Source organism: Mobula birostris, chromosome 16 (assembly GCF_030028105.1).
Source record: "Mobula birostris isolate sMobBir1 chromosome 16, sMobBir1.hap1, whole genome shotgun sequence".
Taxonomy (NCBI): domain Eukaryota; kingdom Metazoa; phylum Chordata; class Chondrichthyes; order Myliobatiformes; family Myliobatidae; genus Mobula; species Mobula birostris.
The window spans coordinates 55117492-55261670 of NC_092385.1; positions in this window are offsets into that span (position 1 = coordinate 55117492).

Here is a 144179-nt window from a genome sequence, read left to right on the forward strand (position 1 = left end):
TTCAGGGTGTTTGTAGACGGAGGATGTGTGTGGGTGGATGGAGGGTGATGAGTGTCGAGGGTGTTTGTAAATGGAGGATGTATGTGGGTGGATAGAGGGTGATGGGTGTTGAGGGTGTTTGTAGACGGAGGATGTGTGTGGCTGGATGGAGGGTGATGAGGGTTGAGGGTCTTTGTAGATGGAGGATGTGAGTGGATGGATGGAGGGTCATGAATGTTGAGGATGTTTGTAGATGGAGAAATGTGAGTGGGTGGATGGAGGGGGATGAGGGTTGAGGGTGTTTGCAGACAGAGGATGTGTGTATGTAGATGGAGGGAGTTGAGGGTTGAGGGTGTTTGTAGACAGAAGATGTTTGTGGGTAGATAGAGGGTGATGTGACTTGAGGGTGTTTGTAGATGGTGGATGTGTGTTAGTGGATGGAGGGTGATGAGAGTTGAGGGTGTTTGTAGATGGAGCATGTGTGTGGGTAGATGGAGTGTGATGAGGGTGAGGTTGTTTGTAGACGGAGGATGTGTGTGGGTGGATGGAGCGTGATGAGGGTTGAGGGTGTTTGTGGACGGAGGATGTGTGTGGGTGGATGGAGGGTGATGAGGGTTGAGGGTCTTTGTAGATGGATGATGTGTGTGGCTGGATGGAAGGTGATGAGGGTTGAGGGTGTTTGTAGACGGAGGATGTGTGTGGGTGGATGGAGGGTGATGAGGTTTGAGGGTGTTTGTAGACGGAGGATGTGTGTGGGTGGATGGAGGGTGATGAGGGTTGAAGGTGTTTGTAGATGGAGGATGTGTGTGGGTGGATGGAGGGTGATGTGATTTGAGGATATTTGTAGATGGAGGATGTGTGTGGGTGGATGGAGGTTGATGAGTGTTGAGGCTGCTTGTAGACGGAGGATGTGTGTGGGTGGATGGAGGGTGATGACGGTTGAAGGTGTTTGTAGTTGGAGGATATGTGTGGGTGGTTGGAGGGTGATGAGGGTTGAGGGTGTTTGTAGATGGAGGATGTGTGTGGGTGGATGGAGGTTGATGAGGGTTGAGGGTGTTTGTAGACGGAGGATGTGTGTGTGTGTGGATGGAGGGTGATGAGAGTTGAGGGTGTTTGTAGCTGGAGGATGTGAGTGGATGGATGGAGGGTCATGAATGTTGAGGATGTTTGTAGATGGAGAAATGTGAGTGGGTTGATGGAGGGGGATGAGGGTTGAGGGTGTTTGTAGACAGAGGATGTGTGTATGTAGATGGAGGGAGTGAGGGTTGAGGGTGTTTGTAGACAGAAGATGTTTGTGGGTAGATAGAGGGTGATGTGACTTGAGGGTGTTTGTAGATGGAGGATGTGTGTGGGTGGGTGGAGGGTGATGAGGGTTGAGGGTGTTTGTAGATGGAGGATGTGTGTGGGTGGATGGAGGGTGATGAGGGTTGAGGATGTTTGTAGTTGGAGGATGTGTGTGGGTGGATGGAAGGTGATGAGGGTTGAGGGTGTTTGTAGACGGAGGATGTGTGTGGGTGGGTGGAGGGTGATGAGGGTTGAGGGTGTTTGTAGATGGAGGATGTATGTGGCTGGATGGAGGGTGATGAGGGTGAGGGTGTTTGTAGACAGAGGATGTGTGTATGTAGATGGAGGGAGTTGAGGGTTGAGGGTGTTTGTAGACAGAAGATGTTTGTGGGTAGATAGAGGGTGATGTGACTTGAGGGTGTTTGTAGATGGAGGATGTGTGTGGGTGGGTGGATGGTGATGAGGGTTGAGGGTGTTTGTAGATGGAAGTTGTGTGTGGGTGGATGGAGGGTGATGAGGGTTGAGGGTGTTTGTAGATGGAGGATGTGTGTGGGTGGATGGAGGATGATGAGGGTTGAGGCTGCTTGTAGACGGAGGATGTGTGTGGGTGGATGGAGGGTGAACGGGATTGAGGGTGTTTGTAAATGGAGGATATGTGTGGGTGGTTGGAGGGTGATGAGGGTTGAGGGTGTTTGTAGATGGAGGATGTGTGTGGGTGGATGGAGGGTGATGAGAGTTGAGCGTATTTGTAGATGGAGGATGTGTGTGGGTGGATGGAGGTTGATGAGGGTTGAGGGTGTTTGTAGACGGAGGATGTGTGTGTGTGTGGATGGAGGGTGATGAGAGTTGAGGGTGTTTGTAGCTGGAGGATGTGTGTGGGTGGATGGAGGGTAATGAGGGTTGAGGGTGTTTATAGATGGAGGATGTGTGTGGGTGGATGGAGGGTGATGAGGGTTGAGGGTGTTTGTAGATGGAGGATGTGTGTGGGTGGATGGAGGGTGATGAGGGTTGAGGGTGTTTGTAGATGGAGGTTGTGTGTGGGTGGATGGAGGGTGATGAGGATTCAGGGTGTTTGTAGACGGAGGATGTGTGTGGGTGGATGGAGGGTGATGAGTGTCGAGGGTGTTTGTAAATGGAGGATGTATGTGGGTGGATAGAGGGTGATGGGTGTTGAGGGTGTTTGTAGACGGAGGATGTGTGTGGCTGGATGGAGGGTGATGAGGGTTGAGGGTCTTTGTAGATGGAGGATGTGAGTGGATGGATGGAGGGTCATGAATGTTGAGGATGTTTGTAGATGGAGAAATGTGAGTGGGTGGATGGAGGGGGATGAGGGTTGAGGGTGTTTGCAGACAGAGGATGTGTGTATGTAGATGGAGGGAGTTGAGGGTTGAGGGTGTTTGTAGACAGAAGATGTTTGTGGGTAGATAGAGGGTGATGTGACTTGAGGGTGTTTGTAGATGGTGGATGTGTGTTAGTGGATGGAGGGTGATGAGAGTTGAGGGTGTTTGTAGATGGAGCATGTGTGTGGGTAGATGGAGTGTGATGAGGGTGAGGTTGTTTGTAGACGGAGGATGTGTGTGGGTGGATGGAGCGTGATGAGGGTTGAGGGTGTTTGTGGACGGAGGATGTGTGTGGGTGGATGGAGGGTGATGAGGGTTGAGGGTCTTTGTAGATGGATGATGTGTGTGGCTGGATGGAAGGTGATGAGGGTTGAGGGTGTTTGTAGACGGAGGATGTGTGTGGGTGGATGGAGGGTGATGAGGTTTGAGGGTGTTTGTAGACGGAGGATGTGTGTGGGTGGATGGAGGGTGATGAGGGTTGAAGGTGTTTGTAGATGGAGGATGTGTGTGGGTGGATGGAGGGTGATGTGATTTGAGGATATTTGTAGATGGAGGATGTGTGTGGGTGGATGGAGGTTGATGAGTGTTGAGGCTGCTTGTAGACGGAGGATGTGTGTGGGTGGATGGAGGGTGATGACGGTTGAAGGTGTTTGTAGTTGGAGGATATGTGTGGGTGGTTGGAGGGTGATGAGGGTTGAGGGTGTTTGTAGATGGAGGATGTGTGTGGGTGGATGGAGGTTGATGAGGGTTGAGGGTGTTTGTAGACGGAGGATGTGTGTGTGTGTGGATGGAGGGTGATGAGAGTTGAGGGTGTTTGTAGCTGGAGGATGTGAGTGGATGGATGGAGGGTCATGAATGTTGAGGATGTTTGTAGATGGAGAAATGTGAGTGGGTTGATGGAGGGGGATGAGGGTTGAGGGTGTTTGTAGACAGAGGATGTGTGTATGTAGATGGAGGGAGTGAGGGTTGAGGGTGTTTGTAGACAGAAGATGTTTGTGGGTAGATAGAGGGTGATGTGACTTGAGGGTGTTTGTAGATGGAGGATGTGTGTGGGTGGGTGGAGGGTGATGAGGGTTGAGGGTGTTTGTAGATGGAGGATGTGTGTGGGTGGATGGAGGGTGATGAGGGTTGAGGATGTTTGTAGTTGGAGGATGTGTGTGGGTGGATGGAAGGTGATGAGGGTTGAGGGTGTTTGTAGACGGAGGATGTGTGTGGGTGGGTGGAGGGTGATGAGGGTTGAGGGTGTTTGTAGATGGAGGATGTGTGTGGGTGGATGGAGGGTAATGAGGGTTGAGGGTGTTTATAGATGGAGGATGTGTGTGGGTGGATGGAAGGTGATGAGGGTTGAGGGTGTTTGTAGACAGAGGATGTGTGTGGGTGGATGGAGGGTGATGAGGGTTGAGGTTGTGTGTAGATGGAGGATGTGTGTGGGTGGATGGAGGGTGATGAGGGTTGAGGGTGTTTGTAGATGGAGGTTGTGTGTGGGTGGATGGAGGGTGATGAGGATTGAGGGTGTTTGTAGACGGAGGATGTGTGTGGGTGGATGGAGGGTGATGAGTGTCGAGGGTGTTTGTAAATGGAGGATGTATGTGGGTGGATAGAGGGTGATGGGTGTTGAGGGTGTTTGTAGACGGAGGATGTGTGTGGCTGGATGGAGGGTGATGAGGGTTGAGGGTCTTTGTAGATGGAGGATGTGAGTGGATGGATGGAGGGTCATGAATGTTGAGGATGTTTGTAGATGGAGAAATGTGAGTGGGTTGATGGAGGGGGATGAGGGTTGAGGGTGTTTGTAGACAGAGGATGTGTGTATGTAGATGGAGGGAGTGAGGGTTGAGGGTGTTTGTAGACAGAAGATGTTTGTGGGTAGATAGAGGGTGATGTGACTTGAGGGTGTTTGTAGATGGAGGATGTGTGTGGGTGGGTGGAGGGTGATGAGGGTTGAGGGTGTTTGTAGATGGAGGATGTGTGTGGGTGGATGGAGGGTGATGAGGGTTGAGGATGTTTGTAGTTGGAGGATGTGTGTGGGTGGATGGAAGGTGATGAGGGTTGAGGGTGTTTGTAGACGGAGGATGTGTGTGGGTGGGTGGAGGGTGATGAGGGTTGAGGGTGTTTGTAGATGGAGGATGTGTGTGGGTGGATGGAGGGTAATGAGGGTTGAGGGTGTTTATAGATGGAGGATGTGTGTGGGTGGATGGAAGGTGATGAGGGTTGAGGGTGTTTGTAGACGGAGGATATGTGTGGCTGGATGGAGGGTGATGAGGGTTGAGGGTGTTTGTAGACAGAGGATGTGTGTGGGTGGATGGAGGGTGATGAGGGTTGAGGTTGTGTGTAGATGGAGGATGTGTGTGGGTGGATGGAGGGTGATGAAGGTTGAGGGTGTTTGTAGATGGAGGATGTGAGTGGGTAGATAGAGGGTGATGAGGGTTGAGGGTGTTTGTAGATGGAGGATGTGTGTGGGTGGATGGAAGGTGATGAGGGTTCAGTGTGTTTGCAAATGAAGGGATTTTGTGGGTAGATGGAGGGTTGTTGTACCTGAGGGTGATTGTGCTTGGAGATAGGTTGTAGATGGAGAATCTTGATAGATGGATAGTGGTTCTGGGTGGAGAACCAGAGGGCCCACACAGTGTCTTGGTCGAGATGCAAGTGTTGGAGGATATATGATTAATGGTGCTCGTGCATATGACGCTGAAAGAATGAGCAGCCTTTTCACCATCGTTCAATGTGTATTTGTTAATGGGAATTGACTCTTACAGTATGTCTCCCAGCAAGTGCTCTGGCATTTCGTAATTCTTCATCATCAGCGGACTGCACATTCGGTGCATGGCAATGTTGGTGATTTGTCAAAAGTAAAAGTGCCTGCGGAGGGTTTCCAATGAATGCAGTGCTGAAGTTTGGGCATGTATGATATATGTTTGTTTACAGCTGTCAGAACAGATCTTTCATCTGTTTCTGACAAATGGTAGGAAGTAACGCATCGAAATCAGATGCAGGCAGCTGAAGGCCACCATTGGTGACGGACTCAGCTCATGATTATTGATTGCAAGATGGTTGTAATTGTCTCAGCAGATGTACTTTCTGTGCTCTGTTGGTGGTTGTATGTAGAATTGTCAGTATTTTAATAATGTGTAATATCTAAATAGAGACATAGAATCATACATCATGGAAAAAGGCCCTTCGGCCCAGCAGACACATGCTGACCATCAAGTGCCCATCCACATTTGCTCTGTACCCTACTACACATGACCCTGATCAGTATAGCAACACCCTGATGATTTTGAAAACCTATGTTTTTTTGTTTTAATTGTGTTTTTCTCTTGTATAATTTTATACAATTTATGTTTAATTTCCTTTTTTCCTGTGAATTCTGCGTCTCTAATCCTATATCTGTGATGCTCCTGTAAGTAAGTTTTTCATTGCACCTAGGCATACGTGTGTTACGTATGCATGGAGCAAGAACCACAATGGAGTAGTAAGATTAAACATTTTTACTGCAGCATGTTAGTAATGGGATACGCTGGGAAACTTAACAGTGTGGGAGCTACTAACTGGGCCCACCAAAATTAAAACATACATACTCAAAAGCCTGTTCCAAAAGAAAGAGCCCTCCGCATGTAGGAGGGCCAATGACAAACTGCGCTATAAAATGGCTGCATGCATACTTGCCACATTCTTGTCTTCGATCCAACATGCCTCAACATGTACTTGTGCGTACATACTGTAGGTTAATAAACTCAAATTTATCTTTTTTCATGTCCTGTCAATTCAAGTGCTCATCCAGATATTTCTCAATTTGTTTTAGCTAGCAGAAAAAACTTAAACACTTCATATACTTTTAACAATGCATTTCCACCATTTATGGGATGTCTGTGTTGAGAACTAGAAGGATTTAAGCTTTATAGGAGGATGACAGTTAATACTCCATTTTCTGTACATCGATTTACAGAGTAAAGTTTTATGGGTTTGAATCTTTGTTCAGCTGTATACTTTGCTGTTTTAATGCAGGAACATGACTTTTGTAATCAGACCTCAATGTTACCAGACAACACTTCCTCTATCACTATGGTGTGATATTTTACTGGGTACTTTTGCCAAAATTGTTTAAAGGATTAATATCACTTGAAATATAAAAAGTGATTTAAAGTGCCTACAATGCACTTCAGTGACTGATATAATTGGTAGAGGACGAGGTGGGATGGCTAACTAGAATGATTGATCAGATTTACACACTGGGGAAAGAAACTTTTTAGATGGCGTGAAGTTTTTGTTTCAATAGCCCAATGGTGTTTTCCAGAAGGGAGCTTTTGGAAAAAGCAGTTCGCAGGGTGGATACTGTCCTCAATGATTTATCCTGCCTCGCTTCTTTGTCCTGGACACACAATTGTATCTTTCTGAGACCATTCAACTCCACACAGCAATAGAGACTTTGTCTAATTTTGGAATAAAAAACTGAGTTCCTGTCATAAGACGGTGGCTGGGAAATGGACCCAAATGCTAGACACAGACATTGAAGTACTGGGGACAGGACTAGGATACAGGATGAGGGCTAGGACATGGACATGAAAACCAGGAACCTGGAACAAGACTGGACAAGAGAGCTAGGAGCCCGGGCTTGGACTCTGAGCCAGAGACTGGACAAGGACCCAGAACCTGGGTCTTGCCTCTGGCTCGGACCCCAGAACTAGGCAAGGACGTGACTTGGCTGGCAGGCAGGATGAGGCTAGAGTCTTCAGACTTGAGGCGAGGCTGGAGACCAGAGACTTGAGGCGAGGCTTGAGACTGGAGACGAGGCGAGGCTGGAGGCTGGAGACTTGAGGCGAGGCTGGAGGCTGGAGACGAGGCAAGGCTGGAGGCTGGAGACTTGAGGCGAGGCTGGAGGCTGGAGATGAGGCAAGGCAAGAGGCTGGAGGATGGAGACTAGAGGCAAGGTCGGGCTAGAGACTTGAGGCGAGGCTTGGCTAGAGAGTTGAGGCTTGGGGTCTTGAAGCTTGGCTTGGGGCGCGGCTCGCGGCTTGGGGTCTTGAATCTCCTCCTGGGCAGGGCGCGGTACTCCTGGGTAGGGCGCAGATCACCTGGGCTGGGCGCGGATCTCCACCCGACGGAGGCAAGAGACAGAAAGGTACAGAACCAACCGTAGGGTAACGGCAAGATGACCTGGCTTACTCGACGGAGGCAAGAGACAGGAAGGGAGCTAGGTACAGGATGGCTCCAAGACAAGACTACAGGCGAGCTGAGGCAAGAGTTACCGGCAAGACAAGGCAGGGCTTCAGGCGAGTAAACAGAAGGCAGGGGAAGGGATACAAGGAGTAAGGAAAAGAACAATCCAGCAGCCATGCCCTGGTCTCTGGAGGTATTCATGCAGCCAGCCCCAATGAGAATCAGCTGCCTCAAGTAGTGCTCAACAGGAACAGAAACAGGGTAGACAGGAAAACCTGGAGCAAGGGTCGATGGACCGGACCGTGAACTGGAATGCGGACTTCATGGACGGACCATGACAGTTCCAGAGGTGTGGTGAGAGTGACTACCCTGGATGCCAAGGTTGCATTTGACTGCATGTGGCATCAAGGAGCCTTGGTAAAACTGAGGTCCATGGGCATCAAGGAGAAGTGATTCCAATGGTTAGAATCAGACCTCTTGGAAAAGATACTGCTTCAGGTGTTTCTTAAGCTAGCATCCTTAGCCTCCACCATAATGGCAGATGAAGGTAGTGAAAACAAAGTGGTCAGTCACATTGGGGATTTGTTAAAAATGAAGCAGTCCATGAGCACTTACAGGGACCTAGATAACATCATCATCATTATGTGCCGAGTCATCTAGATAACATTCAAGCTAATAAGTGACACATTACAGTCATGTCACATATACTGCATTTTCAAGTGACTATTTCCAAAACAGAGTCTAGCCACCTAGCTTTGACATTCAATGATATAGACATCAGTAAGGTCTCACTGACAATATTCAGGGGACATCAATGGCAAGAAACTCAACAAGACCACCCATGTAACTATTGTGGTTATAAGAGCTAGTAAGAGGTTGGATAACCTGCAGTGTGCTCTTATGTAGTCAAAGAAGGTCACCTCGAGACATCCCAAAGTCTTTTCACCATCTACAAGGTAAATCTTGAAAAGTAGCTTAAAAGTACATGAAAGGTGATAATACAAATGCAAATTGTTTTCTTTTCTTGCTTCAGAAATAAAGTTTATTAGGAAATAACCAGTGTATTTTTGTCAGACCATTGATTGGTTTATTTCTGAAATGATGACAGTAGGCTATAGTTCCAGTCCTTTCATGCACAACTTCTCAGTTTCCTTCCTCCATAAGTTGAATCTAAAACACTGTACAAAGCTGACTCACTCATCACCCCATTCTCATCAATCTAACTTCCAACCAGCCATCCCAGCAACTTGAAATTCTTATCCTTGTCGTTAAGTGCCTCCATGATCCCAAACCCTCGCTTCACTCTTCTGTTGATAAAAGTATGAAGCGATTCACTTTGGAAGGTTGAATTTGAAGGCAGAATACAGGGTTAGTGGCAGGATTCCTAGCAGTGTGGAAGAACAGAAGGATCTTGGGTTTCACATTCATAAATCCCTCAATGTTGCTCTGCAAGTTGATAGGCTGGTTAAGAAGGCTTATGGTGTGTTGGCCTTCATTAGTCAGGGGAAGAGCCGCGAGGTATTGCTTCAGCTCTATAAAATCTTGGTTAGACCAGTCTTGTAATATTGCTTTCTGTTATAGTCACCTCCTTATAGGAAGGATGTGGGAGCTTCAGAGAGTGGACAGAGAAGATTTACCAGAATGTTGCTGGATTGGAGAATATGTCCTATTAGGATAGATTGAGCAAGCTAGGGGATTTCTCTTTGGAATGAAGGAGGATGAAAGGTGATTTGATAGAGGTGTATAAGATTATAAGAGCTATAGATCAAGTAGAATATCACTTTACACAGATTTGTGGGTGTGTGGAATGCCCTGCCAGAGGTGGTGGTAGAGGCAAATACATTAGGGACATTTGAGAAACTCTTAGATAGGCACATGGATGATAGGAAAGTGGAGGGCTATGTAGGAGGGAATGGTAAGATTGATTTTAAGTAGGTTAAATAGGTGGCACAACATCATGGGTTGAAGGGCCTGTATTGTGCTTGTGGGAGCATTAGGTTTGTTGTCTGCAAAGTTCTGAACCCAAAGAAGTTAAGCCCAATGCAATATAGATAGCTATGTTTACCCTCACTCATGGGAATGAATACTGTAGCCATCAACTCTTCAAAGGCTAGATCACATTCCTGTTTATTTTCCATGGCGGGTTTAACTGTCAGTACCCACTATTTGAGCAGTAGGTCCCCCCTACCTACCAAAGTTGTTAAAATACAGTTCATTTATTTTTAGTAGTACATGTTTAAATTTAGATAAAATTCTTAAAATACATTTAAAACTCACAGAGGTTTTCTATCTTATAAAAGTTTTCCAAAACACAGGCATATATATAATATATAAATAAAATATGTAAATAAATAAATAAATAAATAAAAAAGATATACTAATGAGTTGCAGATGAATGAGTCACCAATCGCAAAAATCGAAGGCAGAAGAATGGATTCTAGTCACGTTGTCTTTCTGTCATTCTTCTTGTTGTTCCTTGATCATTCCTAACCAGCCTCACTTCTCTCTTACATTTATAATGTTTTGCTACTTAGTGACTTCACGTGCATGTGACATTTTTGCAAGAATCTTTTCACACAGATGGTCTAAAAGCCTCTGGGCCAGAGATCCCAGGCACCCAAAGTTAATGCTATGAAAGCTGACTCTCTGAGTACACAAATCTCCCAACTGTTGTTGATAGATCAGATATTTGATGTGCTAAGTGATAGTATCAGTCTGGTCTGCAAGCTTCCTTCAACTCAATAACTTAGCCAGCATTGTATGGTTTGATACAGGCACAATCAACATAACCCCATTGTCTGACAATGCATCTCTTGAGTAGCCAGCCCTGTGCTGTGAGCCAGCGTCCTGTGCTCTGTAGACAGTGTTGTTTGTTTGCAAAGCTGTCATTTTAACTTCAGACTGATTGCAAATTAGAATAAGAACTGAAGACTGGTTCTTGTTTACAGCAAGAAGCTGAGCAAGGAATGTTGCTTGGGATTGTAACTTCCTCAAAAACGACTCTTTGATCCCTGGAAGTGTCAGCTGCTGTGTTAGAAAGCTGAGCTTGGCAAAAAAGTCCATCAACTCCTGTAATGTTCTACATTCCATATCCTTTGTTCTGTCTGCTATCTAATCATTCAGAAATTCCAATGAGTTAGCATCTGGTAGATAGGTGATGTTTTCCACACTCTCCTGAAATGGATCAGAGGATTTTTTTTTTGATCTAATTGTGTTTAAGTCATGTTTAATTTATGATTTTCTTGGGCATGCTGCTATATGATACTATCTGCCTGTGATACCACTGCAAATACTTTTTTCATTGCACCTGTGCTTACTTGTACTTGTGAAAAATAAGAATAAACTCGACTTTGACTTTAGTAAGTTTCTAATCAGAACCTAAAAGGAGAGTGGAAAATAGGGTTAGAAACAGGCCACATTTTCTACTCACCCTTTACACTTACTGGAAACTTTACAATAATACAGTGTTACATCTTTTAAGAAGTGAATAAGTTGAATGTGAATGAGAAAAACTTCCAGTAGTCCAAAATATATGCTAGCCCTACACTCCGACACACTAGATTATTAAAGCTGCATTGGGTAAGTGCTTACTCCCACATTAGAGCATGGCTACGCAATAGGGTAAGTTTGGTTGACATATTACAGCACAGACCAGCGATTTTCAACTCATTCACTCTCTGCTTCTTTGACCCTTCAGCACTGTGGGAGTCCCTGTTGTCCTTGCAATCACCCACTTATAACTTTTTGTCCTATTCCTTGTCCTTTCGTAAATGGCGAACATTTGAAACTGCCATGGTTTACAATCCCAAAGCTTAGATATATTGTTCCCATAAAAGTGCATCGACAGACTTCACAGATTGCACAACACACAGCAGACTGTGAAGAGATGCGTGGGTTAATGATATCCTGGAGGCTGTTTTTGCTTACATTTAAATGCACACATTTGCTGGTAGAAAGCAGAGAAGATGTTCCGAAAACAGATGAGTGAGACTGGCTAGTCACTTTAGTGGGGCATTATGTCCAGCTGCAGTTTACTACAGTTAATTCAGGAAACTACTGGTGGATTGTGGTGCAGAATTGCTATTTTTCTTGTAGTTTAACTTCCTAGTGCTTGTTTGCATTTTTATATAACCACCCACACACGTGTGATTGTTTAATAAGATTTTCAGTGGTTATACCTGCCTCTGTATTTTTCTGGAACCTTCTTGGTTTCAGTGGTGGGTATCACATTACATGAACCTGGCTATTTCATTGGTTAATGTTACCAATGGAATTTAGTGTTATCGGTAGCCTGGTATAAGAAGACCACACTGCCTTGGTGCTGTCTCATTTTCTTTGTTCTATCTCGCCATGCTTCTTTCTTTCTACTCTTTGCTCTTGTAACATTTAATAAAATGGTTGTAAGCAGCAAATTACGTAAGCAGGATTTCCCAGTGGCCAACCATTTTAATTCTACTTCCCATTCCCATTTGAACATGTCGGTCTCTGGTCTCCTCTACTATCGCTATGTGGCCACTCTCAGGTTGAAAGAGCAACCTGAGCAACATATAGCCTCCAACCTGACAACTTGAACATCAATTTCTCTAGCTTTCAGTAATTTCTCTCCCCTTCTTTTTGTCTCATTTTCCATTCCCAATTCTGGCTCTCTTCTCTAACTTCCAGTAATTTCTCCCTTACTCTCTCTTATTTCTTTTTACATTCTCCATTCTGGCTCCCCTCTTACCCTGCTCTGCTCCTCACGTGCCCATCACCTCCCTCTGGTGCTCCTCCTCCTTCACTTTCTCCATGGTCCACTCTCCTCTTCTATCAGATTCCTTCTTTACTTTTCCCATCTATCACCTCTGAGCTTTTCACTTCATTCTCCCCCACCTACCTTCCCCCTCACCTGGCTTCACCTATCACATTCTGCTCCTTCCCTCCTCCCACCTTCCTATTCTGGCTTCTTCCCTGTTCCGTTCCAATCCTGATGAATTCCCCAAACACCAACTCTTTATTCCTGTCCTGGGAAGTGTGCCATTTGTGTTAACAACCAACGCACCGAAGGATGTGCTGCCGGTAGCCCACAAGTATCACCACACTTTCTGGCGCCAACAGCATACCCACCATGCTTGGCAGAACAACACAGAAGGGAAACACATAAGGGAATGCATGAGCAACAAAGCAACAACAGCGAAACGAGCACTGTTCTTCCCTCCTTCTGAAAAGCTAATTTGTTAAGTAAATGAGTGTGATAAGGTAGCAGCTGAATTCATTAGAATTCCATCCATTGGAAGTGAATGTGAAGTGTTCGTCCATTGCCGACGTCGATGAGGACCTCGACACCATTATTGATGATGTCGAGACTAGGGCGTGATTTGGATTTAAGTGAGGGAGAGTTGCACAGCGTCAGCCTCACTCTCTCTTCCCGATTCCCATCTGGATCCAGTGGAAAGACAAGAGTCGAGATGGCTGGAGATGGGACTAGGCGCAGTGGATGACCAGGACGTCTTCTGTGCCTTGTCCTGCTCTACACATTCCACAACGCTTGCAGAGACTGCCTTCTTGACCATTGGACCTTCCATTGGCCTCGTCCGCTCAATCCGCCGGAGTCTGTCTTCACATGCTGGGATAGACATCTCTCTATCTCACCGAGGGTTTGTGACCCGTCGGCTGCCCTCACCTGGTTTAGCCGGCTTGTCGAAGCCGTTGCCCGGGGTGTGGCCGCTGTCACATGCAAACAGCTACGGGGAGCCACAGGTGAGAGCTGAGTGCCAGGTGGGGACCAAAGGTGGACTAACCGCCCTGAAAAGGACGCGACATATTCCCCCACCAGAGGTGCTACCCCTCCCTAACACCCCATACACCCCATTAATGTGAAACAGTTGTTGTTGTTGTTGTTCGTCCTTCGTAGTCGAAGATGACCATGGCTTCAAAGTCAAATTGGAGATTGGTGGCTGTGGTCCGGAGGTGACTGATGAGGCCAATCCGGGCTCTGAAGGCTCGCCCACATGTGGGACACAAGTGCGTGGGTGCTGTCGTGGCAGTGGATGCTGCTCGGGCCTTGCGCACAGCACGCTTTCGTTGTGCCTCGATGATGCGCCTGACTTCAGCTGCACGGGCTCCTGTGGTGATCTTGCTGCGCCAAGCTGGACAGTCGAGGGCAAGCGTCTCCCACGTGTTGATGTCGACACCCAGGCCTTTGAGGGACGCTTTGAGGCAGTATTTATAACGTTTCTTCTGCCCCCCGACTGAGCGCTTGCCCTGACACAGTTCTCCGTACAGCAGCTGCTTAGGCAATCGGCTGTCTGGCATTCTGACCACATGTCCAGCCCACCTAGCTTGGGCTTTCAGCAGGAGGGTGTAGACGCTGCAGAACCCAGCTAGTTCCAGGATTTCCGTGTCGAGGACTTTGTCCTGCCACCTGATGTGGAGGAGTCTGCGGAGACAGCTCAGGTGAAAGTGGTTGAGCTGTTTGGCGTGTCTGCTGTAGACAGTCCAGGTCTCGCTGGCGTAAAGGAGGGTGGTAAGGACCACTGCACAGTAGACCTTCAGCTTGGTGGTAAGGCTGAGTCCTCTCCGCTCCCAGACGTTCTCACGGAGTCTCCCAAAGGAGGCGCTGGCTTTGGCAATCCTGTTGTTGACCTCAGCATCTATGTTCACTGTACGAGAGAGTATACTGCCCAGGTAGGTGAAGTTGTCGACTGCCTGGAGGTTCTGGCCCTTCACCGTGATGCGCGGCTCCTGGTATGGCTTTCCTGGGGCAGGCTGGTACATAACTTCGGTCTTCTTGGTGCTGATAGTGAGTCCGAAGTTGTCGCAGGCTTGTGAGAAGCAGTCCATTTCACGCTGCATCTCCTGCTCTGTGCTGGCGTTGAGTGCGCAGTCATCAGCAAACAACAAGTCTCTGATGACAGTCTCTCGCACCTTCGTAACTGCCTGCAGGCGCCTAGGGTTGAACAACCTGCCGTCAGTCCTGTACCTGACGTGGATTCCTTCTTCGTAGTTACGGAAGGCATCTGTCAGCATGGCAGAGAATACCATACTGAACAGAGTCGGGGCAAGAACGCAGCCTTGTTTGACGCCATTTGTTACTGGGAACGCCTCCGACTCGTCGCCGTCATCCAGAACTTTCACCATCATACCGTCCTGGAACTGCCGGATGATTGTGATGAACTTGCTGGGGCAGCCAAACTTCTCCATGATCTTCCACAAGCCTTCTCTGCTGACCGTATCGAAAGCCTTGGTTAAATCGACAAAGGTCACGAAGAGGTCGCTGTGTTGCTCCTGACATTTTTCCTGGAGTTGGCGCACAGTAAAAATCATGTCCGCGGTCCCACGTTCAGCACGGAAGCCGCACTGGCTTTCTGGGAGCAGACCTTGCTCAAGATGTTGGAAAAGGCAGTTGAGCAGGACGCGGGCCAGAATCTTCCCCGCAGTGGACAAGAGGGAGATGCCTTGGTGGTTGTCGCAAGACTGGCAATTGCCTTTCCTCTTGTAGATGTGGACTATGCTGGCATCTTTCAGCTGTTGCGGGACCTGTCCCTTTTTCCACATGGACTGGAAGAGTACGGTCAGCTTTTGCATCATGACAGGGCCTCCTGCTTTGTATACCTCGGGTCCTGGCGCTTTGCCACAGGAGAGTTGCTTCACTGCCTTCCTGACTTCATCTACTGTGGGGAGGGTGTCGAGGTTCTTGTTGATCTCTACCTGGGGCAGGCGGGCAATGGCCTCGTCGTTGATGTCGGCAGGGCGGTTAAGGACGTTGTTAAAGTGCTCAGCCCACCGATCCAGAATCTGCTTCTTCTCTGACAGCAGCTGCGTCTCATCTGCGTTGAGGAGGGGTAAGGAGCCGGAGAGCTGAAGCAGTAACATGGAGAGATACAGCATAACAACAGGCACTTCAGACCAAAAATGCTAGGCCAACCATCAACCAACCATTTACACTAATCTGACAATAACCCGTTTTATATTCCCATCGGTTCCCCCAGAATCTACCATTTGTCATGTTTTCAATGACATTGCTTACTTTGATAAATCCGTCTGTTGGAATTTTATAAACAGTTCACTAACAAGGACTGCTTTTATGCTCTAGACTAGTACATTGTATTGTTGTGAGCATTACATTTAACTGTGTGGGAGTTCACCCACAATAATGGATGAGAAGATATGAAGCCAATAAGATATATTATCACTTATCACTTACGAAGCACCAGTAATGTTAAACTGTTTAGTATTGTAACTTGTGTAGTAAATGCACCTTATGCTAAATGTCAATCTTCTGGAATGTATTTTATTATTTGTTAATTCATTTGTGGTAAAATTATGTTATATGTTGTGTGTGAGTTGTGTGTATTGTGTTGTGCAATTGATGCTGAGGATCATTGTTTTGTTTGACTGTGTACATTTCTACGATTGAATGATAATACACTTGAACTTCAATGTGAACTTGAATTTGATATTATCACCCACCCACTGCCACATTTCCTCCATCCCTGTAAAAAAAGGCATAAAGCCACGGACAGAGGGCAAAATTGGTTTTGATTGGATGCCTTTCCATTAACTCTATCATGCAGGTTGTGTGGGATGGGGAGGACTGATTATTAATGGTGACAAACCACTGAATGGAAATTGTTGAGTGGTATTTGACATCTTTTGTTAATTGATTACTTTGCACCATTTCTTTTACTTTCCTTATTAATTGGAGGTTGCAGAGGGATTTTAAAATTCTTTGGCAGTTCCTGCAGTCCTATCACAAGGGGAGGACATGTGCCAAAGTACATTGCATTCAGAAAAGGAAGATGCGAAAAGTGAGCAGGAAGGAACTAGGGAGAGATGAGCAGGTTAAAGTGCTGAATTAAAGGTACACTCAAAGACAAGAATTTTAATTTTGCAAAGTTTGATAAACCAGTCTTGACAGATGTCTCAGCAGATCATTACCACTGCTGATCTTCATCATTCCGTTTTTTTAAAATTAGATAACCTTTGAAAAGATATAATACCACAGAATGACAGCACAGAGGATACATTTCCTTACGATGTCCTGCTCCTAGTTAAATATTTCTATTTCCTTTCCAATCATTTGCAAGTGACTCTGCCTCAGTCTGTCAGACTAAAGTCCAGTTGCCTTTAACTTTAGTCCTCTTTCAGGCAGTGCCTCTTTCTTCATTGAATTTCTCTGATCGTAAAATAGGTGAATGAGAGATGTTGGCAAGGCCGACTGTCCATTTACTGTCCAATGCTAGTAATGAAGCCAACTGCTGGAGGAACTTAGTGGGTTAGGCAGTACATTTTGAGGGAAATAGACAGTCATCATTTTGGGTTGTGTCTTCAACCACAGCTCTTGGATGCCTCCTCATTCTTATCCTAGATCGAATATCAGGCCACTGTCTTCCACACCATCATAGATCTTATCATTTCAGGAGTTCTCCATCTGACTTGATAATTCTCCAACCTCATACTAGCTATTTTTATCCCCTACCCAAGATTCACAAACAAGACTGCACCAGTACTGCCTGCTCTGGCTCCACTGAATCTAACTCTTTATACCTCAACTCTACCTTGTTCGCCCTTGTCCAGTCTCTTCCTACCTGCATCCAAGACACCTCCACCTTTTTAGCAACTTGCCATCCCATGACCCCCACCACCTCATCCCTCATCCTCACCATGGATGTCCATTCCCTATGCACCCATCTCCATCAGGAAGGCCTCATGGCTCTCCATTCTCTTCTTGAAAATTAATCCAACCAGTTTCCCTCTACTAACTCTCTCCTCCGCCTGGCAGGATCTGTGCTTAATTTGACTGTCCTCTGTTTTGATCCCTCCCACTTTTGATGGAAGGCATCCAGATGAAGGGTCTCAACCTGAAATGTTGACTGTCCATTTCCCCTCAAGGATGCTCCCTGATCCGCTGAGTTCCCCTAGAGTCTATCTTTGTGCCACATCCCAGCACCCGCAGATCCGTGTGCCTCTGACGTCCATTCCAAATTGCTCTTAAACCAAATAGACAGCTGAGAGGAGATTAATAATGAAGCAGATTGCTGTAGCCCTGGAGTCACCAACTAGACAGTTTTGGGAGATTTCCTCCCCTGAAGTAGACTTTTTTTTTAACAGTAATGTGTTTATTCATTCATGTGATCATTATTACAAATACTAACTTTTTATGATTCTGGATTTACCAAAGTACAGTATTTCTCTGATTACTTTTAAGCTTAATTCCACAGTTAAATGCTTTGGCACAACAATAATAAATGGTTAATCCATTGGTTTAGGGCGGGAGCGACTGAGTGTTGACTGTTTCATCAAAGCAGCAGAAAGATAGGATCAGAAAAGGACTATTGAACGTCTGCAGGCCACTCCTCTATTCAATTGTATCAACATGACCTGAATCTGAATCTGAGAAGACAGATCACAACAGGGAAAAGCAGAATATTCAGCAGGTCAGGAAGAATCAGTGGCAGAGTTAACATGTCATATCAAGGTTTGTATAAAGCCTAGGCTCTTTTTCTCTCCCTGCAAATTGCCTGACCTGCTGAGTATTGCCACCATTTTCAGGTTTTATTTCAGATTTGCAGCACCTGCAGTTTTATTTTTGTTTCACTTACGAGAAGACAAGTTAAATTTTCCACTACTCTTCAGTTTATTAACTGTTCCTCAAGAAGAACTAGTTTCTACCTCCTTACCTTATTAAACCTTGCAATCATTTAAAAAACTTCAATGTGGTTAGTAATTAATCTCACATTCTTGAGCAAATAAAAGCTCACAAGGGTTGTCTTCAACAAATAATGTCACGTGTGTCCACCTAGATGTGTCCAACACTTTCTCACGTACCGTAACGCACACCATTATGCCCGAGCTCTCTCATGTTCATACTCCTATGATGGCTCTGGGCCTGTCCTTATTGGAATAGAAGAAGTGAGGGGAGATCTCATTTAAAACTATGGAATACTGAAAGGCCTTCAAAGAGTGGACTTGGAGAGGACGTTTACAATAGTGAGGGAGTCTAGGACCAGAGGGCCGAGCCTCAGAATTCAAGGATGTCCCTTTAGAACAGAGATGAAGAGAAATTTCTTTAGCTGAAGTGAGTCCTTAGGTTGAACCCAATCTGTGGACTCACTTTAAAAGACTCTGCAACTTATGTTCTCAGTATCATCTATCTATCTATTTATTTACTTATTACTTGTTTCTTTTTGTATTTGCAGTTTGTTAATCATTGATTGTATGTCATTTTCTATTTATTCTATTGTAGTTTTTATTCTACAATGAAAGCCTGTGAGGAAATGAATCTCAGGGTAGTGTTTGATGACATATACTACTTTGAAAATTGATGAATGTGTGGAATTCGTTGCCACAGACTATGGAGGCCAATTCACTGGGTATATTTAAAGTTGAGGTTAATAGATTCTTGATTAGTAAGGGTGTCAAAGGTGTTACGTACCCCGTAACTGGGTTGCCAAACCAGCAGAAATGGATCACTCAGTTGGAGTCTGGATTACTAGAACTAAGGAAGTTTTATTAAAGAAACAAGCAACACAGTACTCTAATCAAAAGAATAATAAATGCAACAGTTCAGCAATGATAAACATACATGTACACAGAATTAAGATAACAGGATCAATCAAGCTCTATCGTTGTCTAGGGGTAAATGACCAGTTTCAAAGTGACGCAAAGTTCAGTTCAATTTAGTTCAGTTCAGTTCGCAGTAATTGCTGCCGTGTCGATGGACAGTGGGGGGGAAGGAGAGAGAGAGCAAAATGAATGAATATTCAAAACGGCTTCCACACAGACCTTCGCAGTCAGCTTTCGGGCGAGTCCTTTGTGATGTCATCTGAGGTCACCGACCGTGACCCCTCGGTTTCCAGATACGATCGTTTCTCTGCGGTGAACCCGGCACCCAGGCAAGGGTGGACACACACCAGGTTCCCGCTGATCATGCCTTTCCACCCTATGCGTTTATGGCCTGGTCCCGCAACCGGCCTTCCAAAACTTCCCACCGACTCGTGAGAGGCGCACCGCTTCCAGGGTCTTGTTACCTCGGGTGTCGTGTGTGTGCCTTAGCGAACCTGTCCCTTTTTATCCCCCTGCTGGGGTATCGCCTGTCCATCACTTCAAACAGTTCAGGGTTCAAAGGGGGAGCCGCTCTAGACAGCTCTCTCTCCCGTCCCTTCATTACACATCTCCAAATGCTGCTCTATTGTTTTCCTTATCTCTCTCTCTCCCAAAGACAGGCGGCAGACCAACTGCTGATCCCACTGGTGCCAGCCCAGGCCAGCTAACATCTTAATCTATGTGTATTCTCGTCACAAAGATTACAGGGACAAGTCAGGAGGATGGGGTTCAGAAGGAGAATAAACCAGCCATGGAGGAATAGTGGAACAGACTCGATGGGCCAAATGGCCTAATTCTGCCCCAATGTCTTATGTACATTGTGGCAAAGACAGTAGTTCAGTGCTTCTGAGAGTGGTGCAAAACAACTGCCTGTGAACCTCTGTACCATTAACACAGAATGGTTTTCTAGGCTCCTCCTTTGACTATACACAACCCAGAATGAACACGGTTTTGTCAGACTGGATCTCGGCACTGAATCTAGCATTGCACTATAGTTGAATATATTTGCTTGAATGGAAACTTGTTAAGCAATGCTATGTGCGCCAGGCATGAAATTTCAATGTTTCGCTACATGGATCACACAAACATGGTGAAATTCCGCAATTTACATAGCTTGTTAAACAGTATCTACCTTTTCTGTATGTTATGTGCATGTAGTACATTTTGCAAGGTCACCATTTTCTGATTCTCCATGAGCTGAATCTTTCCTGGTACTGTGTATTGTACCTGACGTACAAAGTGTCACGGTGGCCTCGGGATTTCCTGCAATCATTTCTGACCAGAAACAATCTACTCCTTCTCGCTCTTTGTTCTCCACTTATTTATTCTCTTCTTCCTCTTCCTTCTCATTTTCCTCTTCCTCCCTTCTCTCTCTGCTCCTCCCTTCTCCTTTTTCTCCTAACCCCACCACCTTCTCTTCCTCCTCCTCCTTTCACACTTCCTTTTTAACCACAGCTCACAGACACCTTCTCATTCTTACCCTTGACCATGAATCCACCAACGAACATCAGGCCACTGTCACCACACCATCATGGACCTCATCACTTCAGAAGTTCTCTATCCAACCTGATAATTCTCTAATCTCATACTGTCTAATTCTATAGCCTACTCAAGATTCGCAAACAAGGTTACCCTGGTGGGTCCATTGTTTCTACTGGCTCTTCACCCCTCCTTCCTCAGGCCAAAAGGGAGTCACTCACCAATAACTCAACCACCTACACAGCTACTCTGTTCAATGAAGCAACTATTAATGGTGTTATGGATGAGTGGTCAGGCAAACCTTAACTTAATACCTGGCGCCCGGAGAAGCACACACAGAATGTGGAGGAACTGAGCAGGTCAGGCAGCCTCTATGGAGAGGAATCAACACTTGCCATTTCCGACTGAGACCCTTCATCAGGACTGGAAAGGAAGGGAACAGAAGCCAAAATAAGAAGGTGGTGGCAGGAGACAGAGTGCAATCTGGCAAGTGATAGGTGGAATTAGCTGTTGGCAAGGTCAGTATATTGGGATGCAATCCTGGTGGAGAGTCTCGGCCTCTCCATAGATGCTGCCTGATCTGCTGAGTTCCTCCACCATTTTGTGTTTGTTACTCTGGGTTTCCAGCATCTGCAGAATCTCTTATGCTTCCATCTGAAGCCCTGATGTTAATTAGCACATGCTAGGGCATAGTTTTGCTTAACTAACAACAAGGAAAATAATGAATCGAACCTTGGCAACTTTCATACGTTCTTATCTTAACCCACAGATAATAAACCAGTCACCAGAAATGCTGAGATCAGCAGATACCTGTCACTTTTCTCCTTCCATCTTCTTGTTCAGTTTTCTTCCCACTTCCTAAAGTTATAGCAAATACAAGATCTACTGTATCCCAGTGCAGCCTCCCCTACATTGGTGAGACCTGATGTAGATTGGGGGACTGCTTTGTCCACCACAGAAGGGGGGATATCCCGGTGGTAACCAATTTTACTTCTATTTCCCATTCTCATTCCAACATGTCAATCCTTGGCCTCCTCTTCTGCCACCTTGAGGATGGAGGAACAACATGTCATATTCTCTTATGGGTAGCCTCCAAACTGATGGCATGAACATCAATTTCTCAAACTCCTGGTAACTTCTCCTTCCTCCCTCTTCTCTGTTTTTCTGTTCTCCATTCTGGCTCCCCTCTTACCCCTTCTCTTCTCCTCAGCTGACCAACACTTCCCTCTGGTACCCATCCTCCTTCCCTTTCTCTCATGGTTCACTGCCCTCATCTACCATATTCCCTCTTCTTCAGCCCTTTACCTCATCCACCTATCACCTTCATTCCCTCCTCCACACTCACCCACCTTCTCCCTCACCTATCATCTGCTAGCTTGTACTTCCCTTCCTCCACCTTCTTGTTCTTGCTTCTTCCTTCTTTCTTTCCGGTCCCAATGAAAGGTCTCATTTCGAAATGTTGACTGTTTACTTCTCTCCATAGATGCCACCTGACCTGCTGACTTCCTCCAGCATTTTGTGTGTGTTGACCTAAGGTAGAGTGCTTTGAAGTAATCCAGTTGCTCCTAGTACAAACTAACTAAAGCAATGAGGACATCTGTGATGTATCCAGTGAGGGAGATAAAGTATATCATCACAGGGCTACAAAACTGACCCCTTGGTACAGTAATCCAATATAGACAGCAGTTGCACATCATCTTTAGTGTGAAAGGGCACCTCAGGGTACCATTAGGAAACATTGGCATCAATGGGAGAGCATAGAGTAGCACAAAGAATAGAGCTGCTGCCTCACCTCTCCAACTGGACCCAGGTTCAATACTGACTTCTGCTCACGGAATGTGTTAGTGTGGGGTTTGCACATTCTCCCTCTGACTGTGTGCTTCTCCACACATTCTAAAAGCAGGCAGGTTGGTAAATTATACTGAGTTTGTAGATGAGTGGCAATTGTCCGCGCTGACAATCAACACTAGTGCACCTCAACGATATGTGCTTAGCTCGCTGCTCTATGCCCTCTACGCTCATGACTGTATGGCTAGGCACAGCGCAAACCCCATTTATAAATTCACTGAAGACACAATTGTTGGACGGAACTCAGATGACAATGAGGAGGTGTCCAGGGGTGAGATAGATCAGCTGGTTGAGTGGTGTTACAGCAACAGCCTTGCACTCAATGTCAGTAAGACTCAGGAATTGATTGTGGACTTCAGGAAGGTGAAGTTGAGAGAACACACACCAATCCTCATCGAAAGGGTGAGCAGTTTCAAGCTCCTGGGTGCCAACATCTCTAAAGGTCTATCCTGGGCCCAACGTATCAATTCAATTACTAAGAAGGCAGGACGGCAGCTATGGTTCATTCGGAGTCTGAGGAGATTTGGTATGTCACCGAAAGCTCTAACAGGCTTCTACCAAAGTACTGTGGAGAGCATTCTAACTGGTTGGATCACTGTCTGGTATGGAAGGGCCACTGCACAGGATCAGAAGAAACTGCAGAGGGTTGTATACTCTACCAGCTCCATTGCAGACACTAGCCTCCCCAACGTTGAGAATGTCTTCAAAAGGTGAATCTACCATCCATCACTAAGGACCCCCGCCATGCAGGACATGCCCTATTCCCATTACTACCATCAGGGGAGAGGCACAGGAGCCCAAAGGCACACATTCAGTGGTTTAGGAACAACTTCTTCCCCTCCACCATCACATTTCTGAAACGTCAATGAAGCCATACATGCTACTTACTATTCTTGCTCTCTTTTTTGTATTACTTATTCAATTTATTCATATGTGTACATTTATTGCAATTTATGGTATATTTTACGTGTTGCACTGTACTGCTGCACAAAACAAATTTCACCAAAACGGATTCCGACTCTGCTGGGTGGAATCCAGGGGAGTTGATAGGAATGGGGAAGTAGGGAGAGTGTAAATTAAGGCAGGTTTGATGTTGTCATTTAAAGTTAAATTGGATGGATATATAGACAGGAAAGGAATGGAGGGTTATGGGCTGAGTGCAGGTCTAGGTGAGAGTAAGAGTTCGGCACGGACTAGAAGGACCGAGATGGCCTGTTTCCGTGCTGTAATTGTTATATCATTATATGGTTATATAAATGAGTGTGGACTTGGAGAGCCCCAAGGCGTGATTCCCTGCTGTATAACTCCGGGACTGTAGAATGTCTAACCATCCCATCTTTGAATTACCATCCTGATGTTATAATACTAACTGTGAAAGCAGGGAAGCATGTGTAACTATGGTTGCAATCACCATTGTCTACAAGGTATACCCTGGTATATTTCCACTACTCTGAAATTCAGGTCAGCTTTACCAGTCATTCATTCCATTGCTGAGTTTCTGATTAATTGAACAGGTTTAAACACAAAAATTGGGCAATTGTTAAGTACAACAGAAGTTCAGCAAAAGATGACGATGTCAGCAAATTATCTGAAAATGCCAAGGCAGCAATTAAAAATCAATCACAGTTCACATCAATGCCGCAAGCAAATTACTTGAATTTAAAGATAATCTAGGCATTGAAATAGAGGAAGGATCCATTCTGCCTTCCAAGACAGACTGGGCTGGTCATCCTTCTGGCTTTAAATGGCTGCACTGAACTAGTGGTATAGGTTAAAGTTAGCAGGTTATAGGTGAAGTCAGGTGAGGGGAAGATGAAGTGAAAAGCTGGGAGGTGGTAGGTGGAAAAGGTAAAGGGCTGAAGAAGAAAGAATTTGAAAGAAGATGAGAGAAGATGGTGGGAAAAAGGGAAGGAGGAGTGTCACCAGAAGGAGGTGATGGGCAAGTGAGGAGGAAAGAAAGGGTAAATGTGAACTAGAATGGGGAACGGAAAAAGATAGAAGGGGGAAGGGAGAGAAATTACCAGAAGGAATCCCTGGGGAGTACCTGAAGACTGGAGGAATTTCATGTGTTTTTCTTCATGCCCAAGGAGCAGTAAGGAGGATTTCCCTGAATTACTGGATTCTGGAAAGCATGGACTTTCGTCCTGGTCCCACTGTACTGAACCCAATACAGCATGGCAGTTGCACTGGAAAAGTAGACCACGCTGTTGTAGGAATTTGCCTTGGGAAGTAGTGATGCTTACCAACAGTGTAATGGCAACACCCAACTGTCTTAAATAAGGAAGGAGCCCGAGACTTGGATATTGCCTGCTAATTGTGTCACACTCCCACCCCCAGTCAGGAGGATTGGTTTATAGCCATTCAGGGCTGAATGGGAAGCCCCTCAGTTGCCCTTGTGATATACCGACCTGTCAGGTCTCCTGGCAGTCTAGACTGCAGTAGGTACAAGTCTGGGCCATCCCCTGTCAGCATCAGGACAGCTGAATCTGTTGCAGTGCACTAGATGAGACTAGCTAAGTTCTATCTCCACCCCCACAAGATCTGCTGGCTTGGAATTAACTCATTTAAATTCTCATTTAGAGATACAGCCCAGTAACAGGCCCTCCTGGCCCAACGAGCCTGCGCCATCCAATTACACCCATGGGACCAATTAACCCACTAACCCGTATATCTTTGGAATGTGGGAGGAAGCCAGAGCACCCAGAGGAAACCCATGCAGACATGGGCAGAATGTACAAACTCCTGACCAACAGCGGCAGGAATTAAACCGAGGCCTCTGGCGCTGTAACAGTGCTATGCTAAGCACCACACAACCGTGCTTTATGAAGGGTAATCAGTAATCGAGTAATTAAAACAGTTGTCAGATACAAGCATCAGCCTCGCCTCGTGCCCTCCATTTGAACCAGACTGATCGTACAGATGACTTTGTGGAGGAGTTGTTATTCCCAGGCAATAAATAAGCTGATTCCACAATCTATGGACTCACTGTCAAGGACTCCACAACTTATGTTCTCAGTATTATTTACTTACTCATTATTTTTATCTGCACAGTTTGTCTTCTTTTTCACACAGGTAGTCCATTCTTTGTTTGTGTGTAGTTTCTCATTGATTCTATTGTATTTCTCTGTTCCACTGTGAATGCCCCCGGAAAATGAATCTCAAGTCGTATGTGGTGGCATATACTGTACGTACTTTGATAATAAATTTGCTTTGAACTTTGACCTTAATTTGCACCTCTGCAAGAGCTTGTGCTACCTGTCATCTCTTTGGAGATGCTAACTCATTCGTTGAGAACGCTTTTATCAAGTGGTATGTAGGAATACTCCTACGTTGTCAGAGTTACTTGGGTGCAATGACTGCTTCCAGTGGACAGACCATATCAGTCCGTCCAAGAGTTTAATGACTTTGCCATTTTTTATCCAGGCGATCTCAACCAGGTGGAAATCCTTCAGTTGTGCCTGAAACCTTTACACCATTAAAGCATAATGGAATTATGCACTCACTGAGTAAAATGGCTCCATCTAGAACTTTTAAGTTAAGTGTTTTTTTTTTGTGCAGTGATTCTGGTGCTGCCCGAAGACTGTATGAATATTTCATTAGCCTAATACTTGCTTAGTAGTCACAGGGAGCCTGGAGTGAGATCTGAAGTAACGGATTATCCTTCCAGCTCGAATATCTGTCAGATGCTTGACATCTCACTCCTTAAGGCAATTTTAAGTCTCTTCGATCAGCATTACAGAACCTGGAAGAGGAAGCTATAATGGACTGTCTTTTTATGCCCTCTCTTAATTTAAAATTGCTCCTAGATAAGAGTCCACCAATCTCTGGTCCTTCCCTGACATCCCTGCCTCGCAGCCATGACTCCACAAGTCATGCACTATAAGCATTTTTCCATGTGCCATAAAAATAACATAATCTCTCATTGTGTTCAACTCTAGTTTCCTTCCACATCCCAAAGACATACTGGTTGGGGAGGGGCAATTGGTTACTGTACGTTGCTCCAAGTGTCAAAATTGCTGAAAGTGCAGAAAAGATTTATGAGAGTAGGACTCGAGGGGATGGGTTATAGGAAGAGGTTAGGCTGGGAATTTATACCTTAGATATGTAGACCTCAACGGCAGAAGATGATGACACATCACAATGGCGGTGAAGACAGAGGAAGACCACGGCATTGAAGGGTACCCATTCGTCTTGCATTCCGTGTCACTGGGCTCTGACCCCGATCTGTCAAGGACTGTGAGGTCGCTTCAATGCATCAGCCTCCCCATTTTAAACAAAGACAGGTACAGGTGTTTGCCATGAAGGGACTTCACCCTAACAGAATATGTGGATCTTGGATTGGCCTCTACATCCACCTGAGGACCCACGAATAGACAGCCTCTTAGGAGACCACCACATTCAACCTGAGTGATCAGCTTGGAGATTGGCAAAACTGAGGAGTGGACTTACAGAGGTCTATGATATCATAAGGGGCATAGAAGGGATGAACACACTCAGACCTTTACCCCCAGGGTTGTTAAATCAAAAACTAGACCACACAGTTTTAGAGTGAGAGCGGAAAGATTTAACCGGGACCCGACGGACAACTTTTTGACCCAGAGATTAGTATATATATGAAATGAGCTGCCAGAGGAAGTGGTTGTATCAGGTGCAATAGAAACATCAGTCAGTCAGTCAGTCAGTCAGTCAGTGGGTGCGATCCGGAATCCAGGGTTGGTGGCTATGTACCTCCATCTTCTTCGATCTTGCGCTCTTTTTCTGGCCTCAGCATAACTCAACCCAGTCCATTGCCTCACATTATCATACCAAGTGGTTTGCTGCCTTCCTCTTTCCCTCTTTCCTTCTATCATCCCTTCCAATGTCAATTTTTGCAGTCCACCACCTCGTAACAAGTGTCCGGCGTATTCCAGCTTCCTTTTCTGCACATTCTCCTCACTCTCTTCAACACTTCCATTTTACTGACCTTCATCACCCACCTAATTTTCTGCATTCTCCTTAAACACCACATTTCAATGCCTCCAGTCGTCATTGCGCTTCCTTGCATAAGGTCCACGATTCGACTTCATACAACAGACTGCTCCAGATGTAGCATTTCCAAATTCTACAATGCAGCCCAAAATCCAACCTCTTGCCACACAGCACGTCACTCAGGCTCCAGAACATTGACCTTGCAATCTCAATTCTTCGTCTAATTTCTGTATGACATTTCCCATCGTCTGTGACCATCTGTCCCAAGTACACACACTTCTTGACTTGCTCTATGCCTATGCTGCTAATTTTGAAACTGATTTTGGGGACTTCTTTCTTCCGTGATACTACCATCATCTTCACCTTTGCAGCATTTATTTTCATTCCAAATAGTTCACCTTCAGCATTTATCTTATCTACTATTCTGAGTAACTCGTCCTCAGTCTCGGCTAACAACACTGAATCATCTGCATACCTCAAGTTGTTCACCGTCACTCCACCAATTTGGACACCAGCTCCATTGTTCAACACCCTGAAGATTGCCTCTGAGTAAATGTTAAATAATAAAGGGGAGATAATGCAGCCCTGGCGAACGCCTTTTTGGATCTCAACTTCCTGTGAATTCCCACCACTCATTCTTATTACTGCCTTCTGATGCCAGTACAGACTCGCGATCAGTCGAGCATCTTTCCCATCCAGCCCCAATGAGTTCAGGCAATTGACCAGCTGTTCATGATTTTTAGTAATCCAGGAAGCACATGTAAATGTCTTTTTTTTTTCTAGACCTCGTTCCACAATCTTTCGCAAATTGAAAATCCCTTCACAGGTACCCTTACCTAGTATAAATCCACTCTGGCACTCATTAATTTCATTAAGAACTGTTCTTTTTATTCTGCTTAGAAGTATAATAACAAGATCTTGGAGGCATGACTTATAAGACTTATAGTTCTAAAGTCTGAGCATTTCGTGCTCTTACTTTTCTTTGGGATCATGACAAACTCTGACACCACAAAATCTGTTGGCCACTTTCCTGTTGAGTAGATTGTATTGCAAAGCCTCGTGATCTCCTCAACCTCCGAGTCACCAAGGCATTTCAACATTTCGGCTGTAATACCATCTACTCCACAAGCTTTACCAGTTTTTAACTTTCCAATGGCTGCTCTTACTTCCGCTACCAAAATATCCGGACCTTCCGTGTTCTCCTCACTCACTCGATCATTCCGAGCATCGTAGTACAATTCCCTAATGTATTCCATCCATCTACTTTCCACCTTGTCATTCTCAAAGAGTATGTTCCTGTCCTTGTCTTGAATAATGCCAGTCCTTGATTGTTTCTTGTTCCTGTTGGTCATCTCTGCAATCTCCCTGTGCATATCCCTTGAATAATGCAACATGTCCATGGTCTTTATCTTTTCACACTGTTGGATAAACCATTGTCCTTTAGCTTTTGCACATTTTGCTCTTATTTGCTGGTCCAATTCCTTGTATTAGATGTGTCCTTCTTGTGCTTCCTTCTCTCTTCCATGAGCTTCAGAATGTGATCGGTCACCCAGGCTTGTTCAGCTACGCGCCTTCTTTTGGGGAGACATTCTTCAGCTTCCATTTGCATACAGTCCTTCAGGTTTGACCACATGTTATCTGGTGTCTGCTCCATGTCTTCTACTCTCAGTCCTTTAAACCTATTTTGTACTGCTGCAGAGGATCTTTCACTATACTCGCTCTTCTTCAGTAAGTCCATATCCAGCCTGGCTTTCTTGGTTGCAGGCTTAATCTTTGTCTTTAGTGCAATCTTCACCCTAACAACCACTGGGTTGTGATCCAAGCCTATATTGGCACCTGGATAAGTCTTGGCCATCCTAATACTTCTCCTGACGCGTTTCCCTCACTGCAATATAATCAATTTGTCTCCTTCCAGTATCCCCAGGCTTCTTCCAAGTGTGTAATTTTCATTTGGGTAATTTGAACCATGTGTTTGCTACCATCAGCTCATACTGCTCACAAAATTGTATAAATCTCCCCCCTCTTTCATTTCTCTCATCTAAGCCATACTGACCAATGATATCCTTGTACTTCACGTTGCCTACTCCAGCATTCAGATCTCCTATAATGAGAAGTACATCAGAGCTCTTTGTATTTTTTAAAGCAGATTCTACGTCCTCGTAAAACTGTCCCACCTCTTCATCCTCATGCTCACCTGTTGGTGCATACACTTGGACTATGGTAACATCGAAAGGCTTTCCTTTTAATTTTACCATTATAACTCTATTAGATATGGGTCAATTGCATTATAGATTTTCTTCTTCATAATAATTCCAACGCCATTGGCATGGCTCTCTCCTCCAGAGTATATCATCGCAAAATCATTCTTGTCAACTGTTCCAGCCTCTGTCCAACGGACTTCGCTTACTCCCATAATATCCACCTTCATTCGAGATATCTCAAGAATTGCATTATCAAGCTTCCCGCTTGATATATTGTTCGAACATTCCACGTCCCTATCCGTAAGATACTTCCCCTAGTTTTCAGTCTATTATTAGACAGTGCCACACATCCTTTCAGATTTGTAGGCCTTCATTCCCCACAGGCCTACGATTCCCAAGGTCGTTATCTTTTTCCTTGTGGCTATGTACAGCAGAATTGCTCGCAAGGGGCCCAGCTTCATCTACACAATGCATGTCTCTTCTAACTAAGTACATAACATGCGATTCGTAAGAGGGAGATACGTGGTGAGGCTTTAATCTTTTCCACGAAAGATGGCCGTTGGTTCACAAGGAGCTCATCCGCCCTTTGTCAGGTCTTGTTTTTTTTAGTCCTGCTGGGTGTCCTCATACCCTCCTCGCCAGTCTGAGTCCGGTGGGGGAGCCGGTTTAGTCGCCGACCACTCGACCATGAACAGGTTGTACTGGATTACAAGGAGCTGTGAGCAGCCGAGCAGCCGAGCGGGTCGGTTCTGTGGAGGCGGTGGACTGCTTGACCCCTGCCGAGTCCAGGAGCTGAGTGTTCATAGAAACATAGAAAGCCTACAGCACAATACAGACCCTTCGGCCCACAGAGTTGTGCCGAACATGTCCCTACCTTAGAAATTACTAGGCTTACCCATAGCCCTCTCTTTTACTAAGCTCCATGTACCTATCCAAAAGTCTCTTAAAAGACCCTATCGTATCTGCCTCCACCACCGTTGCTGGCAGCCCATTCCACGCACTCACCACTCTCTTGAGTAAAAAACTTACCCCTGACGTCTCCTCTGTACCTACTCCCCAGCACCTTAAACCTGTGTCCTCTTGTGGCAACCATTTCAGCCCTGGGAAAAAGCCTCTGACTATCCACACGATCAATGCCTCTCATCATCTTATACACCTCTATCAGGTCACCTCTCATCCTCCATCGCTCCAAGGAGAAAAGGCCGAGTTCACTCAACCTATTCTCATAAGGCATGCTCCCCAATCCAGGCAACATCCTTGTAAATCTCCTCTGCACCCTTTCTATGGTTTCCACATCCTTCCTGTAGTAAGGCAACCGGAACTGAGCACAGTACTCCAAGTGTGGTCTGACCAGGGTCCTATATAGCTGCAGCATTACCTCTCGGCTTCTAAGTTCAATTCCATGATTGATGAAGGCCAGTACACCGTATGCTTTCTTAACCACAGAGTCAACCTGCACAGCTGCTTTGAGTGTCCTATGGACTCGGATGCCAAGATCCCTCTGATCCTCCACACTGCAAGAGTCTTACCATTATTTTTTAAAGCAGATTCTACGTCCTCGTAAAACTGTCCCACCTCTTCATCCTCATGCTCACCTGTTGGTGCATACACTTGGACTATGGTAACATCGAAAGGCTTTCCTTTTAATTTTACCATTATATCTCTATTAGATATGGGCCAATTGCATTATATTCTGCCATCATATTTGACCTACCAAAATGAACTAGTTCACACTTATCTGGGTTGAACTCCATCTGCCACTTCTCAGCCCAGTTTTGCATTCTATCAATGTCCCACTGTAACTTCTGACATCCCTCCGCACTATCCACAACACCTCCAACCTTTGTGTCATCAGCAAACTTACTAACCCATCCCTCCACTTCCTCATCCAGGTCAATTATAAAAATCACGAAGAGTAAGGGTCCCAGAACAGATCCCTGAGGCCCACTACTAGTCACCGACCTCCATGCAGAATATGACCCCTCTACAACCACTCTTTGCCTTCTGTGGGCAAGCCAGTTCTGGATCCACAAAGCAATGTTCCCTTCGATCCCATGCCTCCTTACTTTCTCAATAAGCCTTGCATGGGGTACCTTATCAAATGCCTTGCTGAAATCCATATACACTACATCTACTGCTCTTCCTTCATCAATGTGTTTAGTCACATCTTCAAAGAATTCAATCGGGCTCGTAAGGCATGAAAAACATTTCAAAGACAGTTGCACATGGATCAGTAAGGCTTAGAGTTATATGCGCTAAATGCAGGCAAATGAGTCTAGTTTGGATGGACATCTTGGTTGGCATAGACTAGTTGGGGCCAAAGTCCTGTTTGCAAATTCTGTGCCTCCACAGGTCTATGTGTGAAAGTAGTAGCAAGGTAATGGTTAAGGTAGTGTCCAGGCAAGGATAGTTTATAGATTGTGTGCAGGAGTACTGGGAAATTAGGAGAGGGGACAGGGGATAATTGGTTTGTTCTTTCAGGTAATGGCGTGGTCCAAATGGCCACATTCTGTCTTATTTTATGAATAAGGTCAAAAATGTGTGATTTGCCGGATGAAAGAACAGGCTCAAATATATTACTTTGAATGACCTTTTCCTGCATGGTATGATTGTACATAATGAAAATTGCTCTTCTAAAACTAAATCAGTGACTTAATGTATCAAGTTTTAGAAAGACATTTGCAGTGATTAGCTGTGTGGTACAGTCTGCCGTTTAGAGTGGTGATTCCAAAATACATAACTTCTTCCACCTCCTCCTTCTCTATTTTTTCAATTTCCCATTCTGGCTCCCATCTTACCCCTTCCCTTCTCCTCACCTGGCCATCACCTCTCAATGGTGTCCCTCCTCCTTCCCTTTCTCCCCCGGTCCAGTCTCCTATCCTGTCAGATTCCTTCTTTTTCAGCCTTTTCCACCTATCACCTCCCAGCTTCTCACTCATCCTCCCTCACCTGGTCGCACCTACCACCTGCCAGCCTGTGCTCCTTCCCTTCTCCCCACCCTCTCAATCTGACTTCTTCCCCTTTCATTTCCAGACCTGATGAAGGGTCTTGGCCTGAAACATTGACTGCTTATTCCTCTCAATAGATGCTGCCTAAACTACTGATTTCCTCCAGCATTCTGTGTGCTGCTCCAGATCTCCAGCATCTGCAGAATCTCTTGTGGTCAAAAATGTTCATCCTGGTGAAGTAGGGAAGATCAGCTCAAAGGGATAGTGTATTGAAAGGAGAAAGCACAAATATAGCAGTCGGAGTGGCTGATCAGTATAAAGTGTGACTGCTGCATTGTGATACAGAGGAATGGGGAAAGACAGTTTCAGGTGAGAGGATAAAGCGTGTGGGACTGAGGTGAGGAGAAATGTCTTCATCTAGTTGGTGATAATCCTGTGGAATTTGCTTCAGTAGAAAGCCATAGGGATCAAGTTATTGAATATAGATAGGTTTCTGGACATGTATTGTTGCACATGAGGTAATGTTACAACTCTATAAAACTCTGTTTGGAACACGCCTGGAGTATTGTGTTCAGTTCTGGTCACTTCATTACAGGAAGGATGAGGAAGCTTTAGAGAGAGCGCAGAGGAGATTTACCAGGATGCTGCCTGGACTGGAAAAGATGTCTTATAAAGATAGGTTAAGCAAGCTAAGGTTTTCTCTTTGGAATGAAGGAGGATGTGAGGTAACTTGACAGATAACAAATGTCCTTGTAAGAGTGGTGATTCCGAAAATTTCCCCCCTCACCTTCTCTATTTTTCAATTCCCCATTATGACTCCTCTCTTACCCTTTCTGCTCTGACCCCCACTTAGATCAAGAGGATGGCCAGAGACTTTTTTCCCAGAGTGGAAATAGCTATTAGGAGGGGACATGCATTGAAGGCAATTGGAGGAAAGTATAGAGGGGGTTGTCAGATGTAAGTTTTCTTTTTACACAGAGAGTGGTGAGTGTGTGGAACACCCTGCCTGGTATAATGGCAGAGTCAGGCACCTTAGAGATATTTAGCAAACTATTATAAAGGCACATGAATGATAGAGAAATGGAAGGCACGGTGGGAGGGAAGAGATAGATTGATCTTAGAGCAGGTTAAAAGTTTGGTGCAACATTGTGGACTGAAGGGCTTGTACTGTGATGTTCAAATATATCAAAGGGTATTGGGAGAACATGGGATTGTAATATTGAGTAGAGAACTAACCATAGTCATACAGAATAATAGAATTGGCTGAAATGGCTTTTACTTCTATTTTCTATGTGAGATGGACAGAGGATAGGGACATTGTGCATGCCATTGGCATTTCCATCCTCCTGGTAAAAGCCGGGTGATAGGTGCTTAAACCATTCCTGGGAACTCACTGTGTCATACAGATATATTTAACATGAAACACATTGATGGTTGCTATCTGGGACACAACATCTGACACACAATAGATACCTGGGAATATTCAGAACTCTGAATTATTCATTCACATCCAGATTAAAGCTCCCTTAGCTCTAAGAGCAATTTCTAAATATTATGTGATTAGCTTTGTGTCAAAGTTTTTCACTGTAGTCCTCTTGCTTTAATCTGATATGCCCCTACTGGTTATGTTAAATGCGATAGCTTCTGCTGCAAATTGAGGAGAGCCTTGCTGGTTCAAGCAGACCACTCCGCATACTGAATGGTTCCAATGTCCACTCTTTCCAGAAATCTATAGGTACTGGAAGTCAGTTGAATCTTTCAAAAATTATTGAGGAACATTGAATAGAATGTATAATATAGGCAATTTATACCAACAGGTCCATGCTGGCTTTAGATTTTTGCATCCTTCCTTATTTCACTGTCGACATAGCTTTTATCTTCTTGTTTTCCTTATTTGCTTAGACAAATTTCCTTTTAATGCATCTATACTGCTCTCCTCCTCTACATCCTGTTCCACATCACCACTGCTGGAGAGCTTTTCCAAATTCCCCACTTAATCACCCAGAGACCATCTTACTTAGACAACCTCCAGGTTCTCTCTACCCCATCAATAAAATGCATCTGTATCTGCCACATCCTCTGCCTCTGCCTTTCCCTTGCTGGTACCCAATTAGTTCATCCATTACCTATTTGTGAAAAAAGTGACTAAGTCTGGTATGGAATCATCCTTGTAAATCCTTATTCTGCTTCTTCAGTATCTATGTGTCCTTTTAATAATACAGTGACCCAAAAGTACGTAGATTCCATTTGGTATAATCAGGCATCAACACAAGCCCAGTGTAACGTCTACATTTCAATTCTACCCCTTTAACATTTTCTTCGATATTCTATGAAATTCTGTGTTACTTTTGCTAGTTTATATACTTGGACTCCCTGTTCCTTTTCCTCATCTATCTACAGAGGTTTATTTTCTGAATAATATATTAACCTTTACTGCAGTTCCTAGGTGACCACTGTGTTGGTCAACAAAGCTATTACTGCTTTGCTTAAGTTCTTTCAGCCCTCGACAGTATTGATAATATCCAGGGCAAAGCCCAAAAAATCAAGTAGTGTTCAGATCAATTGTGATCCATCTAATGGCAACTAAGAGACTAACTGGCTTATAGCTGCTATAAAACATCAAGTGGCTTGACTGAAATCCCTTTGCCTGGTACTAAGCATCTGCACTTTAACTTTTGTTTTTAAGGTAATTAAGCTGTAAGGTCAAGATATGCTCAGTACATATACCTGTGTCGAGGTGGCATTGCATAACTTACTGGGGCAACTGGACGTGCCCCGTCTGGGATTTTAAATCCTAGATTTGCCCAAAATTCTAGAAGAGTTCCTGCTTGGACTAGAGGAGAGGGGATGTTGGGGAACACTTCTGCAATAGAAGGATGTCTCTTTAGAATAGAGATGGAATCAGAGAATAGAGGAGGAATTTCTTTCGCTAGAGGGTGGCGAATCTGTGGAAGTCATTGGGTGTATTTAAAGCAGAGGTTTGATAGGTTCTTGATCAGTAAGAGTGTCAAAGGTTCTGGGGACAAGGAAGGAAAATGGGGTTGAGAGGCAAATTAAATCAACTGTGATTGAATGGCAGAGCAGATCTGATGAGCTGAATGGCCTAAATCTGCTCCTCTGTCTTATGGTCTGATATGTTTTAAAGCAATCTTACCCAAGGAAAAACATGTGGAGGGGAAGACATGGATCTTTTTTTTTGCCTAAAGCAAAGTTATCTCATTAAACTGCCTTCCATTCAGAAGCGAAGAGAGAATTAATGCACAGAGGGAAAAAGCAGAGGCTCTAAGAATGCACCATCAGCAGTTCATGCTTTCTTATCCTCTTGCTTCCAAAATCTATAATGCTTTTTCAGCACTTTATTCAAACAGTTACGTGGGTAGTTGCTACGAAGGTGCTGAAGTGATGCCAAAGACAATCCATCAAACATTTTGACTGCTGCCAAGGCAAGCTGAGGAGGAATGCTATAGGTGGTTGGGGATCAATGAACTAATTCATTCATTGATTATAGGTCAGCCTACAACACCATAATACCTAGTAAGGTCATTGCTAAACTCCTGGACACTGAGGTCCAGGGGGGGTCCCATGACACAAGGGTAATGACTGGGGGCATTGGCATTGGGGGCCCCCATCTGTAACTGGCTTCTGGTCTTTTTGACCGCCAGACCTGAGTCAGTTAGACTCAGTCATAATTTCATGCACCCTGATCCATTGATCCATCCTAAACCTACCACTGAAAAAGAGGTACTGGAGCCTTAGGTCCCACACCACCACATCCAAGAACAATTATACCTTACAGCCATCAGGTTCCTGAACTGGTGTGGATAACATCACTCACCTCAACTTTGAGCTGATTTCACAACTTACAGACTCACTTTCAAGGACTCCGCAACTTCTGTTCTCAGTATTGGTTAATTTTTGTTTGCACAATTTGTCTTCTTTTGCACATTGCTTTTTGTCAGACTTTCTTTATGTGTTAACTTTTCATAAATTTTATTATATTTCTCTATTTTTCTGCAAGAAAATTAACCTTTGGGTAGTATATGGCGACATATATATAATTTGATAATAAATTTACATTTTTGACTTCGATCCTCAACACTGGTGATCCCCGGAATACCTGCTCTACTGTCAATATACTTATGACAGTACGGCCAGATACTGCGCCAGCTCAGGTTCACAATGACACTACTGTTATAGGCTGGATCAAGAAAAGTACAAGAAAGGATTGTGACCCTTCTGCCATGGGTTCAGAGTTACAATCCAGCCCTTAGCGAAAGCAAGACAAAAAGAATCCCGATGAAGGGTCTCGGCCTGAATCATCAGCTGTTTACTCTTTTCTATAGATGCTCCCTGGCCTGCTGAGATCCTCCAGCATTTTGTATGTGTTGTAAGACAAAAGAGTTGGTTCTTGACCTGAAGAAGAGGGGGTGAGGTTGGTGAACATACTGTAATCTTGTCCTCGGGAATAGAACTGCTGTCGATGTGATGAAGAGCTTTATGTTCCTCAGCATTCCTATCAGCAGCATCTTCTCCTGGTCCCGCCATACTGATATGGTCATCAAGAAAGCACATCAGTGTAGGTACTTTTCTAGGCTTCCGAAAAGGTTCAACTTGTCCATGACAATTGTCTTGAGTTTTTACAGATGCACTGTAAAAAGTATCCTGATGGATTGCATATTGGCCTGGTAGGGCAACTGCTTTGCTCTCGATCACTGGAAGATGAAGACAGTGGCAAACACAGCCATCACAGCCTCATTTCCTCCTTCCATCCAGCCCATCTCTGTGGTGCGTTGCTTCAGGAAGTCTAACAGAATCGTAAAGGAAGCCAGCCACACTGGACATTCCCTTTTCTCTCTTTACCTTCTAGAAGATACAGGCACTTGTAAGTCCTGACAACCAGACTAAAGAACAGCCTTCTCCACTGCCCTCAGACTTCTAAACCAGTCGTCTCTTTCACATGCAGCCACCCAGTGGTGCTGCAGTACCCTAGAACCCTTCATTCCACCACTTCAGTGTTTCATTTTTGCACTACTTCACCACTGTACCTTCTAAACATCTTCAGTTTGCACTATTTTGTTGTCCTTGCACAGATTCCTGTATTTATTGTTATATTTATCATTACCATGTATACTGTTTATTTTGTGAGTCTCGCACAAACAAGGAATCTCATTGCATCCTGGTGTATATGACAATAAACTAATTTGAACTGTGTCCTAATGTCTCGTTCAGGATGTCACTGTCTTTGAGAAACACAGTGCAGTACGGGACCAGTCTCAGGTAAGGAACTAGTATGACTCTTGTGAGAGAACTTCAGCCTCTCTGCACAGTTTCGTATTCAGCACTGATAAAGATGTTAAAATATACAACCTGTAAATGTGACAGAACAGAATACCCTTCATAATCCTAGAATGTGTCATATTGATTTGCAGTCATTGAAATATAGTTGCTGAGGCAAAATGGGACAGTCAATCCATCCAACCCCCCTCTTCTGTTTACATCACCACTGACTGGCACCTGCATTTATCTGAAGGTAGTATATAGCTTCATTTACAACCTCATCATACCCCGAAATTCATTACAGTCATTAAGGCAAGATTGAAATGTAGCCACTGTTGTAAAAATACAACAATGTCCCACAAAGAGTAATTGTTGATTGGTTTATTGTTATCACATGTACTGAGATACAGTGAAAAACTTTGTATGTGTGCCATCCATACAGTTCATTGCAAACATAAATGTACGGAGGTAGCTCAAAGGAAAAGGCAATAGGAGAATGCAGAATATGGTGTTACATTTACAGTTACAGAGAAAGTGCTGTGCAAGTAGACAAATAAGATGAAAGGGTACAACAAGAAAGACTGAGAGATAAAGAGTTCATCTTTATCGTATAACAGGTTCCTGCAGTGAATTATGACAGTAGGATAGAAGCTGTCTGCACACCTGGTGGTACATGTTTGTATCTTCTGCTCAATGGAAGTGGGGTAGAAGAGATAACGATAATCAAGTAACTTGCTTCAGAGATGTTGTTTGATGAATAAATTTGTACCAGGACACCAGGGAGAGCGAGGCAGCACAGAATTTGAAGGTTTAAAAAGGATCTGAAGAGCAATTTCTTCAAGCAGAGGATAATGTGTATATAGAATGAGCTGCCAGTGGAATTGGTTAAGGCAGGTACAACAGCAATATTTAAAGACAGTCTGTTAATGCATGGCGTACATGGCGCTTAACTGCGATGAAGGTGAAGATTGAGGGTGGGGAAGATTTAAACAGGAGGACATGAGTTGAGAGTTAGAGGACAAAAGTTTAGGGGTAACATGAGGGGGAACTTCTTTACTCAGAGAGTGGTAGCTGTGTGGAACGAGCTTCCAGCAGAAGTGGTTGAGGCAGGTTCGATGTTGTCATTTAAAGTTAAATTGGCTAGATATGTGGACAGGAAAGGAATGGAGGGTTATGGGCTGAGTGCAGGTCAGTGGGACTAGGTGAGAGTAAGAGTTCGGCATGGACTAGAAGGGCCGAGGTGGCTTGTTTCCGTGCTGTAATTGTTATATGGTTATAAAGTACTCTCAGGACTGTAAAGAATGATACCATTAAGAAAGTCTTTGACTTCCAGTACCTCGGATCAAGAATGATGAGTTCAGAGAAGGACATAAAGATACAGAAGGCACTGGCGTGGAGGGCTATGAACGACATGAAGGAAATCTGGAAGTCAAACCTGACCAGAGGGCTTAAAACGAGGATATTCATAGCAGTCGTAGAGTCCATTCTCACGTAAGGATGCGAGACGTGGACACTCACCAAGACTATGCGAAAGTCTCTAGATGGTTGCTATACACGAACGCTCCGGATGGCTCTTGATGTGAGTTGGCAACAGCACATGACGAACATCGAGCTCTATAACGACCTACCAATGCTCACCACTAAAATCGAAGCGAGAAGACCTGCAACTTGTGGGGCACTGTCTACGCCACCCTGAGCTACCTGCCAGCCTAGTCATCATATGGGTGCCCAAGCATGGGAGGATGAACCATGGGCGCCCTCCCAAGACTATGGTCAACACGCTCCTAGAAGACAGCGGTGCGGCTAATGTAGATGAACTGAACACACTGATGAGGGAGAGGGAGAAGTGAAGAGTCCGTCATCATGCCCGACGCCGGCCCCCTAGGCCTGAGACTTGACGTAGTAGTAGTAGTAGTAGTAGTAGTAGTGGTTGATAAGAACATTGGTAGGAATGGTTGGGAGGGACAGGAGCAGATGAATGGGCCAAACTTTGTGGGCTGCATGTCTGACATGGATATTGGGCTGAAAGGCTTGTTTCCATCACAGAGTGCTGGAGGAACTCAGCATTCCTCTAGGTCAGGCAGTATCTACAGAAAAGGGTAAACAGTCCATGTTTCAGGCCAAGACCCTTCTTAGAAAAGTTGACTGTTAACTCATTTCAATAGATTCTGCCCGATCTGCTGAGTTCCTCCTGCGAGTTATGTGCGTTGCTTTGGCTTTCCAGCATCCGCAGATGTTCTCAGGATTGTTTCCATGCTGTGTTACTCCACGACTCCAAGTTCTTTATTTGTTTCACACGTTCCCATTCTCATATTATTCATTGGCTTTCTTTATCAGTACATTTCTCTTCATGTGTAGGCACGTGGCCAAGTGGTTAAGGTGTTCGTCTAGTGATTTGAAGGTCGCTAGTTCGAACCTTGGCTGATACAGCGAGTGTGTCCTTGAGCAAGGCACTTAACCACACATTGCTCTGCGATAACACCGGTGCCAATCTGTATGGGTCCTAATGCCCTTCCCTTGGACAACATCGGTGGCGTGGAGGCGAGAGACTTGCAGCATGGGCAACTGCCGGTCTTCCATACAACCTTGCCCAGGCCTGCGCCCTGGAAAACTTCCAAGGTGCAAATCCATGGTCTCACGAGACTAACGGATGCCTATATCTCTTCCTATGCTGAATTCCGAATCTTCCCCAATCCTCAGGCCTACTGCTCTCTTTCGTAACTTTATCACAGTTCTCCTTCGATCTAATGTTACCTTAAACTTCCCATGACAACCAGGATTATAATCAGAGTCAGAATCAGGTTTATTTTTAGTAACGTGTTATGAAATTTGCCATTCTGTGTCAGCCAAGACCAGAAACTTTTCCTGTTGGTTTTTCTATTGCCATAAAGAGATTTATTCCACAGTTTGTAAATATTTTATCTCATTTTTATGTTAGCTGATGCTTGGTTTCTGCCTTACCTTTTAATGCAGCTTCCCAATTTGCCCATATCTAATTCATACCTTGTAATTTACATTATTGAAGTTCAAACCCTAGTTTCAGAATGAACAAAATCACTTTCAGTTTTTAAATAAATACTGTCATGTTATGATCACAGTTCCTAAAATTCCACTCAACTCTCAATTATTAATTAACCATTTCTTATTAATATTAAATCTAAGATAGTTTGCTCCAATTGGTTCTTCAACACAGTAATGTAGAAAATCATCTCTTACACATTCCAATTCACAATAGTGCGAATTTGTTCCTCACACTATTACTGTTGATTTGCCCAATCTGCATTGGATTACATTCCCCTTGATTATATCAGATTGAATTTATATTTCATTAATTTGTAGGAGACTATTCTTCCCATTATTTCTATACCAGCTATCAGAGAATCCCATCAGTCTCATTCACCCACTTATTTCTCCGTGCTCCCCCACATGACTATTAAATATCCTTCTCTTCCGCTGCCATGTATCTGCACTTGGGAACACCTAGCACATTTTCTGCAAGTGGGTGGAAACCAGATCACACAGGGGAAACCTACACAGTCACAGGGAGAACATGCAAAATCCACAGAGGTGGTAACAAACCTTCATTGCTGGAGCTTGAGTGACAGCAGTTCTAACTATTGCTTGTTTTTCTGTGACTTTTGTATGACTGATACAAAAATGAGGGGTTACACCTGAACCCAAAGGGTACTAATATCCTGGCGGGATTGTTTAATAGAGCTGTCACGGAGGGTTTAAACTAAGTTGGTAGGGGGAAGGAAACCAGGGTGTTAGGGTCAAGGAAGAGGAAAATAGAAATAAGTTAAAGATACTGTGCAGCAAAGATGGCAAGAAGGTCAGGCAGGTGAATAGACAGGATAATTTGCTGTGTGATAGAAATATAGCAAAATCGGTAACAGATACTGATCTAAATGTACTGTACTTAAACACACACAACATTAGAAGTAAAGTGGATGACCTTATTCTACAGCTACAGGTTAAAAGATATGACATTGTGGCCATCACCGAGTCATGGCTAAATGATGGATGTGATTGGGAGCTGAATGTCGAGTGTATAGGAAAGATAGGAAGGTAGGTAAAGGGGGTAGCGTGGCCCTGATGGTAAGCAACAGTATCAAATCACTAGAAAGAAGAGAAATAGGATCAGAAGAGGTAGAATCCTTATGGGTCGAGTTAAGAAATGACAAGGGTAAAAAGACACTAACAGCAGTTATATACAGGTCTCCAAACAGCAGCCAGGATGTGGACTACAAGTTACAGCTGGAACTAGAAAAAGAGTGTCAGAAGGAAAACGTCAAGATAATTACGGGGGATTTTAATGTGAAAGTGGATTGGGAAAGTCAGGAAGGTACTGGATCTCAGGAGAGGGAGTTTGTAGAATGCCTACGGGATGGCTTTTTGGAGCAGCTTGTCCAGAAACCCACCAGGGGATTGGCTGTTTTGGATTGGGTGCTGGGTAATGAACCAGAGGCGATTAGGGAGCTGGAGGTAATGGAACCCCTTGGAAGTAGTGATCATAATATGACTGAGTTCAGTTTCAAATTTGAAAAGGAGAAGCTGGTATCAGGTGTATCGATATTTCAGTGGAACAAAGGAAATTACAGTGGTATGAGAGAGGAATTAGCCCAAGTAGATTGGAAAAGTAAGCTAGATGGAGGGACGGTAGAGCAGAATTGGATGAAATTCCTACAAGAAATAAGGAAAGTGCAGGAAAAATATATTCCAAGAAAAAAGAAAACCATGAATGGAAAAATGGCACAAATGTGGCTAACGAGAGAGGTTAAGGCAAAAATAAAAGCAAAAGAGATAGCGTACAAGGAAGCAAAAATTAGTGGGAAAACTGAGGACTGGACAACTTTTAAAAACTTACAGAAGAAAACTAAGAAAGTCATTAGGAAAGAAAAGATGAATTATGAAAGGAAGTTGGCAATTAACATAAAAAAGGATACTAAGAGTTTTTTTTAAATATATGAAGAGTAAAACAGTGACATGGGTAGATATAGGACCGATTGAAAATGATGCTGGAGAAATTATAATGGGTAACAAAGAGATGTCAGGGAAACTAAATGAGTATTTTGCATCAGTCTTCACAGTGGAAGACATTAGCAACATACCTGATAGCCAGAGTCTCAGGGAATAGAATTAGGTACAGTCAAGATTACTAGAAAGTGCTTGGGAAGCTAAATGGACTAAGAATAGATAAGTCTCCTGGACCAGATGAGGTGCACCCACAGATTCTGAAGGAGGTGGCTTTGGAGATTGTGGAGGCTGTGGAAATGATCTTCCAGGAATCAATAGACTCTGGCATGGTTCCGAAGGACTGGAAGGTCGCAAATGTAGTTCCACTGTTTAAGAAAGGAGGGAGGCAGCAAAAAGAAAATTATAGATCTATCAGTTTGACATCAGTAGTTGGAAAGTTATTGGAGTCGATCGTCAAGGACGAGGTTATGAAGTACCTCGAGGTACATGACAAGATAGGCCCAAGCCAGCATGGTTTCATGAAGGGAAGATCCTGCCTCATCAACCTATTAGAATTTTTTGAGGTAATCTCAAATAAGATTGATAAGGAAGAGGTTGTAGATGTTGTGTATTTGGATTTTCAAAAGGCCTTCGATAAGGTGCCGCATAAGATGCATAATAAGATGAGAGCCCATGGAATTACAGGAAAGATATTGGAATGGGTGGTGCATTGGCTGATAGGCAGAAAGCAAAGGGTGGGAATAAAGGGATCCTATTCTGATAGGTTGCCGGTTACTAGTGGTGTTCTGCAGGGGTCGGTGTTGAGGCCACTTCTTTTTACAATGTATATCGATGATTTTGATTATGGATTAAATGGTTTTGTGGCTAAGTTTGCAGATGACACCAAGATAGGTGGAGGAGCAGGAAGTGTTGAAGAAACGGAAGGGTTACAGAGAGACTTGGTCAGTTTCGGAGAGTGGGCAAAGAAATGGCAAGATGAGATACAATGTGAGAAATGTACGGTTGTACATTTTGGAAGAAGAAATAATCGGGCAGATTATTATTTTGATGGGGAGAAAATTCAAAAATCGGAAGTGCAAAGGGACTTGAGGGTCCTCGGGCTGGATACCCTAAAGGTTAACCACCGAGTTTGATCGGCAGTAAGGAAAGCAAATGCTATGTTGGCATTCATTTCAAGAGGAATAGTGTATAAGAGTAAGGAGGTATTGATGAGGCTCTATGGGGCACTGGTGAGACCTCATCTGGAATAGTGTGTGCAGTTTTGGGCCCCCTATCTTAGAAAGGATGTACTGATGTTGGAGAGAGTCAGAGAAGATTTACGAGGATGATTCCTGGAATGCAGGGGCTAACATATGAGGAGCGTTTGTCGGCTCTTGGACTGTATCCATTAGAGTATAGAAGATTGAGAGGGGATCTCATAGAAACATTTCGAATGTTGAAAGGGTTGGACAGAGTAGATGTGGAAAGGCTGTTTCCCTTGGTGGGTGAGTCCAGGACGACAGGCCACAGTGTTACAGTTAGAGGGTACCCACTTAAAACAGAGATGAGGAGAAATTTTTTTAGCCAGAGGGTCGTGGATTTATGGAATTCGTTGCCACATACAGCTGTGGAGGCCCAATCATTGAGGGTGTTTAAGGAGGAGATTGATAGGTATCTAATTAGTCAGGGTATCAAGGGATATGGGGAAAAAACAGAAATTGGAACTAGATGGGAGAATAGTTTAGCTCATGGTGGAGTGGCAGAGCAGACTTGATGGGCCGATTGGCCTACTTCTGCTCCTTTGCCTTGTGATCTTGTGAACTACCAAGTGGCTGTGCTGTGCACAGTCCAACCTGCTTCTTTCACCTACTACTTTCTATTTCCATATCAATTTCATGCTTTTTTCTTTAGCTTAATTCTGCAATTTTCCTAATCCTTGGGGTTATAGCCTTGTTATTTTGGTTACATTTTTCTGTATCTCATATTATTGATTTAACCCTTGCCTGACATTACCACATATTCAGGGACCAACAGTACTGTGCAAAAGCCTTAGGCACCCTTTTATACGGTTTCAGATGGTATGACCTCCACAGACTCATCCAAAGTCTACAGAAGTTCTTCAAAACTTCAGAACTATGGCAAGTTTTTCAAGATGCTTTGAACAACATACCAGGCAATTTTAAAAAATATTCCCCGACAGTGTGCCTAAGAGAATTGATGCAGTTTTAAAGGCCAAAGGATGGTCACACCAAATATTGATTTGATTTAGTTTTTTTAACTGTTTACTGCACTTTATAGTGTTTTTTTTTGATATTTAGAAACCTTTCATTATTTTTGAAAGCATCTTCACTTTACAGAATTTTTTACATGTGCCTAAGATGTCTGCACTGTACTGTATATATAACTCCTACTCATTTTTTCCCCTCTGCTGTTTTTTGGCTCTACATAAACTGTTTCTAAGCAAAGATTCTGATTTTCCTGACTTTCTTAGACAAGGTAACTCTTCTTCACTGCTTTTCTCTCCTCTTTAATGCCAGGCTACCCCTCATCCTTGCCTATCTCCTCCAAAACAAGCCTTGGAATATTTAGTCCCAAGTCTCTGTCCTTTTGCAGGTATGTTTGTAAAAAGGCTGCTGAATGTACAGTTCAAAGTAATCTCAGTAAGATATTGCTCTCTGCATTTTGGCTAAGCTATAGCAAACTATTGAAAAGACTTCTGCATTTCAAGAGCTTTTAAGTTTAATTAAACATTAAATTAGCAGTGATAGTGATAATATCAGATTCATTTGGCCATTTTTTTTGCCAATCTTTCACACTGTGCCAGCCTCTGGAAATCTCCCCTCAACATCTCTTCCTCATTTGCTCTCTAAGAACACTACTTAATATCTAGCTCGAGTCACGTTTTTGATCCCTCTGCCCCTCTGAAATCAGGAACACACCCCCCTCCCCAATAAGTTACAATAGCCTCAAATTCCTACATTTTTAAACACACCCCGATCGAGATTCCGATTCCGATTTATTTATCATGTGTTCATTGTCTTGTTTGTGTTCACGATAGGCTGGGGAAGCCCACAAGTGACGCCACACATTCTGGCACCCTCAGCGCATGCCCACAGTGTTCAGAAAAACAACAACAACAAAACAAAACAAGATAACTTTCCCACCTTCCCACCTACCCACCTTACCACTCACGCACACAGACTGCCCTGCAACCCCAGGTTTGTTGCATTATATTCCCATGCAATGACTTGGAGCACTTTACCCTTTACCTTACAAATAAACCTCTGTTTGTATGCTGGACCTTGCTATCAGTGAACCTGATCTTACATGGATGCTAGTTACCTTGAAGAGTAGCTGTATGGATTATGTGCCCATTTAATGCTCAGCGGCATATCGATCCTATATCGCTAAAGGCAAACTACTGAAACATCTTGTAAATCAGCATCAGCCTTAGAAATTAAAAATGTCATTGTTACATATAATCACAATGAATGTAGCTGAACAGAGGTGGCTGAGAGCAAAATTTTTCTGCTTAAAAACCATTAGATTAGCTACATTAAGAACATCATTGGCCATATCCTCTGGAATAATTTAACACCCCCTCACAGTTGACTTTGCTGAATAAGTACATGTCATCTGAGGCAGTAGCAGAACTCAATCTCATTATAAGGGCACAAGATCTGTTCAGAGTTCCTAATTCTATTCCATTGACCATGCTTGAGTAAGGGTTGAACTCTGAATTAGTCTCAACTCCCACCAATAAAGTTCAAAGTTCAAAGTAAATTTATTATCAAAGTATATATGCTGAATGTCACCATATATTACCCCGAGATTCATTTCCTTGCAGACATTCACAGCAGAACAAAGAAATACAATCGAATCAATGAGAAACTATGCACTAAGACTAACAAACAACCTATGTGCAAAAGCAGATAAACTGCAAATACATAAAAATCAAATAACAATAATAAATAAATAAATAATACTGAGAACATGAGTTTATTTTTATTTTTAAACCTTTTTGAGATTCAGTGTGGTATAGGCCCTTCTGGCGCATCTAGCCACGTTACCCAGCAATTCCCCAATTTAATCCCAATCACGGAACAATTTTCAGTGACCAATTAACCTACCAACCTGTACACCTTTGGATTGTGGGAGGAAACTGGAGCAGATGGAAGAAATCCACCCAGTCACAGGGAGAACGTAAAAAAATGGTTACAGGCAGTGGTGGGAATTGAACCCAGGTCACCTGTATGTAAAGCAATGTGCTACCATGTCACCCCGTAGAGTCCTTGAAAGAGAGTCCATACATGTGAAATCAGTTCAGTGTTGAGGTGACTGACGTTATCCACATTGGTTCAAGGGTAATAACTGTTCTTGGATCTGTTGGTATGGGACCTAATGTTCTTGTACCTCCTTCCTGATAGTAGTAGGCAGAAGAGAACATGGCCTGGATGGTGGGAATCCTTGATGATGGATGCTGCTTTCTTGTGGCAGTGCTTCTTGTCAATGTGCTCAGTGGACTGGGCCGTGTCCAATATTTTTTGTAGGCTTTTCCGTTCTTGAGCTGGTGACATGTGGACAAGTAGCAAAGGTAAAGAGTTATCCAGGTTCTTGGGGTCGGTTGGATAATGTGTGTAGGTGAGGACATTACATAATAACATAAGAAATAGGAGCAGGAGTTGCAGTCGACCATCTGACCCATCAAGCCTCCTCCGCCATTCAATAAGATCATGGCTGATCTGACCATAGACTCATCTCCACCTGCCTACTTTTCCCCATAACCCTTATTTCCCCTACTATGCAATAATCTATCCAAACTGGTCTTAAATATATTTACTGAGGTAACCTCCACTGCTTCATTGGGCAGAGAATTCCACAGATTCACCACTCTCTGGGCAAAGCAGTTCCTCCTCATCTCTGTCCTAAATCTACTCCCCCAAATCTTGACACTATGTCCCCTAGTTCTAGTCTCACCTACCAGTGGAAACAACTTTCCTGCCTCTATCTTATCTATCCCTTTCATAATTTTATATGTTTCTATAAGATCTCCTCTCATTCTCAGGTCATTAGTGAGATGATAGAGCAGTGTAAAGGAAGAATGAAACACAAGGTCTGTGAAATGGTGGCAAATGTATAGGGGAGCAATATTTACACACCAGATGAACCAGCTTTCTAGTTGTGGAGAAGGTTAGTGAATCATCAGCTCTGTCTGGAAATTGTGCTACAAACTCAAGCAAAATTGCTTTTTCCTGGGACATCTTATGCATTGGAATTCAAAGTCAGTACCTCTTGAATAAGTAAAATTAACAAGGCTTTATAAAACTCTGGTTAGACTATACTTGCAATATTGTGCTCAGTTCTGGTTGTCTCACTGTGGGAAGGATGTGGAAGCTTTAGAGAGGGTGCAGAGGAGATTTACCAAGATGCTGCCTTGTTTAGGGAGCATGGGTTATGAGGATAGCTTGGACGAGCTTGGGATTTTCTCTTTTGTGCAAAGGAGGATGAGAGGATAAGTGGTGACTGTATTATGCTGTAATATTCTGTGTTCTATGTTCTAAAATGTTCACACAAACAGTAGTGAGCTAATGACTGGCTTAATAGTGTTGTTGGATCCGAGATATGTGTTTGCTTCAGCACTGGTGTCAGTCCAGATCACATGCGTGGCTCAGAAGTGGAAGCCACAACAAAGAAGCAAACTTCACATGCCTATCTCAAGTTTACCTTATGTCCTATTTCTGACATAAAAACAGAAAATACTGGAAACTCTCAGCCTGATGTCAGGCAGCATCAATAGAAAAAGAGAAAGAATTAATGTTTCAGGTTGAATCAATGTGTCCAGATGGAAGATAGAGTGGATGTGACCAGAGCAAAGATAGATCTCTGGTCCCTGTCTTCCATACAGCAGTCCTCCATATTCAATGAATCATTGTTCAACAATTTTGACTACATTCAATGTGATTTCAACATCAGACACATATTCCCTTTCCCTTACCACCCCCGCCCTTCCTTTTCAGCATTTTTCAGGAGCCATTTTCTGATCCACTTTTCCATTATGACCAACTGCTCCCCTTCCTATAGCTCTGTCCTATGCAAGGATCCAAATGTTGTCGCACAACTGGCAGTGTCGCTGCCTCTCATCTGCAGTGACCCGGGTTCCTTGGGTGCTGTATGGAGTTTGCAAGTCCTCCCTGTGACAGCAAGGCTTTCCCCCGGCTTCCACCTACAGCCTAATGACATGCAGGTTGATAGATTAATTGGCCACTGTAATTTGCCCCAGCATCTGCTGCCTCTTGTGTCTCCATTTTTCTTTTGGGTTCAGCTTTAGCCATAGCTCTGACCCACATTTTGTGCTTTGGTTATTTTCTCTCTCTCTCTCTCTCTCACACACTCTCTCTCTCACTCTCTCTCTCTCACACACTCTCACTCTCTCTCTCACACTCTCTCTCCCTCTCTCCCTCTCTCTCCCTCTCTCCCCCTCCCCTCTCTCCTTCTCTCCTTCTCTCCCCCTCTCCCCGTCCCCTCTTCCCCTCTCTCCCTCTCTCCTCCGTCCCCTCTTCCCCTCTCCCCCTCTCTCTCCTCTTTCCTCTCTCCTCTCTCTCTTTCTCTTTCTAACTGCCCTGTTTAATCTACCAACCACATAATTCTGTAAATAACATCTCGTCAGTCGTGACCGCACCCTATCACAGGCATTACCTTTGTCCTATCCCTCCTTCCCCATACCACTTTCTCCCTTTCCTGCAATATCATACCAACATTTTCTTCCTTTCCCAGTTCTGAAAAAAAGACCACAAACTTAAACCATCAGCTCTTTTCCTGAAGGCATAAGAAGCTGCAGTTAGCCCAGATGTTAGAGTTTTTGACCAGTGGCCAATCCGGAGATCAGAAGTTTGGAGAAGAGGGGACTTCAATCAGGTCCACCACCCAAGGATAAGGGGCAGGAGCAGTTCATGGCAGTGTAAGAGAGCTTTGACCAACAGCCAATTCAGACATTGGAAATTTGGAGAGGAGGGGATGTCAATCAGGTCCACTGCTGGAGGATAAAAGGTAGGAGCGGGTCATGGCAGTGTAATAGAGCTTTGACCAGCAACCAATCACATCTGGGATTGATTAGTAGGAGCAAATTAAGGGAGGCAGAAGCAAATGCAGCATCCGTAGTCTGAGTGGCCATAGTCAGAGTAGTGGTCTTAAGCTTTTTTGTTCTTTGAGGCTGCATTGAAGAAAGGCTTGACTGTGAGAAAGCAAAGGAAAGAAAAGATCATTTTTCCTTCTCTTCTTTATATCTGCTCAGCTAGGTAGAGGTGCCAGGCAGGATAGTGGAATGCTCCTCTCGTGGGAAGGCAGGGAGGCCTCCAGTATCTCTGACCACTATCACTGCAAAAAGTGCATCCAGCTGCAGCTTCTAACAAACCATGTTAAGGAGTTGGAGTTGGATCTGGATCATTCAGCAGGATGAAGGGGTGATAGGTGATAGGATGTATAGAGAGGTAGTTACACCCAAGGCACAGGACGCAGAAAACTGAGTGACAGTCAGGAAGGGGTTAAGGAACCTGTGCAGAGTAACCTGTAGGAATCCCCCTCAACAACAGGTCTATCAATTTAGATACTGCTGGGGGGAATGACCTAACAGAGAAAAGTCACAGTACTTGGGTCTCTGGCATTGAGTCTGCCTCTGTGACTCAGAAGGGTACGGGGGAGAAGTGGCATGCTGTGGTGATAGGGGATTCATTAGATTCATTAGCTTGGGGAACAGACAGGAGGTTCTGTGGATGGTATGTTCCCTCTCAGGGACTAGGGTCTGGGATATCTCAGATCAAGTCCTCAGCATTCTTAAGTGGGAGGGTGAACAGCCAGAGGTCATGGTCCATGTAGGTAACAATGACATGGGTAGAACATGTGGCAAGATTCTGCATAGGAAGTTCAGGGAGTTAGGTGCTAAGTTAAAGGGCAGGACCTCTAGGGTTGATATATTAGGATTGCTACCTGTGCCACGTGCTAATGAGGCCAGAAATAGGAAGATTATACAGTTCAATACATGGCTAAGGAGTTGGAGTAGGAGGGAGGGCTTAAGGTTTTTGGATTATTGGGCTCTTTTCCAGGGAAGGGGTTGAATCATTGTGGATAGAGCTAAGGAACTGCAAGGGTAAAAATACAGGAGTTGTATACAGGACCCCCCTCCCTGAACAATAATAAGGATGTGGCCTGCAAATTACAATGGGGGATAGAAAATGCATGCCAAAAGGGCAATGTTACCATAGTCATGGGGGACTTCAGTATGCAGGTAGATTGGGAAAATCAGGTCAGTGCTGGATTACAGGGGAGGGAATTTCTAGAGTGCCTCCGAGATGGCTTTTGAGAACAAGTCATGGTTAAGCCAACTAGAGGATCAGCCATTCTGGATTGGGTGTTGTGCCACGAATCAGAATTGATTAGAGAGCTTAAGGTAAAAGAACCCTTAGGGCCAAGTGATCATAATATGATTGAATTCACCCTGAAATTTGAGAAGGGGAAGCTAAAATCTGATGTATCAATATTACAGTGGAGTAAAGGGAATTACAAAGGCATTAGAGTGGAATTGACAAGAATTGATTGGAAAAGAACGCTGGCAAGGATGACAGCAGAGAAGCAATGGCTGGAATTTCTGGAAGCGATTCAGAAGGCACAGGATATATACATCCCAAAGAGGAAGAGGTATTCTAAAGGCAAGATGACACAGCCGTGGCTAACAAGAGAAGTCAAAGCCAACATAAAAAACCAAAGAGATGGCATACAATAGAGCAAGAATTAGTGGGAAGTTAGAGAATTGGGAAGCTTTTAAAAACAAACAGAAGGCAAGTATAAAGTCATTAAGAAGATGAAGATGAAATATGAAGTAAGCTAGCCAGTAATTAACGTTTCTTCAGATACATAAAGAGTAAAAGGGAAGCGAAAGTGGATATCGGACTGCTAGAAAACGATGCTGGAGAGGTAGTTATGGGTGACAAGGAAATGGCGGACAATCTGAATAAGTATTTTTCATCACTTTTCACTGTGTAAGACACTAGCAATATGCTGGAAGTTCCAGGTGTCGGGGTCATGAAGTGCGTGAAGTTACCAATACTAGAGAAACTTAAAGGTCTGAAGGTAGATAAGTCATCTGGACCGGATGGTGTACACCCCAGAGTTCTGAAAGAGGTGGCTGAAGAGATCATGGAAGCATTCATCACTCCACTCTTCAAGAAGGGAGAGAGGCAGAAGAAAGGAAACTATAGATCAGTTAGTCTGACATCAGTGGTTGGGAAGATGTTGGAGTTGATTGTTAAGGATGTGGTTTTGGGGTACTTGGAGACACATGATAAAATAAGCCCTAGCCAACATGGTTTCTTCAATGGACAATCTTGCCTGACAGATCTGCTGGAATTCTCTGAAGAAGTAACAAGCAGGATAGACTGAGGAGAATCTGTTGATGTTGTGTCCTTGGATTTTCAGAAAGCCTTTGACAAGGTGCCACACATGAGGCTGCTTAACAAGCTACGAGCCCATGGTATTACAGGAAAGATTCTAGCATGGATAAAGCAGTGACTGATTCGCATGAGACAAAGTGTAGGAATAAAAGGAGCCTTTTCTGATTGCCTGCCAGTGTCTAGTGATATTCCACAGGGGTTTGTGTTGGGATCAATTCTTTTTACATTATACGTCAATGATTTGGATGAATGAATTGATGGCTTTCTTGCAAAGTTTGCAGACGATATGAAGATAGGTGGAGGGGCAGGTAGCTTTGAGGAAGTAGAGAGAGGCTACAGAAGGACTTCGAGAGAATAGGAGAATGGACAAAGGAACGGCAGATGGAATGCAGTATTGGGAAGTGTATGGTCATGCACTCTGGAAGTAGAAATGAAAGGGCTGACTATTTTCTAAATGGAGGGAAAATACAAAAAAAAATGAGGCACAAAGGGACCTAGGAGACCTTGCACAGGTTCCCTAAAGGTTAATTTGCAGGTTGAGTCTGTGGTAAGGAAGACAAATGCAATGTTAGCATTCATTTTAAGAGGACTGGAATATAAAAGCAAAGATGAAATGTTGAAACTTTATAAAGCACTAGTGAAGTCTCACTTGGAGCATTGTGAGTAGGTTTGGGCCCTTTGTCTTAGAAAGGATGTGCTGAAACTGGAGAGGGTTCAGCAAATATTGACAAAAATGATTCCAGGATTGAATGGCTTGTCATATGAAGAGCGTTTGATGGCTCTGGGTCCGTATTCACTGGCATTCAGAAGAATAAGGGGTGACCTCATTGAAACCTATCAAATGGTGAAAGGCCTTGATAGAGTGAATGTGGAGAGGATGTTTCCTATGGTGGGAGAGTCTAAGACCAGAGGACATAGCTTCAGAATAAAGGGGTGTCCTTTTAGAATAGAAATGATGAGGAATTTCTTTAGCCAGGAAATAGTGAATCTGTGGAATTCTGTACCACAGGCAGCTGTGGAGGCCAAGTTTTTACGTATATTTAAGGCAGAGGTTGATAGATCCTTGCTTGGTCAGGGGAAGAAGGGGTGCATGGGGGGTGGGGGCAGGGGGAGGCAGGAGACTGGGGCTGAGAGGAAAACTGGATCAGCCATGATGAAATGGCAGAGCAGACTGGATGGGCCAAATGGCCTAATTCTGCCCCTATATCTTATGGTCTTATGTTCTGCTCACCTATTGCACTTAAAAGAAAGAGATCAATAAGATTGCAGGAGTGCAGAGAAAATTGACATGGATGTTACTGGGACTTAAGGTCCTGAATTATAAGGAGTGGCTGATTAGGTAGAACTTTATTCCCTGGAGAATAAGGGCAGATTTAATGTGGAGATATACAAAACTATGAGGGGTATAGATAGAGTTAATGCAAGCAGGCTTTTCCCACTGACGTTGGGTGAGACTAGAATGAGAGGTCATAGGTTAAGTTTGAAAGGTGAAATGTTTAGCGAGAGCTTGAGAGGAAACTTCTTCACTCAGAGGGAGTGAGAGTGTGGAATGAGCTTCCAGCGGGAGTGGTGGCTGCGGGTTCAATCTCAACACCTAGAGGGTTGAATAAGTACATGGATGGGAGGGGTATGGAGGGTGATGGTCCAGGTGCGGGTTGATGGGACTAGACTGAGTAACAGTTGGGCATGGACTAGATGGGCCAAAGGGCCTGTGTGTGGAGCAACAAACAACATAATAGAGGAAGCAGCATCTGTGGGGGGAAAGGAAGTTTTCAGGTCAACATTGTACATCAGGACTGAGAGTGGGGAGGGGAGATGGCCAGAATAAAGAGAAGAGTGGCAGTGGTGAGACAAGAGATGGACTGAGATGGTGGGTGGGGCATTGAACAATGATGAGTAGATGTGGCCAGGTAGGGAAGAGGATGAATTTTTTTTCCATGGGTAGGTGCTGCCAGAATTAGTGAATTAATTTGGATAGGTGGAGGCAGACAAAACAAATGAAGGAAGATGGAGCCAAGTAGGGAGAGTGAAGATGGAGACACTTGCTGGAGTGCGATATGGTGTGCTGGAGATGTTAATGAGGGGTGACTGGCCGATAGAAACAGAACTAAAATAAGGTTAGGGAAGTGGAGACTGGAGATGAAGGTTACCTGAAATTAGCTGATTCACTGTCCTTCAGACAGATGGTTACGGCTTCTCTCTCCACAGATGCTGCCCAACCTATTGGAGTGTTTCATCCATTTTATGTTTTATTTCATGTTTCTAGGATCTGCAGTTTTATATTTTTTGCCATTTTTTTCCCAATTTCTGTTTTGCCTTCAATGGCGATTAGCTGTTCAGCAGAAGGTGAATGGGACTGAGATTCCTCAAGGAGCACTGTGTCTATTACATTTGAAAACCATTTAAGTAGTCTTATTTTTAGATAGTCATTTATTAGCTTCACACTACAGTGCTTCCATACCTTTCCACACCAAATTAAAGTTCTATGTTTGGGAGATGCAGGCTCATTTTCAGTGAAAGATAGTTGGATGCTCCAGACAACATTGAATAGAGAGATGCGATGAGTCAAAAAAACATTAACTTCCCCCTGTCATCTGTAAGGTCGAAAGGACCTTGAATATATGGAAAAGTGACAGAAGGAGCTGAAGGTGGGGTCATAACCAAGTGCTGTTTCTGGCTGAGAGAGGAGGAGGAAGAGGATAATGCTGGCTATTTCATTCAAGTAGGAATTGAGGGTCTCCTGGGTGTAATCATCAGGTGCTGCCTTGTGTTTATTCTGTAAATAGGTAGTTAATGTGATTGTATTTGGAGCGGTCCAGGAATCAAATGACCTCTCCTCTGAGTGTGCAAAACTACCCTCTGAGCACTTTAGACATAGAGGTTTGACTTTTAACAAAGGGCAAAAGCCTTGTGGAAAAAAAAGCACTACAGCATCTCTTCCACCTCAGGCGGCTGGAGAAGTTTGGCATGGGCCCCCAAATCCTCAAGACCTTCTGCAGGGGCACCACTGGGAGCATCCTGACTGGCTGTATCACCGCCTGGTACGGGAACTGCACCAACCTTGATTGCTGGGCACTGCAGAGAGTGGTACGGACAGCCCAGCGCATCTGTGGATGTGAACTTCCCTCCATTGAGGACATTTACAGCAGCAGGTGCAGAAAGAAAGCCTGGAAGATCATCGGGGCACCAGTCACCCCAACCATAAACTGTTTCAGCTGCTTCAGTCTGGTAAATGCTACCGTAGTGTTAAAGCCAGGACCTACAGGCTACAGGAAACCTTCCTCTTACAAGCCATTAGACTTCTAAATTCACATGTCTGTACATTGCAACAGAGTCATAATGCAAAGGTTTTTACTCCCTCACATTGTGGGATGGGTATAAGATTTAAATAAATTCTAATTCCAGTTCCAATTTGGAAAAGCAGTTGTCTGAAGTGGACTGAAAAAGTTGAATGTGGGATCAGTAATTATCGCTGGGGTTTCTGTTTTCCCTTGGGTAGGCGTAGTGAATTAATTCTGATTTTAACAGTCAAGCTAATTTTTGTCTTCAGCTTTCATTGAAATCAAAAATATTTTGAAATCCAGTTTATTGAAAGGGACCTGTGATTATAAAAAGGGGTCACAGCCAAACACCGTGGAGTTTGTTTGTTATTGGTTAAATAAAAGTGCCATCGAGACAAGGAGGGGGTGTTTGAGAGCTTGGTGTGCGAAGGGGTTGGTTGGGAGGTGCTGAAAGAGGGGAAGGGAGATGAAGTTTGATCTTGGATTATCAGTACTGGGCGTGCCTGTGATGGCCGAATATCAAGCTATATAAAATTATGAGAGATATACTGTAGATAGAGTTCAAAGTTCATAAGTTCAAAGTAAATTTATTATCAAAGTACATATATGTCATCATATACAAGCCTAAGATTCATTTCTTACAGGTATTTACAGTAGAACTAAATACAATAGAATCAATGAGAAACTACACACCAAGAGTGACAAACAACCAGTGTTCAAAAGGAGACAAACTGAAAATACAAGAAGCAGATAATAATAATACTAGTAATAAATAAATCAGTACATTCTGTACATACATACATACATACATATACAGAGAATATGAGAACTTGAATGTCAGTCCATAGGTTGTGGAATCAGTTTAGTGTTGAGGTGAATGAAGTTGTCCGTGCTGGTTCAGGAGCCTGCTGGTTGTTTTCCCGATGCTGCTGGTGTGCTGGTGCGGGTCCTACCTGCTCCTGGTGACAGCAGGGAGGGGAGACCATGGCCTGGATGTTGGGGTCCTTAACGATGGATGCTGCTTTTTGTGGCAGTGTTCCATGTGAATGTGCTGAGGCTATGGGTAAATGCACACAACTGTTTTGTTTTGCAGCAAAAGAGGATCACAAATTAGAGGGCGTAGGTTTAAGGTGAGTGGGGTAAGGAATAGCTTGGCATTTCCTGAGAGTGTTTTAGCTGCACTGCTTTAGACAGCTATTCAGTTACTCCATCAAACTCAAACCCCATAATCTCCCCCTAGATTCTACCACTAATCCACACACAAGAGACAATTCACAGTGGCTAATTAGCCTACTGTGGGGAGAATAACAAAGGGGATAAACATGGGATTATGTAAAATGGGTGGTTATGGTCATTACAAACGCATTGTGGTGAAGGTTGTGTCTCTCTACGACTCTCTCTCTCTGATTGCCTCAGCTTTGTACCCTTCACCGAGGGTGTACCGAACAGTCCTTTTCCTTTGAATAGACCTCAGCAACCTGTGTGGGATAGGTAAAATGATCCTGTTCTCAAACATCAAAATTCAAAGAAAGATTTATTATCAAAGCACATTTATGTTATCATATACTACCCTGAGGTTCACTTTCTTGCTGAAATTTACAGAAAAATAAAGAAAGGCAATATGATAAAAAACTATCCATGAAGACTGATAAACAACCAATGTACAAAAGGGGACACATTGTGCAAATAATAAATAATACTGAGAACATGAGTTGTAGAGTGAGTCTGTCGGAGGTTCGAAACTAGCCGGGTCCGTTCCCGAGTATGCTTTCCATCCGTGCCGGGTTGAGTGTCGAGATTGCAACTCGACCTCGTAAGATAAAGGGAAAACACTGTGAAAATGTCTGTGTGAGGAGTGGCACACCACACAGTCTCTCTCCCTCTCTCTCGCTCCGCGCCTTGTAAAAAAGCCATGAAAAAGAAATCATCACGGACACTCGCAAGGACACACAGACGCACACGGACAGACGTGCACGCATGCACACGCAGACGCACATGCACAGACTCGCACGCACACAGCCAAAAAAAAAGTGAATCTGTAGGTTGTAGAGTCAGTTCGGAGTCATGGTGAGTGAAGTTATCCACACCGGTTCAAGGCCCTGATGGTTGTAGGGTAATAACTGTTCCTGAACCTAATGGTGTAGGATTTAAGGCTTCTGGCATTCCTGCCTGGTAGTAGCAAGAAGAGAGCATGGGGGTCTTTGATAATAGATGCTGCTTTCTTTTGACGGCACTCTTTGTAAATATGCTCAATAGTGAGGGCTTTGCTTGGGATGGATTGGACTGTATCATCACTTATTGGAGTCTTGTTTCCATAACCAGATCATGATGTAGTCAGTTAGGACTGTCTCCACTGCACATCTGTAGAAGTTAGCCAATGGTTCTGGTGACATATGAATGAATGAATGAATTGAATGAATGAATGAATGAAATGAATTGATTTTATTTCTTACATCCTTCACATACAGGAGAAGTAAAAATCTACGCTACGTCTCTGTCTAAATGTGCAATGTGCAATCATAGTAATTTATAATAAATAGAACAGTTTATGTAACATAGAAATACATTCAAATCAGCGTGAGTTAATCAGTCTGATGGCCTGGTGGAAGAAATTGTCCCAGAGCCTGTTGGTTCTGGCTTTTATGTTGCGGTACCATTTCTCGGATGGTAGCAGCTGGAACAGTTTGTGGTTGGGGTGCCTCGGGCCCACAATGATCCTTTGGCCCTTTTTACACACTTGTCTTTGTAAATGCTCTGAATCATGGGAAGTTCACAACTACAGATGGCACTGGGCTGTCAACACCACTCTCTGCAGAGTCCTGCGATTAAGGGAAGTACAATTCCCATACCAGGCAGTGATGCAGCCAGTCAGGATGCTCTCAATTGTGCCCCTGTAGAAAGTTCTTAGGATTTGAGGACCCATACCAAACTTCCTCAACCATCTGAGGTGAAAGAGGCGCTGTTATGACTTTTTCACCACACAGCTGGTGTGTACAGACCATGTAAAGTTCTCACTGATGTTTGTGCCAAGGAACTTAAAGCTGTTTACCCTCTCAACCCCAGATCCATTGATGTCAAAAGGGGTTAGCCCATCTCCACTCCTCCTGTAATCCACAACCAGCTCCTTTGTTTTTGTTGAATCTATGCAAACTTCTAAGAAAGCATGGGTGCAGTTATGCCTTTTTTCTGATGGCACTTAAATGCTAGTTCCAGGACAGATCCTCTGATTGGATAATGCCAAGGAGTTTAAAGCTGTTGACTCTTTCCTCCTCTGATCCCCTCATTACAGGTTGTGTAACTGCAAGAATCCTGCATTAGACAAATGCAGTTTGCCCCATTGACTTGTGTTAGATGATGAATGGCAGGAAATGGGCAGAAGCGCAGGGGCTTTCTGCCCAATGCCTGGAGAACAAGAGATCTTCTGGTTGCAATATATTGCATTTCTGTAGTGCCTTACATATTGGGTCATCCCAATACATTTCCTGCAGCCTAAAATAATATTTTACCTTGCATACAATCAGTGTTTACAGCATTTGCATTTCCTCTGAAGTAAGTTAAGTGAATATCTTTCTAAGGGCAATGTTTGTGATGAATTATTTAAATCAGATGCTTTCTCACTATGTTGGTAAAATGGAGGCCATTTCTGCTGATGCACGTACAATATGCGAAGTATTTTGTTGGGCCTTGAGCTCTTCATTGTTTAGAGAGGAGTGCTGTTTCCATATAGAGCTGGGAATATCCATCGTAATGTTGGTTTTAACCCCCTCTGGTTGGCTACTGAATTGGATGTTGCTGTGTTTTGAAAATGTTTTTGAGGGTTGTAGCACAAGATTGGGAAGTGTTAAAATTTTGAATTTATTGTGATAAACAGACACCCGGGTATATCAATGCTATGAAAATTAGCATTTTAGAGCAGTAGTATAACACATGACAAATATGATAAAACATAAATTAACATAAATTATGCATAACTTGCATGACAAAATAGGTTTTACAACATCAGGCTAAAAGGAATATAGTCTGAAGCAGTTTTAGGTTTATTTCGGTAAGTTCAAGAACCCGATGGCAGTGGAGAAGACACTGTTTCTAAACCTTGAGGTATGGATCTTCAGGATAGTCACTGGCCTCCAGGAGTAACATTCAGATGACTACACAGAAACTTAGTTGCTTCAGTGATGACCCTTAACATATTTTGTGTGGCTAATGTCTTAACATCTGCTGAGTGTTGATACTCTTGTGATCCATAGGTTTGAGGGTCTGGTCAATGGGATGAGGCAGAATAATAGTTCGGCATGGACTGGACGGGCCGTAGGGCCTATTTCTGTGCTGTAGTACTCTATGACTCTACAGCTCTTGAGCTCAAAGTAGTCGTACTGACAACAGCAGTGCCATTTGCTGTTGCCATGGAGCATGTTGTGCATTATCCAATCACTGCCACTGATGATGCGCCATGTTGATACAGCGAAGCAAAACTTTCTATTAGCTTGGGCACTCTTGATTTTGTCTTCCCTCTCATCTACCATCCCAATGTGTGAGATTAATAGGGTAGTAGAAATATATTCCATGTCTCGGCTTCAATAAATCTCACAGCATTATTGAATGTTCCCCTTGCAATGTCAGGTGCTGACTAGTTGGTCATTTATTTTGCTGTAGTGGTGGATAAGCAATTTAGTTAAAGGATAGGTGATCTATTGAGTTGAAGTGTGTTGATTTACAGTTGCATGGTTCTCTGGTCTTTAGGATTGGGTTTGAGGGTGTTGTGGGATGGGAGAGGTATACTGTGAATCATTAAAGAGGAAATTTTGCCTTCCTGATCCCTATCTTCTTCCATAATCCTGGAAGGGGTCTCAACTAGTGGCATCGTCGAGGCTGGCCAAGACTGAAGTCTACTAATGGGAAAGGGACAAGGATGGAAAGTTTGTGCATCCAGCTTTTCCATAGCATTTGGAGAACTGGCCATGAAGCAGCACACCCAGAGATAAAGGGTGGCCCAGGCATGTTCATTGCTAGGCTCCAATGTTGTCCACGTGGAGTTTGCACATTCTCCCTGCAACTACATGAGTTTCCTACTGATCCAAAACGTGTGCTGGTTGGTAAGTTACTTAGCTACTATAAATTACCCTTGTGCTGGGTCATGTTAGAATTTGGATGCAGTGAGAGTCAGTAGCCAGGTTTCCAAGCTGTGTACCAAAGTTAAAGTCAAGTTTATTGTGATATGCACAATCAGAATTAGAATCCAGTTTAATATCACTGACATATGTCATAAAATTTGTGTTGAGCGGCAGCAGTATATTGCAATAAATAAAATGTACTGTGAGTAAGAAAAATATATACTCAGTGGCCACTATATTAGGTACATCTATACGCCTGCTTGTTAGTGCAGCTATCCAATGAGCCAATCACGTGGCAGCAACTCAATGATTAAACAGAATGCAGATATGGTCAAGAGGTTCAGTTGTTGTTCAGACTAAACATCAAAATGAGAAAGAAATATGATCTAAGTGACTTGGACCATGGAAAGATTGTTAGTGCCGGACAGGGTGGTCAGATTTTCATGCACAGCAGTCTCTAGAGTTTACAAAGAATGGTGCAAAAAACAAAAGTACTCTAGTGAGCAGCAGTTCTGTGGGCAAAAACACATTGTTAATGAGAGCGATTGGAGGTGAATGGCCAGACTGGTCCAAGCTGACAGGATGGCGACAGTAACTCAAATAACTACACATTCCAACAGTGGTGTGAAGAAGAGCATTTCTGAATGCATAACATGTTGGACCTTAAAGTAGCTGGGCTACAGCAGCATAACACTATGAACACCCACTCGGTGTCCACCTTATTAGGTACAGGAGGTAACTGATAAAATGGCCACTGAGTGTATCTATGGACATGGACCTCAAGACCTCTCTGTTCCTCTATACTGCTAAGAATCTTGCCATTAATGTTGTATTCTGCCTTCAATTACGACCTTCCAAAGGGAACCACTTCACACTTCTTCAGGTTGAACTCCATCTGCCACTTCTCAGCCCAGCTCTGTACACTGTTAATGTCCCACTGTAACCTACAATACGATGCTTATGACAAAACTCAGAATCCGTGTTTGTGCGCCTTGGTACCGTTAAGCACAACACTCTCAGTGCTGACAAACGTTAACTCTGCTTTTCTTTCCACCGATGTTGCCGGACCTTCCAAAGGTTTCTTTTTAAGTTCCTCTCAATCTGTTCTTTGAGGATTAGCTGAGAAGATGAGATGATGGAATTTATTTCAAATAAATGTTGGGTGGATGCTTCAACATAGACAAATTGTGGATGTGACTGAAATGGATGCCGTGACAAAACAGCAAATATTTGTGTCCACATAGCAACTGGATTAGAAGAACCAGACTCTGGTTTACACTGGAAGAGAGGGGTATTCTATGTTTCTAGGGCAAATGCTGATATTTTTTCTTCTTAGGAAAACAATGGAAAAAATGAAGGTGGTTTAAATATCCTTGGCAAGTTATTATTGTGCAGACTGGTTCTGTTTATCATTTTATGCATCCATGCGATGAACTGAGAAATGCTGAAGTGCTTGAGAATCTCATTGCTCCTGGCACGATTAAGATAAATGGCTGCCTCTAGATAACAGCTCCACATAATCACACTCGCCCACAGAACCGTGTGATTCAGCAACACTAAACTTGGCAGGGCATGTGGAAATGGATTGGTTCTGCAGCACCTCATTGGTTATCTAGAGACTTGCTCATCTGTGGGAGGCTTTCAAGTGCAGAGGCTGTGATGGATGAGGATATGGAGAGAATGGCCTCGAACTCATGGGTAGGTTTTTGATCCCATGCACTGGAAGGTGAGCATGTTTTCTTTGGAACAGAGGGAACTGCAACTGATGCACATAAAACTGAAGAGCCTGGCGGTACGATGAAGGAGAGAGTGGCCTGCTGTTGGGTGTACAGTTGTCTGGTTTGGTTAATTCTTTCAAGAACTTTGCTCTGAATTCATATCCCTTTAATAACAATTCTTGAAGTCCCTCCGATCAGGAAATCCACCCCAATGAATGCAAATGGAGACAGAGGAAACAAGCTTTGTAATGGGACATCGGCATTCTGTCTGGTGTAGAAACATGTAACATTTTATATTACTTGATTACAAACAGTTTGATTATTGTTTATACACTGTTCCCCAAGTATTGCCAGCTCTGGTTTAATATATACCTACTAGTTTGACCACAGGTCCTCCTGAGTTGGTTAATTTGCTCAGTCAGACAACCTCTTCCTTCTACCTTTCCAATGTTTTTATAACTAATGAGGGAATATGTTTAACAAAATTGGCTTCGTGGCAGACTGGTGCAACGAGTAGATTTGCTACCACACAGCTCTAGCGACCTCGGATGCTGTCTGTGAGGAGTTTGCATTTTCTCACCATGGCTTTCCTCCTGGTGCTCCAGTTTCCTCCCACACCTCAAAGTTAATTGGCTACGGTAAATTACCCATTGTGATGAGAATTCAGGGAGAATGTGACCATCGGAGCAGAATTAGACCATTTGACCCCTCGAGTCTGCTCCATCATTTCATCATGGCTGATCCAATTTCCATTCAGCCCCAAACCTCCTGCCTTCCCCACCCCCACTCCGAATCCCTTCATGCCCTGACAAATCAAGAATCTATCAACCTCTATCTTAAATATACATAAAGACTTGGCTTCCACATCTGCCTGTGGCAATGAATTCCACAGATTCACCACTCTCTGGCTGAAGAAATTCCTCCTCTTCTCCGTTCTAAAAGGACATCTCTCTATTCTGAGACTGTGTACTCTAGTCTTAGATACTCCCACTATAGGAAACATCCTCTCTACACCCATGCTATCAAGGCTTTTCACTATTTGATAGGGTTCAATGAGGTCAGCCCTTATTCTTCTGAATTCCAGAGAATACAGTCCCAGAGCCATCAAATGCTCTTCGTATGACAAGCTTCATTTTTGTGAACCTCCTTCGAACCCCCTGCAGTTTCAGCACATCCTTTCTAACTTAAGAGGCCCAAAACTGCTCACATTACTCCAACTGAGGCCTCAACAGTGATTTATAAAGTTTCAACATTACATCCTTGCTTTTATATTCTAGTCCTCTTGAAATGAATACTAACATCACCTTTGCCTTGCTCACCACACATTCAACCTGCAAATTAACCTTTAGGGAATCCTGCACAAGCACTCCTGAGTCCCTTTGTGCCTCAGTTTTTTGTATTTTCTCTCCATTTAGAAAATTGTCAACCCTTTCATTTTTACTATACACTTCACGAGACTGTATTCCATCTGCCACTTCTTTGTCCATTCTCTTAATCTGTCTAAGTCCTTCTGTAGCCTCTCCACTTCCTCTAAACTACTTGCCCCTCCACCTATCTGCATATTTTCTGCAAAACCTGGCAACAAAACCATCAATCCCATCATCCAAATTATTAACATATAAGGTAAAAAGGATCAGTCCCAACATAGATACCCCTGGAACACCACTAGTCACCGGCAGCCAACCAGAAAAGCTCCTTTTATTCCCACTCTTTGCATCCTGCCAATCAGTCACTGCTTTATCCATGCTAGAATCTTTCCTGTTATACAAAGGGGGCATAGCTTGTTTAGCAGCCTCATGTGTGACACCTTATCAGAAGCCTTCTGGTAATCCAAGTACACGACATCAATTGATTCTCCTTTGTCTTTCCTGCTTGTTATTTCTAAGAAGGATTCCAACAGATTTGCCAGGCAAGATTTTCCCTTGAGGAAACCATGCTTACTATGGCCTATTATATCATGTAGCTCCATGCACCCTGAGACCACATCCTTAACACTCAACTCCAACATTTTCCCAGCCACTGAGGTTAGACTAACTGGCCTATATTTTTCTTTCTTCTGCCTCTCTCTCTTCTTGAAGAGTGGAGTGACATTTGCAATTTTCCAGTCTTCCAGAAACATTCAGAATCTGGTGATACTTGAAAGATCATTACTAACGCCTCCACAATCTCTTTAGCCATGTCTTTCAGAAATTTATGGTGTACACCATCTGGTCCAGGTGACTTATCTACCTTCAGACCTTTCAGTTTCCAAAGAACCTTCTCCTAGTAATGGTAACTTCACATACTTCATGACCCCTGACACCTGGAACTTCCAGCATATTGCTAGTGTCTTACACAGTGAAGACTGGTGCAAAATACTTACTTAGTTTGTCCGCTATTTCCTTGACCCCCATTACTACCTCTCCACTTTCACTTCTCTTTTACACTTCATGTATTTGAAGAAACTTTAGGTATACTTTTTAATATTATTGGCTAGCTTGCTTACCTTTATATTTCATCTTTATTTTCTCAATTACTTTTTAGTTGTCTTCTGCTGGTGTTTAAAAGCTTCCCAATCCTCTAACTTCCCACTAATTTTTGCTCTATTGTATGCAATCTCTTTGGGTTTTATGCTGGATTTGTCTTCTCTTGTTCACCATGGTTGTGTCATCTTGCCTTTGGAATACTTCTTCCTACTTGGGATGTATATATCCCGTGCCTTACAAATTGTTACAAGAAATTTTAGCCATTTCTGCCATCACCCCTGCCAGTGTTCTTTTTCAATCAGTTCTGGCCAGCTCCTCTCTCATGCCTCTGTAATTCCCTTTCCTGCACTGTAATATTGATACATCTGACCTTAGCTTCTTCTTCTCAAACTTCAGGGTGAATTCAATCATATTATGATCATTTGGTCCTAGGGGTTCTTTTACCTTAAGCTCCCTGATCAATTCCAATTCATTGCAAAACACCCAATCCAGAAAAGCTGATTCCTCAGTGGGTTTAACCATGAGCTGCTCTAAAAAGCCACCTCATAGGTATTCTAGAAATTCCTGCTCTTGGGATCCAGCACCAACCTGATTTGCCCAATCTACCTGCGTATTGAAATCCCCCATGACTATTCTAGCATTGCTATTTTGGCATGCATTTTCCATTTCCAGTTGTAATTTGCAGGCCACATCCTTAGTACTGTTTGGGGGTCTGAATATAACTTCCATCAGGATCTTTTTACCCTTGCAGTTCCTTTGCTCAATCCACAATGATTCCGACCCTATGTCACCTCTTCTCTACTGATCTGATTTCATTTTTTACCAACAGAGTAATGCCCCCACCCCCGCATTCCTGCCTGTCCTTTCAATATGATGTGTATCCTTGGACATTATGCTTCCAGCTATAATCTTCTTTCAGCCATGATTCAGTGATGCCTGCAACATCATACATGCCAATCTGTAACAATGCTACAAGTTCCGTATACTGTGCGCATTCAAATATAACACTTTCAGTCCAGTATTGGCTCTTTTCGATTTTGTCTGCCTTTTACGTTGGAACTCATCCTGTTGAGTACAGTTTTGCCCTATCATCAGCCTTTCCTTGCTAGGAGTCTCACTATGCATTGCCTCTGTTTGTAAACCAGCTACCTCACTTTCAACACTATCACTCTGGTCCCCAACCCCCTGCCAGATTAGTTTAAACCTACCTGAACAACTCCAGCCAACCAGCCCACAAAGATATTGCAACCCGCCCCTTTTGTACAGGTTGTATCTTCCCCAGAAGATGATCCATAAATCTGAACCCTGCTCTCCTCACCAGTTCCTCAGCTATCTATTCACATGTTGAACCATCCTATTCTTACCCCCACTGGAATGTGGCACAGGCAGCAATCCCGAGATTACTACCCTGGAGACTCTGTTTCACAGCTGTCTACCTAACTCCCTAAAATCTCTCTTCAGGATCTTGTCACCTTGACAACCTATGTCATTGGTGCCAATTTGTACCTAGACTTCTGGCTGTTCACCCTCACCCTTGAGAATGCCATGGACCCGATCAGAAACATCCCTGATCCTGGCACCAGAGAGGCAACATACCATACGGGTGCCTCCATTGCGCCCACTGAACCTCATCTCAGTTCCTCTGAATATGGGATCGCTTTTCAACACTGCAGTGTTCTTCACCGATCTGCTGTTCTGAGCCACAGCACCAGACTCAGTGCCAGTGCCCGGTCACTGTGGTTCTCCTTGGTAGGTCATCCCCCTCAGAAGTATCTAAAGTTGTATAATTATTATTGAGGGGAAAGGCCACAGGTGTACTCTGCACTGGCTGTGCATTTTCCCTCCTTCTCCTGACAGTCACCCAGTTACCTGTCTCCTGCAACCTAGGGGTGGCTATCACCCTGTAGCTTCTGATTACCACGTCCTCATTCTCCCGAATGAGTCGAAGGTCATCAAGCTGCAGCTCCAGTTCCTTAATACATTCTCTCAGGAGCTACAGCTCAGTGCATCTGGTGCAGATGTGTTTATCAGAGAGACTGGAGGTCTCCCAGACTTCCCACATCCCATACACAGTACAAAACACTGCCCCTGGAGCCATTCTCACTAATCTATGCCCTAATAGATGAGGAACGAACAAATAAGGACAGAGAAAGAGAGATAGTTGACCTCACCCAAGCCTGATCTCGCCTCAGCCTGATGAGCCAAAACCACTCTAAAGGCTGACACACTCTAAAGTAGTGCTGCTGAAAGACTAGCTGCTCCGCTGGCATCTCTGTTTCTTGTATTCTGCCTTTCTACTGAATCCCTCTTGCTAACTGGTTGATTCTCAACTCAGAGAAACTGACATGAAGCCCTGCCTTTAAAATCTCGATTGCAAAAGGTAGCTCTTTTTATGCAGCCTTGACATTGGTTGTCGAGCTCAGAAAAAATTGCTGTGAAGCTCTGCTTTTTAAATCTTGATTAAAAGATAGCTCTTGATACACAGGCCTGAGGTTGATTGTCCGAGAATAGAGGGAAAATTAGTGAGGGAACAGGAGCTGGGATAATTCAGTGGGCAGAATAGTTTACTTCTGAAAATACCTAGTTCTGGTGCTTAGCGGTCAAGTTTGTTCAGGATCTCTCTTACCTGAAGTTCAGTGAAGAGCCTTGACTGATTTATTTCCAGTTCACTGTTGTTGGTCTAACCTGCTACCTGAAACATTCCCATGAGTTGTCAAGGTTACAGGGGAATGACAGATGTAATGTATCTCATCTTGTGTCTATGTGTGCGGTAGGGGTAGGCCACTGGCATGTTATATTCAAAGAGAGCTCACTTTATCTCTTGTCCAGCAGCTGGAGCACACATCTTCACCAGGATGGATGGCAAGCACATTCTGCTCCTGAACCATGCTGGCACTATGTTCTAGTGAGCTACACAACCATGAAAGAAGAGGGCAAGGGATCAAAACTTCAATGATGTAGTAAATCAAAGTGTAGAAATGGGGACAGAGAGAAAGATGTTCAGAAGAAAAATGAGAAACTGTGTCAGGAAGGAATAGAGAGAGAGGATCAATAGATGAGGCTTAAGGTTGCAAAAGGTAGCAAAATGACAAAATTAAAAGCCTTGCATCTGAATGCACAGAGCATTCAAAACACAGGAGACAGACTGAGAGCATAAACAGAAACGATTAATTGTAATCTGAGAGCCATTACAGAGGCGTTGCTGTGGCCATACGTAGATGGGACCGGAATATTGAAAGGTATGTGAAATACAAAGGACAAGGAACCAAGGTGAAGGTGAAGGGGTGGCTTTGTTAACCAACAATACTCTTTATATAATTGAGAGGGGTTCAGGATATCAAGAGATAAAAAGTAGTTTGGCACCAGATAAGAAATAATTAAGGAAATAAATTTTATGGAGTCATAGTGCACTACAGTTCAGCCCATTTGGTCTATTCTGAATTATTATTTTCCTCGTTCTATTAACCTACACCTCCATATCCCTCCCATCCATGTACTCATCCCAATTTCCATCAACCTGCTGCCACACTTCTGCTGGCACCTCATTCCACATTCTCACCACCCTCTCAGTGAGGAAGTCTTCCATCAGGTTCCCCTGAACATTTCACCTTTCACCTTTAACCTGTAACACATAAATGTGCTGATAGTATGACTGAAGTTTACTTTCAGTTCGAGAAAGAGAAGAATGGGTTCAAAACTAGTATTTACATTTAAAGAAGGACAGATATGGAAGTACGAGGGTCGGGAGGATGGAAGTAGGTACAGGAGCATTAAATCCCACACCATCAGGTTCAGGAGCAGTTATTATCCTTCAACCACCACACGCCTGAAATGGCGGAGATAGCTTCATTCACTTCAACACTGAACTGATTCCACAGCATATGGACTCACTTTCAAGTGTTCTACAACTCATGTTCTCAGTATTATTTTGTATCTGCAGAGTTTGTCTTCTTTTGCATGTTGTTTGTCAGTCTTTGTAGTCTTTCATTGTTTCTATTATATTTCTCTGTTCTACTGTGAGTGCAAGAAAATGAATCTCAGGGTAGTGTATGGTGACATATATGTACTTTGATAATAAATTTACTTTAAACTTTGCGCTGAATTTGAAAGTGAACTGGTAAATTAGGTTACGGGATCAGTCAATGTAGGTGCAGTGGCAGACATGTAAGGGACTCTTTCGGAATATGTGGTAAGGTCACATTCCAATAAGAACTAAAAATGTTGAAGATAGTATCAATATAACCATATAACCATATAACAGGCCATCTCAGCCCTTCTAGTCCATGCCGAACTCTTACTCTCACCTAGTCCCACCGACCTGCACTCAGCCTATAACCCTCCATTCCTTTCCTGTCCATAGAGCTATCCAATTTTACTTTAAGTGACAAAATCGTACCTGCCTCAACCACTTCTACTGGAAGCTCGTTCCACACAGCTACCACTCTCTGAGTAAAGAAGTTCCCCCTTGTGTTTGTCCCCCTTCCCTAAACTTTTGCCACCTAACTCTCAACTCATGTCCTCTTGTTTGAATCTCCCCCACTCTCAATGGAAAAAGCCTATCGATGTCAACGCTATCTATCCCCCTCATAATTTTAAATACCTCTATCAAGTTCCCCCTCAACCTTCTACATTCCAAAGAATAAAGACCCAACTTGCTCAACCTTTCTCTGTAACTTAGGTGCTGAAACCCAGGTAACATTCTAGTAAATCTTCTCTGTAGTCTCTCAATTTTGTTGACATCTTTCCTATAATTCAGTGACCAGAACTGTACACAATACTCCAAATTTGGCCTTACCAATGCCTTGTACAATTTTAACATTACATCCCAACTCCTATACTCAATGCTCTGATTTATAAAGGTCAGCATACCAAAAGCTTTCTTCACCACCCTATCCACATGAGATTCCACCTTCAGGGAACTATGTACCATTATTCCTAGATCCCTCTGTTCTACTGCATTCTTCAATGCCCTACCATTTACCATGTATGTCCTATTTTGATTAGTCCTACCAAAATGTAGCACCTCACACTTATAAGCATTAAACTCCATCTGCCATCTTTCAGACCACTCTCCTAACTGGCCTAAATCTCTCTGCAAGTTTTGAAAGCCTACTTCATTATCCACAACACCACCTATCTTAGTATCATCTGCAGACTTACTCATCCAATTTACCACCCCATCATTAATATATATGACAAACAACATTGGACGCAGTACAGATCCCTGAGGCACACCACTAGTCACTGGCCTCCAACCTGACAAACAGTTATCCACCACTACTCTCTGGCGTCTCCCATCCAGCCACTGTTGAATCCATTTTATTACTTCAATATTAATACCTAACGATTGAACCTTAATACATAACTAACTACCTAATACCTAACTACTAACTACCTACCTAACTAATACTTAATATTGATACCTAACTAACCTTCCATGTGGAACCTTGTCAAAGGCCTTACTGAAGTCCATATAGACAACATCCACCGCTTTACCCTCGTCAACTTTCCTAGTAACCTCTTCAAAAAATTCAATAAGATTTGTCAAACATGACCTTCCACGCACAAATCCATGTTGACTATGCCTAATCAGACCCTGTCTATCCAGATAACATCTCCAAGAATACTTTCCATTAACTTACCCACCACTGATGTCAAACTTACAGGCCAATAATTGCTAGGTTTACTCTTAGAACCCTTTTTAAACAATGGAACAACATGAGCAATACGCCAATCCTCTGGCACCATTCCCGTTTCTAATGACATTTGAAATATTTCTGTCAGAGCCCCTGCTATTTCTACACTAACTTTCCTCAAGGTCCTAGGGAATATTCTGTCAGGACCCGGAGACTTATCCATTTTCATATTCCTTAAAAGCGCCAATACTTCCTCTTCTTTAATCATCATAGTTTCCATAACCTTCCTGCCTGTTTCCCTTAGCTTACACAATTCAATATCCTTCTCCTTTGAGAATACCGAAAATAAGAAATCGTTCAAAATCTCTCCCACCTCTTTTGGTTCCACACATAGCTGTCCACTCTGATTCTCTAAGGGACCACTTTTATCCCTCACTATCCTTTTGCTATTAATATAACTGTAGAAACCCTTTGGATTTATTTTCACCTTACTTGCCAAAGCAACTTCGTATCTTCTTTTAGCTTTTCTAATTTCTTTCTTAAGATTCTTTTTACATTCTTTATATTCCTCGAGTACCTTATTTACTCCATGCTGCTTATATTTATTGTAAATACCTCTCTTTTCCGAACCAGGTTTCCAATATACCTTGAAAACCATGGCTCTCTCAAACTTTTAACCTTTCCTTTCAACCTAACTGGAATATAAAGATTCTGTACCCTCAAAATTTTACCTTTAAATGACCTCCATTTCTCTATTACATCCTTCCCATAAAACAATTTGTCCCAATCCACTCCTTCTAAATCCTTTCGCATCTCCTTAAGGTTAGCCTTTCTCCAATCAAAAATCTCAACCCTGGGTCCAGATCTGTCCTTTTCCATAATTATATTGAAACTAATGGCATTGTGATCACTGGACCCGAAGTGCTCCCCAACATATACCTCCGTCACCTGACCTATAATTCTCTAACACTGCCCCTTCTCTGGTTGGTACCTCTATGTATTGCTGCAAAAGCTATCCTGCACACATTTTACAAACTCCAAACCATCCAGCCCTTTTACAGTATGGGCTTCCCAGTCTATGTGTGGAAAATTAAAATCTCCCACAATGACAACCTTGTGCTTACTACAAATATCTGCTATCTCCTTACAAATTTGCTCTTCCAATTCTCGTTCCCCATTGGTGGTCTATAATATACCCCTATAAGTGTTACTACACTTTTCCTATTCCTCAATTCCACCCAAATAACCTCTCTAGACAAGCCCTCTGATCTATCCTGCCAGAGCACCGCTGTAGTATTTTCTCTGACAAGCAATGCAACACCTCCTCCTCTTGTCCCTCCGATTCTATCACACCTGAAGCAACGAAATCCAGGAATATTTAGTTGCCAATCACACCCCTCCTGCAACCATGTTTCACTAATAGCTACAACATCATACTTCCAGATATGAATCCATGCTCTAAGCTCATTCACCTTTCTTACAACACTCCTAGCATTAAAATAAATGCATTTAAGAAATTTTCCACCTCTTACTCTCTGTTTATCACTAACAACTTTACTATTTTCTTTTTCTTCCTTCTCCCCTACATCTGTTTCTACACTCTGGTTCCCCTCCCCCCTTGTATCTAGTTTAAATCCACTGGAGCCTCTCTAGCAAACCTACCTGCAAGAATATTTGTCCCCCTCCAGTTCAGATGTAAACCGTCCCACCGGAACAGGTCCCACCTTCCCTGGAAAACTGCCCAACTATCTAGAAACCTGAAGCCCTCCCTCCTGCACCATGTCTTCAGCCTTTCATCTTAAAGGAAAAACCATACAATTGCGCCAAGACTTTTGATGTGTTGGAAGATTGGACAGAATGTATTAAAAATGACTATGATTAGTAAGGAAGGAAAGATAGCTAGCAGAAAGATGAAACAGTAAGAACTAGAATAATTGGATTCACTCCCTCCTCTTTGTCAGTTCTTCTTCAGCCTAGATCCTGAATTCTGAGAATGTTTATGAAAATTTTTCACTCAACACTGATAGTTCTGGCATAAGAAGGAATTGTTCTATTTATTTATTTCATTCGGAGATACAGTGCAAAACAGGCCCTTCAGGTCCAATAATCTGTACTGCCCAACAACCCAACTATTTAACCCTAGCCTAATCACAGGACAATTTACAAAGGCCAATGAACCTATTAATTGGAACGTCTTTATACTGTTGGAGGAAACTGGAGGAAGCCCACACGGTCATGCAGAGGACGTACAAACTCCTTACAAGCAGCTTTGGAACTGAACTCCAAACTCCGATGCCCCGAACTGTAATAGCCTTGCAGTAACTATTACGCTATCGTGATACTAATACTGGATGATTCCCTCAAGTTTCCCTCATTTAAAAGGGAGCAGGATGTATTTGGGAATGTGGGTTTGAGCTTTCACTCTTCATTATTGCTGTCACTTTCTGTCGAGTTCCTGTTCTTTGCCTTACTGTGTTATTAGGGTGCCAGCTCACCATTCCCAGAAGAGTCTCCTTTCCTTTATTTTTAGCATCCTGAACTTAATTCAGCTCTCTCATTTGTGCCAAGATCATCATTACTTAACAGTATCTACCACATTATTTCTGGAAAACTAGGCATCCATTCTTGTAATTGCCTGGGCACTTGGTGTGAATGTGTCTGTACCTGTATGTTTGACCATTTCCCCCACTTACACACCCGAAGTAAGAAACTGCTTTCTTTAAGCTACCATGTGATACAAGTAATGGACCAAACCCTTGTGAGCTTTTGGTTTGGTTTTGCTCAACTTCCCCATGTATAACACTACCACCTAGTGGTGTTAAGAGAAATAACAGCTCACTCCTACTTGCTTTCCAGGGAATGTTGTCTCCTGAGTTACCACATTTAAAGCCACACAACATTCCAATACGTAGCACCGTGTGAATGCCCATTACAGGTTTAATCTGTCAATGGAAGCCTCTCATACTGAGTTTCTCATGCAGTAGGATTGAGGTTGCTGCAAGACGACCTGTTCAACAGTGAATGACACTGGGAAGCTGTGTCACACCACTCGGTGAATGTGAGCACTGGTTCACTGTTGGGTGAGGACCTCTGATTCATTTATTTGCCACGTGCACGTCGACACGTACGGTGAAATGTGTTGTTTGCGTTAACCGGAAGTACTTCTTCCTTTCGAGGCAGTCGATCTGCCTACTTTTCCTTTGCTTGCCCCACTTACATTTTTACTAGTTGATGATAATTGTGAGGGTGCTTGGTATAGCTACTCTTGGTTTGGAGGGTATGCCTGTGTGTAATCTGCAATCCCATTCTGCTCTGCTGAACAGCTTTCCTCTTTTAGCAGCAATGTTTAAACCACAATTGCTCCCATGGTGCAATATAAAGAGAACACGTGTTCCCCTCACTGCCAGGCTCCACTTTTAACAATTAGCTTTATTTGTCACATGCACATTGAAGCACCGAAACATACAGTGGAAATGCATCATTTGCGCCAAATCAAGTCAGTGAGGATTGTGCTGGAAGCTTTAGCATGCTTCCAGTGCTAACATAGCAATGCCCACAGCTCACTAGCCCCAACCCTAAGCATATATCGGGAACGTGGGAGGCAAGCGGAGCATCCAGAGGAAATCCACATGGAGAACACACAAACTTCTTATCGGCATCGGTGAGAATTGGATCTCTGGCACTGTGAAGTGATGCACTAACCATAGCGCCACTGTGCCACCCTTTATCACCAATCCATCTTCTTCCTGTCGGGTAGTCCACGTGGTCAGGGCTCGCTCCAGTTCAGAAGCATACATTCTTTCAACATGGGGTGTCTGCTGCACCTGCTCTTCCATAGATTGGCTTGAGTACCAGACATCCTTAAGCGTGAAGTCCAAGGCCTAATGAAAAACAAAACACGTTGGAAATGCTCAGGACGTCAGGCAGCATTTATGGAAAGAGAAACAGAGTGAACGCTTCAAGTCCATCAGAAATGGCTTTTCCAGTCATCTGTGCAGCCTTGGGTACATTGTGTCTTGAGAAAACTGCCTTATAAACCCACTAACTTCCTTTATGAAGTGACCAGCCAATGTTGAGAGCAGCACCCTCTGCTGGTGAGATCTAGTATAATCTGTTGAAACAGCTCGGATTTTCCCAATGTCCAGCCCAAAGTGGTGTACGCCATGGACACAGATCCTGCAACGCACCAAGTCCATTCTGACCATCAAGCACCATTTTTACATGATTCTTACTCTAATTCCATTTATTCACCCTACCCCCCATCAACATCTTCCCAGTTCTCCCCTGGACTTGATATTTATTATCACTGACATATGTCATGAATTTGATGTTTTACAGCCACAGATCAGTGCAATACATAAGATGTACTATAAATGGTAATAATGAGAATAGGACATTTCTTGGGTGCTGGGGATCTTTAATTATGGCTGCCACCTTTCTGAGGCATTGTCTTTTGAAGATTTTGAAGCAGCTCTGGTGATGGAGTTTACAACAGCTAATTAACCTACCAACACACATGTTCAAAGTTTAAAGTTCAAAGTTCAAAGTACATTTATTATAGAAGTACATATATATACAATATACAGCCCTGAGTTTCATTTTCATGGGGCATACTCAATAAACCCATAATAGAATAATAACAATAGACCACAGCAACTTGGGCATTCAACCAGTGTGCAAAAGACAACAAAATGTGCAAATACAAAAGAAAAAAATAAATAAATACGCAATAACTATTGAGAAAATGAAATGAAGAGTCCTTGAAAGTAAATCCATGGGTTGCAGGAACAATTCAATGATGGGGCAAGTGAAGTTGAGTGAACCTTTGGTTCAAGAGCCTGATGGTTGAGTGGTAATGATTGTTCCTGAACTTGGTAGTGTGCTCCTGAGGCAGGAACCGAGAAGAGAACTTGACCTTGGAGTCCCTGATGATGGATGCTGCTTTCCTGTGACAACGCTTCATGTAGATGTGCTCAATGGTGGGGAGGGCTTTACCCGTAACAGACTGGGCCTTATCCTTTACTTTTTGTAGGATTTTCTGCTCAAGGGCATTGGTGTTTCCATACCAGGAGATGATGCAGCCAGTAAACATACAGTCCACCACACATCCATAGAAGTTTGTCAAGGTTTCAGGTGTCATGCCGAACCCTCACGATCTCCTAAGGAATTAGAGTCACTGCCATGCATTCTTCATAATTGCACTTACGTGCTGGGCCCAGTATAGGTCCTCCAAAATGATAACACTGAGGAATTTAAAATTGCTGACCCTCTTCTCCTCTGATGAGGACTGGCTCTAAGATCTCTGGGTTTCCTCCTCCTGAAGTCAATAATCAGCTCCTTGGTCTTATTGACATTGCCTAAGAGGTTGTTGTCGGGACATCGCTCAGCTGGATTTTCAATCTCCCTCCTATATGCTGATCCGTGACCACCTTCAATACGGCCTACAGCAGTGGTGCCACCTACAGCTTGAAAATGACTTTGGAGCTGTGCTTACCCACACGGTCGAGTAGAACAGGGGCTAAACCCACAGCCTTGTGGTGCGCCTGTGCAGATGGAGACTGTGGAGGAGATGTTGTCGCCAATCTGAACTGGGGTCTGCAAATGAGGAAATCGAGGATCCAAATGCCTAGGTCTTGAAGCTTATTGATTAGTTTAGAGGGGATGATGGTATTGAATGCTGAGCTGTAGTCGACAAAGAACATCCTGATGTTTGCTGTTCAGATGTTCCAGTGTTAAGTGAAGAGCCAGTGAGATGACATCAGCTGTGGACCTGTTGCTCCTGTAGGCAAAATAGAGCAGATCCAAGTCACTTCTCAGGCAGAAATTGATATGTTTCATCACCAACCTCTCTAAACACCTCATCACTGTTTATGTAAGTGCTACTAGATAATAGTCATTGAGACAGATTACCACGTTCTTCTTTGCACCGGTATAAGTGAAGACTGCAGATGCAAGAGGTTAAAGATCCCAGTGAACACTCCAGCCAGTTGATCAGCACAGGTCTTTAGGAGCCCCACCTGGGCCGGATGCTTTTTGTGGTTTCACCTTCCTGAAGGCTGCTTATATGTCGGCCTCGGAGACTAAAGTGGTGGGATCACTGGGGGCAGCAGGTGTCCATGTTTTCACGGTCAAAGCAAGTATAGGAGGCACTGAGCTCCTCTGAAAGTGAAGCCCTATTGTCGCCTATATTGTTTGATTTTAGTTTATAAGAGGTGCTAGCATTGATGCCCCGCCACAACTTCTGAGCATCCTTCATTGATTCAAGTTCAGTCTGGAGTTGTCACTTTGCCTGTGTGATGCCTTTTCAGAGGTTGTGCCTGGACATCTTGTAACTTTCTTACTCAGTGGACTGGAATGCCTCTGGTCTGGTCCTCAGCAGATTGAGGATCTCATGGTTCATCCAAGTCTTCTGGTTGGGGAAGGCTCTGAATGTGTGGACACAATCACCTACAACTGTTTAAATAAATTCCATGGCAACCATGGTGTATTCATTCATATCCACAGATGAGTCCTTAAACGTGGCTCAGTCTACCACGTGAAGCAATCCCATAGCCGCTCCTCTGCCTGTCGCGACCACCTCTTTGTTGCTGTAATCTCTGGAGCTTTGCTCTTTAGCCTCTGCCTGTGCGTAGATAGGAGAAGGCCAGCCAAGTGATCGGATTTACTGAAATGCAATCTGGGCATGGAACGGTGGGCATTCCTTATCTTGGTATAACAGTTGTCTAGTGTGTTGGGACCTCTGGTGCTACAGGTTACTGTATATGCTGATGATTATTGGGCAGGGCTTTTTTCAAAGAAGGCTGTTAAAGTCCCTGAACATGATTTGAGATGCTTTGGGATGAACTTTTTCTTATTTTGAGATGGCATCATTCAGTATCTCAAGCACTTAATTATAGTTGGCCACTGTTGGTATATAAACTGTGGTGAGGATTATGGAGGAGAACTCCCAAGGGTATGTGGGTGGAAGCCAGGGGAAAGTCACACAGACAGCATTTAAGCTCAGGATCAGGAATTGTGAGACAGCAGCTCAACTAGCTGTGCCACTGTGTCGGTCTGGACTATCACCTGCTCTTGTGTCCTTATCAGCAGAGTTGGGTCACCAGGTATAATCTTCCGCCTGCCAGGCTTTCTTCCAAGCCAAGCAAAACTCAAAAACTGGGGAAGAACCAGTTAACATTGGCTTCTAAAAGTGGGTTCGAAATGGGATGATAGTTTCAAGGGGGAACAAACCTGCACATCATTTAAGTCAAAAAGTCAAAGGAAATTTATTTTCAAAGTGCATATCTGTCAACAAATACTCTCCCATTTTCTCCTATTCATTTTCCTGCAGGCATTCACAGGGAAAAAGGAAATACAATAGAATTTATGAGAAACTATACATAAACAGAAGTTGACAATGTGCAAAAGAAGACAAATTCTGCTAATATAAAAATAATAAAAATGGAACATAAGTTGTAGAATTCTTGATGTCATTCTGCCGGGCTAAAGATGTTCTGTTAGAATTCTTATGAATAAATCGTTCATCGGAGTAGGTCTTCCCTCCGCACTTCGGTTCTGACATTACCAGCGCCCATCGTGACAGGGAGGTGTGATTAAGAATGAACAATGACTAAAAGTGTGGAGAGAGAAGAAACTGGTTCTGCTGTTCTCAGGAATGAATGCATGACGGGTACTGCATGTCGGACTTTTGAATTTAATGTCCTGGAAGTTCATTTGTAATGATGTCCATATGTCAGGACAGCCTGCAAGCGTAGAAATATTATGGTCGTCCCATTATAGGAAGGATATTGAGGTTTTTTGGTGAGGATGCAAAAAAGATTTACCAGGATGCTGCCTAGATTAGAGGGTACATGCTGTAAGAAGAGGTTAGACACACTTGGGTTTTTTCTAGGGAGCGTTAGTAGCTGAGGGGAGACCTGACTGAGGTTTATAAGATTACAAGAAGCATCCATTGAATAGGCAGCCAATATCTTTGTCCCAGGGTTGAGATGTCTAATGCCAGAGGGTATGCATTTAAGATGAAAGGGGATAGGTTCAAAGGAGATGTGTGCGGCGGTGGAGGCAAATACGATGGAAGCTTCCAGAGGCTCAAAGTTAGGCATTTGAATGTTAGGAAAGAGAAGAATATATGTTTTGTGTAGGCAGAAGGAATTAGTTCAGTTGGGCATTTGATTACTAATCTACTTACTTCGGCACAACACTGTGGGTCAGAGGACCTGTTCCTGTGCAGTCCTGTTCTATGTTCTATAAACTGTGGACTGAAGTTAATTAGTGTATATGGTAGTTTGAATATAAGGGACTGGACACTAAGAGATACGTGGAAGTGACTGGAGACACTTGCAATGGGAGTACTCATGGGTGACTGAATATACACAGGAGAGTTTTATATTCATTTTGTTATGGAAGGAGGAGAGCAATCTCTGGGTAGATTCTGTGTAAAAAAAACTTACTTCTGTCATCCCCCTAGACTTCCCCTCCAATCACCTTATAATTATTCTCACTCATATTAGTCATTTACTCCCTGACAAATCATCCTCCTTTGCCCTAACTCACTCAGCCTATCCTTTTAAGACATGCCCTCTAATCCAGGCAGCATCCTGCTGAGTTGAGGTTTCGGGCTGAGACCCTTCATCAGCGTCCTGATAACTCTCTTCTGCACGCTCCCTAAAGCTTCCACATCCTTCCTATAATGAGGGGACCAGAAATGAACACAATGTTCCAAGTGTGGTCTCACCATCTTGGTTGGACTGTCCTTGGAATATTGTGTTCCGTTCTGGTCACTCACCATCTGAGTGGGGTTCTCAGCATATTGCCTAGGGGGAGGATCCAGGGTGAGCAATGTAAGTGTGGACAAGAGGACTAGAACGAAGCGAGGGGGAGAAACTTCCTGGGACGGGGCAAGCACACTAGGATGAGATATAGGATAATATATTTGTAGGACAATATAGGACAAAGTTGCAGTTTGAGCAAAGTGAAAACTACTGGGAAATGCTCAAGGGAAAGGTAATACCATCCCTCAGCCATGACGCGGTCAAGGATGCAATGTTGGGATAGTTACGATGGTGGGTGGCGAGGAACGAGATGAACAGATATTCCAAAGGGAAATATGAATGGAAACGATGATAGTTATTCTGTTGACAGATTGCAGTGACAACGTTAACGAGTGGAATGGGATGCATATTGGCTCTGAGCAAACAGGAAGGCAGTTTGAGTTGGCTGTAACAAGCACATTGATGCTTCCATTGGAGGATGGTGAGAGAGGCCTTGAGTGAAGACGAAGACTTCAATAACAAATGCCTATGCTGGGATGAGAAGTGGAGGGGAATAGGAAATTTAGGTATTGTTGAAGAATTGGGATGGATACCAAAAAGCATAGGCTGGGCATGAAATGTGATAGTGAGTTAGAGAAAAAGAAGGAATGACACAGTGAAAAGGGATCATAGAAGGAAAGGACTTGTATCCAGAATGGATGCCTACCATACACAACGGGCATTTACTAATTAAGGTTTGTCAACATGGTATAATGTTTAAAGATAAGCTAGGTGCACTTTGGTTCAATTAGATTTCAGAGTCAGGTCTGAAGTAGTAACTGGAGTTTGGGCAGAATCACTGACAAGTGGCTATTCCAGTGACAAGACAGATGTGAACCCAAGGTTCCATGCTACCTGTTGTTTCCAGCTGTTCCACTTGAGTGGAGACAGTATCTTTTTTGTGCAGACCAGACCTCTAAAATGTGCACAAACTCAGTTCCATAATATCCTAAGACCAGAAGATAAAGGCCTATTGAGTTTGCTCCACCTTTCCATCAGGGCTGATATATTATCCCTCTCAACTCCATTCTCCTCCCTTCTCCCCATAAGCTTCGATGCCCGGACTAAGTGAGCTTAAGGTTAGGGAACCCTTAGGGAACAGTGATCACAATATGATCAAGTTCACTTTGAAATTTGAGAAGGAGAAATTAAATTCCAATGTGTCGGTATTTCAGTGGAATAAAGGAAATTACACTGGCATGAGAAGGGAGCTGGCCAAAGTTGACTGGAAAAGGACTTTGCAGGAAAGACAACAGAGCAGCAATGGCTGGAGTTTCTGTGAAAAATGAGGGAAATGCAAGATAGATATATTCCAAATAAGAAGAAATTTTCGAATAGAAGAAGGACACTGCTGTCGCTGACAAGTGAAGTTAGACCCAAAGTAAAAGCAAAAGAGAGGACATAAAAGGAAGCCAATGCTAGTGGCAAGATAGAGGATTGGGAAGCTTTTAAAAAATTGCAGAAGGAAACTAAGAAGGTCATTAGGAAGGAAAAGATGAATTATGAAAGGAAGCTGATTACTAATATTAAAGAAGATACTAAAAACTTTTTAAAGTATATAAAAGGTAAAAGAGAGTTGAGGGTAGATATAGGACCAATAGAAAATGACGCTGGAGATATTGTAATGAGAGACACAGAGGTGGCAGAGGAACTGAATGCGTATTTTGCATCAGTTCTCACAGTGGAAGACATCTGCAGTATACTGGACATTCAAGAGTGTCAGGGAAGTGAAATATGTGCAGTGAAAATTATGACTGAGAAGATGCTCAGGAAGCTTAATGGTTTGAGGGTGGATAAATCTCCTGGACCTGATGGAATGCACCCTTGGGTTCTGAAAGAAGTGGCTGGAGAGATTGCAGAGGCATTAACAATGATCTTTCAAAAATCGATCGATTCTGGCATTGCACCGGATGAGTGGAAAATTGCAAATATTACTCAGCTATTTAAGAAGGGTGGGAAGCAGCAGAAAGGAAACTATAGATCTGTTAGCTTGACATCAGTGATAGGGAAGTTGTTTGAATCGATTGTTAAGGATGAGAATAAGGAATACCTGGAGGCACATGACAAGATAGGCCAAAGCCAGCATGGTTTCCTGAAAGGAAAATCCTGCCTGACTAACCTACTGCAATTTTTTGAGGAAATTACAAGCAGGGTAGACAAAGGAGATGCAGTAGACGTGGTGTACTTGGATTTTCAGAAGGCCTTTGACAAGGTGCTGCACATGAGGCTGCTTAGCAAGGTAAGAGCCCATGGAATTACAGGGGAGTTACTAACATGGGTGGAGCATTGGCTGGTCGGCAGAAAACAGAGAGTGGGAATAAAGGGGTCCTATTCTGGCTGGCTCCGGTTACCAGTGGAGTTTCTCAGGGGTCGGTGTTGGGACCGCTGCGTTTTATGATGTATGTCAATGATTTGGACTATGGGATTAATGGATTTGTGGCTAAATTTGCCGATGATACAAAGATAGGTGGAGCAGTGGGTAGTGTTGAGGAAACAGAGAGCCTGCAGGGAGACTTAGATAGTTTAGGGGAATGGGCAAAGAAGTGGCAAATGAAATACAATGTTGGAAGGTGTATGGTCATGCACTTTGGTGGAAGAAATAAACGGGCAGACTATTATTTAGATGGGGAGAGAATTCAAAATGCAGAGATGCAAAGGGACTTGGGAGTCCTTGTGCAGGATACCCTAAAGGTTAAACTCCAGTTTAAGTTGGTGGTGAAGAAGGTGAATGCAATGTTGGCATTCATTTCTAGACATATAGAATATAAGAGCAGGGCTGTGATGTTGAGGTTCTATAAGGCACTCATGAGACCACACTTGGAGTACTGTGTGCAGTTTTGGTCTCCTTATTTTAGAAAGGATATACTGGCATTGGAGAGGGTTCAGAGAAGATTCACAAAAGTGATTCCAGGAATGAGAGAGTTACCGTATGAGGAACATCTGACAGCTCTTGGGCTGTATTTCCTGGAGTTCAGGAGAATGAGGGGGAATCTCAAAGAAATATTCCAAATGTTGAAAGGCCTGAACAGATTAGATATGGCAAAGTTATTTTCCATGGTAGGGGATTCTAGGACAAGAGGGCATGACTTCAGGATTGAAGGACGTCCATTTAGAACAGAGATGCGGAGAAATTACTTTAGTCAGAGGGCGGTAATCTGTTGAATTTGTTTCCACAAGCGACTGTGGAGGCCAAGCCATTGGGTGTATTTAATGCAGAGATAGATAGGTTCTTGTTTAGCCAGGGCATCAAAGGGTATGGAGAGAAGGCGGGGAATGGGGATGACTGGAAGAATTGGATCAGCCCATGGTTGAATAACAGAACAGACTCGATGGGCCAAATGGCCTACTTCTGCTCCTATATCTTATGGACTTATGGTCTAATCAAGAACCTATCAATCTCCACTTTAAATATACTCAATGACTTTTTTGCCTGCACAGCCGTCCATAGCAATGAATTTCATAGATTCACCACCCTCTAGCTAAAGAAATTCTTTCTCATCTCCATTCTAAATTGACATCCCTCTATTCTGAGGCTGTGCCTTCTGGTCTGAGACTCATCTGCTATAGAAAACATCCTCTCCACATCCACTCTATATAGGCCTTTCAATATTCAACAGGTTTTAATGAGATCCCCCTTCATTCTACTAAGTTCCAGTGAAAACAGGCCCAGAGCCATCAAATAATTCTCATACATTAACACTTTTATTGCTGGAATCATTCTCGTGAACCTCCTCTGGACCCTCTCCAATGCCAGCATATCTTTTCTTAAATAAAAGGCCCTAAGCTGCTCAGAATGTTCCAGAGCCTCAGAGCCACAATAGAGCCTCAGCATAATATCCTTGCTCTTCTATTCTCGTCCTCCCACAACGAATGCAAACATTGCATCTGCCTTCCTTACCACCAACTCAGCCTGCAAGTTCACCTTTAGGGCTATTTGCATCTCTGATTTTTCTCCCCGTTTAGAAAATAGTTTACGCCTTTATTCCTTCTGCCAAAGTCATGACTATACACTTCCATACACAGGATTTCTTCCACCACTTCTGTGCCCATTCTCCCAATCTGTTTAAGCCCTTCTGCAAACTCCGTGTTTCCTCAACACTACCTGCCCGTTTGCCTACCTTTGTATCATCTGCAAACTTGGCCACAAAGCCGTCAATTCCATCGTCCAAACTGATGACATATAATGTGAAAAGAAGGGGTCCCAATACCGACCACTGCAGACACTAGTAGCCACTGGTAGCCAACCAGAATAAGCCCCCTTTATTCTCACTCATTGCTGCCTGCCAGTCAGCCATTCTTCTCTCCATGCTAGCATCTTGCCTGTAATTCCACGCGCTCTTATCTCATTTGTTTATTTAGCAATACAGCGCAGAGTAGGCCTTTTCAGCCCTTCGAGCCATGCCACTCCAGCACCCCCTAACAAACCCGATTCACCCTATCCTAATTATGAGACAATTTACAATGACCAATTCACCTACCTGGTACATCCACTGACTCTCCTTTGCCTATCCTGCCTGTTATTTCTTCAAAGAAATTTCTAACCATCAAGCTAGGAATCAATGAAATTGTTTTCCTATTCCTGAAAATGAATTACTGCTGGTGTTTCAGAAGCTCTGGGAGATGCCAGCATTGCTGTCACTGTCACCAGTCATCAATAGGTTATGAAGCTTGGAATGATTGACAGTGAGACTATGCCCTTCTTTGATGGATCTGCTCCTAAGTGATGGCTCTGTGAAATTGACTAGGGCCGCAGGGTGGACTGATATCGATATCGTTGCTGCCCTTTTAAATGAGAGGCATTGATCGTGTGGATAGTCAGAGGCTTTTTCCCAGGCCTGAAATGGTTGCCACAAGAGGACACAGGTTTAAGGTGCTGGGGAGAAGGTACAGAGGTGATGTCAGGGGTAAGTTTTTTACTCAGAGAGTGGTGAGTGCATGGAATGGGCTGCTGGCAATGGTGGTGGAGGCGGATATGACAGGATCTTTTAAGAGACTTTTGGATAGGTACATGGAGTTTAGGCTAATAGAGGGCTATGGGGAAGTCTAGTAATTTCTAAGGTAGGAATATCTTCAGCACAACTTTGTGGGTTGAAGGGCCTGTATTGTGCTGTAGGTTTTCTATGTTTCTATGTTCTAAATCACCATAGTTGTTGATGCAATGCGAGTGATTGAACATCCAAAGAACACATCTGGTCCAGCACACTTCTTATTAGTCAGCCAGTCTCTTCCCATGCAGTTTGTAATCACAAGCAAACCTCAGACATTCAGAGAACCAAGGCTAAAAACAGATGGGGTTGGAATCGCGCAATAGGTTAGGTAGCATCTGTGGAGAAGGAGATAGAACTGACAATTCAAGTCAGTGACCTTTCATCAGAACTAGTTAGCCTTACCTAGAACTTAACTAGGATACTATCACAGTCCTCTGATTTCCATTCAAGGGATTTGGGGTTCCACAGTCCACCACTGACAAATATTATCCTTTTTAATCTTGTTTCTCAATAGTGACCCTCTTCACAGGTTCAAAGTCCCACACAGTGATTGTCTCTTGTGAGACCATGGATTTGCGCCTTGGAAGGTTTTCAGGTCGCAGGCCTGGGCAAGGTTGTATGGAAGACCAGCAGTTGCCCATGCTGCAAGTCTCCCCTCTCCACGCCACTGATGTTGTCCAGGGGAAGGGCACTAGGGCCGATACAGCTTGGCACCAGTGTCGTCGCAGAGCAATGTGTGGTTAAATGCCTTGCTCAAGGACACAACACGGTGCCTCAGCTGAGGCTCAAACTAGCGACCTTCAGATCACTAGACCGACACCTTAACCACTTGGCTGCGTGCCAACACAGTGTTAAATATTGTATATGAAAATGAGTAAGCCACTGGAACTATTCCACCATTCAGGTATAAATTCTGGGTGAGAACTTTACATTTAAATAATTGCCCCACCCAAGTGCGGTCCTGGAACAGATGAAGAGAAATTGACTTTATTTGTCACATGTACATCAAAACATTTAGTGAAATGTGTTATTTCATGTCAACAACCAACGCAGTCCAAGGATTGTGCTGGCGCTGCCCGCAGGTGTCACCACACCACACCTCTGGCACCAACATAGCATGCCAACTCTCTAACTCTAACGCGTATGCCTTTGGAATGTGGGAGGGAACTGGAGCACCCAGGGGAAACTCACTCTGTCGTGAGGAGAGCCTGCAAACTCCTTACAGAAAGGCATGGAATCCCGATCGGTGACCGTTGGCACTGTAAAGTGATTGTACTAACTGCTGCACTACTGTGTCGTTCTGAAAGGTTGTGACCCCAGTGGGACTGGAACTTGTGACTTCTGGTTTAACGAGAACAGTGCTCTAACCCCTGGGCTATGGACCTTCCTCCAAAGACTGGGGGAGATCAGTTGTGTCAGTTTCATCCTTACCCATCAGTGCCCAAACATGGATAGAAACCTCAACTTGTTCTCCCCACCCTAATCAATTAACACAGTTCACATCTTGGTACCATGTGCCAGGGTTCTGGAGTTTTAGATTATTTGTGCCATGGATTACTGCTTCCAAATCTACTAACTTCAAACAACATCAACTAATGGGGTCAACACAAGCAGAACCCCGCTGCATTGGACAATGGCAGGAGGTCAGCAGGGTGAGAATCAAAGGCACCACTTGTCATTAGTTAGAGCTACTGCTTCTTGGCCATCTGGCAAGAGTGGATATACTGTGGAGAGCATTTCAACTGGCTGCCTCGCCCTCTGGTATTGCGGGGGCAGGGGAGGGCTACTGCACAGGATCAAAATAAGCTGTGGAGACTTATAAACCTAGACACCTCCATCGTGGGTACTAGCATCCTAGACATCTACGAGGAGAGTTGCCTCAGAAAGGTGGCACCCATCATTAAGGACCCCCATCACCCCGGTCATGCATTGTTCTCATAGGTAACATCAGGAAGGAGGTACTGAAGCCTGAAGGCACACACTCAGCGATTCAGGAACAGCTTCTTCCTCTCTGCCATCCGATCTCTGAATGAACGTTGACTCCATGAATACAGCCTCACAACTTCTTTTATTTCTGTTTGCATTACTTTTTTAATTTAATTATTTAATATATATACTTACTGTAATTCACAGTTCTTTTTTATATCAGTATGTATTGCATTGTACTGCTCTCGCAAAGACAACAAATTTCACAACAGATGCGGGTGATATTAATATGTCTGATACTGATTCTGAAGAGGCTGCTGTAGGTGTCCATGTAACCATGAGCACTAAGACAAGACAGTTGTGCTGGGAGATATGACTGGTCCATATAAGTGTAAAAGGGAAAGTAGTTTCTCGTTGCACACGGTGACCAGGTGTGTGTCATCACTGAGCTAATGCCGCCATTGTAGCCAGTGAGGTCACAAGGTGTGACCTTTGTCCTTGGGAGTTCTTTGGACCAGCTCCTGTTAAGGCCGCAAACAGTCTGGCAATGCCCGTCTATTGTATGTTGTGCTGTAACTTCACTTTTACTGAAAGCATTGATTTTCCCTTGACATAAGGCGATAAGTAAAATTGACTCATGTTGGTGGCTGGGTCAATAACCAGAGAAAGGTGCTTGATAAAAGGCACACAGGAGGTGAGAGGGATTTTATTTTTGTGGGAGACCCACTAAGGGTAGGGAGGTGGATTGACAGTAACCTTCAAAACAAACCTTACAAAAACAAAATATGTGTGGGGCTATGACGCACATGCAAAGAAGTGAAACTAATTGGATTGTCTTTCAAAGAGTAGGCTGGTACACGGCATGTCAAATGGACATCTGTGTTGTAAAATGATGCTGCTCCACAAATAGTTAGTATTCTTTCATCTCAGGTTGTCAAGCACTAAACCAACCAGAAAGCATTAAATATTCCAACAGCTAAAGTACACTTAGTGGTCAATTTATTATGTACCTCCTGTCCCTGAAAAAGAGGCCAATGAATGTATGTTCATGGTCTTCTGTTGCTGTAGCCCAGCCACTTCAAGGTTTGACGTATTGTGCATTCAGAGACGCCCTTCTGCACATTGATGTTGTAACTCTTGATCATTTGAGTTACTGTCACCTTCCTGTCAGCTCGAACCAATCTGGCCGTTCTCCTCTGACCTCTCTCATTAACAAGGCATTTTCACCCACAGAACTGGCGCTCACTGGATGTCACTTTTGCTCAGAAAAGCATTCAAGCTGTGGAAGTGTGTTGTGGGTTCTGTTTCTCTCTACACAGCCGCTGCCTGGCCTGTTGAGTATCCCCAGCAAGCACAAATTCTTTGACTAAATGGATGTTTTTTCGTTTTTGCTCCAGCTGCTGTGCTTTGTGTCTACGAGCTTTGCGGCAATTTACCCTGCTAATATGATGAGCTGAGACCGAAGCTTTGGGCCTACTCTGCACTGCTCGGGGATTCGGATCTAAGAACTCAGCTTGGTTCGGAATGCTGTTGCTTGCTTCCATTGTTTGCATGATTTGTGTTTTCTCCTCTTTGTCTGAGCATTGAGGTTTGACTTTTATTTTTTTTTAAATTGGGTTTTCTCGAGTTTCTTGCTTTGTGGCTGCCTGTAAGCAAACAAATCTCAAGGCTGTATAATTTTTGCATTCTTTGATATTAAATGTACTTTGAATGTTTGAACATGGCATCATAGGTAGATAGGGTCATAAAGAAGGCTTTTGGCACATTGGCCTTCATAGATCAACATATTAAGTGCAGGAGATGGGATGTTATGTTGAAGTTGTATAAGACACTGGTGAGGCCTAATTTGGAATACTGTGTGCAGTTTTGGTCAGCTACCTACAGGAAAGATGTAAATAAGATTGAAAGAGCACGATTGAAAGAAAACTTACAAGGATGTTGCAGGGACTGGAGGACCTGAGTTATAAAGAAAACTTGAATAGGTTAGAACTTTATTCCCTAGAATGTAGAATATTGAGAGGAGATTTGATAGAGGTATAGAAAATTATGAGGGGTATAGATAAGGTAAATGCAAGCAGGTTTTTTCCACTGAGTAGAGGTTATGTGTTAAAGGTGAAAGGAGAAATGTTTAAGGGGACCATGAAGGGAAATTTCTGCACTCAGAGGGTGGTGAGAGTGTGGAACGAGCTGCCAGCGCAAATGGTGGATGCGATTTCGATTTCAATGTGTACAAGAAGTTTGGATAGGTACATAGATGGGAGGAGTACAGAGGGCTCTGGTCTGGTGCAGGTCGATGGGAGTAGGCAGTTTAAATGGTTCAGCATGGGCTAGATGGGCTGAAGGGCCTGTTTCTGTACTGTGGTTTCTATTACTCTGTGACCATTGACCATGTCTACCTGCTTTTATGCATTGAATTGCTGATACATGATTGGCTGATTGTATATATAGTTGCATTAACGAGCAGGTACACAGGTGTACCTAATAAAATGGCCACTGAGTGTGTTGCATTGCTTTGAAGCTATTTAATTTCTGGTCTAACAGAGACCAGCATGTGAAAAGAGGGGCATTTTTTTTGTTCTGACATGCAACATACTTGATATTGACATGGGTTTTAGCATCCTCTACCAAATCATCAAACTGTGAAGGGAAAAGCAAGTGCAGATGTTGGTATCTGGAGAAACAAACAAACTGCTGGAGGAACTCAGTGGGTCGAGCAACATAAACACAGGAGATTTTGCAGATACTGGAAATCCAGAGTAATGTACACCAAATGATGAAGGAACTCAGCAGGTCAGGCAGCATCTGTGAAGGGGAATACAGTAAACAGTTGATGTTTTGGGCCAAGACCTTTCATCAGGACGGGAAGAAACCAGAATAAGAAGATTGGGTTAGGGGAAGGTGGCAGGTGATGGGTGAAGCCGAGTGAGGGGAAAATGAGGTTAGAAGCAGGGAGGTGATAGGTAAAGGGCTGCAGAAAAAGATATCTGAGAGGAGACGAGAGCGGTAGTATCATAAACACAAGAAAATCTGCAGATGCTGGAAATCCAAAGCAACATACACAAAATGCTGGAGAAGCTCAGCAGGTCAGGCAGCATCTATGGAAAAGAGTAAATAATCGACATTTCAGGCTGAGGCCCTTCACCAGTCCTGATGGCCCAAAACGTTGACTGTTTAATTTTTTTGATAGATGCGACCTGACTTGCTGAGTTCCTCCAGCATTTTGTGTATGTTGGAGAGGAGAGCCGACCTTGGGAGAAAGAGAAGGAGGCAGAGCACCAGAGGGAAGTGATAGGGAGAGGAGGGGTAAGAGGGGAGTCAGAATGGGGTCAAGTGGAGGTTAGAGAATTGTTATGAGGAAAAGCTTCATCAAAGTCAGCATCCCTTGACCTAGCAGTGGAGTAATAAGACAATTGCTGTGCCTGCACAGATACTGCACAACTCGTTGTGTTTCACCAGCAAATTGCTTGTTACTCTTACAGTTGCAGATTTAAGCCTGACTCTAGAGAGTCCAACACGGAATGTAGAACAGCTGCTGTATTGCCGAGGGAGTGTAACACTGTCAGAAGTGACGAGTTTTGGACGAGGCATTAAACTGAGACCCATAGCAGACAATGCAACTACTTCACAAGAGACTCTTCGTTGATGTTTGAGGCATTGCTCACCTAACATCCACTGGACATTATTTGGTACCCAAGACTGGTCCTCAACTTTCCACCCAGTTGCATTAGAATACACCACTTCTTGACTTATTTTGCACCGGAGGACATTCAGCCCATTGGTTCCATACTGGCTCCCAGCAGAACAACTCCACCAGCCTGAGTCCACTTCCCTCTATAAACCTTCAAATTATTTCCACCTTTCCAATTCCCCTTTGATTCCTTTTGCTGCTTAGAACATAGAACATAGGACATTACAGCCCAGGAGCAGGCACTTTGGCCTACAATGTTGTGCCTAACCAAATGAATTAGTAATCAAATTAGTTTAATTTAATCAATGAAACTAAACCCTTCTGCCTACACAACATCAATATCCTTCCATTCCACTCACATCCGTGTGCTTATCTAAACATCTCTTAAAAGTCCTTAATGTATCTGCTTCCTCCCCCATCCTGGGCAGTGCATTCCTGGCACCCACCAGTCCCTGCATAAAATACTTGACCTTCACATCTCCTTTGAACTTACCCCCTCTCACCTTAAATGCTTGTCCCCCAGTCTTAGACATTTCAGCTCTGGGGCAAAGAAACTGTCTGTCTCCTCTATTTATGCCTCTCATAATCTTATAAGCCTCTATCAGATCTCCCCTTGGCTCTGGAGAAATCAACCCAAGTTTGTCCAACCTTTTGTTATAGCACATCCCTCTAATCCAGGCAGCATCCTGGTAGACCTCTTCTGCATCTTCTCTAAAGCCTCAACACTCTTCGTATAATGAGATGCCCAAAACTGTATGCAATTCTCCAGATGTGGCCTAACTTGGAGTTTTATAAAACCGCAACATAACTTCCTGACTTTTGAACTCAATTCGTCAACTAATAAAGGCAAGCGTGCCATATGCCCTCTTAACCACCCGATCAACCCGTGAAACTACAGTATGAACGTGGCCCCAGATCCCCCTGCTCACCAACACTGTTACTTATCTACACAAATAGTTACCTGCAGTGACCAAGGAGCTTACCAGCATGGTTCTAGTGTAGGAGGAAACTGCAGTAGCCTGTGGACATCCAAGGTCAGAATTGAATCCAGGTTCCCAGAACATTGTAGCAACAAAACTGACTGCTGCACCACCATGTGTCCCGTGGCCAGTACTCTACTGCAGTTTGTGGGAGCTTGCTGTGCAGAATCACACCGCTGGATTGTCTACAATAAGCTGCAGTCACACTTCCGAAGTCCATAATGTGCGGCACTGCGTCATCTTGGGATTCTGAAAAAGCCCTTTAAACTTTAGCTCACTGACTGTGAAAGAGTAGAGTTACAACTGCTGACGATGATGCAGTTCACTACCTCAGGGTTGGGTTCATTTCAGTGTGCTATCTTTCCATTAAACACTGTGCTCTTAAATACCTACTCTGCTTAAGTTACACTGTGAACTGGCACCTCAAGCAAATCTTCTTGGAAAGACCCACATCCTGGGCAGTTCAAACACAGACATCATGGCAAAGGTCATTCTGAATGTCCTTTTCTCTCTAATGGAATCCAAAACCCTCTAGGAGAAATCCACTGTAAAGCTGCACATAGTTGAATGCTTCAATGACCCATTGATTTCATTGCTGGCATGGCATAATTATCCTGAAAAATCCTATAAGGTGGCCCCCATCTAAACTCAAAATATATTACTGTGTACCACAGTGTAATTTCATTACATTTGTTGCTCTTTGTTTGAAATCATACATTCCCAGGTTCATTTTTTTTCTCCCAAGAATATAATAACAGGCCTGTAAATTGCATGGTTTAATCGTGCACTTTAACAAGTTTAATGTGGGTTAGGGGTGATATTAAGAAAATGAACAAAAAGACTGATTTTATAATTCCCGAATTTTCGATTTATCTTGACAGCTACAATTTTTATTCATCTTAAAGAGAGCATTGAGTCATGTACTATCTCTGCCTCTCTGAACCCTTTGGTTTTCTCTTTGCCTGAATGTTTCCTCATTTTCTTGCAGCCTAGCATCCTTGGTGCTAATCATTTGTCTAAAGTACCCTCCGGAGGCGAGAGCACAAAATCTAGGCTGATGCTCCTGTTTTCTTGCTGAAATGGTGCTGATTACAGATAGGCAGTACAAACTCCACATAGTCTGGACCCAAGGTTGGAATTGAACTTGGGTCTCTGGTATGGTGAAGCAACTGCTCTACCAGCTGAGCCACTGTGTTAAACTGAATACACCTCTCTCTCGTGTGAACTGTGGACAATGCATGGTTTGTTTCAGGGATGGTAGGTCGATTGTCTACTGCAAATTGGACAGTGAGTGGTGGAAGTGAGGAACTGATGAGAATTTTGGGGAGAAGTTAAGAAAAGTGAAATGAAAGTAGGATTAGTGTAATTGGGTGATTGATGGTTGGCATGAACAGAGTGGGCTAAATGTTCTGTTATGGGAAAGTTTCTGCTTTTTCTCTGTGTGTAACAGTTATGCCTTTCCAGAGCGTGTCCTTACCTTGCGATGGTAAGGACAATGTAGTGGTGCAAGGTCTTAACTCCAGGATCTCTTCATTCATTTGTCAACTCCCCTTTCAACAGAATTTATACAAATAGCAGCTAGGATTTTTAAGAATATTCCTGTTGCAAAGAAAACTCCCACTGAACTATTATCAAGTAACAACTTGGACTCTAAGCCACAGAAAGGTATTTGCAAGATGATCCAAGAGCAAGAGGGGTCAAAGAATAATGCTTAAAAAAACATGATAAAAGGATGATAGAGGGTTTGGAACTTACTAGGTAAATGAAGGTACGACATTTAGTTTTATTCACTCAAACAATGAAGCAGTTCATGCTTTAACCCTGAATGACCTAGGCATCAGTGAGACATGGGCTGATACCTGGTGAGTAAGGATCAACTGCCAGGTATTGGCTATCTCCAATAAGGGAGAGTCAGACCAACTCTCTTCCAGATTCAACGCAAGAAAACAGGAAACAAGAAAATAGGCCACTCAGCCCCCTCAAGCCAGACCTGCATTCACTGTGATCTATGTGGCCTTTTCTGTGCTAGTTCCCCATAACCCTCAATTCCTTAATCTTTCAAAAACCTATTTATCCCCACCTTAAGTACTTCTAAAGCTGTGCTCACCCCCCCCCCCCACCCTTGGTATAGTGAATCCCAGACATTCATCATCCTCTGTAAGAAGAAATTCCTGTGCATTGGCATTGCTATTTTTAACAATTTACCCTAATCTTGTTTCTGTATCTCCTTCATCAATACTCTCCTATCAGTGAAAACATTTCAACATTTTCCCTGTTATACCCCAATAAGGTCACCCTTCATTCCTCTAAACTCTAAAGAATAAAGGACTAGGCTGTTTAGCCTCTCTTTACCCAAAAATCCTTCACCCCAGGAATTCACCTGTTGAATCATTTTTGGACTGCCTGCAATAGTACTGTATCCTTATTGTAGACTGGAGGACCACTTCGTCGAGCACCTTCGCTTCATCTGCCACAAAAGGTGGGTTTTCCCAATTGCCATTCATTTTAATTCTATTTTCCATTGCCGTTCCAACATGCCTGTCCCTAGCCTCCTGATCTGCCATGACGAGACTACTCTTCAGACTGGAGGTGCAACACATCCTATAGCCTCCAACCTGACAGCATGAACATTAACACGAGGAAATCTGCAGATTCTGGAATTTCAAGCAACACACATCAAAGTTGCTGGTGAACGCAGCAGGCCAGGCAGCATCTCTAAGAAGAGGTACAGTTGACGTTTCGGGCCGAGACCCTTTGTCAGGACTAACTGAAAGAAGAGCTAGTAAGAGATTTGAAAGTGGGAGGGGGAGGGGGAGATCCAAAATGATAGGAGAAGACAGGAGGGGGAGGGATGGAGCCAAGAGCTGGACAGTTGATTGGCAAAAGAGAGAGGATCATGGGACGGGAGGCCTAGGGAGAAAGAAATTGGGGTGGGAGCCCGGTGGATGGGCAATAACGGATGGGGTATGAGGGGAAGGTGGGGCATTAACAGAAGGTAGAGAAGTCAATGTTCATGCCATCAGGTTGGAGGCTACCCAGACGGAATATAAAGTGTTGTTCCTCCAACCTGAGTGTGGCTTCATCTTTACAGTAGTGGAGGCCATGGATAGACATATCAGAATGGGAGTGGGACATGGAATTAAAATGTGTGGCCACTGGGAGATCCTGCTTTCTCTGGCAGACAGAGCGTAGGTGTTCAGCGAAACGGTCTCCCAGTCTGCGTCGGGTCTCGCCAATATATAGAAGGCCGCATCAGGAGCACCAGATGCAGTATATCACCCCAGCCGACTCACAGGTGAAGTGTCTAAGCTGAGACAATATCATAAATCACAGATGCAGAGAGAGAAATCAAGATACCTGAGGCTGTAGAATTCAGGATTGATTTTCGAAAGGCTGCTGTGTGGAACACCTCCATGATGGGTTTCCCTTCAAGTCGAACACCATCCTGACTTTGACATGTTATAGATAATCCTGTGTACCTGTTGAAGCTCCTTATCCAACAGCTATGTAGGAGTAGTTTCATTGTACAGATGCTTCACTGCCATTTTCTGAAGGGTATTTAGGAAGAACAATGAAGGCTAATGATGTCAGTGACAGCCATGTCCAATTAATTAGTAAACACCAGAATAAATATATCTTTCATAGTCTGGAATCTATAGTTGTCCTTCTTTAAATTAAACTGTTTTAAGATATCTGGAATGCTTGAAAGACCGTCTAGCACTAATTTTTTTTTAAAAGGCATCCGTTAGTCTTGCGAGACCATGGATCTGCACCTGGAAGGTCTTCACTCTCCAGGGCGCAGGCCTGGGCAAGGTTGTATGGAAGACCGGCAGTTGCCCATGCTGCAAGTCTCCCCCCTCCACGACACCGATGTTGTCCAGGGGATGGGCAAGGGCCGATACAGCTTGGCATCAGTGTCGTCGCAGAGCAATGTGTGGTTAAGTGCCTTGCTCAAGGACACAACACGCTGCCTCGGCTGGGGCTCAAATTCACGACCTACAGGTCGCTAGTCCAATGCCTTAACCACTTGGCCACGTGCCCACACATTTTAGCACTACTTATGGGTTGATGATTTAGTTATTTTTGTTTTTCAGCTTAAGAATTTCTAAATACTGAACAAGATTGAATTTTAAATCTACCACATCTAGAAATATTGGCTCTTAATTTTTGGACAATTTATTCCATTGTAATATTCAGGAGGAAAATGCACAGAATGGAACTATTTTCCATAGAAACCAGATGAAAATAAAAAGCAACAGATGCCTAATAATATGTGATGAGATTTGACAGACCAGACATAAAGATGTGTCCACATGTGGTATAATCCAAAACCATTTACTCAGAGATTCTGGAGCACATTATTTTTAATTTAAGGGAAGCCTACAAAATAACCTGAGGGAGAAACGGTTGGAAGGATATGTCAATAGGAACAAATAAATTAGCATATAGGAGAAGGACAGATAGAATAGTTAGAAACAAAAGAGAACATTTCAGGTGCTAACTGGCTGATTGAATGTTTCCAGTATGTTTCAGAAGCTGAGCATGAACAGTTCCTTGATTTTCATCGAATCCAAATGCCAGTCTGGAGGAGAAGGGTGAATGACTACTTTCTGGACTTTTTATTCATTGTAATTTGTACCCCAAAGCTGTGGAACCCCTTGCCTGCTTCACTATTTCCTTCCGCTCCCACCCACAGTTGAACAGTTTCTTTAACCCACCAAACACCTTGGTCTCAAAGGCCTGCCAGGCTTTCCGATGTTGTGCGCTATCATGCATGGCTCTTCTCTTCAGTTTCTTAGTGACAGAGAAGTTGGTTTTTCTGTCAGGAAACCTGAAGACTACTTCTCTTCTGAACTGCCTACTGCCATCCAACAAGACCTGCCTCCCTCTTCTCACAGGCTTCAGCGTCATTGTGTTGACGGGCTTCCACGCTCTCTACTTTCCCAGAGAATGAAAAGGCTTTACTTGTTGACTCTGGTCAAAGTCACAAGTGGTATGAAGACCATAGCAATGCACTGTACTTTGACAGTGCCTCTAACATCACAAGGCACTTGTCTGCAGCATTATCAAATTTATTTTGACAGTGACGCATAACAAAAGCTAGGTCAAAGATGAAGGCTTGAAGATTCATCCTGAATGAGGTGATGAAAATAAAGAGCTTTTGTTGTTTGGTTCTTGGCAGTTGAAAGCAGCATTATCAGCATTGGGGAGATTAAAATGGACGTGCAGGCATTCAAATTTGGTCCTCGAGGCAGTTTCTGGAGACAAGAAAAGATGTGGCAAGTCTCAAAGAGGGTTGAAAACAAGAATGTGAATATTGAAATGGGAGTGTTACTGGACTGGAACTCAGTGTAGATAAACTGACACAACTGTACAAGTGTATCTGGATCCAGGGTAAGGTAGCACAACAGAGTAGTTGAAGGTGAAGGCTGGTCAGCTGTGCATTGAAGTAGTCAAGTTTAGAGGAGACAAAAGCATTGAAGAGCTATGATCAGATAGTGACAATGAGTGCCGGTACAGTGAGGGGATTAGACACAGATACAGTATCTGGTTAGAAGCTCATTATCCACTCTATACCGCAGTAAAATTACAAGCTTTCTAGTTCAGATAGTTAGCAAAAGAGGAAACATCTGTCATCACAGATTGCCACCATCCAGGCTATGACATCTTCTTGCAGCTGCTATCAGGCAGGAGGTACAGTAAGCCTGAAGTTCGAAGTTCAAAGCAAATTTACTATTAAAGGACATATATGTCACTGAGATTCGTTTTCTTGCAGCATTCACAGTAGATCAAAGAAATACAATAGAGTCAGTGAAAAACTACACACAAAGACTGACAAACAACCAATCTGCAAAAGGAGATAAACTGTGCAAAAACAATAAATAAGTAATACAGGAATGTGAGAAGTCCCAGGCCACCAGTTCAAGAATAGCTCTTCCCATCAACAATTTTGATTATGAACTAACCAACACAATCCTAATCACTATTTCTGTATGCACCACTACCCTACTCTGCACCACAATGGGCTTTTTTTTCTAATCTTTTTCTTTCTTGTATAATTTTGTATAAGTTGCTTTTCTTATGACTGCTGTTTCTCTGATGCTCTGTCTCTCTGTTGCTGCTGCAAGTAAGTTTTTATTGCATATGGACGTATTTTTGCATTTGACAAAGCACAAGGTAGCGTGGTAGTGTAATGGTTAGCCCCATGTTTTACAGAGCCAGCTGTAAGATTGGGCTTTGATTTCCAACACTGTCTGTAAGGAGTTTGTGCACTTTCCCTGTGACTGTATGGGTTTCCTCCGAGTGCTCCAGTTTCCTCCCACATTCCATAAACCATACAGTTGGTGTTAATTAGTTGTGGGTGTGTACGTTGGCACTGAATGCTTGGCCCAGCACAGTCTTCGCTGATCTGATCTGCTGCAAATGATACATTTCACTGTATGTTTCAATGTGCTTGTGGCCGATAAATCTAATCTTTTTTTTATATAGTCTTTATATTTATAACAATAAATTCAATTTTGACATTGTTAACTTAGGGGAAAGATGGTACTTCATTTTTCCAAGTTCCACCCTGCTGAGCTTTCCCTCACACAGCCGAACCATTCAGAGGAGACCCAGGAGGCTGCAGATGCTGGAATCTGGAGCAACAATATGCTGGAGGAACTCAGCAGGTTGGGCAGCATCTGTAAGAGGAAAAGGGCTGTCAGCATTTCGGGTCAAAGCCTTTCATCAGAAATTGATCCATTCGTGCAGCCCCTGTGGGATTGCAACCTGCAGGGTGCCCTTACCTGCTGTCTTCAAATACTGGATTGCTGTGTATAAAGCAAAACAAATAATGTGATATATACATCATCTGCAGTGTTGACAGATTCCAGCTGGTACTCTGCTCTCCTTCTCTGTGTAAACACCATTTCCCTCTGAGAATTACACTGTAACCTCCTGGTTTATATCTGCAGGATGGTTCACTAAGCCTTCTGTGTAAAATTGATTATTGATCAAACTTGTCAATTAATTTTGGTTATTAGTTGGATACTAGCAAGATTAAAACTCAGGCTGAATCAAATACAATTGAACCATTCCTTATCAGAGACACCAAGGACCAAAATGGACATCGGTATTCGTGAATTCTCCTATGACGTGAAGGAGGCCATTTAACGCGTTGACTTTTTGATATCCCTCAGAGTAATCCCATTCCCTCACATTTTTTCCTGTAGAATATACAGTACACTCTCCAATGTCCATCATTTACCTGCACTGGGGGCAATTTACAGTGACTGATTTATCAAACTTTCAGCAGTCCCCAACAGAACATTCCCATCAAGATTCAAGATTCATTTGTCACATGTACATTAAAACATACAGTGAAACACATTGCTTGCATTAACAACCAACACACCCGAGGGGGTGCTGGGGGCAGCTCACAAGTGTCACCACACATTCCTGCGCCAACATAGAATGCCCACAATGCTCAACAGAACAACACAGAACACAACAAGCAACAAAACAGCAACAGCAAAAACCCCTGTTCCTCTCTCCCACCAACGCACATACACAGTCCTCGAACCCCAGGATAAGCCGCCTTTGGCCTTCAGCCTCCAACACACTTGGACTCAGACTTGGGTTTGCAGATATTGGCCTTCGACTTCCCAGCGGACTGGTGGAGATTTGTAAATTTGGGGCCCCGACCAGTGTGCCTCACCTGCCAGACTTCTGATTTGACGCTTGGGCCTTGATCCTTGGCATCAGCCCCAGCACTCGCTGATTGAAAAATAGTAGGCCCCGAAATCTGGATTGGCCGATGTCTAATTCCTCGTTTTTTTTCCTTTAACATATTTTCTCTCACACTCCCATTCGCTCCCCCTCCTGATTCTCCAAATGACATGCACCAGGGGTAATCTACAGTTACCAATTTGCTACCAACCCATACATCCTTGGGACGAGGGGGAAAACTAGAGCACTCAGGAAATCTGTGAGGTCATAGAGAGAGCACGCAAGCTTCACACCGAGGGCAGCCAAAGTCAGAGTTGAATCCAGGTCAGTGGAACTGTGAGGCTGTGACTCTACAGTCCCGCCACTGGTCTTCTTAGCGCCATGGTTATAGGAACAAAAAAAATCAAAAAGAATTAACACCATTACAAAGAAAGGTCAAGTGACCCTGACTTCAGCTGAATTGCTAGATGTTTTAAGAGGTATATTAAAAGAGGAAGGAAGGGTTGAGAGATTCATGTCCATATAGCCAGACGTGTTGGTGCCGGCTTTTGGTGGAAATGGGAGAGAAAAACAATTAGAGGAAAGCAGAATTCTTGCAGATTTTAGGGTGTAGAGAGTTGCAGAAAGGTAAAGGAGGTGCACGGAAGGGTTTAAACCTGGGAGTGTAAAATTTTAAAGTGGAGGGGCCCATGGCCAGTGTAGATGAACAAACCCAGGCATCGTCGACTGGCAGGATTGAACTTGCCTCTCAGTAATGCACATCAGGCTCTGAGCAGCTCAACAACGGATGTTCTTCCTTGGTCATCCACTAGAAAGTTTAGCTTTAATTGTACAGTTGTTCTCTTTGCCATGAACTCCATGATTTGGAACAGTTTACATCCTGAACATCTGTAATTAAGCAGGAAGGATTGAGCTAGCTGTGTGGGACTGAACTGTGCTTATAAATGGACTAACATGCACGGTGACGCAGCCATTAGCATAATGCTTTTAAAACGCCAGCTGGAAGGTCAAGGTTCAATTCCCACGGCTGTCTACGAGGAGTTTGTAATGTGGGTTTCCTCTAGTTGCTCCCGTTTCCTCCCACGTTCCAAAGACGTACAGGCTAAGGGTGAGTGAGTTGTGGGCTTGCTATGTCAGCACTGGAAGCACGGCCACACTTGTGGGTTGCCCAGGACAATCCTCATTGGTTTGATTTGATGGAAATCATGTATTTCTCTGTATTCAATGTGCATGTGCAAAATCTAATCTTTAATCTTTCAAAATTCAACGGCCTGCAAATGTTGAACATTTTAATGGTAAGAACAGGATATTGGAAATGTTCAGGATATCACTGTCTGGTTTGCTGCAGCATCCTGTCACAATATATGAAAACTACATTGAACTGTCAGGTCAGCAGAGAAGATCACTGGCTGCAGCCTTTCATCACTGCAGGAGTTGTATGTGTCCAGGGCAGGAAACAATCGCGGACACTGCCCACCCAGCAATCTACCTTTTCCAAAGTCTCCCTTCTGGAAAACAATATTGAGCTATTAAAACAAAAACTTCTTAAAATGTTCTTCTCCCAGGCAGTTTATCTAATCAACTATTCTTGTTGGTTCCCCTCCACTCCCTCTATCGATTACCTCAGTCACTGCACTGCGTAAACCCTCTTTTAATAATGTCATTTACATTGTAAATACATGCTGTAATTTCAGCATTTATGCACATTTTACTGCATCTCCATACTTTAACTCTAGATTTACTGTTTATATAATTCTATATTCTTATAATTGTTGAATGTTGCACCAACACACCAGAGCAAATTCCTAATACATGTAGATGTATATGGCAAGTACAATTGATCACTGATCCTCTCCCGGGTTCAAAGGCCCAGTGTCATAGACAGGTGTTAGCTTCAAACAATGGGACAGCACAGCATAGGAACAAGCCCTTCACTCCACCATACGTGTGCCGACCATGATGCTTCCTCCTATATCCCTTTATTCCCTGGCGTACAGGTGCTTGTCTAAAACACAAGAGGTTCTACAGGCGCAACACACACAAAATGCTGGAGGAACTGAGCAGCTCAGGTTGGATCTGTGGAAAGAAATAAGGAGTCGACACTTCAGGTTGAAACCTTTCATCAGGACCTGGTACTTGACTAAATAGTCTTAAATGTTGCTATCATACCGCTCCTACCAATTCACCTGGCAGCACATTTAGGGAGGACAAACGTGGTGAGGGATTCCATAATAAGTGGAAGTAAACTGAGGAGTGAGAACAAACAGAGAACCTTGGAGCACGTAACCTTAGACCCCTGAAGCTACTGGGACAGTTGGAGGTAGTGGTTGAGAAGACATACCAACTACCTTATTGCAGGTGGCATTTGACATAAGAACATGGAGGTGAAGTTGAAAATATACTCTATTAGGTACACCCATACACCTGCGTGTTAATGCAAATATCTAATCAGCCAATCATGTGGCAGCAACTCAATGCATAAAAGCATGCAGGCATGGTCAAGAGGTTCAGTTGTAGTTCAGACCAAACACTAGAATGGAGAAGAAAAGTGATCTAAGTGACTTTTACCCTGGCATGATTGTTGATGCCAGACGGGACATAGAAACATAGAAAATAGGTGCAGGAGTAGGCCATTCAGCCCTTCGAGCCTGCACCGCCATTTATTATGATCATGGCTGATCATCCAACTCAGAACCCTGCACCAGCCTTCCCTCCATACCCCCTGACAGTTTGAGTATCTCAGAATTTGCTGGACTCCTGGGATTTTCATCCACAACGATATCTATAATTTACAGAGAATGGTGCAAAAAAACAAAAACAAAAAAAAAATCCAGTGAGTGGCAGTTCTGTGGGTGAAAGCGCATTGATAATAAAAGAGGCTAGAATGGTTCAAGCTGACAGGAAGGTGACAGTAGCTCAGATAACCATGTATTAAAACAGTGCTGTGCAGAAGAGCATCTCTGAATGCACAACACACTGAACCTTGAAGTGGATGGGCTACAACAACAGAAGGTCATGAACATACACCAGGTGTTCACATTATTAGGTACAGGAGATACTTAATAAGAAGGTGCCTAACAAAATGGCCACTGAGGTATAAAACCCATGCAACATCCCATCATAGGATGGATACAATAGCAGAGTAAGTTCACAATATGTTTCCTGGGCTGCCGAACTGAAGTTTTTAAGAGAGGCTGGTTAGGCTGGGTTATTTTTGGAACATAAGACATAAGAGCAGAATTGGGCCATTTGGCCCATCGAGTCTGCTCCACCATTCCATTATGGTTGATTTACTATCCCTCTCAATCCCATTCTCCTGCCTTCTCCCTGTAACCTTTGACGCCCTTGCTAATCGAGAACCTACTAACCTTCATTTTAAATATACCCAGTGATTTGAGCACTGGTAATTAAAGTGAGGAGTTGAATATTGTGAGGGACCCATACCGTGGATAAGAAAGGTGCATTTCCCACAGCAGAGAGGACAATACCAGGTACATTCAGATTCAGCTTCAGATCTATTTAACACACAAATGGAAACATACAGTGATATGTGTCATCTGTGTTAACAACCAACACACACCTAAGGTTGTGCTTGGGGGCAGCCCACAAGTGTCTCCACACATTCCAGTGCCAACATTGCATGCCCACTATGCTTGACAGAACAACACAGAAATAGCTATATAATTTTAAACTAACTGGTGGAAGGTCTGGAGCAGAGACGGGAATTTGCTTTTCACATTGGTGTTGGTGGTGGACTGGAATTTACTGCCTGAAAGCGTGGAAGTGGGGTAAAGCCTCAAACTCTCAAGTTGAGTTTGTTCGTCGTATGTGCATACAGTATATGCACAGGGGCAATGTCGAATGTAGCTGCAGCGGATTTTCATGCATATAGCACAGGTACAAGACTATGAACTAGGAGCTGGGAAGAAGCATTAAACTGGAGACCACTATTTCAACTGGTACAGACCGTGTGCTTTTGATGGCCCCTTTTCAAATAATCAGACCTCTCCAATTCTCTCCCTAACACTTGCTTTCTAAGGAATATGCTTGCCTTGAGTCTTAACCTCACAATCTACTACTGCTTTCCAACCTACTTTCTAAACTACTTGACAACAAACTTCACGACATATGTCAATGATGATAAACCTGATTCTAATACTGAATATTTCCATTTACAGGGAAGTGTATGTTTCCTTGCAGTCATCAGACCAGCAAACTTTCACTTCCCAAAGTTATTGGAATCTAAGTATAAAGATGGATTGCTGATTCTGATTAACTGGTGTGTGAAGAACCGGTGTAAGTTTAACAATCCGAACCAGCTCTTACCACTGGAGACTGATTTCCTGCATCAAAGATTGAGGGCTCTTCACCACCATGTGAAGGTCCTCGAATTCAGTGGCACAGCGCAGAGTGTCGCTGATTAAACTTTGCCATTGATATTCAGGCTCTGCAGTTTTCTACATAATTATCACCACTGTTCTGTAATTAACAACACTTTGAGCTAATTTCTTTTGTGAAGTGTGTGTAGATACGTGTGTGTGTGCATGCGTGCACACAAGCAACTGTAGAAGAGTGTAGCTTCTTCACACAACCGCAACTTCTAATGGTTAACCCTCGCACTACTGAATCTCCAAAGCAGCTTCCAAAACCTACTTCTCTCTTGTGGCATGTTTAGCATTACGTCTGTGAGCACATTCTAACAATCATTCAATTTTTACGGTCTGTATTCTGGATAAAAGCCAGCAATATATTGTAATTAGCCAGCTGTACCTACAACCCCTACTCTTATTGCAGTGGCCAGAAGATGCCATTACAACATGACAGGTTTACCTTGATCATAAATCCACAAATATATGAATTCACACCAAATGACTTTAAGATGGACACTGAATTAAAACAGCATAAATCTATCTGAGTCGATAATCTGAAGCGATTCTGCAGTTGCTGGAAATCTTGAGCAACACACACAAAATTCTGGAGGAACTCAGCAGGTGAGGCAGCATCTATGGAGAGGAATAAACAGTCAGAATTTTGTGCTGAGACTCTTTAAAGCTACTTTAAATTTATTCCTTTTAACCACACTTTACCTGAAGACAGTGCTGGATTTTGACTCTCTCAGGATCTTGGAAAGGATGATATTAAGAGTTTCCAATGATACTATTTCATAGGGCCATTGAAATCCTATTGTACAGTTGGGCAGTGTCCTGCCAGGGGTGGTGGTGAGTGGAAATATGATAGTGGTTTTTAAGAGTCTCTTAGTAGTAGCAGTAGTGCATTCACTCAAGTCAGGCATGGTGTTCTCCTGAGGGGTTGTCTATTGTTGGATCTTCAGGTGGGTGTGGAGCCAGATCTGGAATCTACAACACAAACCTCGGCCCAAAACGTCGACTGTACTCTTTTCCACAGATGCTGCCTGGCTTGCTGAGTTCCTCCAGCATTTTATGTGTGTTGCTCGGATTTCCAACATCAGCAGATTTTCTCTTGTTCACAAACCTGCCCACTTTGCCACTTGCCAATTGCCACAGGAATTAGGCTGGGATGTTAGGGTGTAGTTCCTTAATGGAGAATGGTGTGTGACTTTGTTTACCGGGTGAGGCTGATGCACGGGGAGGCACCACACAGTCCTTGACAGATTGGGGTCAGGGTCCAGGGACACGGAGAGCAAGACGACTGGGGACCCTTCACTGCTCTAGCCTTCCTTTGCCTTCAATGCCACTGTGATGTGCCAACTCGCTGATTTCTTGGATGAGTCACTCTTGTCTGCAACCTCCCCCTGGACATCACCACCATGGGTGGCCCTACCAGAAACTGAGTGCCAGATGGCTAAACTCCAGATGGCATTGCTCCTGGGATCGTAGGGAGTCACAAGCCTCTCAACCATGACAGCAAGGAATTAAGTGGTCAACGTTGATCTACCAGGAGCCTAAATTCCAGATGCCATCACTCTCAGGATCTCTTAGATCTTAGAGGCTCTTACACAGGCATATGAATGTGCAAATAATGGTGGGATATAGCCATTGTTTAGGCAGAATACATTAGTTAGGCATTTAATTACTAGTTTAATTAGTTTGGCACAACATTGTGGGTGACCTTTGCGTCTCATTCTAGGCTGGCATAAGACCACAAGACATAGGAGCAGAATTAGGCCATTTGATGGATCGGGTCTGCTGCACCATTCAATCATGGCTGATTTACTTTCCTCTCAACCCCATTCTCCTGTCTTCTTCCCGTAACCTTCGATGTCCTTACTAATCAAGCACCTATCAACCTCCACGTTAAATATACCCAATGAATCGACCTCCACAGCCATCTGCGGCAACAAATTCCACAGATTCGCCACTCTCTGGTATGTGTAGGGAATAGCTTATTTCTGCTTTGCTGCATTGAGATAAGTCGATTGGAATGTCATTGCAATAGAGGTAATTTTACAGATGACTGTTGGTAATGGTCCTCCTGGTATTTATCTATTGATGTTACCATGATTCATTGATCAATAAAGGCGAGTGCTAAGGATTGATTAATTCCTATAGAAAAGAACCAAAGTGGGAAATGAACAGATCAAGAGTTTGCATGGATAGACATTGGAGCACTGAACAATTTCCCAAAGAGATAAGCATTGATCAGGGAAAAAAAGAGTTAAAATTGCAGACATAAGTGAGTTACGATACTTTGCAGTAAGCAGACAGAGGCTTGTCAAAAAAATGTCATTTATTTAACATTCAATTGCAACTGATTTGTGTCAGCCTCGGAGTGGTTGGTTTTTAATTGTTTGCAGGTGTCTGCTATTGTCTGCGTCCAGATGCAGCTGTAGCTGTAATTGTGCTTAAGTACCTTGTTCTGCTCATTATTTTTGGTTTAATTCCAGATTGCTAGACTTAACAAAATGAATTGATAACTATTTCTGTTCCTTCCGAGAGCGCATCATTAATCTAAACCTTGTCTCCATCCTGTTATTTCTGCCCTCACCTCACGCTGACACTTATTGGTATATTAGCTGGTCCTCTCACCCCAGTCACTGTTTTGTCCAGCAACGGTTCCAGACAATGAGGGGAAAAAGCCTCCTTGAAGCCCAGAGGAAGATAGTGCATCCAATACTGTTTTCCCCTCTCCTGTCCCTTTGGATGACAGTAGTAGACTAACTGTCTCAATACTGTAACAAAAATCCTGAGTCTGTGAATTTAGATCCCAAATTAGCCAACTGAGTACTTCAGTTCAATTTTCAGTGAAATACAAATAAGGAGCTGGTCTTGGGAGAAGTGATCATATAGCCAGAGCCTTTTCCTCAGGGCAGAAATTCTCAGGGTGCATAATTTTAAGGTGATTGGAAGACAGTCTTGGTGGGGGGAATGTCAGAGGTAAGCTCTTTACACAGAGTGCCAAGTGTGACAAATGGCCTGTCAGGGGTTGTGGTAGAGGCAGATTCATTACGGACATTTAAGAAACTCATGTGGATGTTTTGAAAAATGGGGAACTATGTAGGAGGGAAGGGTTAGATTGATCTTAGATTAGGTTATAAGGTTGGCACAACATCGTGGCTGAAGGGCCTGTACTGTGCTGTAATGTTATATATTCAAGTTCTTTGTAATAATTGAATGCATAAAACATCCCAAGGTGCTTCATACAAGGATGTGGGAGCTGGAGTAGGCTACCTGGCCCCTCAAGCCTTCCCCATCACCCTGCATGATCGTGGGTGGTCTGTATTGTCCTCCTCTGTACCAGCTCCCCATAAGCCTCAATTCCTTAATTTTTCAGCTATGTATCTACCTCCTCTTTAATACTCTTAGTGATCTGGCCTCCATCTCCCTCTGGGGTGGAGAATTTCAGCAATTCAGTATCCTCAAATTAAACTGGACAGACACCAGGCCGCAGGGTAATGAAAGGAGAGGAGGCGATCACAGGCTGAGAGGGAGAGGCAGCAGCTGGCTGATGCAGAGGAGGCATGAGGCCAGATGAGCAAGGCTTTGTGACAGTTACTTTCCAAAAGCGTGGCTTAGTGCTCACTTTTCTAGTTGCTCTGAGAGGTTTCTTAACTCCCCAGGAGGTCACGCCTCTGTGAAGATTTTTTTTTCAGACACAGATTTGGAATTTGGAAAGGTAATTGAGGGAAGGAGGTTGTTAGGTGCAGGGTAGCTCTGTGGCCTGGTTGTGGCTCCTAGGACCCACGGAAATGCAGTTCTGTTGGGTTTAGCTTGCATCTGGCTCCAAGTAGGAACTGCAAAATTTCCAAAATTTAATAGAAATTGTGTTTGGAAAGCTGCGCTTGCTGGTTTCCCAGCTGGAGGTGTTGGGTTGTAACCGTTCACACTCTATTCTTCCCTGTGATATTGTGGTGGCTGGGGTTCTCTCAGAGGTCGCTCGGTATTGTGCAGCTGTGTGCCATGGGCATTCCATCTCCACAGGTCATCAGTCGACTTCTTTGACTTTTGTACATCATGAGTTGACAAGGGGCTTCAGTTTGTCTGCTCATTGCAGGGCTGACTCTCGTTATGGTGTGGGTAAAGAAATAGGAGAGTTCATAGAAATCTGTGGCATGGAGAGACGCTGCAGGACCCAGGTGGGAGGGATGTGCACTTCAGTTACCTGGGCACCGGGGTCAGTGGGCGAGCTGGGGCCTTTAGATTCATAGAAACATAGAAAATAGGTGCAAGAGTAGGCCATTCGGCCCTTCGAGCCTGCACCGCCATTTATTATGATCATGGCTGATCATCCAACTCAGAACCCCGCCCCAGCCTTCCCTCCATACCCCCTGACCCCCGTAGCCACAAGGGCCGTATCTAACTCCCTCTTAAATATAGCCAATGAACTGGCCTCAACTGTTTCCTGTGGCAGAGAATTCCACAGATTCACCACTCTCTGTGTGAAGAAGTTTTTACTAATCTCGGTCCTAAAAAGCTTCCCCTCTATCCTCAAACTGTGACCCCTCGTTCTGGACTTCCCCAATATCGGGAACAATCTTCCTGCATCTAGCCTGTCCAATCCCTTTAGGATCTTATAGGTTTCAATCAGATCCCCCCTCAATCTTCTAAATTCCAACGAGTACAAGCCCAGTTCATCCATTCTTTCTTCAGATGAAAGTCCTGCCATCCCAGGAATCAATCTGGTGAACCTTCTCTGTACTCCCTCTATGGCAAGAATGTCTTTCCTCAGATTAGGGGACCAAAACTGCACACAATACTCCAGGTGCGGTCTCACCAAGGCCTTGTACAACTGCAGTAGTACCTCCCTGCTCCTGTACTCAAATCCCCTCGCTATAAGTGCCAGCATACCATTCGCCTTTTTCACCGCCTGCTGTACCTGCATGCCCACTTTCAATGACTGGTGTATAATGACACCCAGGTCACGTTGCACCTCCCCTTTTCCTAATCGGCCACCATTCAGATAATAATCTGTTTTCCTATTTTTGCCACCAAAGTGGATAACTTCACATTTATCCACATTAAATTGCATCTGCCATGAATTTGCCCACTCACCCAACCTATCCAAGTCACCCTGCATCCTCTTAGCATCCTCCTCACAGCTAACACTGCCACCCAGCTTCGTGTCATCCGCAAACTTGGAGATGCTGCATTTAATTCCCTCATCCAAGTCATTAATATATATTGTAAACAACTGGGGTCCCAGCACTGAGCCTTGCGGTACCCCACTAGTCACCGCCTGCCATTCTGAAAAGGTCCCGTTTATTCCCACTCTTTGCTTCCTGTCTGCTAACCAACTCTCCACCCACACCAATACCTTACCCCCAATACCGTGTGCTTTAAGTTTGCACACTAATCTCCTGTGTGGGACCTTGTCAAAAGCCTTCTGAAAATCCAAATATACCACATCCACTGGTTCTCCCCTACCCACTCTACTAGTTACATCCTCAAAAAATTCGGTGCCTACCCAATTGTTGTGTAGGTCTTTGAGTGCCCAGAATACTTGGAATCATTTTTTGGGGTACCTCCTGTTGACCTGCTCTGGGACAGATGTGCCTTCAGCTGGAAGATGTCCTCCGTTTTGGCTTGCCTGCCCCTTGGCTTGTGCAGTTGACCTTCTCCAGTCTGGAGGGTAGTGAGTTTCGGGAACGAGCTGCCAGATGAAGTGATTGAAGAGGATACAATTGCAACATTTAAGAGGCATTTGGATAGATATATGGAGGGGAAGGTTTGGAGGACTGTGGGCCGAATGAGGGCAACTGAGACTAGCAGGGAGGATGCTGTGGTCAGCCTGGACCAATTGGGCCAAAGAGTCTGTTCTGTGCTGTATGACTCTATAACAAAAGTTTAGATAAAGCTTTAGGTTTCAGAAATAAAAATAACAAACATGAATCAACCTGAAATGTTAACTCTGTTCCTGTCTCCTCAGATGCTGCCTAACCTGCCGAGTATTTCTACTGTTTTCTGCATTTATTTCAGGTTTCCAGCATCTGCATTCCAACTAACTGACCTGCATCCGTGCTTTATGGGTTTGGTTGGATCAGGGCAGGCCAGGTGGATTCAGCAGCTTGAATATATTATAGAAATAGTCTCTCTGTAAATTAGATTTTCTATCGCACTGCGATATACACTCAGTGGCCTCTTTATTAGGTACACCGGTACAGCTGCTCATTAATGCAGATATCTAACTAGCCAATCATGTGGCAGACACTCAATGCATAAAAACATGCAGACAGGGTCAAGAGGTTCAGCTGTTATTCAGAACAAACATCAGGATGGGGGAGAAATGTGTTCTGAGAGACTTTGACCATGGAATGAGTTTTGGTGCCAGACAGGGTGGGTTGAATTTCATAGAAACCGCTGATCTCCTGGGGTTTTCATGTACAACAGTCCCCAGAGTTTCAAGAGGATGGTGCGAAAAACAACAAAACATCTAGTGAGTGGCAGGCTGTGGGAAAAGTGCCTTGTTAATGAGAGCGGTCAGAGGAGAATGGCCAGACTGGCTCGAGTTGACAGGAAGGAAACAGTAGCTCAAATAACCACGTGTTACAACAGTGGTGTGCTGAAGAGCATCTCTGAATGCATGTTGAACCTTGAAGTGGATGAGCAACAGCAACAGAAGACCATGAATGTGCACTCAGTGGCCATTTTATTACATTTAGGAGTACCTAATAAAGTTGTCACTTAGACTAAAAGGATGCCATTCATCCATCAAGTCTAGGCTGCCCCTCAGATCATTCCCATGAATCCTATTCCCTCATTTATTTCACATTTACCTATTCTTTCACACATGTCCATCAGCACCTCTCCTTCCCGCAACACTTCCTCCTAATTCTACTTTCAACCACCAGTGAATTTACAATGGCCAGTTAACCTGCAGGCTAGCACAATTTGGGAGGAAGCTGGAGTGTACGAGGGAAACCTGCCTGGGAGAACTTGCACAGGTAGCACCCGATGTCAGGACTGAACTGGGGTCACTGGAGCTGTGTGACAGTGGTAGTCACTGCTGCAACCCTGCGCCACTTCAGTGGAAATATCCATATGATTAATGGGACACTCAGTGGCCACTTTATTAGGTACAGGTGTGGGACCCAGTGAGACCTTCTGCTGTTGTAGTTAATTGAGTTTCTGTTGCCTTCCTGTCAGTTTGAACCTGTCTGCCTACTTTCCTCTGATCTCTCTCATTAACAAGATGTTATTGCCCACAGAACTGTCACTTGCTGGATTTTTATTTTGTTTTTGGCTGTAAACTGAGAAGATTGTTGTACACAAAAATCCCAGAAGATCAGCATTTCTGAGGTACCTCATCTGGAACCCACAATCCTTCCACAGTCAAAGCCACTGAGATCACATTTCTTCCCCATTCTGATGTTTGGTCTGAACAACAACTGAACCTCTAGACCACGTCTGCATGCTTTAATATATTGAGTTTCTTCTACATGATTGGCTGATTAGATATTTGCATTAATGAGCAGGTGTACAGGTGTACCTGATAAAGCAGCCACTGAGTGTATGTTGATAGGAATCAGCTTAGAGGAACTTTTAACAAGTATATTGGTCAGGTTCAGATTGGTAGTGATGGTGCTGAGCTTACTGTTTTTATACTGGAGTAGATTAATAGTTGATTTTACAGGGCACTTCTAAGGAGGGTTTAAAGCCCCAATTAATTAACTGGTGTGCCTTTAGAGAGGAAGGGAGTAAGACTGCTGTCTGGGCTTTCAGTGTGATTCCACTCTCACACCAGCTCTTTGATTTGCTCAGGTCAATTGGTTGGATGGAAAGACCAAAGGGCGTCGTACTTAACCACCAATACCTGAGGGCAACTTTGCAATGGCAATGCATAATAACCACGCTGACCGGTGACCCACTCACTGTGGATGAACTATGCAAGACCTGGCAGAGTTTTCTGTGGCTGAGCTCAGTGGCTACTGAGCACAGTGCTGATCCTGTAGCTGCACGTACATAATATTTCCTCCTGATGTCAATTCATCCCCACCCCCACCCCCACTCACCATTGCTTCACCTGATCTAGCCTAGCATTTAAACAGGTCCTACTCAAGCTTCAGGCATCTGCCTTCCGCTAGTAAGCGAACTCCCATTACATTTTGTTTTGGAATTACTGTCATCCTCCATCAGGTGTGGGAAAGCACCTTCTCTACTCACCTCAGGACCCCACTTAAGAAGGCTACTGCCCAGAGGAACACCAAGTGACCCACAAAATCTACAGTCCTATAACAGGTTGTCTGTTGGATCTACAATGGTATTTCTGGAGCTGTATCTGCTGAAACTGTCTGTCATTTTCCTTCTCTTCCCTCTAGGTTACTTCTAACTTGCAGGCAAGTTGGCCCATCACAACTCCTCCATCTTCATGACCACAAGGTGTTTGGATTAATGCCTCTCAACCAGTTTGGGATCGAAATGCAGTTTGCCCAAAGGCCTTTTGAAGATCATTTAGGTGGGGGACAGACTAAACAATGTGAGGATACAAACCGGGAAATTAATGGCAGCTTGTTATTAATTGAAAAAGCACTTCTTGCAGTAAACGCTGCTTGACTTTTCAAACTTCAAAGAGTCGCAACACTATACTTGTGCTTGCAGTCTTTTGTGTGCCTATGAATTTGTTTAGTGACTTGATAGTGTACAAGATAATGAGAGGCATGGATCGAGTGGATAGTCAGAGACGCGGAAGTGGCTCATATGAGCGGGCATAATTTTAAGGTGAGTGGAGGAAAGTGTAGGGGGGATGTCTGAGGTAAGTGCCTTGCACAGAGTGGGTAGGTGAGTGGAACACACTGCCGGGGTAGTGGTAGAGGCAGATACATCAGAGACATTGAAGAAACTTTTAGATAGGCACATGGATGATAGAAAAATGGAGGACTATGTTGGAGGAAAGGATTAGATTGACCTTAGAATAGATTAAAAGATTGGCACAGCATTGTGAGCTGAAGGGCCTGTACAGTGCTATAGTGTTCTACGTTCCGTTTGGTAGTCAGAAACCAATTTAACAGCTTGGTGTCTAACTCTTTGCAAGTTTGAGCATTTCAAATTTTTGCACGCTTCTGGTGAATGGTTGCATTAACTCTGTTTCTCTCCCAACAGATGCTGCTTTCAAGTATTCTCTGTTTATCACAAACTGTCTAAAAGGCAGTCTGATACTTGATCCCTCTGATGACCAAACCTCTAACTAACTTGACTATTTAATCTACATGCCCCTCATTGTGTGTTCTCTGTGGGACAGCTTCAAGCCAATTGCTTCTGCATTGAAGAAATGAGAACAACTATACTTGGTGTTCTGCAGTTATGATACCTGTTGAGTTGTGACAAAGTGTAATTGGTCTTCTGCACAGTTTGCCAATTATATCTTATTATTGAATGGTGGGATTTTGAGCTGTCTGTTCCAAATAGATAAAACAAACTGTAGAAAGCAATGGCCAAAAATAGAATGAAAATGCCATTGGACCATAGAGTTGGACAGTACTGAAGCTGGCTCTTTGGCTTATGTGCCAATGGCCATCTCTTTGTCCATCTACACTGATCCCATTTCCCTGCAATTCTTTTATGTCTTGGCTAGTTACATAAATGTCAATCTGAATACCTGTTAATGAAATAATTGCACCACCTGATTCTGATTCTGCCACCGTCTGCAGGAGACACTGCCTGTCGAAGGCAACATCGGTCATCAAAGTTCCCCTAACATCCAGGTCATACCATCTTATTGCATATACCACGGGCAGGAGGTTCAGAAGCCACACCGCCAGGTTCAGGAACAGCTAATTCCCTTCAACTACTCAATTCTTGAACGAAGCAAAACCATAATCACTGCAGTTTAGTAACACTATGACCACTTTGATTACTTTGCAATGAAATGGGCTCTGTTTTAATTTTTGTTCTCAATGTGTGTTGTTTTTGTAAAAATTATGTATGCTTTATGCTTGCCTTTTTTCCTACCTATTGAATGCTGCTTATCTGATACTATGATCCTGTGATGCTGCTGCAAGTAGGTTTTTCATTGCACCTGCACATGTATGTGAATATATGGCTTTGTCATATGTGCATACAACAACAGACTCTACTTTAACTTAGAAAATGCATTCCAGAAATCAACCATTCTCTGTGTAAAAAGTCTGCACCTCCAATTCTGTTTAAAGTTCCTTCGCCTCACCAGAAAACTATGCCCTCTTGTGATACTTTTTACCATGGGGAAAAGATCTTGACTCCAGACTATCTATGCCTCTTATAAAGAGACACAAGAGATTCAACAAGTACTGGAATTCTAGAGCAGCACATTGAAATGCTGGAGAAACTCAGCAGGTCAAGTAGCGTAAAGGGAAGGAAACGAACAGTTGACATTAAGGGTTGAGATTCTTCATCGGGACTAGAAAGGAAGAGGGCAAAAGCCAGAATAAAAAAAGTTGGTGGGGTGAGGGACAGGAGCACAAGCTGGCAGATAACGGGTGAGTCCAGATGAGAGAGAGAGGGGACTGGCAATGAAGGGGAAAGATATGAGACTCAAGGAGGAAGTGGAAGATTAGATTATGAGGACATGCAGTCCTCTTTTATTGTCACTTAGTAATGCATGCAAAAGGCTGATAAAGGAATCTGATAGGGGAGCACATTGGACCATGGAATAAAGGGAAGGAGCTGGGATACGAGAGGGAGGTCATGAAGGTGGGGGAGAGGAAGAGAATGGGAGAGGGTCCACAGGAATGAGGGAAAACAAATGGAGTGGAGTGGAAGAGAAATGAAAACAGATGGGAGTGGTTACCAGAGAGAAATCAATGTTGATGCCGTCAGGTTGGGGGGATTACCAAAACAGAATATAAACTGTTGCTCCTTCAACTTGTGTTAGACCTCATCCTGGTAGTTGAGGGGAACATGGATGGTCGTGTGGTTGTTGGGACCGGAAGCTGATTTAAAATGGGTGGTCTTCAGGATTTTCAAGCTGTTGTGGTGGACAGAGAGAAGGTGCTCGAAGAAGTGGTCCCCAAACTCCTTTCCTTCAGGAAAAACAAGCGCAGCCTGTCCATTGTCTCCCAATAGCTGAAGTCCTCTAATCCAGGCAATATCCTTAGCACTCTCTCCAGTGCAATGTCTGGAGTGAGGTGATGAAGGCACGAAAACAACCAAATCTCAAACAGGGGATGCAAGGGATTACAACAGGTCTGTGCATCTGCAAGGAAGAATGGAGATTACTATTCCATGTTCTGCACTGGAGATACACCTCATTCCACAGTGGGTGAGGTTATTGTCTAGGTCACACAAGCATTCAACAGTTTATCAACTCTGCAGCAATCTCTCATAGAACTGGTGACTTTAGACCGACTCATTTTATAGCTCTCCAGAACAAGGCTTTCCTCAAACTGCTGCCCGGTTAGTTTGAAGACTAATCAATAGATATTGATTGCCACAAATCATTACTGTTGTAGGATGTCTCTCTTAGATGATACTTGAAGAACAAGCTGGAACATGGACATTAATTTAATTTTAATTTAGAGATACAGCATGGTTACAGACCCTTTGGGGCCAGTGCGTCTGCGCCACCCAATTGCTCCCAGTCTTGCCCAGCATTTTCTCTGTCCTCCAATAGCTCAGCAAATACTGAAGAACAGCCAGCTGGGCATGGTGCCAGAAAATTATTGTACTTCTGTAGATCAATTTGATTCTGCGCCATATCAGATCAATTGTGAAAATTATGGCAAGTCTGCATGCGGCCGATCGATCGCGCGGTAAATCAATTGGGCCTCCTACGCACAAGAGGCACTCACTTGGCACGGATTTTCAAGTGCGCTTGTGTTTTGTCTTGGCGGGCCCAGTTACTGGCTCCCACACTGTACGTTGCTCAGTCTGCAGCATTACTAACCTGACTCAGTAAAAATGTTTAATTGTACTATTCGGTTGTTGTTCTTGCTCACGGAATATGTAACAGATTCAACAAGGTTACCTGGCTCTTGGAGCTCATAAGACATAAGACATAGGACATAGGACCATAATTAGGCCATTTGGCCCATCTAATCTGCTCCATGAGTGATGGAACTATAGATTAATACAACAAAAAAAATAGGTCATTCAGGCCAATCAAGATCCCTATCTAATTTAGACCTATTTGCTGGTTATCTGCATAATAACTCCCCACGGTTTCTATTTCCATTCAAGTTACCTGGTGTGGAGAGGAAAGTTTAAATTTAGTATCACCAGCTTTTCACAACGTTCCCCAGAGCAACTTCTGTCATGGTGTTGGCAGAAGAGTGTGGGTGAATAGGCAGATGCTATGTTTTGTAAGTTGAGTAATCAACCGAAAGAAAAATACAGGAGACTGGGGAACTGTGTCTACTTTGTCTTACTGTAGTGAGGCATTTCCTTATGACGTGGTAGGGTAATGCCATATGCCATTTACTTAGTTCATATAGCTTGTAGTGAATTACATTGTTGTTTCATATGGCAGATATTTTTCTCTTCACACTTCTAAAGTTTTTTGTCAAACCGCTCTTCCAGTTCGATAGACCATGGCAAAGCTGTCTCAGATCTTGGTGAAGGGTCACTTTTGGACCAGGTGGAGGACATCCTGGCTTGGGGCACCACAAGGGCAAGCTGAGGTTTGTCAGGCGCCCCATCAGTGCAGTGATTGTGCTGTTTTGGCATGTCAACTTCTGAGTCTTTATTTGAGGCTGTCCAGTTTTTTCTGGTAGTTGTAGTGAAGCCCAGGAGGAGCGAGGTGGGGTTGTCCATCAGATCTCCGCCAGGGGTGGGGGGGCATGTTGGCGGGCTAATATTGGCGCCAGTCAGTGTGTTCGTCATAGGAGTCGAGGTTTTTCAAGTTGTAGAAAGATTTTTGGGATTTGAGTCAGGAAGTTGGAGGAGCATTTCTGATGAGTTTACGAACTGGAATGTTGTTGGACATATTTTGGATACACTCGTAGAGTTTTGTTGAAGCTGCTCTTCTACAGATCTCTGGGGCTGATGTTCCTCCCATTGTTTGAGCCATTGGATAGGTGTGGATTTTAGGGCTCCTGAGATGATTCTCATAGAACTATTGATCTGTGTATTGATGATGTTTGTGTGAGCACTTCTCTCCCAGGTGGGTACATAATATTCGGCAACTGAGAAACGTAGTGCGAGGCTGGATGTTCGTAGGACTTATGTAAAACAACAAAATTATGAATTGTAGAATTTTGTAAACAACAAAGAATACTTAATCAAACAATATATTTACAAATTTATTTAAATATTACTGACATATTATACACACCATGTTCCTCTATGCTTAGGTGTAAACTCCAATTCAATATAGAATTCATCTCAACTTTTTTTTATATAGACATTCGTTAGTCTCGTGAGACCATGGATTTGCGCCTTGGAAGGTTTCCAGGGCGCAGGCCTGGGCAAGGTGGTATGGAAGACCAGCAGTTGCCCATGCTGCAAGTCTCCCCTCTCCACGCCACCAATGTTGTCCAAGGGAAGGGCATTAGGACCCATACAGCTTGGCACCAGTGTCGTCGCAGAATGTGTGGTTAAGTGCCTTGCTCAAGGACACAACACGCTGCCTCAGCTGAGGCTCGAACTAGTGACCTTCAGATCACTAGATGAATGCCTTAACCACTTGGCCATGTGCCAATACTCTCAACTTAACTTAACTTATATACTATAAGTATATGTGTGTGTGTGTGTGTTCTTCTTCTTCTTGCATCCTTAACTCCTGGTGGAGTCGTCGGGGCACCGTCATGACAAGCTTTGCACCAGTTTGGTGTGCTCATCATGCAGCGTGTCTTGGGCATCTGAAACCTGGCAGAGCCCATCCTTCTCCAGGTTTGACCACAGCTGATTTCCTCCATCTTGGTGACTCGCCTTGGTCGTGAACATGTGGCCGTTATAGTTCATCTGAGAACCTTTCTGCCCTGGCCAGTGACTTCGTCATGGAAGTCATTCACCCAGTGGTGCTGTGTTAACACCACCCCCTCACATGGTTTAGCCCACCACGTGAGAATGTGATGCAAAGTCTGTGGGGTGTTCACCTTCATCATTCATAACATGTGATATGACTTCAACTATACCATCAGGCGAGGCATCACAGGCGAGCATCACCGGACGGTGTCTGATGACACCCTTTCTTTTGCCCTTTGGAAAGTCCCCTCACACACAGCTTTGTCCATTGCCATTTCTTCCTGATCTGTAGCAACGAGTTCAAAGAGTGGAGCACGGTAGCCAAGTTTGGCAAGAACCTGTTCTAGTAATTGGCAAATCCTAAAAAGGATCACAACTGTGACATGTCCTTTGGCCTTGGGGCATCCACCACAGCTTGAATTTTCTCAACACACTTGCAAAATCCTTGTGCATGAATGGTGTGACTACTGCAAGTGATGCTTTGTTTATAGAGTTCACACTTCTTGCATTGTGCACCAAACCCATAATTGTCTAATCTTTTTAACACTGCCTTGAGATTTTGGAGATGTTCCTTATCATCTTCACAGGTAACAATGGTATTATCCAGGTAACACAGAGTGCCTGGGCAGCCTTGAAACACTTCATCCATAGCTTTTTGCCAGAGTACAGGTGCAGATGCTACTCCAAAAAATAAGCCTATTATAGTGATGAAGCCCTTTCAGAGTGTTTATGGTGAGAAACACTTTGGACTCTTCTTCCATCCCCATCTGTAGATAGGCCTCAACTGAGTCTGTTTTGCTGAAGTGTCTTCCTCCAGAAAGGTCTGCAAAGATATCCTCTATCCAGGGCATAGGGTATTGACCTACTTTCAGTACTGAATTTATGGTGGCGTTAAAATCACCACAGATCTTGACAGACCGATCCTTCTTGGTGACTGTGACCACTGGCGTTATCCATTGGCTCCATTCAGTCATGTTAAGGATTCCTTCAGCCTGCATGTGATCTAGTTCACTGACTACTTTACCGTGGATGGTATAAGGAACTGGGTGGGCTTCGTAAAACTTGGCTGTAGCGTTTTCATTTAACAATGTTTTGAACTTAATATGTTTGAGTTTTCCAATGCCATCTTGGAACACAGCTGTGCCATCTTCCAGTACTTTTCTTAATTTGCTTTTGGTCGATTCTTTTGCAAGAGATGTGCCATGCAAATGGTGGATGGATCTCCAATCAAGTTGTAGTTATCTCAGCCAGTCATGACCCCACAATGCTGGCCCTTCTGTTTTTAACGCATACAAGCCCAATCTGGCTTGTTGGCTGTTGTATTTCACAGTTACGAATGTCATTCCCACAGGAATTATCATTTCTCCAGTCCAATTTCTTAGCTGGATATCTGCAGACTTCAGTTCAGTATCTTTGAAATGATGTTCAAACTCATTTTGCAGAATTGCTGAAACAACCGAGCCGGTGTCCAATTCCAGTTTAATTAAATTACCATATTGGTGTAAGCCATATTGCTTGTCTCTTCTTAGTTCTCACATTATAAATCTCAAGGCTAGCCCAGTGTCACTCTCATCATTCTCAGATTTTTTCATCAAAGGCTTCCAGATTAGTGCCCTTTATGAAACTGCAATTTGACCTTTTATCTTTTTGTCTTCCTTGTACAGTCCATTTATTTTTGTCTGCCCAACATGTTCTTTATATGTGGCTTACATTTTGCTTTTTTTGCAAGCTTCACCTTTAAATCTGCATTGTTCTGGCCTGTGCGAAGCCCTGCCATCGGTAACTCAATTTGTTCAGCCAGCCAGGTTTCTATTTAATCATTGCAATTCTGTTCACCTCACTCATTCCTGACTGCAAGTCAATTTTGTCTCTGGCTGCTGTTTCCATTGATACAGCGATTTCAACTGCTCTTTTCAATTTGAGTTGTGTTTCAGTTAGGAGCCATTTTTGAATGCTTTCTTGTAAGATTCCACAAACTAAATGATTTCTCAGTGCATCATTAAGCCCATCAATAAACTGGAAATTCTCCAACAATTTTTTCAACTCAGACCCGTAAGTTGAAGTGGACTCCCCTTCCTTTTGCTTCTGCTTATGAAACCTAAAGTGTTCTGCAATCAACATTGGTTTCAGTACTAAATGTTCCTGCATTGCCTTCACAATTTCAGCAAAGCTCATTTCAGCTGGTTTGGTTAGGGTGATCAAACTTCTCAGCAAACAGTATGCTCTTCCACCAATTGCATTCAGCAAAATTGCACTTGCTTCTCATCAGCTATTCTGTTTGTTTTAAAATAATGTTTAATTTGTTCAATGTACATTACCCAGTTATTTGTTGTACAATCGAACGTGTCTATCTTCGGATGTAGCCAACCATTTCAGTTTTTTTAAATTTATGATTGTTATTCAGAAGGTCAATCAGAAGTTTGGAAATTGAAGCCTGTAGACTGGAGGCTGGAAAATTATCCCACTGTTGGAGGACTGTCTGTGTGTGTGGGTGCGTGCAAGGGAGGAAAGGGGCTTGTTGTGCTGTTTTTGTTTTGTTGTTTGCTGTGTTTTGTTTTGTTGTGTTCTGTGTTGTTCTGCCAAGCATTGTGGAATTGCTATGTTGGTGCCAGAATCTGTGGTGACACTGGTGGGCTGCTCCCATTGCATCCCTAAGTTATGTGGTTGTTAATGTAAATTACATATTTCACTGTACATTTTGATATACATGTGATAAAATGAATCTGAATATGAACAACTTCACAAAGCAGCCTGCTTGAAATTCAGCAGGCAAAAGATACCTGACCTCATAGTACATTAATGAAAATAATGCTTGCCCATGCAGGAAGTGAAGAAATTTTGCACCTACAGTACTGTAAATGAATTGACCACATATAGTTTTAATAGTATTAATGTAATAACAATGACTCATGTTTATATGCAAGCCATTCTTCAAATTATGAAAGGGAAGAGTTCCTGGAAAACATTTTGTTAAGTAGAATATTGCAAAAAAAAAGACTGGACAAAATTCATTATAAGCATTTTGTTGCAAAATAATGTTCTGTGAGGAAAGTGGAGCTAATTCATTAGATTGAGAAATAGCTTCATAAGTTGAAGATACATAAGGAGTCACTGGCATTAGAGTGAAAGTTCATAAGTTAATGAATTGCTGCCTTAAACATCATAAAATGTCGTAACACTTTTCACAGGAGCATAATCTATCTGACTTTGGCAATGGTTATTTAAGGAGAGGTTAGAATAGCTACCAAAACTTGAGCGAAGAGTTGATTTTAAGAAGTGCCTTAAAAAAGGGAAAATATAAAAATGAGGAGAGTTATAGGGAAAGATTTCCGGGACTCAGGTACAATACAACCAAAACCATGATGGCATGGAAATTGGTTTGAGCATAGACCAGAATTAGAGGAGCACAGAGACCGAGAGGGTTGTTGAAAGGTTGGTCTTAGGTCAGGTCTTCAGCTGCTTCCACGTGAAGAAATGAGTTTAATGAATCTGGCATTTGGGGCGGAGGGAACATAGAGTAATTGATGAGCTTGTGTGACACATCAAGCTTTCAAACTGGCCTGTGTTTGGTGTCACTGAATGCCGCTTGCTTCCAGTGACATCCTCGTTCCTTGTAGGTGAAGGGGCTGAGGAGAGTTTCTAGTCGGACATTCTGGGGACTTTATTGAACCTTTCCTCCACAAGCACAAAGTCTGTCACTCCAACCCACCGGTCTGCATCACCTTTCACTCTACAAAAAATTTCAGGTTAAGATTTTTCATCCTTCCAATTAATCCCTATCTTTTAAATTCAACTGTAGAAGTACTTTAGTTCATAGAAAGTATCTCCTCAAAAAGGTATGTAAATTCACGGTACATACAAACTTAGACAATGTTCTGCATAATTACAGTTAATACACTTTCTTTTTTTTAAAATTTTATTTTTATTTGGATAAGGAATTCACAAATATCATGTACTTGTTTCACACATATAATCTTTTCCATTTTTTTATATGTATAAAACTACAATTATTTATACATTCTTAAGTACACATTGAGATGATATAAAAGGAGAATAAACATTTAAATAGATAATTATGTACTGTGGTAAATCTAACCATTAGGCTAAGTAATGGAATTAGTTGTTAAGAAAAATGGTAATAATAGTTTCCATATAACCCTTCTGGACCATTTCCACTGGTCCAAAATGTTGTATATAAGCCTATGTATCAACCATTGTAGGTGTTTATATCCTAATTTGTTCATGCTTGCTCCTGCCCGCAGACATAATTATCCAATCCCTATGTACTTATTTACTTAATTTTTTCATTTTTTTATCCCTTTCCCAAATCTTTCCCTTTACTTGTGTTAATTCTCTATTTTCCAAAAGAAAACAAAAAAAACAAACATTTAGACTAGGGGTGCTTACGTTAGCAATATTACTGTGTTGATGAGAAGCGCAGTATAAATCATTAGGAGAGTCATCTAAAGTCTGCTCGCATTGGGGTTATATATTCAATCCATTTATTCCAGATTTGATAAAATTTTTCTTTTTGAGTTCTCAGGGAGTAAGTCAACTTTTCCATTTTAAATATTTCCAAGATAATTTCGTACCAATCTTCTAATGTAGGTGGTATTGGATTTAGCCATTTTCTAGTGATTGATTTCTTACTTGCCGCTAAGAGGGCCTGCAGCAACTTTATATCTTCCTTCTGTTCAAGAAACAATACATGCCCCAAATAGAGCATCTCAAAGTTCATGCCATTACTAATTTAATTTTTATTTAGAAATGTCTACACAGGTGCTGTCTGCTTGCATGTTGTGTAAATTAGAGGATTGTCATTATCAAAAGCCTTTCCCCATGGAGTGTTCGCACGGCTTGCACATTGCTTGAATACTCCACAGAATGTGGTCCCAAATTTTGACACAGAATCAGGATTTAGTCTATTATTACTGACAGATCGTCAGGAAATTTTTTTGTTTTGTAAAGCATTACAGTGCAAGGCATAAAAATTATAATAAATAAATAAATGGTGCAAAGGGGGATTAATGAGATTGCGTTTGTGAGTTCATGGATCTTCAAACATCCGATGGTGGGTGGGGGTGGGGTGGAGAAGCTTTCATTAAAGAATTGAGCATGATTCTTCAGACTCCTGTACTGTACCTCCTTCCCAATGGTAGTAATGTGAAGAGGGCACATCCCAGATGGTGAGGATCTTTAATGATGTATGTTGTCTTCCTGAGGCACCATCTCTTGAAACGTCCTCAGTGGTGTGAAGGGTTGTGCCCATGAAGGAACTGGCCGAGCTTACAATCCTCTGTAACCTCTTGCGATCCTGTGCATTGGCGACTCCATGTCAAGCTGTGATGCAGTCATTCAGAATACTCTCCACCATACATCCTTAGAAATTTGCAAGAGTCTTTGGTGACATACCAAATCTCCTCAAATTCCTAACAAAGTCGAGCTGCTGGCGTACCATCAATGTGTTGGGCCCAGGGTAGATCATCTGAGATGTTGATGCACAGGCACTTGAGGCTGCTCACCCTGTCCAACGTTGACCTCTCAACAAGAACTGGTGTGTGTTCTCCTAACATCCCCTTCGTGGAGTCCTCAATCAATTCCTTGGTCTTGCATACATTGAGTGCAATGCTGTCATTGTGACACCACTCACAAGTGTATACCTCTCCGTCACCATCCGAGATTGTTCAAGTAACAGTGTTGTCAGCCATGTTTGATCTGTGCCTAGCGACACAGCCATGAACGTAGAGAAGGCAGAACGGTGGGCTAAGCATGCACCCTTGGCGTACACCTGTGTTGATGTGTTGATTGCCAGCGAGGAGATGTTATGACCAATCCACACTGACTGTGGTGTCCTAATAAGGTGAGGATCCATTTACAGAGGAAGATGCAGAGGTGCAGATTTTGAAGCTTGTTGGTTAGTAGACAGCTGGTTGGCAGCATCCAGTCCTGTATGGTCCCTTTTGCTGGATGCCCGACAAAGCTTTAGTGGGTTACAGGGCCCTTTCACTGAATAATGTTCCTTCCACAGCAATAAATGTCTGTGTTGGTGTGTTTTCCAGGAGCAGCTCACAGTGTAGAGTTCCTGTGTTATGGAGCAGCTGAGGGTGAGCCAGGCCAAGTACCAAGATCCCTCTGCACTCGTTCAGTGCAAAGTGAAATCCCAGTAGGAGGAGGGCAGGCAATCTTGTGAGCACATCCTAGTGGTGCTGAGGATTTAAACATTGTGAAAGCGCTGTGTGGGCTGCATTTCTAACCACCATTACACTCCCTCCTTCTGGCTGCCGAGTAGTTCTGATGACAAAATGTCTGGTCAAGTTTATTAACTGTGTGGTTGGAGTAAAGCTCACTTGGTTTCATTTTCTCTTCTCCCCAGGATTCCAAGTATGTTCCAGGCATATTTGTCCCAACAGGTTTTTAGGAGGTGAGGAAGCAAAGGTCCAGTGTGCGGAGATGGCTTGCACATGCTCAGCTCAGGAGGCCATGCCCAACCTCAGAGTTTCTGGCAGCATAACCTTGTAAACATCCCTATCCCTGCATTCTCCCACCCACCACTGTGGGTACCGCTTGCCAAATGCACCTTCAGCTGCCTCGGCCGAAGACATGTCTGACTACAATTTCCACATTGGAAATTTCCCTTATGTTGTTTAAGACTCTCTTTTTAGCCCACTTTTGTGCATGATTTTATGGAGACGCTAAGTTGTGTTCCAAGATGATGCTCCCCAACATTCCTGTTCATAAACCCTCACCTGAAATTTAAATTCCTGTTCATAAACCCTCACCTGAAACTTCCATTCCTGTATGTAAACCCTCACCTGAAACTTCCATTCCTGTTCATAAACCCTCAACTGAATTTTAAATTCCTGTTCATAAACCCTCACCTGAAACTTCCATTCCTGTATGTAAACCCTCACCTGAAACTTCCATTCCTGTTCATAAACCCTCACCTGAATTTTAAATTCCTGTTCATAAACCCTCACCTGAAACTTCCATTCCTGTATATAAACCCTCACCTGAATTTTAAATTCCTGTTCATAAACCCTCACCTGAATTTTAAATTCCTGTATATAAACCCTCACCTGAAATTTAAATTCCTGTATATAAACCCTCACCTGAAATTTAAATTCCTGTTCATAAACCCTCACCTGAAACTTCCATTCCTGTTCATAAACCCTCACCTGAATTTTAAATTCCTGTTCATAAACCCTCACCTGAAACTTCCATTCCTGTATATAAACCCTCACCTGAATTTTAAATTCCTGTTCATAAACCCTCACCTGAATTTTAAATTCCTGTATATAAACCCTCACCTGAAATTTAAATTCCTGTATATAAACCCTCACCTGAAATTTAAATTCCTGTATATAAACCCTCACCTGAAACTTCCATTCCTGTTCATAAACCCTCACCTGAAATTTAAATTCCTGTATATAAACCCTCACCTGAAATTTAAATTCCTGTATATAAACCCTCACCTGAAATTTAAATTCCTGTATATAAACCCTCACCTGAAATTTAAATTCTTGTTCATAAACCCTCACCTGAAACTTCCATTCCTGTATATAAACCCTCACCTCCATTGAGCCGTGGCTCAGATTTGGTCATGTTTTAATTATTTTGATTTTAGTTTTGGAAGGATGGTTTTGGGGACGGAAGGAGAGTTAAGGTTCAGGTAAGGGTTTAGGAACAGTGATGTGGAGAATTAGAGGTCAGGCCAGTCTAAATCTCCACTCTGCATTTGAAGACGAATGTCCCCAGCGCACTCTCTGGCGTGTTGATTGTTAACGCAAAGGACGCATTTCACTGTATGTTTTGACATACACATGACAAATAAACTTGAATCTTGAATGCCAAGTGAAATATTTATTACTTCCATACCACACTTTACATCTGCTGGATTTCCTATTGATTTCAATTCCCATCAATTCCAACACCCACACCAGTCTCTGTCGTGGCCAGACCACACCCTGTGTCCACTTCCATCTCCATCATATTAGTTTCAACTACCTTGCTCTTGAACAGTCCAAGGCTCCTCATCTGTGCTTTAATTACATCAACACTCAACTACTGTAATGCTTCGAAAATCAGGGGAACTGCAGATGTAAGAAATCTAAAATTTTTAAAGAAACAGAAAGTGCTGGAAGCATCCAGCAGGTCAGACCACATCGCAGGAAGGGGAAAAGAGTTACCATTAACATTCCCTTTAACCTCCCAAGGTGAAACAATTCTCTTTAACCTTCCAAGGTGAAACAATTATACAAATTAAACTCTATCTGCCATCTCTCTGTCCATATCCAGATATATGATTTACATATATCCTGCTGTATCCTTTGACAAAACCTTCTTCACTGTCCACAACTCCATCACACTTTTCCTCCATCAGACTGACAAGGAGACCAAAAATGCTTGATGGGCTGCAGGGATGATGTGTGAGAGGAATGACCCTGATCAGATTGACCAGATAACATAGTTTACTGCTCACTCCAGTTTTATTCTATCAGGGACACCCCCCTCGCCCACCCTCCCTGCAGCTTCACGAACTTCTCTAATGCAGGTCTTTGACCTGAATCATCGACAGTTCCATTCAAAGATTCAAAATACTTTTATTGTCAAAGTATGTCTGCAGTATGCAACCTTAAACAAATAGGGACCAAACAAAGAAACACCATGGAACCTGTTCAGAGAAAACATCAAGCCTTCAACACACAAAAAAAAACAAATTGTGCAAATGACAAAAGTCAAGCTGATAACATGTAGAATATTAAACATCCTTTAAACAGTAAAGGAATGTTCAGTTCAGTTCAAATTAGTGCTGTGTTGATCATTGACTGCAGGGCACAAAGCCAGTCTGCCACAATCATAATTGCATAAAATAGCAATAAGTAAAGAGAGTAACCAGAAACCAGAGGCACATATAACATGAACTGCAGAAACTCTGAAAACAAGTCCAATGCACAAACTGCACTGATCACTCCTTGCTCAAGACCCAATACTCTGGCAGCAGCGAGTGAGAGGGAGAGGGAGACCTATCAAATGCGGTCAGATAGCGCTGAACACCTGCTCACCTTCTGCTCTCGCACTTGTTGATTTCAATCTAGTTCAATGCTTTAATTGATGAAATCGGCAAGAAATTGTGTCCAGGCTGCACATGCTGCTCCAAACCTCACTGAACTCCCTTGGAGACAGTGAAGTGCCAGATCACTCTATCGGCCCAAAAGCACACCATCAAAATGTAAATCATAAGTTCCAATTGCACAGTTTAGTAGTAGAATCAGTTTTGAAAGAAGAAGAGGTAAAAGTAGTTGTTTTGTGAACTGACTGATGGACATTGCCGTAGGTCACATTGTTCACTGGTGCCATCAGATGCCACTCGACCCATTGCATATTTCCAGCCAGTTGTTGCTCTGCAGCCTTTCTACTCTTCATCTTCTCTTGTCTCCTTCCCAGTTTTATGAAGAGTCTTCAACCCATAAACCACTAACTCTGTTCCTCTTCCCACAGATGTTGCTTGACCGCTTGCGTGTTTTCAGCATTTCATGTATTTTACTCTGTTGACATTTTGACCTCTCAACCTCCACCATGAGCTGAACTTTGTTATTTGGCATCTCAAAGTCCAAACTTTTGCCATACAGTTTGCCCGTCGCCCTGAGTTTACTGAGCCTTTTGTCCTTGTGTTTCTCTATCTCTACAGCCTCCCTGGCCCTACAAATCTCCCCAACTTCTCCATTCTCCACCTGTTCATATGCCTTATTCATCCCTAGTTTTCATCACTTCATCATTAGTAACTTACCTCCAGCTGCCAAGGTCCTAAACTCTGAAATTTCCCTGCAAAACCTCTCACCTTCATCTGTCACTCAGAGTGTCTAAGGCGCTCTTTAAATAATACCACTCTAATCATGATTCTGTTCACCTGTCCCGATAACATAAAATATAGAACAGTACAGCACAAGAATACGTTCTTCATCCCATGATTTCTGTGCCATACACGGTGCCAAATTAAACTAAATCACTTCTGTCTGCGCATGTTCCAAATCCTCACATACCCAGCATATTTAAGCCTCACGAAGTGTTTCTACCACTGCCTCTGGCAGCCCATTCCAGGCACTTGGCACCGTCTGTGTACAATAACTACTTGCTCTACAACTTCTCAAATATTTCCCTTCTCACCTTAAACACATGCCCTCTAGAATTAGACATTTCTACCCTGGGGAAAAGATCCTGAGTGTCTACCCTACTTACGTCTCTCATAATTGTATAAACTTTTATGGAGTGTCTCCTCCAATGTTCCAGAGAAAACAGCCCAAGTTCTTCTAATCTTTCCTCACCTGCCCTCTAATCCAGGCAACCTCCTCTGCACCCTCTCCAAAGCCCCCATGTCCATCCTATAATGAGGTGACTAGAAATGAATGCAATTCTGTCCTCTTCAGCAATCTTCCCTGCTCTTTTGTTCCCTAGCTGTTAACAGCCTAGAGTGGTTCCTCCGATTGCTTTCAGTCTGGCTTTGAAGCCACACTCATATCTGTTGAATTGGGCAACTGAATGAGCCTAACACTTTCCCTCTTTGCCATCCCTTTTTTATCCTATGTCAATGATTTCCTTCAGGTGAAATATGCCACTAATGAAGAAGATGCTTGCACAAATCAGACTGAAAAAGTACACTCAATGGCCACTTTATTAGGTACACCTCTACACCTGCTGGATAATACAAATATCAAATCAGTCAATCATGTGGCAGCAACTCAATGCATTAAACATGCAGACATAGTCAAAAGGTTTGTTATTCAGGCCAAACATCAAAATGGGGAAGAAATGTGATCAGTGACTTTGAGCATGAAATGATTGTTGGTGCCAGACAGGGTGATTTGAGTATCTCTGAAACTGTTGATCTTTTGGTATTTTCACACACAACAGTCTCCAGAGTTTGCAGAGAATGGTGCAAAAACAAAAAAAAAAAAATCTACTGGGTGGCAATTCTGTTGGCAAAAACATCTTGTTAATGAGAGAGGTCAAAGGAGAATGGCAAAACTGGGTCAAGCTGACAGGAAGGTGACAGTAACTCAAATAACCACAAGTTACAACAGTGGTGTGCAGAAGAGCATCTCTGAATGCCTAAAATGTTGAACCTTGAAGTAGATGGGCAACAGCAGCTGAAGACATGAATGTGCACTCAGTGGCCATTTTATTAGGTCCAAGAGGCACCGAATAAAGTAGCCACTGAGTGTACCTTCTCAAAATCCTGGTTCAACGGTCCTTTGATTGAGCTTGTCCAAAAAATGAGGAGGTGTAAATCCACTGGAAGTACAAAGTGAAGAAAAGCAGCTTAGATTACTTTACTATTTTTAATTTCTAATGTAGCTACTAAGAAGCATTTGAATGAACAGCAGGCTGGAGAATTATAGAGGAGGGGGATTTCTGATCCCTTTAGAGACTGAATGAAGAGCACCTTGTGAGAAGGTATTTGAATAAATATCTTGATTTATCTCAAGACACGATTGTTAGTTTAATTCTGAATAGTTCCCCCTTCTGTGTTTTTCCAGTGATGCATTGCATCCTCCCCCGGTCTGCAGCCAGAATTATCCAAGAGTATTAAATCCGCATGGATCAAAGGAGTAACTTGAAATGATTGGGCTGACTCAGTGACTCTGATTAATGCTTTAAGTTGTCAGAAGTATTTAAGTCTATTGGTTGTGTGCTTCTGTGAAATCAAAGGAGTATTAGGAAATCACGTCACTGTTGCCGAGTAACTTTCAGAATCTGATTGATATTATGTTATCTCTCTGAATGGAGAGATTTTCCAACTATTTTGAGTTACTTTGGGAGTTAATAACAGGGAAGGCATTTTTTTTTCTTGTGCTGTCAGTGTACGTGTATGGCAGGTTGCAATTGAGGGGCTGTTCTTCAATTTTTGGCTGCACCTCAGTCCCGTGCCCCTGATCTACGATCACCCTCTACGGATGGGGGGGCGTGGTGTGGGTGCTTGGGGGATCTCCTGGTCAACTTAGTCCTGAGCCTGGCCAAGATGGCCACTCACAGGTTCAGGTAGCGGGCAGTCGAAGGCTCTGCCCAAGCCGAATGCCTGCTCCTCTTCCAGGCTAATGTCTATGACTGGTAGTCCTTGGAGAAGGAGCAGTCTCCATGGGCACAGTCTTGGAGTTCCTGGAATGGTGGCTCCACAGAGGCTTGAATGTTTTGTAAATAAAGATTATAATATTTTAATTTGAAATTATAAACAGTTTCATGATTATTGCATGTATCACTTAGCCACTTTATTAGGTACACCTATACACCTGCTCATTAATGCAAGTATCTAATCAGTCAAACATGTGGCAGCAACTCAATGCATAAAAGCTTGCAGACATGGTCAAGCAACACACATAAAAAATGCTGGTGAACGCAGCAGGCCAGGCAGCATCTCTAGGAAGAGGTACAGTCGACGTTTCAGGCCGAGACCCTTCGTCAGGACTAACTGAAGGAAGAGTGAGTAAGGGATTTGAAAGTTGGAGGGGGAGGGGGAGATCCAAAATGATAGGAGAAGACAGGAGAGAGAGGGATGGAGCCAAGAGCTGGACAGGTGATTGGCAAAAGGGATACGAGGCTGGAGAAGGGAGAGGATCACGGGACGGGAGGCCTGGGGGAAAGAAAGGGGGAGGGGAGCACCAGAGGATGGGCAGGGAGTTACAGTGAGAGGGACAGAGGGAGAAAAAAAAGAGGGAGGGAGGGAGGGAGGGAGGAATGAATGAATGAATGAATAAATAAATAAATAAGGGATGGGGTATGAAGGGGATGTGGGACATTAATGGAAGTTAGAGAAGTCAATGTTCATGCCATCAGGTTGGAGGCATGGTCAAGAGGTTTAATTGAATGACGGTTGCTGCCAGTCAAGGTGGCTTGAGTATTTAAGAAACTGCTGATCTCCTGGGATGTTCATGCACAACAGTCTCTAGAGAATGGTGTGAAAAACAAAAAAAAACATCCAGTGAGTGGCTGTTCTGTGGACAAAATATGCCTTGTTAATGGGAGATGTCAGAGGAGAGTAGCCAGACTGCTTTAAGCTGAAAGGAAGGTGACAGTAACTCAAATAACCACAAGCAACAACAGTAATGTGTAGAAGAGCATCTCTGAATGCACAGCACAGCACATTGATCCTTGAAGTGGATAGACAACAGCAGCAGAAGACCATGAACATACCGCTCAGTGACCACTTTATTAGGTACAGGTTTCTAATGAAGTGGCCACCGAGTGTATTTTTGTGAGTGAATAAACTTCTGTATGTTTGTAAGAAACAGTAAGTTTCAAATCAGTGAAAGAGTTAACTTTGAAATTATGTGGACAGAGATGCCCTTACTCTCTCTATTACTGCCTCCCTGGCACCAAGATGCAGCAATTCTGCTGCCTTGCTTTCTCATTAGTTAAGCTTGTCGCACTCTTTTCTGGATCCACCCACAAGGAGAAACCATTTCACTTCATTCACTTCATTAAATTTGCTCATTATTTTAAGCACCTTGTATAGAGGGAATGCAAGTGTGTTTATGCAGCGCTTTAATTAAAACCTATTAAACCCTGATATCATAGGAGCATAAGAGATAGAAAAAGAGAACTCAACCCCTGTGTCATCTACACCACCCCTTTAGAATGTGGCTCATCCTTTACCTCAGTAACATGTTCTCGCATTAACCCCTATAGCCTTTTAGAACAGATAACATAGAACATTGCACACTACCGCACAGCATGGGCTTTTTGGCCCATGATGTTGTGCTGGCATTTTAACCTATTCCAAGATCAATCTAACTCTTCTCTCCTACATATCATTCCATTTTTCTATCTTCTATGTGCCTATCAAAGATTTTCTTAAATGGTCCCAATGTATCTACCTCTACCACCATCCCTGGCAGGGCATTCCAAGCACTTATCACACTCTGTGTAAGACTTAACTCTGACATAACCCTCCTCCCCATACTTTCATACTTTCTTCCAATCACCTATGTCCCATGTTTATTAGCTACTTCCATCCTGGATAGTCTCTGGCTATCCATTCGATCTATGCCTCTTATCATCTTGTACACCTCTATCAAGTCTCTTCTCATCATCCTTCACTCGAAAGAGAGAAGTCTATCCTCGCCCAACATACCCTAATAGACATGCTCTCTAGTGCAGACAACATCCTGGTAAATCTCCTCCGCACCCTCACTGAAGTTTCTACATCTTTCCTTTGGTGAGGTTAACAGGAGTGAATACAATATTCCAAGTGTGGTCTAACCAGGGTTTTATAGAGCTGCAATATTACCTCATGCAATTTTGAGGGATCTATGGACGAGGGGCTGCTGAGGATTTATACACCAGTGAACTGGGTGTATGAGTTCTTAGAAGTGTCAGGGCTTGTTGAAGGAATGGGCTTCTAGTACATTTGGGATTAAGATTCATAAAAAAGGACAGAGTGGAAAAGGAGGGAATTTATTTTGAATCTGAACAAAATATTGGTCAGACCATATGTGCATTGAAGTTCAAGACTTGAGAAAGTAGTGAATGTCCCAGACACTAGGAAGAAAAGGTTCACTGGAATATTCTAGAAATGGGGGTTAGAGCAAAGCTTTAAACGGGAAAAGCTAGGATTGTTTTCCTTGAAGCAAGGAAGATGGAGAGGAAATTTGATGGTGGTGGACACGATCATGACTGGTGGAGGTAAAGTGTGGAAAGCTGTTACTTTTAGTAGTTGGTTCAAGGACCAAATTTCAAAATCTGAGCATAAATAAATACAAGAAGGATACAGGGGAAATAATCGTTTTACTCAGAAAATAATTAAGATCTGGAAATCACTGCCAGTCAAGGTGATGCAAATGACGTCAGTCACTGCCTACAGTAGTGAATTGGTTTGCCATGAGAAAGAACAATATACGGGACGTTGGTGATAGAGGGAGTGAATGGGGCTCAGAAGATCACTCTACAATGGCTTGGTACAATTCTATACTACCAATTCCTCACTTTAGAATACTAAACTCTTTGAACTCTAAATGTTTGAGTTCTATTATCCTTTGTTTCTCAAACTGTCGAACTCCTGACCTCATGGCTCAAAACCCTTGGACTTCCTTGGTTATTCCACACAAATTCACCCATTGTGAAAGCTTCAGGAGCTCACATTAAATAATGTCCTGATGGACCTAAAGCCTAAGAGTATGAATCCTTTGGTTAACCAGTATCATAACCTGTATTGCTTCTGATTACTTCAGTCTATTGATTATTGACTTGATGGGGAAGGTTTGTTGCACTTCCCAGGAGAACAATAGATTTGTTGGGTTACAGGGTAATATCACCCTGGTTGAAGCTTTATTTCAACTGGGCATCGATGAATTGAAGTTTGATTCCTCTATTCTATCCTGTTTCCAGATAATACCTGTGAGTTTTCCTGCACTGACTGATCTAACAATTCAGGGTCTTTAGGAAATGAGGTGCTGGGTTCCAATTTCATGGCCAAGAGTACTTGCAAAATTTGGTCTTGATTGGTGTCTAACTGCCAGCAATGCAAATTATCTCTGAGAAAGGATGTTATGATACCAATCAAGTCCAAATTTTGCAGTTGCATGGCCATGGAACACCGGCATGCACCAAGCTGTGAAAGGAGGGTTGGGCATGGAGACAGCAGCCCTATCCCATAAAAAAAAACAGTCCTACAGACAGGCCAACAGAAGCTCCAAAGACCTGACAGAGGAAGATCTTAGAAGATGGGCTACACCTAGGGACAGCTTGAAAGACTGGCACAGGATAGAGGACTCCGATGAGCTGCTGTTGGTGGCCTATGCCCCAGTAGAGGTGTTGGATTTAAGAAGAAGAAGAAAGGCCATGGAGTTGTAACCCAGCACCTCGCCTCCTGGATACCCTGGATTCTTTGATTAGTCTGCGCAGCAAGGCACACAGGTATTGTCTCGTGGGTGATAAAGAACATCCCTGGATGTCGGGCTGTCTTGAGTTAGTGGGTCTCGGGGTCAGATGTCATTGCAATCAGGTGACACGAGGACAGGTGAGTTGGCAGGTTTGGACTTTGAGCCTGGAGTTCAGGGTCTCGTCATTGGCTAGTCTGATTGTCGATATTGAAGATCGAAGCCCAAAAGTCGACTGGAAGTCCAGAAGTCAAAGCCCAGTGACTGAAGACTGGAGACTGGATTCTGGGTGCCTGAAGAGCTATTCTGGAGTTGAAGACTGTCTGTGTGTCTGGGTGGGTGGGAGGGGGTAATGAAGCTTGTTTTGCTGTTGTTGTTTTGTCACTTGTTGTGTTCTGTGTTGCTCTATCGAGCATTGTGCACAGGTTATGTTGGTTCCTGAATGTGTGGTGAATGTGGGCTGCCACCAGCACATCCTTAGGTGTGTTGGTTGTTAACACTAATTACGCATTCTCTTCGGTTAGTGAGATCATGATGGTAAAAGCCATTTTGTAGGGTTGACGAGTGACATTATGAAGCAGGTAGTTGTTACTGTATTCTGTTCACAACTGAACAGCCTATTCTGCTTGTCTGCCAAAGTTGAAAGTCGCTGCTTGGAATGTTTGTGCGGGTGTAGATGGAAGTGCTCGCTCACAGTGCCATCCTTTTACTTCACTGCACATGACCAGAAGACCCTTCAAGGGCACTGTTATTGTAACATAGTCTCTGTGGATCAGAAGAAAATGCTTTTCCATGGCTGCTTTCACACTCTAAGGATGTCTCAAAGTATGTTCTAGCCTAAGGTATAGATTGTAGGTGACATCCTAATGTGATGTGGCAGCACCAGGCACCACAAAACCCCATTAGCATTGGCAAGGTAAAACTAATTAATTTGTTTTGGTGTGGTCAATATGAAGGTACAGGATTCCCACAATCAGTACTTACAGAAAGTTCACCTTTATTTGAAGTGATATGTGAAGCGCTGTATTTCTGAAGGATAATGCCTTTGATGGGACTGTAGTCCCTCGTCTTCTCTGAGATTCCAACAAGCATTCCATAAGAATAGTGTTAGTCTAAAAAAAATTAACCTAATTAACCTACAGTAACCACAGTCCAGAACTTCAGTAGTCAGTCGTAGGGGACCCTTGCAGTTACTCATCTCAGAGGCTGAACAAATATCTCGAGACCTATTTGATAAGATCTCAGACATCAACAATACAAATCAAAATTGTCTTCAATGTGTCAGTGGAGCCTGAGCCTTTGAGAAAGATTGAAGAAAAGGATCATTGAAGATCAATATTTCAGACATGGGTGTAAAACCCTTGGAAAATCAATTCACATTGAATACTATTTTCCAATATGCTTTCAAGACCTGAACTAACTACTACAGAACCTCAGCAGGCATTGTCAACGCTGTTTCTGCAAAATCCCCAAATCCACCAGAAGATAATCTAATCAATCTTGATGCCTTCGTCCATGCCAAGAACCCAGCATTGAGGCCCTATTTTAACTCAGTTGATCTTTTTATTGGGCAGGCCACATCCTGTCTGAAGCTAGACATCTGAAGCAGTCACTATGTCCCAAGCTCTGTCATGAGAAGAGGTTAGCATGAGAGCAGAGGAAAATTTTCAAATGTGTTCTCAAAGTCTCCTTGAAAAGATACAAGTATTTACTTTACTTTATTGTCACCAAACAATTGATACTAGAATGTAAATCATCACAGCGATATTTGATTCTGCGCTTCCCGCTCCCTGGATTACAAATATTAAATATTAAAATTATTGAAAATAGTAAAAATTAGTAAATATTAAAAATTTAAATTATAAATCATAAATAGAAAATAGAAAAATGGAAAGTAAGGTAGTGCAAAAAAACCGAGAGGCAGGTCCGAATATTTGGAGGGTACGGCCCAGATCCGGGTCAGGATCCGTTCAGCAGTCTTATCACAGTTGGAAAGAAGCTGTTCCCAAATCTGGCCGTATGAGTCTTCAAGCTCCTGAGCCTTCTCCCGGAGGGAAAAGGGACAAAAACTGTATTGGCTGGGTGGGTCGTGTCCTTGATTATCCTGGCAGCACTGCTCCGACAGCGTGCGGTGTAGAGTGAGTCCAAGGATGGAAGATTGGTTATTTCCACTGATTCCGAGGAAGTTCTTACCCGTGTCCACTCAAGGTGAAGAAGGAGCAGTCAGGATGGTATTGTGATCCCTATGTCCATTCATTGGGAACACAAAGAAGCACTGTGTCATCAGCAGAAGGAACAAATCACCTTACAGATTATCAGCTCTGTCAGTCACCTTTTGCCCCACCTGTGACAGAGCTTTCAGAGACAATGTTGCCTCAATCACTACAAAGTCAGGGTGGAAGCAGGTCAAACCTGCTCTCGAGGAATAGCAACACAGCCGAACTGCTGGCGGAACTCAACTGGTCAGACAGCATCTCTGGAAAAGAGTTTTCCTGACCTGCTGAGTTCCACCAACATTTTGTATGTGATGCTTTGGATTTCCAGCATTTGTAGATTTTCTCATGTTCCTGAGGTGGTGGTGGCATCCGTTAGTTTCATGAGACTATGGATCTGTGCCTGGAAAGTCTTGTTTCAGTCTGTGTTAGAGCAGCGTCTGTTGTGGCTGTAGAGTCCCAGACGGGAATGACAAGTCTCGGCTGCAGCGACTGCACTTGAAGGCACCGTCCTCCAGTGTTGTCTTGGTGCTGTTTTTCCGACAAGTGTGCTTTTCTTCAGCAGCAAGCCTCAGCTTCTCTTCTCCTCTTTTTAGACCTCTGTGTAGTTCCAGCCTCCAGTGAGAGTGATCGCTTGCGATGTCCTCCCACCTCTTGACATTCATTTTCAGTGACTTCATGTCTCTCTTGCAAACGTCTTTGAAACGAAGATGGGGCCGCTCTTGTGCTCTCTTGCCGGAGGCCAGCTCCCCGTACAGCAGGTCTTTTGGGATACTCCCATCCGACAGGCGGTGTACGTGGCCCAGCCAGCGGAGACGGCATTGTTGGAGCAGGGTGAAGAGGCTGGGTATCTGGGCGCGGGCCAGGACCTCATTGTTGGTGACTCGGTCAGTCCACATGATGTCCAGGATGCGTCTCAGGCTGCGAAGGTGGAAGGCGTTGCGACGCTGCTCTTGTCTGTAGTAGAGACTCCAGGTCTCACTGCCGTAAAGCAGTGTGCTGAGGACGCAGGCCCTGTAGACTGCAACTTTGGTGTGCGTCGTCTGCTTTCTGTTCTCCCAGGCTCTCTTTGTCAGCCTGGCGAATGTTGAGGCTGCTCGTCCGATCCGTCTGTTGATCTCGGGGTCTAGGGAGAGGCTGTCCGTGATGGTGGAGCCAAGGTATGTAAACTTGTGAACTACCTCCAACTCGTAGTTGTTGATGGTAATGGCAGGGGGGTGCTCAACGCCTTGGCCCAACACGTTGGTTTTCTTCAGGCTGATGGTCAAGCTGAAGTCCTGGCAGGCTCTTGAGAAGCTGTCCATGAGGCGTTGCAGTTGCTCTTCAGAGTGTGTTGCCAGTGCCGCGTCGTCTGCAAACAACATGTCCCTGATGAGTACTTCACGAACCTCTGTTTTTGCCCTCAGCCTGAGAAATGCTGTACCTCTTGGTACTCTGCTAGGCTGCCAGTTTGGGTCATGTCCTTGCTTTTCTGGAGAGGCTGGAGTCATGACTTTCAGAATCAAACTGATGTCACCCATCAAGCCATAACATTAGATTAGAAGTGCAAATTATGCTCCAATTAACCCCATCAATATGTAAATTGATCCAAATCTCTGGTATTAGTTGTGATCGTTGATGGATGTTCCGGACTAGTATCTGAGTGTCACGCTATGGTTCCAATTGTGGCTCATTGCGATTTACAGGACTTTGAGAGCTAAAGTCAAAGTAGAGTTTATTATAACATGTAAATGTATGCACAGGTACAATAAAAAAAACATTTATTTCTAAAAGCTCCCTTCTGGAAAACAGTCTAGGGCTATTAAAACAAAAACTTCCCCTCATCTTAAAAGTTTTTGCCCCCAGGCTATAAATCTGATCAACCATTCTAATCTGCCCCCACCCACTCTATTCATTACCCCCATGACTGCACCACACTGTAAGCACTTGAAACCACATTTTATTTTGCTATTAACGTTGTAAATACATGCTGGTATTTATGTATTTATGCACATTTTGTTGCATATCCACACTTTAAGTTGTAACTTTATTTTTATGTAGTTCTTTATTCTCTGTAGCTATTAAACATTGTCGTTTTCTGTTGTATGTCATGCCCTGACCAGCACACCACAGCTAATTTCTAATACTAGTGATTGTATATGGTGAATAAAGTTGATCCTTGATCATTAAAATACTTGCTTGAAAGTGATGTCTTAGGTACGTAGCTCAGATAAACAAAAAAGCATGAATTATACACAATTTTTCCAAGAAAGAACAATTAAAATAAAATAAAAGTAGTCCAATGTAGCACAAATTGGTCATAATGCTGTTAAGATAGTGATTAAGGTGGTGCAGATGGTTCAGGAAGGGAACAGGTGTAGGGAAGAAACTGTTTCTGACCTGGTGGTGTGCAACATAAGGCTGTGAGAAGCTAGTGAGGGTCTTTGACTATGGGTGTTGCCTTCTTGGGGCAGCACCTCAAGTAGATACCACCGATGGTAGGAATGGAAGTGCCCACTAAGTATTGGGCTGAGTTCACTGCTCTCTGCAGATTCTTACCTTCCTGTGCATTCAAACTGCTGTTCAGAAAAAAACATGAGCATGATGAATTGTGCAGGAGTCGGAGAGGAAAAGTGGACATTTCAACTTACAGTCAGAGTGGAGCCCATCTGAGAGACAGCAGGGATCAGACTGGTTTCACTGAAAATTCTCCATTGTGAAACATCAGCTCAATAATCCACGGGCGGTGCTGGTATTTCTAATTTATATTCATTAAAGCAATGTAGTCGGTACTAACGCAGTGCGAGCTGTGCAGTCAGTTCCACAGGAATCCCAACTGGCCATTTTTCGATTTGGAGTACAGGATTCTTTTTCCTTTTTTTTGGAAAAAAGACACTCATCATCGACCCTTAGAGATTTGTAGATAAATCAGCCTGCGGAAGTGTTAAAATGCTTTTATTTCTCAGACTATGAAATGAATCCTTGGTCCAATGATCTAGTTCTGCGCAATTGATCTTGGTACAGATAGTGCAGAGTAGTGAAGGAAAGCACGTTGGATACTAATCCACAACCTGTGCTGTGCAGAAAAGTCATTTCTCAAATGTTTCTGCACACAGGTTTCTCTGCACTGTGCCGGTAATGTTCCCAGGACAAAGCTTTATCTGTAAGCGCCCTGTGCTTGCCTGCCTGGTGTGAACTTGAGGAAATTTTAGTGGGAGACATATTAACATTGAACATTTATGCTTGTACCTATAGATCAGTGTCTGAATATAACGTGATGAAATCAAGGTTATTTACTCTCAGTGACTACTTTATTAGGTACACCTGTACACCTGTCCATTAATGTACAGTAATTATCCAATCAGCCAATCATGTGGCAGCATCTCAGTGCATAAAAGCATGCAGACATGGTCAAGAGGTTCAGTTGTTGTCAGACCAAACATCAGAAATGGGGATGAAATGTGATCTAAGTGACTCTGACTGTGAAATGTTAGTACTAGATGGGCTGGATTGAGTATCTCAGAAACTGCTGATCTTCTGTGATTTACACGCACAACAGACTCTAAAGTTTACAGAAAATGGTACAAAAAACAATAAAAAAACATCAGTTTGGTCAAAGAATTTGTGCTTGCTGAGGTTCTGGAGATACTCAACAGGCCAGGCAGCCCCTGTATAGAGAGAAACAGAACACAGAACACACTTCCACAGCTAGAATGCTTTTCTGAGCAGATGTCTCCACCTCCAATGTATTCACATGGACTTGATGTGAATAACGGTTGAAATTTCACCCTCCACAGTTTGGATCCTCTCCTGCTCATAGGCATGTTTAAAATGGTTAACGGCTCTTGGATCCTGAGATGCTTAGCATGTGCGTGTTATTGACCTCTCAAAAGTATCAACTCGCTCAATCACAAGCCTGCCTTGTTCCCCCATTCCACTCCATCCTTCACTGCATATAATGCTTCAACAAAAGATTTTACTTTTTTTTTCAGAGATCAAAGATTGGATCTGCAACAGTCCTTGAATTCAAATATGTCTATAGATTTTAATCTCCCTTAATTTTCTTCTGACCAGATACCTCTCTTTGCCCTGTTTTCAGTATTCCTCCTGTTCTTCTGCTCTCTGAACAGCAGATGCTCTATATACTAATTATAATCAACTCTAAGCTCTGTTTCTCTCTCCATGGATGCCGTCTGGCCTCCTGAGCGTCGCCATCATTTGTAGGTTTTATTCCAAATTTCCAGCATCCACAGTTTTCTTTTGGACTTTAGTTGGGCTTGCCTTTGTGTAAGGAACGGACAGGAATTTCTTTACTCAGAGAATTGTGAAAGTTGGGTTCTTGCTGAACGAATGGACACATTTCCGAAGGATTTTTCTTAATGGAAACAGAGTAGTCAGAACCAACCATGATTGTAATGAATAGCACAGCCACCTCAAAAGGCTGAATGGCCTACTCCTGCTCCTGATTACCATTTTTAACCATGGGGGACATCAGGGAATTCCAGAGTTATAGTAGACTTCTAAAATATCAAAATACAATCCAAAATACCCCACAATTTTCTGAGGGAGAGAAGGACTCAAGAAATACTGGATTTTCAATACTGATTTCTCAACTTATAGGAACATTATAGTTCCCTTCTTGTAATACTGATTGAATATTGAAAGGCCCAGATCGGTGGGCATGGAGAGGGTGGTTCCTATAGAGGGGAAGTTGAGGACCAGAGGGCACAGCCTCAGAATACAAGGATAACCCTTTAGAACAGAGATAAGGAGGAATTTCTTTAGTCAGAGAGTCATGGAACTCTGGAATTCATTGCCATGGATGCCTGTGGAGGCCAAGTCACTGGGTTTATTTATTTATTTATTGAGATACAGCGTGGAATAGGCCCTTCTGCCCTTGTGAGCCGCAATGCCCGGCAATCCCCCAATTTAGTCTAAGTCTAATTACAGGACAATTTACAATGACCAATTAACCTACCAACCAGTATGTCTTTGAGCTGTGAGAGGAAACCGGAGCACCCGGAGGAAACCCACGCGGCCACAGGGAGAACACACAAACCCCTTACAGGCAACGGTGGAAATCGAACCTGGATCGCTGGTACTGTAAAGCATTGTGCTAACTAGTACACTACTGTGATGTGCAAAAGTGGAGGTTGATAAGTTCCTGATTAGTAAGGGTATCATAGTTTATGGGGAGAAGGCAGGTGAATGGGGTTGAGAGGGATAATAAATCAGTCATGATTGAATTGTGAAAAAGTCTCAATGGGCAGAATGGCCTTGTTTTGCTCTTATGTCTTATGATCTTATGGTCTAACACAGCAGACAGACACTCCCATCCCAGTACACTACTCTCTTTGCACACTGCGTAGCAGATTTTGCTTTCATACAAAAAATTGAAGACTGGGGTTGGAAATAAGTATCTAACACTTTGATGAAATAATATAAAAATGATTTGATTTGTTCACACATGTCAACGCAGCAGCTTTACTCACAGTTTTCCATTCAAGAAACACTGATATTTATTAGGTTTTTTTGAGTTATTGGTCGTGCAGAAGTTAGGGAGTGGGGTGTTATACTTGTGCCAATGTAGTCTTTGCTGGAGCAGTTAAATCCCAGACACTGCCCGGAAGAACTCCTGCAATAGTGTTCTGGACTGAGATGACCATAACATCTTCCTTTGTGTTTCGTTTAATTGTAATCACAGGAGTGCATTCCATAAGATATAAGAGTAGAATTAGGCTATTCGGCCCGTCGAGTCTGACAATAGACAATAGATGCAGGAGTAGGCCATTCAGCCCTTTGAGCCAGCACCGCCATTCACTGTGATCATGGCTGGTCATCCACAATCAGTACCCTTTTCCTGCCTTCTCCCCATATCCCTTCACTCCACTACCTTTAAGAGTTCTATCTAACTCTTTTTTGAAAGAATCCAGAGAATTGGCCTCTGCTGCCTTCTGAGGCAGAGCATTCCACAGAACCACAACCCTCTGTGTGAAAAAGTTTTTCCTCAACTCCGTTCTAAATGGCCTACCCCTTATTCTTAAACTGTGGCCTCTGGTTCTGGACTCCCCCAACATCGGGAACATGTTTCCTGCCTCTAGTCTACTCCACCATTCAATCATGGCTGATTTATTTTCCCTCTCAATCGCATTGTTCTGCTTTCTCCCCACAACCTTTGACACCTTTAATAAATAAGTACCTATCAACCTCTGCTTTGTCTATACCTTTCATTTCAAAGCCCATTGACAAGTGTGAAGTGTGGCACTTTGGGATGTCAAATGCAAGGAGAAAGTATGCAGTGAATCAAAGTCAAAGTCAAATTTATTGTCATCTACACAAGTACATGTATACACAGGGGCAATGAAAAACTTATTTGCAGCAGCATCAAAGTCATATAGTATCATATAAACAGCACTCAGAAGAAAATGATTCAAGAATATTTATTGTCAGTCTCCAGTACACAAGTGTAAAGGAGAATGAAATGATTGTTACTCCAGATTGGAAGCATCTTAAGCATAAAGAATGCAATAAAAAACAATAAATAGAAATATAAAACAATTCTATAAAACACAGTATGCAAGTACATAGACTGATTGTATGTATAAAGTGATGCTAGGTGGTGTGTATGTAGTGATGGTGGGGTTGTGGATTAAGAGGTGGAGGTGTTAATCAACCTGACGATTTCGGGGAAGTAACTGTTTTTCAGTCTAGTGGTCCTGGTGTGAATACTGTATAGCCTCTCCCCTGATGGGAGTGGGACAAACAGTCCATGAGCAGGGTGTGTGGGATGCTACAGGCCTTTTTCTGGCACCTTTCTGTATGTACATCTATGATGGCATGTAGTTTCATCGGTATCGAGAAATTAAACATAACATACCGTAAGATCTATCTCTCTGTCTCTCTATCTGTCCATCGTTGCCCTCTACTTTACATATTCCTTACCTTTCAAAGCCCCATTGACTTAACTGTTACCAAGGCCACTGAATTCAACATGTGGTTCAATGCAGTCACTCTTACCTCTGCAGTTCACTTCTGTAATGAGGTTTAGATCGATGTAGTCCAAATAATTCCCAATCCGAGCATGAATGAAGTCGCTGAAGATGGCCACTGGATTTCACAGTGGCTAATGCCTTCCAGGAGACTGATAGACTGCATAATTAGCTACCTTCTTCACTCACCTAAACACTGAACTGGTCACTGAACACAACCTATGGACTCACTTTAAAGGACTCTACAACTCATGTTCTGAATGTTCTTTAGTTATTTATATATTATTTGTTATTTTCTGTATTCACACAGTTTGTCTCTTTTCTCTTGCACATTGATTGCTTGTCAGTCTTTGGGTGAAGTTTCTCATTGATTCCGTTGTATTTCTTTGTTCATCTGTGAATGCCCACAAGAAAACGAATCTCAGGGTAGTATGTGGTGATGTATATGTACCTTGATAATAAATTTGCTTTGAATGTTGAACTTTATATTTGATCTTTTGTGGGTGTACCATAACTGGGTAATTTCCCATACTGTGGGGTACATGCCAGCATTGTAACTGTACTGTAATAGCCTGTTAAAAAGTGTTTACTGCTATAGCTCCTGATGTGGCCTTCTATATATTGGCAAGACTGGGAGACCGCTTTGCTGAACACCTATGCTCTGTCTGCCAGAGAAAGCAGGATCTCCCAGTGGCCACACATTTTAATTCCACATCCCATTCCCATTCTGACATGTCTATCCACGGCCTCCTCTACTATAAAGATGAAGCCACACTCAGGTTGGAGGAACAACACCTTATATTCCGTCTGGGTAGCCTCCAACCTGATGGCATGAACATCGACTTCTCTAACTTCCACTAATGCCCCACCTCCCCCTCGTACTCCATCCGTTATTTATTTTTATACACACATTCTTTCTCTCACTTTCCTTTTTCTCCCTCTGTCCCTCTGACTATACCCCTTGCCCATCCTCTGGGTTCCCCCCCCCGTCTTTCTCCCTGGACCTCCTGTCCCATGATCCTCTCATATCCCCTTTGCCTATCACCTGTCCAGCTCTTGACTCCATCCCTCCCCCTCCTGTCTTCTCCTATCATTTCAGATCTCCCCCTCCCCCTCCCACTTTCAAATCTCTTACTAACTCTTCCTTCAGTTAGTCCTGACGAAGGGTCTCGGGCTGAAACGTCGATTGTACCTCTTCCTAGAGATGCTGCCTGGCCTGCTGCGTTCACCAGCAACTTTGATGTGTGTTATGCTATAGCTGATGGAATAGTTGTCTTAGGTTTGGGCTGAGATGGGGAAAGATACACTGTAAAAGGGACTTGAAGGGCAACTTTTTCCCACAGATGGTGGTAAGTATATGGACTGGGCTGTTATGGAAAAAGGTTGAAACAGGTACAAGAAGCACTGGGATATGTACATGAGGACTGGGGCTCAGAGGGATATGGGCCACACACAGTAAATTGAGGCTAATTGAGTGGACATTGTTGTCAGTATGGATTGGTCGGGCAGAATGGCCTATATCTGTGCTCGCTTGCTCTGTGACTATAACCAGGATGTTGTCTAGTTTCCAGCACCTGGGGTTCCTATTTACCTTTGCTTTTGAACAAAAGGTGTAAGATTTGCAATTTTCCAGTACTCAAGCACCATCCCTAAATATAGAGATGTTTGGAAGATTGGATCCTAGTCCTCCCACCTGAACCTGCTGATCTATCCTTCAGTACAGCAGGCGTCCCTGCCACCTCCTGTCTATTTCAGTTCAGTCTGTCTAGAATACTGACCATTGGTTAATCCCACATTACAAAGAGGATTGAATTCCTAGAAACCAGTATGTTTCATGATTTTGTCCTGTCATCTGCATGTGCATCAAGAAATGTGAGGTTTTTTTTGTGTGTTTACTTACTTTCTTCACATAAATCCTGTGTGCAAATTTTATATCTCAGAATTTTGGGTGGTGATTTTTGAATTCTGTGAGGACGGATTTCCATTACATGTGCAGTCAGTCTATCTTCCTTTTGCGAGACTCCAGCATCCTCTTCCGCCAGGCGAAGATCAATGTTCAGCGC